The 121,896-nt window shown below is 39.1% G+C and overlaps 1 protein-coding gene across 3 annotated transcripts; it reads right to left on the bottom strand.

The window, feature by feature from the left end:
* Positions 1-13,786: 13,786 nt before the first annotated feature.
* CDYL2 (chromodomain Y like 2) lies at positions 13,787-73,373 on the bottom strand. Of its 3 annotated transcripts, none has more exons than XM_086847547.1 (7): positions 73,129-73,373; positions 40,698-41,292; positions 32,671-32,888; positions 25,922-26,094; positions 21,211-21,421; positions 20,365-20,508; positions 13,787-18,261 (listed from the first exon to the last, which is right to left on the bottom strand). In XM_086847547.1, the coding sequence occupies exons 1-7, from the start codon at positions 73,150-73,152 to the stop codon at positions 18,103-18,105; spliced, it is 1,524 nt and encodes a 507-aa protein (XP_086703673.1). In that variant the 5' UTR covers positions 73,153-73,373; the 3' UTR covers positions 13,787-18,102. The 3 variants fall into 3 exon arrangements, with proteins under 3 accessions (XP_086703673.1, XP_023790316.1, XP_086703674.1); XM_023934548.2 differs by lacking the exon at positions 73,129-73,373 and adding an exon at positions 46,505-46,870; XM_086847548.1 differs by lacking the exon at positions 73,129-73,373 and adding an exon at positions 41,347-41,483.
* Positions 73,374-121,896: the final 48,523 nt, after the last annotated feature.

The following is a 121,896-nucleotide window of genomic DNA, read 5'->3' as shown; positions in this document are numbered from 1 at the left end:
AAAAAAATACAGTGTATCTGTGGGCATTATATTGCATGGATTGAGGAGCTGTATTGAAGCCTTAATCAGCGACACAGGAGAGTGAATTTTTCTATACAAATATCCTTTGGCAATTATTGTTCACAGAGGTAACAATAGAAAATAATGATATTTTAACAGAAGTTAATATTTCAAATGTATATTGAGTATATTGTGAGACTTGTGACTTTCTGCAGCTGTCCACAGAGCCTCCCAAAGACATGTTTAAGGTACATTAAGCAATTACTATTTAGTGTTTATTTTAAAACACTAATGAGAGATACAGCACAATAGAAAAGAACACTGGCCATGATCTGTGGTTTCATTTGCAGTATATTTAAAGCAGAGTGTAGTTTGTGTTACCCTTTTCTAGTACAAATTGCCTTTGCTTTTGCTAAATGTGCAAATATGTGCAGTTGAGCATCTGGAGTCACTGTGTTTTTATTTGTGGACATTTTAACTTGTGTGTATAAGTCAGGAGCTGCAAACTACAACTCAGAGATTCATGTGCCCAGTTTTGAGGATGTATATCTCCAGCTTTGGTGGTATGAACACCTGAACATTTTAAGAATAACAGAGAGAAGGGGATGTTTGGAAGTTGATGAAATATGTTAGTGGAAGGGTAGAAATGTTGAAGACTGTGAATAGCTTTACTTCCATTCCCCTGAGTGAATTCTGTACGTTGTGATAAAAGACAAAATGTGTGTTGGGATGAGTGAGTAATTCAGGGAACTGTTGTATCTCTCTCCCACTCACCAGCCTGTGGAATCCACACTCAGGGGCAGTCAGCAGTGACTCAGCTGCAGGACAGGACATGGGAAGTTCCCAGCTAATCTGGCACACACACAGTTAAAAATGTTTACTTACTGCTTCAAAGGCATCACAGTGAACTCTCACACTGGGGTCCCAGTAGACATCATAAAAAGTTCCTGTTTGTGAATGTGCAGACACAAAAGGAAAAAGGCTCAGTAAATAAAACACCAATCTTGCAAGTGATTGTCAATATGGTCTTTGGTTTATGCACTTGATATTTTCAGGTATGTTCTGCTCGAATGTAACTTCATAGGTCAAAGCCCCTGCAACTCTTCAGTTTGAAAGTTAAAATTGCTTGATGAAGCAAGGAAGCAAAGTTTTGAGATCTAGAAAGACAGCCTGGATGGAGTAAGTAACCAATCTTCCCTGGGTGTGATGTGTTTTAAAGTGTGCTTGGTAATGAATGCTATGGTTGAATTTAGACTTGCACAGTAAGCCTGCTTTACAAACTAATTTCTTTTCAGCAGTTTTTTTTTTTTTTTAAATCTTAAAGATGATTTATGATTTTAGATTTTGAGAAAGATTGCAAAATCTGTCTTTTCCTCTCTTATCCCCATACCTCATATCCACATTCAGACCAAATAATTTCTGAGTGCTTTTAATATTCATCAGATTCACAAGCCAAGCCACATTTCTGATATTTTTGGACATTTTGTTCCCCCAAACCTCACCCCATTTCACTCTTGTGGCCTTCCTCCTTGTCCCTGCTTTCATTGCTCTTTCCCAGGGCCTTCTCTCTCTGTCTTGGATACATTTCTTCTAAACTGGGAACTGCTATAACCCTTCTGGAAAAGAAAAATTGTAGAGAACTTAGCAATTCCTTAGCTATGTAAAAATGCAAGCCATATACTAGAATGCCTTTAATGATGTAGCTGATGACATTTGAGTCTCTGAAATTTCCTGACAGGGACAGGGAAATGGGAATTTGGTGTGCTAGTCATAAAATAAGATGTTTTAGGAAATTTCAGCTTTCTTGCATAGTTTCCCCCTGCCCCTTCTAGTTTTAGAGGCATATCCAATATTGCTGAAAAATACCAAAGACGAAAAAGAAACTTACTCTTTATGATTCATCCTGAAAAAATATATCATATTTATAATTCCTAATCCCTGAAAGTAGAATTTGCACTCAGTGTTCATTAATCAAAATCAAATCAAAATTAATAAGAAGGAAATATGTAGCTTTGCATATCTCAAATGAGCACATAGCTCATATGTTTAGGGTACCATTTTCAGTGTACATGTGTATATATACTGAAAAAAACAAAAAATAAATTCATTCATTAACATGAACCATATTTCATGAAGTTTGATTAATTTAATATTAATATTTTCTAATTTCCTGTTCTTCTGAGAAATGCTTTTAAACAGGATATTGATTCTGTTTACAAAAAAGAGCCAGTTTATTAATATAAAATTAGAGTTGTGCCCAGATGGAAATATGTACTCCCTTGCAGTTCTCTGCCTTGTATTGGAGCTAAATGCTGAGGTTCATTTGTCCACAAATAGTGTCTCTCTTTATAGTAAAGGACTTTGGGGACTACATTTTCTTTTTAGTGTTTCTTTCTCTGTATCCTTGGTAGATTTCTTGTAGAGAGTATCTGCCTGCTGTCTGCTGAGGGGCTGATCCAGCACAGGTTAAATGCCTGAGATGTCAGTAGGGGGTTCAAGATTCTCATCCTGACCTGTGGAAATTAGCTTGGGCTGTATCACTGATTTCAGTGCTTATGGAGTTATGACCTTTCCAAAAGAGATTTGTAGACACCATTCATGTACTATGCTTAATTTATTTACAAATATACTTCTTCAGTGACTATTTTCTTAGTCACTTTATTTTGCATTTGTTTAGCTGTGGAGCTGGAAATTTGAGTTTATCTCATGGATGGATGAATGGTTAGTCTGTGTGATGTTTATTTTTTAGAGGAACCTTAGTAACTCAGAAAGAGAGATTTAACTCAAGTGTAGAGTGGCATTCATGTGTAGAACAAAAATATCCATTCCCCTCTGGTATCTGAGCTTTTTTAAAAGCTTATGGTTTTGCTGTCTCTCTTGATTTAAACAGCTGATCACAGACTTGGAGTTACAATTTGTGGTAATTTGGATACAAGGGAAAACAACACAATAAAGATGTGGATCTGCTAGAGGGGTCCAAAGGAGGGCATGAAGATGCTCAGAGGGCTTGGAGCCTGTCTGCCATGGACACAGGCTGAGAGCTGGGGCTGAGAGAAGAGATGGCTCCAGGGAGACCTCATTTGTCTCTTCTGCCTTCCAGTGCCTTTAAGGGGGCTTATAAAAAGCAGAGAGATTGGGACTTTTTATGTGGGCAGATGGTGACAGGACAAGGGACAATGGTTTTAAACTGAAAGGGCAGGTTTACACTATATGATAGGAAGAAATTCTTTACTCAGAAATTCTTTACTGTGCCTACACTGCCACAGGTTTCCCAGAGAAGCTGTGGCTGCCCCATCCCTGGAAATCTGGGATGGGGCTTGGAGCAACCAGGTGTAGTGGAAAGTGTCCCTGCCCACGGCAGAGGGTTGGAATGAGATGATCTTTAAGGACCCTTCCAGCCAAAATCATTCTATAGCTCTAAGAAACTGTTGATGGACTAGGGTTCTTCACTGATTGTCTAGTTTAGGGGATTTCAGTGGAAAGTGCCTAAATATTTTTCAGACTGATACCAAAAGCAATTATATATCACACCACATGTATGGAGCACCTCATGCTGGAGCAGAGGATTGAACCTGGGTTTCATAGAGCTAAACCCACCACCTTGACCTGTTTACTTGTTTTCTCTCTCTAAACTGGCTGATTCATTTGAATTCATTTGAACTTCATTTGAAGTATTAACTGATTATTTGAAGGCACTGATTTATTCAGAAATATAACCATGAGAAAAGTAAACAGCAGATTGCAACAATTGTACATTGCAAAAAAAGGGAGAGAAAATTTGATCTGCTGTGATGAGTCTAACTGTATTGGCTAGAGCTTAATTTGGGGGAAATATCATAAATATGATGATAGAGCATCTGATATTTTTCTGGAAAATAACTGGTCATGTAGGAAAACTTCACAGTCTTCCACCCTCACAAATCATGTAAATTCCATCATTCCTTGGGGTTTTAAAATTACTTCCAGTATGTTTAAAAGGGGCTGTTGACTAGAGATGAGTAAGCAACCCTTCTCTTGAGATAAAATAAACTCTTTGGCTGGCAGTCCCTAATTCATTTGTCTTGCTGTCAGTCACAGTGGAAGTATCTTTATGTTTTCTGAATCAAATCTTCATAGCAGTGAACTCAAAAATCAATCATGTGATACCCACTAACAGCTCATTTGCTTATTAATTTAATTGTGCACTTTGAGAACACTCAATTTTTGGTGTTTTTAAATTTCTGTGGTTATTTTAACAATTGCTGCTTCAGACTTCAAAATCCTGTGTGAATCAGTCAGTGGATTACTCTGTCCCTCATGTTCAGACTAGTCCCTACTTCCCTTCAAATCACTAAAAGCCTTCTTACCCGATGCCTTCCACTGTGCAGGGTGACAACAAATCCATTGAGTAATTCCAAGTCCCGATTTTGAGAGAATAATTTTATTTCCCCTAATCACCTTTATATAAAAATGCACTCGACCATCCTCTTTTCTTGGAGTAAAGCCCTATTTTCAACTACTTCATTCCTTGTGCTTTTCCCTGCTAGTTTCCAAGCCCTGTATTCATGAAGATGTTTCACAGTTCTCTTGGAGTTGTAACGATTTGTATCACCTGCTAACCTGTGCTATTTCCTGCTTGTCTGTTGTCTCATTGTCTCTTGATCCCCATCTTCAAACCCCATTTTTACATTTCATACAAACCTACTGTGTCTGTTTCTCTTTTGTATTGATCTTAAAGACCTCCCTCTAATGTGATGATTGTAATAAATGAGACTGTACAAAGGCTAGTAGAGGCTGATGAGCAAAGCTGGCGGATCTCCCATCTGTGGGCTTGATCCATTCAAGTCGGTGAAAAATCTCTTATTGATTTTAGTGCAGCAAAGTCAATATCAAATTTCCATGTATCTGTATTTATAACTGTATTTCTGATGGTGAATTTTCCTCCTCCTTGGACAGGAACTATCTTTGTCTGTGTTACCACAGCATCTTGGCAACAGAGACAAATCTGGGTTTAGGATCCCATCTCTATTGTAATAGAATCATAAAATAATTTAGGTTTGAAAAGACCCTTGAGTCTAACCATAACACCAAATTCCCAAGTCCACCACATACGTGTGTCCCTTAATACCATGTCTGCCAACATCACAGACTGGGAAAGAAAAGGGAGAAGAATTTAGGTGTTACTGATTCACCTTACTGCCACATTTGGAACCAGTGAATTTGTCCACTTTCTGTTCAGTTTTATAATTCTTAATTCTGTAGATCAGTGGGAGACAGCAAACACAGTGTTGGGATTTATGGGTCAGGACACTTGTCTGGGAGGGTGGGAATGAAGTTCCTGTTGTGCTACAGCAGTGTCACTTTGTGGATTATCACATCTGGAAACCAAACTGCTGTAGAAGGGGAATTCTAAAGAGATTGAGGTGACTGTGTACAAATGGGTTTGAGCAAAAAAAGGTGCAGGATTGAGCAGCAGTAGATGCAACCTGATCTTTATTTCTTGGCTGGTGCTGCTCAGCAGTTTCCTTGATGACTCAGTTACATGGTGAAATCAGCTTTCTGAATCCACAGAACAGAAATGCCTTTTATAACAAGGGAAGGTTCTTTCTTGGTAATCTGTTCACAAAGTAGAACATTAACCCGTTGAATATCGTACTCCCTTAATATAAATGTCATCTTTCTTAATGTTCAAAGCACAGATTATACACAGGGAAAATTGGGAGGTCTTGAAGAATAGAAATGAGAATATTTTAGTGCATTAGTTAACTTACAGGGTGAGAGCCTCACCCCAAGCATGTGGGTTCAGCATTTTGTACTTGCTTGGTTGTAAGTCTTTTTATATCAGTTGAAGATGACCTATTTTTTCTAGTTGTAAGATTTGAAGCTCTAAAAAATGAACCATTCTGGTAAAATGAGCAAGAGCTTCTTCCAGTTTTAAAAAGGTAGTTATTTTCATGCATATAACCTATGGTCAGCTGCTTTAATTGAAAAAAAAACAAACAACAAAAGCAGACCAATGGTTTAGTCTTTTTGTAGATCATCTGCAAATAATACAAAGGCAAATATAACCCAAATACCTCTAAATCCAGTATTTTAGCCTACCTCTGTTTCTTGAGAGGTGATAGGGAGGTTTGTGATCAAGAAAAAATGTTTTTAAACACCTGGACATATTAAGAATATGACTGTGAAAGCACATGCTCACTGGTCATGCTGGAGTCAGGCAGTGCTTACAAAAGCAAGCACTTTGGCATTTTAAAAGGGATTATTGGCACAGCTCTAGGCGAACAAAGGCTTTGCCAAAACACTGAAAGCTTGCCAGGGCAGACACAAAGGACAGGTTCTCAAAGCAGCTCTGTGGATTTGGTACCTAATTTCTATTGATGCATATTTTGAAAAAAAAATCACATCAAGAGGTGTCTGGTTTTTGACTTGGAAGGAGCCCCATTGCTGCCATGATGTCATTCCATGGATTACCTTAAGCACAAGTGCAGCTCTGGCCTTGGGAAGTCAGAAGGGGTCAGTGGTGCAGAGATATACTCTGTTAATTTGCAAATCATAAAATAATTTACGTTGGAAGGACCTGCCAATCTTTAGCTTCATATACAGTAAAATTAAAGTGTTCACAATTATTATGCATATGTATAAACTATTTGTCACCATAGTAATTATATGAATGACATTTAGATTTGATTTAAGAACAAACAGGCCTGTGTTCATGGCAGCCTGTCATTAGTTAGTCTAAAAGACACTAATGGCTATTATGGAGAAATACAAAGATCTATAAAGAATATAAAGATTCTGCAAACAATTTTGGGACCTACTAGACTGTCAGCTACTTACTACATTTATATCACAGGTTGAGAACTACTATCATCATAAGAGGAGTTGTTAGAAAATCAAAATACCTCTGTACTTGGTGTTACTGGTTTTTATCTTCTGGAGATAATAGTATAAATTATATCTAAAAAATAAACATTTGTCTCTGCAGTATTTTTATTGAATCTCTGCAATGGTGGCAATTTTATGCATTTCAGCTTTACCCTTATGCATTTTTTTTCCATTGAGCCTTTATCTTCATTGACACATTTTTAAGTTCTAAATATTTTCATTTTCTTTTGGTTAAAATTCATCCTGGCTGTGCCAAGTTCCTTTTGTCTACTGCCCTTTTTGCTTTCCCATGAAGAATTATACTTATCTCCCCATACCTTGCTGCTGCAGAACATTTTGGTACATTCTCCACCAAGTTTACTTTTGAATTGAATGCCTCACCCTTAAGCAAGTCCTGCAGGGACAGGTTCCTGCTGTGTCCCCCGTGGTGAAGTCAGTGAGTATTATCCTTCCTCACAGGCTCTTCCTTGTTTTCCTGGTGGTTTTTTATTATGACCCTGCAGAAGAGCTGCTGGCCTCACTGCTACTGCGTGCTTATTTGTTCCTGTATGTGTTAAGAATATTTTCTTTTAATTTCTGTAGCTTCTGTGAGAGAAACTTAGAGTGTGCTTTTAAGTAAAAGGTTCTCCTCTGTGACTGAGAGTGGAAATTTCACAGCTTGCCTGTGTCCTGGCCACTGTACAGTGGACATTGGAATCCTTTCTGTTTTCAAATGGATTTGCACAGTGCATGAAAACTGAATGTGGTCTGTTGCAGAATGCTTTTGGCACTCTTTTTTAGTAATTACATATCATTATACTTCTATTTAAATGCAACCTGCCTAAACATTTTATTAGTACTTTACTACTTAATTACCAACTATTGCTGAAAACAGTCCCCACACTGAGACTTATTCCACTTAAGCATCCATGCTAATGAAATGTAACTCTCCTTTTGAAGGAATATATGACATTCTGTGGAATGTTTTTTCTTGGTTGGTTCTTGAAAGTGAGCCACTTATTTAGTGCTGAGTATCTGAAATTATTTAAAATAGTATCTGCCAATGCTTTCTGCAAAAAAATTGATAATTATATAAATAAAATTCTCAACAATTTTTCACATTATCTGGGTGAAGAGCCTTCATACAATAAGCCTCCAAACTCAAAAGTGTTCAGGTATTGCTGGTGCTAAATCAACAATTGTGTTATTCTTGTAGTGTCCCTACATGTATCATTTCCTTTGCTCTCTGGCTGTCCTGGTGTGTTTTGTAGTTCCAGACAGTGTAAAATGGAATGGAGGTGTTGTAATTTCCCAGGAAGGTACACAAAGAAAACAAAGAAGTTTTGGGTTTGGGAGGAAAGTGAAAGAATTTCCTATTTTTAAATGTCTTTTCTTAAAAGATAATTTTTAATGGAGGAGTGCTGGGTATATAAAATAGTGCTCTAGAGAGCTCTGGAGCTCTGTGGGATTTCTGGGAATTAGTGTTGTTATAATGATGGAAGATTACTTAGAGCCTTCTGCATATAAGAAAGATGTGTCTTGATTTTCTTCCATAAACTGCAAGCTTAATACTGCACACTGACAATCTTTTACATTTCTCTTTCTTTCAGAATCTCAGCAGGAATTTAGCAGCATGCATAGGGAATTTTCTTCCTAAACTGAAATTCTGCAGAACTTGGTTCTCTTCTCACACTTCTGTAGGTCAAGTGCAACCCATGGCAGAATTCTTCAAAGTGAGTGACATTGGTTTCTCATAAAATTTTTCTTTGGTCACAGTTCTGTATTTCCAGTCCATAAGATGATGGAGGGGAATGTGGTGTTTGAAGAGAAAATCTCCTTCCTGCTGCTGTGTTCTTCCATGGGACATTGCCATCTTTTAAGTGTCCTAGATTCTGGTTAACCATGTGAGCTCATAGTCAGCTCTAATTTATCTTCTTTGGTTCAGATGTTTCTGTGTAATCTGCAGCCCCTGCTACAGTTGTTAACATCTTCAGAAAGAGCTGAAGGATGGGGGGAAAGTATTTCTGATCACTCCAGGAAGGTTTGTCAGGCCTTGTCTCTTAGTGCCATAAGTGATGGTTTTGTCTAAATTTTGACAATCTTTATGAGGGGCATTAAATGGGAGAAAAGACTTTCACAGATCTCAGAATGGATCCCTACTGTATTTCCACCCTGGACATACTAGGTGTCTATACAAACTAATTCTTTGCCATTTCACAGCCCAGGCTTAGTCAAGGCAGGACAAACACAGTAAATGGATGATACTGGCTGTGAGTTGAGTTCCTGGAGGAGATGGCTCAGGCCATGGAGGTCAGTGGGGCCAGATGTGTAAAAAAGCTGCTTTGTGTAGGCATTTGTAGGCTCAAGCAGTGTGAGCTGGCTGTCTTCAATCTTAACTGGAAATTGTCTGTTCCCTAATGGGGGCAAGCTGTAAATTCACAGCTGGTCTATAATCACTCTTAACTAACACTCTGAAGGTAATAACTGGTCTCTTTTCTCCCCCTTCCTTTCCCCTCCTCCCCAGGTGTCCAATGTGGTTATTTACACCTGTGAAGAGTGAGTAAGAAAGTAGGTATAAAATGCTGTCATTCAGGTTTGGCAGTGTTTAACAACCTTCTAAATGAGTGTTCAAATCTTCAGGTGGATGATTGAGTACTCTTTCAAATGTTTTTTTTTAATCCTCACTTTTTTATGCTCTTTTTCCATCCTGAATAGAGTATTTAGAGTGATCGTGCACAGCGATGCTTCAGTGGGGAATTTTTTTACGGTGGGTTAATTTAAAAATGATCTAGGAAATTTCGTGATTTCATCATCCACTCCACAAGAACACTATGAAGCAAAACAGTGTGCACAGATGCTCCTTTGGGAATAGGACAGATGAGTTGAACTGTATTTTCATTAGGAAAACGTACTCCTTTTTATATCAGAGCAAATATTAAATATTACCAATTCTAATACTCTCATGAAACCCTTCAGCTCTGTCTTGGCAGAGTTATCACTGGGATTTTGGTCAGAGTAAAGATTTTAGGACTGCACTGATATGTGTTCATGAACATACTTCTCATCAGTTTGCTGTTTTCTTAAGTGTTTGTCCTAATTTAAAATTTGAGAAATTCTGTAAAGTTGGGAGAAAATTGAGATAATAGTTGCTTGTATTAGTGGTTTAAAAGTTCTAGTAATTTTTTTCATTTTTATGGTGTGCTTTCATTCTGTTAGTAAGAAGAATGTTCTCTGAGTGAGGGTTAAATGCATTCTTGACACTTGATTCCCTCCCCTGCCTGCTGACTCACCATTTCATTGGCACACAGCCATGGTACAGTTGTGGAGTGTGTTTACCAAGTGCTTGAATCACAAATGGAGAGCTGTTGAATTTTCTCATACTTGAAATGGTTGGGAAAAGTTTTAGCCTTTCAAATCAGCCACATTGCAGACTGTTCCTTTAAAGCTCAGTTTTAATCTTTGAATATATTTTCAGATGAAAAGCATTTACTTTAAAAGCATCATTTAGACTGAGACAGTGTCTTTGTGTTCTAACTAGTTACAGCCATGTATGGAAGATGAGTCCTACCAGGTCTAACGTGCTTTGGGATATTCCTTTCCAGCTGGCATCACATTAGCATCCAGGAAAATAAGTCTGCTTCATCCTGCTACATGTAAATGTGTGAAGAATAAGATGTGCCGTTTTTCTGGTCTGATGAAGGCAGGTGCTGGGGGTGTTCTCAGCACCATGTCTGGGGCTTTTGTCAGATGCCCTAGCCCTGGGCATAAGGAGCTTATGGGTTCTTTATAGTTAATAAATTACATGGCTTCAGACCTCATTCCAGGGGCAGCCCTATGCAAAGGAGTGATGAAAGGTCATTACCTGAAAACACAGGGCTGGACCCCTGATCTCAGTAAGGCTTGCTCTCAGAAATAAAGGGAAACTCTGGAGTCCACAGTCCAACCAGTGGGATGCTGCTGCCAGCCATCAAAGCTGTGCTCATCTGACCTTTGGAGCAGGAGCATCCCTCAGCAGCGCAGCCATCGGGAGTTTGAAGTTGTTGCTCATTTTGAATTTAATGGGCAAAAGGTAGACTTGAAGGGAGTTGTTTGTCAGAGTCTGAGCCCCTGACAAAGTTGCTGCAGCTGCATACAAAATAAACAAATGAGAGGCTAAAATAATGTAGATCTTGAATAATTAGACATGGGAAGAGTTTTATGTGAACTCCTGTATTCATTTAATGAAAGTGAATACCCCAGAGCCTGGTGGGCAGCATATGGAGTAAGCAGGCATCTGGAAGGACAGCAGTAGGAAATTGCTGATCTTGTTGGAGTAATAGATAGTGTAATACTTATTTACAGACACATCAGAAACACATTTCTGGATGACTGTGAATGACTTATTTCTAGATGATAGTAATTAACTCAGTTCTAAAGAGTCAAGATTGCTGCTTAGTGTTTAAATAATTTTTCATTCTAGAAACTCAATTGTTAGATGAAGCTTTTTATTTCATCTTAGGAAGCAGCAGCAGTTCAACAGCCCTTGTTTCAAACATGACTCCTGGTTGCAAAGAGCATTTTCACTTTTCTCTTTACAGCTGTTCACCAATATATTTCTGTCTATGACCAATGTATAAAATCAGTTTCACAGATGTGTTATACAGTCATCCAGAATTCAAGCTGATAAATGTGACTGAAGAGTTGAGGAAGGTTAAAACACAGCAGGGCATGACTTTCTACTAACAGGAGTTAGCAATAACATTGAAAATGTTGAAATCCATACAAAATTTCATAGACACTGCTGTTAAATTTTGAAGTAATGGAACCCTTCCTCCAAAGCTAATAATGTTTCTCATCAAGCACTTCATCTTTTGAAGAGATGGCTACAAGATATTTTTTGTACTATTACTGTGAAGGAGTTTGCTGTGCTATCTGTCAGCCACTGAGGTTTCTTTAGAAGCAAGTGAAGTCAGGAGGAGGATCTCCATTAATGCTGGTGGCTCTTGACTTGGATCCATAGGGTTTGTTCAAGTGATACCAGTGTCATGAAGTGATAAGGAAAGGTATTACAGTCCAACAATTTTTAAAGTTACTAAATACAAAAGGTTTTATTTTCTCAAAATGAAAATTGCCTTCTTTCTCCCATAGTACTCTTAACTGTTCCAGATGAAAATTACTGAGTCACACCAGACAGACTTAATAATTGGAATTTAACAAAGTTTTTAACAGTTGTATTTTTATTATACATCTGTCATGAGCAAATTTGTAAAACCAAGGAAAGAGTATAAATTAAAGCAAAGTGGTGCTAACAAAGTTCAAATGGTTTGAATTCTAGAGGGGGCTGTTAGTCTGGCTTTCTTAGTAATCTGAAACTCTCCACGCCATGACTGGAGATTGGTTTTAGGTTAAATCAGAGTTATGAAGAGATGCATTATGTTTGATTAAATTTTACTTCTGAGGGGGTTTCATGACAAAAAAGACACCCAAGGAGGGGTGAATTCCTGAAGTTAATATGTCCAGAATCAAACCTAACTTTTTCCTTTGCAAGTAGATTGTCCCCTAGTCCAACTTCTGACAATTGTTTTGCTTTGAACTCCCCCAGTGTTTAAAATTGTCTTTCTGTTATTTTTCACATGCTTTCATTTGCTTTCAGAACCTCTCCTTGTTCTTGCCATATGCAATATTGTTTCTGTTATTCAAAATGAAGAGTGGCACATCTTAGTGTATGCAGAGCTTTGACCTGTTTTTATACCTTAATTAGGATTAATACTTTCCTGTTCTTTTATACATACAATTACTTCTTTATATTTACTTAACAGGTTGCTCCTTCTTGTAATTTGTGTATTAAGTTGCCACAACAAGGACTGACATTTGAAAAAGCTCCCCCCCACATATTTGGATGAGGTTTTTAATTTTAAAGAATTTTTGATTTCTTTTAAAAATGAGTTATTTAAAATGAAATTTACATGTTGATAATTTGTGTCAAAACTAAACCAAACTTATCAGTAAAACTGTTAGACAGGAAAAGTGTTGCACCGGTTCATCATGTGCATGTTGCTCACAGTCCATTGGATGCTACAAAAAGTTAATTCCTGACAAGAGTCGCCTTAATAAATAATTGGATTTGTTGATAGTGAAGCAAGACTAGATTGCTCAATCCTCTGCTCCAAATAGCTGACCATGGTTTTTACTAACAGTGTCTGTCAGTTTAAAGCCAACCAATATAATTGCTAGAACATAATTGTTTCCTTTGAGTGAAGTGTAGGTCATTTTTTCAGACCTTGTTATATAGCTGGGTTGGCTTACCCTGGCTCTCTGTAAAAATATCCTTCCTTTTCTGCCCCAGGCAGAAGTAATTTACAGTTACTCTTCTAATGACAGGAGATACATGATTGGAAATATCATTTGTGGATGCTATGGGCAAAGCATCCCCTGGTACACAAGAGCCCCTAGCAAGAATGTTGTCTGGAGCCATGTGGGGGCCCACAGGCTGATCCATCTTCTCCTGCACCAGGTTAGAGCTGGGCTGAATCTTGGTCCTCCTGGCAAACACCACTTCCAAATCAAATTTCCTGATGTGGAGCTAAAATCCTTCCTGGAGCAGCTGGTTCTGGGTAGGAATGCTTTAGGTAATGTACATGTCAAATAGTGGAAGTGATAATGGGGTTCCTAGAAGTGCTTTTGTGAGACAGTTCTTGGTGGATTTCTTGGACTTGATCAAGAAATGGTAATTGAAATGGATCATAACTGATTTCAGAGAGTTCTCAGTGCAGCATCTCTTAGTGCCCTGGGTTTTGCCATTTGAAAAAAAAAAAAAAAAAAAAAAAATCCTTGGAAAAGCGTGCTGTGTGCCTGGTCCCTTTGGAAAGGCAGGAGCCTGTGAATAATATTACCATATATCATGGCTACCACTTACCACGTTTGTTCTGATTATGTAAAACTGAAAATCACTGCATTGAAATGAAGTTTCAATGTTTTTATTCAAAGCAGCTTCTCACAATGTATAAATACTGCATATTAACACACATGAAAAATACAACTTCTAAGGCACCCAGAAATGTGTCCATACACTAGTTACAGGACCATCAACAAATAAATTGTGTACAATTTGATCTAGACAGTCAATATTTGATATATCAGAAGATACAAGTCCCTCAGTACTGTACCAGTTTCAGAAAATATTTACAACACTGTGATATAGGGGTGCCTGTACCCTTATAATATTATAATATGTACTCATCATTACAAATATTAGAAACTGTTTTAGTCTGTTCCATGGCATTCTGACAAAATAACTTAAGGGCCTAATTTGCAAAGTTCTACAATTAATTATTTGTGCAAGTTCTGAAAATAAATTTACATTGACATAACTTGTGAATTTTTGGTTCTTTGCTTCATCTCAGAGGTTTGGTAATAAGCCTTACCAATAGACATGCCATCCCAGCTGAACATCACTCCTTTCCCAATAGCTCAGTGGATACATCTTTCCCCCTTACACCTGACATGGATGAGGACGCAGTGTTTGAAGCAGAAAAAGACTGTTTGATCTTCAGAACAAATGTCAAACTAGTTCACTGGCAAAGGAACTAATGCTTCGTTAGAACAATGCAATTCTTTGGTCCTTTGTATTTTATGGAAGGCATAACATTTTTATTCACTAAAAATCGAAATCCTGTCTGTGAGCAAGCAAGCTAGTGAATGACTTTCAGTGTAGTATTTAAAATAGCAGTAAAGAGATTTAATATGGCTTAAAACATACGGTTAATTGGGCAGACACAGATAACACATCGAGGATAGCGAGTACCCAAATGTACTATGATAAGATTGTCTATAAGTCTCTTATGTAAACTTCTTTAGTGTCTCCTAAAGAGTGCTGGCTTTAGCCAGATTTGACTTTTATAGACCCAGCCACACAAAGCCTGAGATTAAACTACCATGGTTGGGAGCACAAATGCACAGTTTATATATAACAAAGCCCATGCTGACAAGTCTACCTATGTTGTTCAAAAGAAACAACCCGTATTATCCTTTTCACAAGAAAAACTTAAGGCCCTGTACTCTGATTTGCTAACTTTCTTACAGCAATTATTTGGGGAAGTCCTTAGTGCTACATAAGCAATTATGCAGCTTTAAAGATTTCTTGTACCTAATGGTAAGGCTTATTCACAAATGCAATACATTTATAAATTATATTTAAAACTGTAAAGGCTGGCAAAATAATTAAAAAACCCAAAACCAAAAATAAAACAAACCCCAACCAAAATTGTCTGTTCATCCCTAACATTAAAAGAGCATTTCGTTCTAATGAAAAACTATTGGCACAAAACCATTATATTATAGATTAAAAGAACAGTTCATAGTAGTGAAAAAGATTGCCTAAAACGCATACCCTAACCTACCACAGAAATATAAAAGTTTATATTTTGAAAATATATACTGTATTAAAGTTTGTAAGCTTATTTATTTAAACAGAAATGTACTGAAATAGTAAACTAAGCAACACTTATCTACAGCAAAAATATACATGCAGGACAACACAAAATAAATTGCTTACCTTTAATTTCTACAAATGCAAAACTGTAGATTTTTAAAGATTGTACAAAACAATTTACACAAGAATAAAATAACATACTTAAACAACAAATTGCATTTTTAATCTTAAATACTGTGAATATTAGTAAAGGTACCCAGACTAATATGTACAGTACATCTAGATATCTGAATACCTAGTAAGGATAGAAACACAAGAGAAAACTCAGATTCTGATATTTAAATACTGGAAAAGAAGCTTTCAACATTGTTATTACTCTTTTTTTGACGGGAAAATAGATTCCATGAAAACTAGATTGTAACTGTATAGATATGAATAATTAAAAATGTTAACTATGGTTAGCGCTTGCTTTAATGGAAAAATAATTATAGAAAATGTATTTCAACCATTCCTTTGTCATAAAAAATGCTAAGATACAGATATCTGAAAATTCAGATGAAATGGTGCAGTTTAAAAGATCCAACAACGTAAGATTCTTCTCTTTGCAAATCTCGTTCAGAACGCATTCCTTCACATTGCTGAGCAATCTTGCTATATTTATCTACAAAAAGTAAGCATAGTATGGAAATAAACTTCCTAATATCTTATTAACACATGATTAGGAGTTATGGCTCTCTGGACGGGAATAAAGGAAATAAAGGAAATTGAGGAATTGTGGTATTTTCCATTGGCTTTTTTCTTTTTCTGAAGGTGAATGCTGGAGGCCTGATTGTGCAAACTCGTGTGTGTGAGTGGTTTTCACTTGGGTGATTCCTCTTTTTCCATGTGCACCTGCCCCACCAGGGGCTCGGGGCCTCGAGCCCCCTTTGTTGTGGACAAAAGCGAGGGTTCGTATAAAACAAGTGGTGCATCCATCACTTCAAACAGTTATTGAAAGAGTTCTCTTTCAGTCATTTTAAATAAGCTAATGGTTTCAATAAGTTTCTTTTAAAAACATTTTAAAGAGGCTAATTAGAAGGCAGATTCTGTCTTTTTAATGAAGGATTTCCATAAGAACTTCTGCATTTAGGGTAATGATTTCCTTAAAATTCAGTACAATTAGGGCATAAAGACAGCACTTCTAATTATTTTTGGAAAAAGAAATGTTACATTAATATGTTGAAGGCTACTGTTTACTGTAATCACCTGTTCATTAACTTTACAAAGGCTTTGTTGAAACTCTTTATGGAAATTCTAAGAGGGAGAAAGCTGAGCAGCCTCATTTGCAGAGGTTTAAATCATAGTAAGTCACTGAGCTCAAGGATGGAGAGCAAGTGCACAAATTACAAAGCAAACAAATGTGCAAAGCTTCTGCTTCAAGAGGTTTCAATTTGGGCGTACTCTAATGGCAGGTGAAGTCTCAGAGCATGCTCCTGTCCTTTCCACACAACTGCCCATAGCAGGAAAGAACCGAGAGAGATCCAGTGTTCAGAAGTCAGTCAGTGTCACTGAACAGTACTAGGATCACATTCAGAAAGAGCAGATTGGATTTTCCTTGTTTATTGTGGACTGCTTTTATGGATAGCCGTAACTTCTTGTAACATGTGGTTGGGGTGGCCAGGTGGAGAGCTGGGAAAAGCAAAGCAAAACCTCTGCCTCCACTGAGTTCAATGCCTAGCACCTTGTATAAACTGCTGGCCCACACCCAAAGGCCTCCAGAGCAGAAATTATCTCACACCTGAGGAATCAGGCAACTAGACTAAGGCTCATAAGGATTTGCTTTTAGACTTCAGACCAAAAGGGGTGTTTAAACCTGAAAAACAGTACGATGCCACGGAACGGCACCATTCACCCTGTTACTGATATCCGGCTAACAGGAATATAGTAAACTTAAATAAAGCATCTAGTTGGCAAGCCCTTCAGTGCTCCTCAAGAAGGCAGAAAGTGAAGAGAGACCTAAGGGGGACTCACTGTGTCAGAACCCACTTTTTTTCTCTTAACCGTGGTGAATTAATCTGTTTTCATACATTTTTTTTGTACAATTTTACACATAGAGGAGCATGCACGTGGCTGTTTCATTTACTGCCCACAACATTCTGTGGGTTTTTTATATATTCTTTATTTTTCTACTCAGGTTGCTGCTAAAAATGTGTTTGCATTCTCATGTGATGCCTTTAATTCATCAAAAGGGAAATATGAAAATAAGATCTGTGATCAATAAACAGTTGAATATGAACACAAAATAAATAAGTTAAATAAATTTAACAAAGAAAAAAATTCTAGTAGTTTTTGTAAACTAACTTTACATATTATACATATAAATTATCAGATTTTTTCATTAAACTGTTAGAACTTAGAAAAAAATAATTAACATATTTCTAACATATGGTTTTTGGGTCTACAAAAGGTCATGCTGACCCGGATTTTAGACTGAGCCTTCTGTGTCAGCCCAGATATGCTGCAACAGCAAGAATAAGTTAAAAAGGACAGACAAAATAAACCCTTACAGGTGGGTGAGCCTTGCTGGGCCTCAGTGGTGCTTCTCAGCACATGGAATGTAGAGTTGGATGTGGGTGAGCAATGTGAAAGATGCAGCCTCTGCACAGGTTACGTGCACTGAACGCCTGCCCACGTCTTGGTTACACAAAATCAAACCGGCTACAAGCAGCTGTGTAGCTCACACAGCCACAGGCATTGGGATCACGGTCACAAATTCCTCACTGATGCATTGCCTCTGCTTCTCAAACATGGTCATGTCTGACTCTGGTCACAACTGGAGCAATTTCTCTTTAAGTTAGGCCAAGATATCAGACTTCATAAATTTTGTCTTGCAAGTAGCTGAATAATGAATCCAGTCCTTTGGAAGAACTCCACAGCTGTTTTAGCATCTGACACTCCTTCTCATTCACATCTTCAAGTCCGGATTTCAGGAAGCTCCGCACGAGACATTTGGACTCTTCCAACACCTAAAGCCAAAATACGACTCTATTTTATTTTGAATCTGAAAAATTTACTATGGATAATGGTGTGACAAGATTTTTAGAGTCTCAACTCTGTTTTACAAGCTAAGTAATTCCTTTGGGCACAGAAATTACATTTGATTTATAGCCACAACTCCCCTTGCTGGTAGTCAGCATCTTTAAGAATTGAGGTTGATGGGTTAGTGCCAGGTTTTTAAAAGAATGAGGGATTCTAAAGTACCTTAGTTTATTGAAAACCTGCCATGAAGCACAAGAAGGAGCTGAACTCCCTCATATTGAAATGAAAATGTGTGAGGGACAATATACTGGCTATCTGTTTTCTGGAAGGTGGCCTTTAAGGTTAGACATGTTGGAAACCCAAACAAAAAAATGGATGTCCATTATCTTTAACAATTTTCCTTCGTCTATTATTTCTTTATCAATGCAGAAATTAATACAAAAGGGCCTTTACAGCAAATCCATTTTTAAGCCTATTTGCTTACATTTTTATAAAAGTGAAATATTTTGCAAAAGAATGGTGCTAAGCAAAACAAGCATCCTCTAAATGTGCTCTGAAGTTTGATTTACTTGGCACATACAACAAATCACCTGAGATCTTTGCAATAGAAAGCCCAACCTCAAGCCCTTAGTAATAGTTCCAAGTTCTGAAAGGCACGAAGTGCAGATCTATGGTTGCTCCCATAGTTCAGCTCATTTTCCCAGACCCATTTTTAAGCACATTGAGATTGATTCCTTTAAAATTAGTTTTTAAATACACACCACCAGTATGTATCTCACAAGGAACTCAACTGGTCAAACAAACCCAATCATAATTCCTGCATTACTGATTTTCTAAGGACAGGAGATTTAATATAATTGATACAGTGTTCTGTGGGAAGGGAGGTGCATTCTCTTCACTCAGCTTTGTCAGCACCTTCATGTTAAGCCCAGTTCCTACGTGTTGTGGATTTCAACTCTGCTATTGCACAGTAGTATTTGTCTTTAACACAAGTAAATGGTGTTAATAGCAAATCAAGGGGCCTGTGTATTTTTTGTGGTCTGTTTGTGAATAAGTCTTTGAAGGTTTATCCTTGTCCACAAGTCAGCACCGGCCTTCCTAAGGGGTCTTGAGAAAATTTCACTGACAGCCAAAACAATGAGGGAAGGAAGAATTCACAGTAAAGCCCAAAGGTTTTCCCAACTCAAATAATACATGTTATATCAGCATCATCAAATAAAATTCTGCTACATTTCCAGAGAGTTTCATTCGCAATGTCTTCTGTGAGATCTAATCTACACTTTATTTAATTAAAAATCTCTTGTGCCTCTACCTCCTTTCAAAGATCCTTTAAATGAAAGATGCTGAGACAGTTTCAGGCATAGGAAATATAGCAAGAAAGTATAACAATTTTCACTTTAATTACTGCAGTTTTATTTCAGCCAGTATCACTTTTTTCACTGCATGTTTTTTAAACAAGGATGTGCCCAGAATAGGAGTACATCTGCCTGAAGGAAAAACCCTTAGGAAGTAAAGATAGGAAAGGATTTTCTTTCAAGTTTTGTATACACAAAAGGAAAGTTATAATACACTGTGACCAGACTGTGTTCAAATCCCTCTTGTCTGGTTCTCACCTCTCCTTCACAGCAGAGCTTAGCTGGCACTATCCCACCCTTCTGGGGTGCTGTGTAGAACATTCTGCAGCAGCAGGAACTGTGCAGGTGCAGAAAGAAGGCAGATTCAGCTGAAACTTGGTAGGCCAGGACAAAGTGAAAGGCAAATCTGTTTTCTTACAGAGGTTTGTAGTTGTAGAGCTTCAGACTGTTACACCTTCATGAAGGAAATCTGTGCTAAAATCCCCCTTCAAAATCTGGGGCAAGGAGGTACCACTCATTGAATAAATACAAATACGGAGAAAGGAAATAACCCCCCACCCTTGTCCCTGAAAAATGAGAAACTCCATGAGCTCACTGATCCCTATCCAGGTTTTCTGATGTCAGCCTTCTTTCACAGGAATGGTTGTGGAAACTGAGGTCCCACATGTAACAAGCCTTGGGAGCAAACCTTACCTCTGTCAAATGTCATTTAATGAGGGAGTTGGGATTTCTTACCACTGCACTGCAGGATGCCATTTCTTTCACTCGTAGCATCACTTCTTGGCTAAATGTTGTTGGCCAAAATACTTGTGACACCAGTCCTCTGCTGCAGGCTTCCTGTGCTGTCAGCTTTCTCCCACAGAACAACATTTCATTTGCCTGTGAAACCAAAAGATTCTGGTAATCTTGGGTTATAATTCCCTTAAAATTTTTCTCATACTTGCCTGCTATTTTTACGATTAAATTACAAATGTTCTTCTGTATCTTTCCATACTGCAAAATACTTTAAAAGGAGTTTCAGTAGCTATTTAAGGATTGTGCAGGTGGCCAGAGCACAGCATGGGTTTAATTTAAGAGAAATGTGCTGGCATGCATGGTGAATCTGTATTGCTGATCTTACAAGAGTAACTGTCAGAGATACTGTGTCGAGAGTCATGGAACCCAGTAGGAAATATTTGTGGGGCAAATTCTGATTTATTATACTGGTAAAAGCTAAGCAGTCTTACTGGAATCATTGTGGATTATCTTTAAAGAGCAGAGAGCTGTATCTGGCTGTAATACTGCCCACTCCTAACATAATGCAGACAGCAACTCTGCAAGGTTATTCTGCTAATGTAGTTCTTCACTTTTCTATCATGATGTTGACAATCTTTGCTTTTTCAATCTTTCTTGTGTATAGCAGGTGTTGTATATTGAGCTCCAAGGTTATTCTTTGATAAGAAGTTGTCAGTGATTGGATGAACTTTCCACAGATTTCATTTCCATTAAAGACAATTAAGAAAATGGTTTACTTTTTAAAGAGAGACAGAAGATCAGGAATTTATGAAAGGTTCTTCAGCAATTTGATGTGGAAAACCTTACCAGTGCGACACCCAGAATTTGTGGGAATGTGTATGATGAACAGCCAGCTGGAGTGAGTCGGATTGTTGCATAAGGTGTCTGAAACCAAGCCTTCTCACTTGCCCAAACGATATCACAGAGTGGTAAAATAGAAGCTCCTAACCCCAGAGCAGGGCCGTTGATAGCAACCACAATTGGCTTCTTAAATTGAATAAAAGCTTTTACAAAATCCCTAAAATAAAAAAATAAAAGAAAGATCTTGAATATAAAAGTAACTCATAAATACCCAAGTTTAAAGTACTTAATCTGAAAGCAAATTAGAACCACAGAAGAACACAACAAATGCCCAGTTTTATGAAGTCAGAACTGCAAGATATTTTCTAGTTTGCACATGGAAAAGTTTGCTTATTTTTAGTTATTTAATCTTTCTGGGTAACTGGGTTATTGCATAGGTTTGTGTATGTTGTATTAAGTGGATTGCACTGAGTGTTGTACTTTTTGCAGAAAGGTTTGGTTTGGTTTAGTTTTACTTCTGGACCAGTAACTCCTGAGTCTGTGCACACAACACTCCTTGGTTTGCTCCACAGTGGCTGGGATGGACCTGGTTTGGCTACTGATGAAATATTATAGTCTGAATATTTATTTTTTTTGGAAAGTTCTCTTAAGATCCTGTATCAAAGGTTGCTGCAAGTCCCATCAGTGGACTGGGAGACTGTCAATGTTTATGGCATACCAGCAGAAAGAACAAGATGTTCGAAGGGGAGTCAGAGAGAGAAAAGTTTGAACAGGACAAGTGATCTTCAGTTGGATCTTCATTGCAAAAGTCTTCAGCAAAGCAGTTGCAAAGCAGATGCCCTTGCCTGACTACCCCAGTAATGTGATGAGAAATAACAGGGAAGTTAAATGTCATCAGATTCATCTGTGTGAATGAGCTAGAATATGTTAAATTCTGTGCAATGAGGAGATCTTTTAAATAAGTTACCTACCAGCAACGGTGGAAAGACATCTGTTGAATGGAACAGCCTTTATGCCAATTAGGAAAAAGCAAGAGTGTAATTGTGGGCAAATTATGGTCTCCAGCAGCTCGGTGCACAGCAGGTATATGGAGGCAAACGGGATGCTCAGTTACGTTAGAAAAAAGACAGGGATAAATCAAATTCCAAGCAAAAGAGGAAATTGAGATTCTGTCCCTGCACTGGGTATTTATTAGCTCCAGAGTCCATCTTTGCTGCCAGATTTTAGGAAAGAACTTTTATCAAATGTGCCCTTTGATAAGTTGCTGCTCTCCCACTGAGGTCAAAAGGATGTACCTGAACCTCTGTACCTGAACACAGGTGGGTCTTGCAGGTTAGAGGGCCCATGTGGCAACTGGGCTGAAGTGTGGGGGCACTGGCTGTATTTTAAATGATGACAGAGTCTGAGATGACCTAGCATTAAATTTTCAAGGGTTTGCAAGTCCTCTAGTAAGGAGTTAATTTTTGACCACGGGAAAATAGAGAATTGCTGCATCTCTGTTCACCAGTAGTAAACCAGGAGATCACTGTCAAGACAAAGAGAGTGAAATAAGGAACATTATTTTTGTCTCTTCAAGACCACCTTTGTCTAGAGGAGAGCAGGGTTGAGAGTTGTGATTAGTTTTCATTGCAGGAATAATGCTGTTCCCTTATCTCATTATTTCTTTGTTTGTTTATGACTGAGTAGTGACTGTGGATCACTGCACCTTATTAATTCCAGAATTTTGAGAACCTCAGTAGTTATGTAAGCCTTCCAGACAGGACTAGAGTTGGGAATAGGGATGTGATGAATGATAGGTAAAGAGAAAGCAAACTAAGGATAAATGTTGGCAGTAAATCTGAGGACCATGTGGAAGCAGGTAAAACCTGGAGAAAAGCGAGAATCACGGTGATAAAGAGACTGGAAGTGAATATGGAAAAGCAATTGGGGATGTGGAGAGGAAACAGATAATGTGGAGGAAGAACAAAGCAGAACACATTAATGGAGGGGAAGGGTTGAAGGAAAGCTGAAGGAAGTCTATGAGTGAACAAGGAAGGGAGGACCTGGAGAGAGAGGAACATAACATTGAGAAGGCACAGCAAGCCTCTGACACGAAGGAAGAATGGGGAGCACAGAGGATGGTAAAATGGATAGGTGTGGAACATGCTACCTATAGGATGGAGTGGAAGGCTACAATATTGGGAGATGATGAGTGGGACAAATGCCTGCCTTTGGTCTTCAGAAGCTGCAGTGATCAGCACTCCATTTGTTTCCTGTTTGGTACGTTGTTTCAGTTTCATCTCTGTACCCTGATCCTGGCATGTTTCCTTGTCTCCAAACCATAAGTTTGCACAGGGAGTTTCTGGGTTACAGGATCCTTGTTTCAATTCAAAGCAGTCTTTGAAAAGGATTTCAGATTATAGCTGTTGTTGCTCAGTAGATCCAGATGCTCAAAGATAGGAAGAAGTGTCTGCAGAAGGCTTCTGGATTTGCTAGAGCATATCTATGAGGCTGACCATTGAATACACGCCGGGAAGCCCAGACACCTCGGCACTGTTTCAGGCTCTTGCTGCTGGTCAAGGCTTGTAGGTAAATCCAGGGCTGTAAATAAGCTGAGCAAGTAAATTTGTCTGATTTCTTCTGAGCACACCCAGAAAGTTGTGGCTCAGGTCCCACAGAGCTGCCCAGCTGATGGTGTGAGCCCAGTGGTAGGAATGCCTTCCAGGGAGTGTCAATCCCAGGGCTCTGCAGGCCATGCTGTGCAGCCTGTCAGCCCTTTCCCTGCTCTGGGAGGGCGTGTGGATGGTGGCAGCTCAGACTGGTGGGTCTGGGATGGATCTGGGATGGATCTGGGATGGCTCTGTGAGCAGTCCCTGCAGAGGAGCTGCTGTGCCACACATCCATTCATTGCCAGCCCCGGTGGCTGAGGACACAACACCAATGAATGGAGCATTCATGGGAGAGAAGACTTGACAGGGACTGAAACTTCAGAGGTAACGTGTGACCGGAGAGCCACACTTTGGAAAGTGGAAACACATGGTAACCAAGATTTCATTTTCACTTTGATGCTAGTCTAACTTGATGTAGAGCAGTGGAGGCAGAGATCCGTGGATGTATTTTAGGACATCCAAACCACTGAAAAAAGCAATGGACATTTTTTCTTCTCTTATTACAGTTTATTTTCCATGAGCTGAGTCCTTTGTTCACAGAAAGCACAGAGAGTGCTAAATGGAAAACGTAGGGTATTGTTTCCAGAAGTACAATAAAAATCTATTTTCAGTGGGCTGGAAGCGGACATTCTTGACAAGGAGCAGTACATTGTACCAATACTTCAAGAGTGTTCTGTGAGTCCAAGGCTGGAAAAACTGACTATCACAGTCTGGCTTATACTTATTTCAATGTTGGATTGATAAGTATACCTGTGTATTAGATGTGTGCAAATAAATGTAAACTTATATAACAATACCTAACTGCAATTTTTACAAGAATAATACTAAATTTGTATCTTTTGGTGGGTGGTGAGTGTGCCTGTGTTTTCAAACAAGACTAGTGATTTTCTTCCCTCACGTTTTTTTTTGGTTCCACATTGTTAGAAACCTCTCACATTTAAAAAATAAACTTCGGCTGTGTCCTTCAAAGGGTTTCTCTTTTCAAAACTATCACTCCATGATATTAGAGCATAGTTAGAGTCTTATAAACAGATTGTAACTTATTACATTTAAGAAGTATTTTTTAAAGTCTTTCAAAATAATTGCTACTTTGAGAATTTAAAAAGTTTTTAACCTGGAATCCAAACTGATCTGCAGTTGTTGTAACCAAGATAATTGATTTTTAATGTATTTTGTGTAATACCTAAACCTGATCTTATGTTATGTTAATAAATCCCAAGTAGAGATATCTTGTAAAAATAATTCTTTAATATTCCTTCACACAATTGTTGCATAATGTTTTAAAGCTATCAGAGGCATATTTATTTGTAGAAAATGGGGGGTGGGAAAGGGACCAAATTGTGTCCTGGTACAGACTGGTGAAATACCATTGGCTTTAGTGGAATAATGTTGATTTATACTGGAAGATCTACCTTGTGGATAATGGAATATTTGGTGATGTGTTGTGCAGATTGATTTGCAGACTGCATGTCATAAACCCTGGAATTCTATTAAGGTGATGTGATATATATATATATATATATATATATGTATAAGGAAAGTTACATTTTAGTTACAAAAATAAAACTACATTTACATATATATTAAGTAATTTAAATTTAAGAAGAAGAGTGGAGACCCTTCTAGTAAGGTTCTGAAATACAGTGGCAGACTGCTGTTTCAACAGAATATGAGTAAGCCATGGATTCCCATTTGGACTGAAATTAATTAAAACGATGAACATTAAAACAAGTAAAAGATCTGCCTTTCAGGAACCACTTTAGAACATGAAGCAATACTGAATTTGGAAAAACAGCAAAAAAGTTGTATTTGAATTTGGAGGAATGATTCGAAATATTAAATACAGAGAATTAGAATAAAATAAATCCCTATGGATATTAGCACTGGAAGAAATGTGCTTTCTTTGCTAATACGGAAAGGTCCAAGTTTCTTTTTACTAAACAAATTTGCAGGACTATAATTAGAATGCAATCAACATTTAAATATACAACATTTTTGGACCTGATAAATATCTTTATAATCACACACTGCATTTCATAATTTAGAGATCATAGGTAAGCTTGGGTCACCTTATAGCTTCTGCAATCCTAGTGCTTTCCTTTCTTCTGTCATTGGATAACCTGCCAATTAAATATGAGTAATCTAGGCCACTACAGAATACACTTCCCACTGCGCTGAGAAGTAAGAGTTTACTGTCATCAGCTGATGCATTGCACAATGCTCTCCGAACTTCCTTCATGATCTGTGGATAAAGAAAAGTAAACAATTCGACATGCATGCCGTGGCAATATCATTTCCCTACTTTTACAAACCTTATTGATTTTGAGAGTCTTAAATTTTGGGCACTATTAATAGTTACATCAATTATATATATAATTTTAATATAGAATGATATTAGAATCATTAGAATGATAACACTGAGAGTTTGCAAAATATTTTATATTTGGCAGTGCTTTGTTGATGTTTTACTAATTCAAAGAGGTTTTAGGACTTGGCAGTTCTTTGGTCTATGGGAAATTCTACCCAGATTATGTTATTTGACTGCAATTTAATAATTTCAAATATCACTTTTTTATATTCATTGTGTACATCACTGTATCCTCGGGAACATGTTTATCACAGCAAAAGCTTATTAATAACCTCAACAGCTTGAAAGGAAAAATTTGTAAACCCCAGTTTTCAGTTCTTCAACTACTTTATATGACTTCAACCAGAGCAAAGCAGGACAAGAGGACATCATATATATCAATATGACAAATATATTATTCATTTTTCTGAAGTCAGTGACATTTTTACAGTTTACGAAAGTTAAATCATAAAAGTCCCTTAAAAAAGAGACATTTTGACTTTGATTTACAACTGGATCAAGCTATTAATTGCACAATAAATCAAACCTAATCAAAATCTGTATAGAATTGAGCTGCTGGTATTGTAGGAAAACGGCCTTTCACCTGAGCAGAGAATTGTTTCCTAATGATTTTTAAAAGGAAATAGTATTTCATAAATGTCTGATGGCTAACTTCTTGTTTGGTCACAGCTGGGCGTGGTTTGTGAGCTGTAACTCATTTCAGTCCCCTCTCCCCTATAATGTGCACCTCACTGTAAATAATTTGCTCCTCACTGCAAGGCCCCTGATTTCATCTAGTGTGACACCTCCTATCCTTAATCATACCCACGTGTCAAAGTATTTCCTATAGACATGGTCCTGCTGCCTCAAATTTTCTGCTTTTGCACTGAAAGATTTGCTGCTGGTGTAAATTTAGGTAAGAGAGAGCTAAATGTGGCTGAGGATTTAAATAGTTTCCATTTCAGAGAAACCCAAGATTTTTAGCCTGTGATTATTTCTGTTCACTACTTTCTGTTACCAAAACTTCTTTAGATCTCTGAAGTGCCTTAAGAAATGTCCCTAAACACTGAAGTTTTGTTGATGCCACCCCCTAGGTAGCCTTTTAATAGAAATCCTATGGATTGTGCTGCTTTCCCTATGGGTTTGTGGGAAGGTGAGTATTACTGGCTGCTGGGACCGGGCATGAGAGAGCAGGTGGTGAACTTTTAGATGCTTCACTTTTACAAGAGCACTTCAGAACGCCTGTAATACTGAGTGTATGACAGTGGGTGGAAGTGAAGTAATTAAAAGCTGCAGAATTTGGAAGTGTATTTGAAATTCTTATGCAGGTACAAAAATGTCATCAGCGATTTTAGGAGCACTGTTTATTCTGAGACTCTCAGAGGCTGTCTCAGCCCTCAGCTGGGAGAAACACAGCAACACTACACATATAATGGGGAAACAAAGGGGAAAAACCCCTGAAACCTCTGTTCAGTGTTAAAGGAGAAACTTTAGAATGTGGTAGATATTAAAATTAAAAAAAAAAAAGTACTTTGGTTTTCCTAGTTCCGTGTGAATGCAATGTTGTCCTCTTAATTCACTGTAAAAGGTCTCACAGTCAGCTCTTTCTTAGGGTGAATGTATAAATAATATTAGGGAATACCAGTCAAACATTTTTCTGTTCAGTAAGGAATGTTGCATTAAGTTTGATGCCATGATACCCATTCAGCAAGTTTCTTTATTATTCCCCTTCATCCAGTGGTATTTGCCTAAGTGCCACCTTTTTGCTGTTACTAGTGCTCTCCTTCACACATATCACTGATGTTACAAACCTGCCTCTTTTTTATCTCTCCCCTCACTCATCTGGATGACTAAAGCCATCTAAAACCCATCCAAATTTTGGTACAGAGGTTACCTTTCTTGTAAGAAAAACTAGTATTTTGCCATCACTGTTTTTTCAGTATTCTGGAGAGAATGACATTGAGTCTGTTATTAGGAATCAATTTCTCAGAAATGGTTAATAGTGGGAAGGCTTTGGTTACTATTTTTAAGCAGAAGGGGAAATTTAATACCCCTGCTCCAGGTGTTTCTATCAAAAGAAACCAGGAAACTATTATGTATCAGCATTTCCAGGCTCCAAAAGGTATGCTTTTCTCTAAAGAGCCTTAAGTTTGTCATTAACTTTATCATCCAAAGGTGCTTGGAGGCTCATTGGAATCCAGCAATGCCAGCCAAGTCAGTGCTCACTCTCTGGGTCAGGAACCTTGCCATGATTTCTTTGCAGTCCAAAATTCCCTGGGTTTCTTTGTCACTCAGCCTGGTTATGGGCACTGCTGCTCGTGCTGCCTCTGGAGCCTTGGCTTTCCCCTTGGGTTTATCTGGGGATGGGCATTTCTATCCAGCTATTTCAATGATCCCATGGAAGCTACAAACAGGAAAATAAAGATAAAAGAGCTGGTTTGTCTGCAGGGCTGCAGAACTGTGTATTGAGCTGTACAATTGTAAAATAAATATAATTTTAGCTCAGAATTGCTCTCTGTTTTTAAGGACAAATTTGCGTTTAATGTGGGTTGAATTCAGTTCTCAAATACAGAGATACAATCTGTCTTTAGTTACATTTCTTTGTCAGATTCCATATTCTTTTTCTTTCTTCCATAGTCCTTAAACCTTTCCCCATCTTGTTAAAACTATGGCATTTGCCCAATTAAATTTTATTTTCTCTAGTGGACCAGATCTAATACTACTATTTCCAGAGCTCCTTAGCAATATTCTCCAGATCTGTGCTTTTATTAATTAGCTTTTTTATGGTCTTTCATGTAATTTTCATTTGTGGGGACAGTATTTCTATTTGAATGCATTTGATAAAATTTCCGAGGAAGTATTTACAGAACAGTATGGGCCAGTTATTTAAATTATGATAGTTGACTGGATTGTAAATTTGGACCAGACCTAGTGCTTCACTTACTGTTTTACTGAAACCCAAACATATAATAAAATTATCACCTTCTCAGAAGTTGCTTGTATTTTTAATCCTGTCGAGTAAATAATCTCATTAGTTCTTGAACAGGACATCTTATATTGCAAAATAAACATGAACCAGTTAAAGAATTCCTTAAACTTCCAAGAGCTTATTTTAATGCCTTTTGCTGGACGTAGGAAATTTCCAAAGGCATTTGATGCCCTTTGCTTTCCATCTTGCTTACATTCTGGGAAAATCAAAGAGCTGGGAATTTATCACCATAATTACACAAAGTATCTTGAACAGAAGTCTCTTGTTCACATAAATAGAAGCACTAGTTAAAAAAGTCAACTTCCCTAAATCTCTGAGGACTCACTGTGATATTCTTAAAGGTAATTATTCTGTAAATATTACCTTAAACCCAAATTTTAAAGCTATTCTGTTGTTCTTAGAACCTCTTCCCCACTTGTCCCTTTTTACATAGATAAACTTTGTGTTACTGATTCCCTGTCCTTTCTGTTTGGCACCCAAAGGACTCAGGAACCTCTAACGCTGCAGGCACAAGCACTGGACCAAACCCACAATTTAATTTGGTGTAGAGAGCAGAACTACAGAGAACAGAAAACTTGTACCTGCCTCTTTTTTATTATTTCCAGGTTAGGAAAAGTGAAGGCAAACCAGTGCTCCTAAATGCACCTGGCAGAACTTTAAACCCTGTTATTCACATTTGAAATTTGAAACCCAATTCTTGTGTATGAGAAGGTGCTTGAGGTAGTTCTGTCACTCTTCAATGGAAGCACTGGCTGTTTAGAGAATGTTTCACTTTTAATTCAGGGGAATATGAACTCCTATCTCTGTTAATAATGTTAAATGAGAAGAGCAGATGGGACCACTTAGTCTGAAATAGAATTTGGATCCTTGAGATGTGCTGAGTTTTAAGAGCAGCAGCATCACTGGAAGAAGAGCTTCAGGAGCAGCAAAAGTCCCACAAGAAAAAATTCCCTAATGGAATTAATAATGAAATATTTCACAAATATATTAAAAAAACAAATCTTAAAAGTAGCAAGCTTAAGCTACTGAAATAAGAACAAGCCCTGCTGTTTCATGACACTGTCTTGGAAGTTTTATAAGCTCTTGTAAAAAAATAAGAAAGAATTTCTATAGTGCCCTGAACATTTTTGCTCAGAGAGAAAAAACTCAATTACTAAAGAGGCACTGAGCCAACTTCAATCAGTGCAAAGGCTGCTGGAAAGAGCATTGGCACATTTCATGCTAAAATCACCTGCACAAATGGGGTTACCAGCAACAGAGGATGAAGAGTCAGGAAGACTTCTCTAGACTTATATTTTTGGTATAAATAAGTTCTTTGCTATTTTAATTAAATTGACATAAATAGCAGGGGCCAATGGTTGAACACAACTATTAAATTTCATCTGAAGATTCTTATAAAGCACTAAGGGAAGCAGAGCTGTTGAGGGGTGAGAGGGATTTTGTATAGGCTTAAGTTTAAAAGTGTAAAATGATTGCTTGCAGTGCACATCTTTTTTTCTTTAACGTAGATGGCTGGGTATAACCAGGCCACTATTTAAACACATCAAATAGACCTGCTCTGAATAAATGATTCATTTGCTATTTGGCAAACAAAATTTACTGAATGTCTAATAAATCTTGAAGTTCTTCACACAAAATGAAACACACTTTCTTCATTTTGTAAGAGTTGTGTGTTTCTACTTTGCATTCACTGGGGATAAAAGGCATCAAAACTGAAAATGCTCTAAACCTCCCTAAAACACTTTGTCTCACCTATAGCTATGGGTGACAAACTGCAGGGACAAGTCATTCAACACATTCCTCCTTTCAGTTCCTGGGGTTTTTGCTGTAATTGCCAGCAAGAATGTGAAATTGCCAGTCCTGGAGGTGCTGGATTTTGTGGTTTGAATGATCATGGGCAGCAGCCTGGACTGAGGCCAAAGAAGCCGTTTCATGTTTACAGCCATGAGTCTTCCAAGGGCAAGAGCCTGTGATTGCTCTTGGCCTGGATGAGGTTTAAACAGACAATCTCCATGTGAAGAACTCAATACCTGATTAATTCCTGACCATTCTGGTCAGTAAAGTGGTTTTCTAAAACGTATTTCCTGGTTTTCAAGGGAGCTTCAATAAAGGTTCTAGAAATAGTCTACGTCGGTGATGCAGGGAGAGGACTATTACATGCTTATCATTTATTCTTCCACAGAGGTGGGTTCCTGGCATATTGAAAACTTCCAGAGGATGAAATGGATTGGTTTGGCAGATCCAAAGAGCCTGAATTAATCCCCTGGTCAGAGCATCTGAACACTGCTGATGCGGAACAGCACAGCCAGCAATGTAAAGGTATGTCTGTTCTGAGTGAACACAGCAAGTCCATGATTTCATATTTTTTCAGGCCCTTGAGCTCCTTCATTTAAATTACCTGCAGTGTCAATTAGTGCTAATTAAGACAGAGATGGAATGATGGATTTGATGCAATCTAATGCATTTTAAGGAATTAGTGTTAAAAGCAAGTGTTTGGTGTTTGATGTAAATTACCAAGATAGGCCTTCTAAATATTAGATAGTTTAAAAACTAGGAGTGATAACGTTTTGTATCATCAGTTTTAGCCATTTAGTATCAGTCAGTGTATTACTGCCCATGTGTACATGTGCATTTGAGAAGGGTACTCATCATACCTGCCCATTGTAAGCAATTAACTTCAAAGTTATAAATTTTCTTATTAAATAGAATGATTCCTCAAAGCTAAAATCTTTGTACAATCTCTCCAGGACATCCATCCTGATGCAAGCACTTACAGACATCCCTTTTCTTCTGATGGGAGTGGCAGAACAGGGCATTGCAGCCACAGGGAATGGAAGGAAAAGCTCCTCAGCCCTTCCAGTGATCCATGTGTGCACTGGGGCAGTACAAGCTGCATGTCTGAGTCTGCCCCTGTGTGTACAGTGTTTGGAACAAGGGAATTAATTTCTGTCTTTGATATGTTGTATGACTTTATGCAATTCAGCTGAGGATAGAGCCCCTAATTGGTTAAGATTTCATAAATAAGGACTCATACAGTGATTCAGAGAAAAAGTAATTAGGGATCAAGATAGAATTTAGAATGGTTGTCTCAGGATATAGACTGAAATTCTCTGTATACAACTGAAGCACTGTTTAAATTAGTAAAAGGAAAGAGACCAGATTTCTCCTAAGGATAGTAAATATCAGTAACTTCAATGTGTGAAAAGCTGCTTCACACAATTCCATGCTGGAAATACTGATTCTACCATTCCTTTTGTTATTATTTTTTTTTTTAGACATGTGAATTAACATTTAATTTCCATTGCATTCTTTTGGATAGGAAGCCCAAGTGTGAAAAAGTTAGATAAGTCTGCACTCCAGATTTCTTTTCTAAGTTCATCAATTAGGAAAAAAAATACATAAAATCAAATTCAAGTGCAATATTTGCAAGATAAGCCACACATTAGGATGGCTTTCTTTGGCTTTTAGGGATAAACACTTACCTCTGGGGTCAGTGCATTGTTCTCTGAAGTCTGACTTGACAGCAAAATATGTGTGAAACCGTCTTCTTTCCGGACTACAATGTCCCTGAAGCGGCAGTTACTTTCATTTTGTCGCACGCTGTATCTCAGTCTCTTATCGAAGACATAATCTTTCTCTCCATCAAGTTTCCTTTTCACAGTGCTGTGTAGATTCAAGCTTCCATTGGCCAGAGAAGAACCTTGCAGATGGAAAAAATCAAAGCATAATTACCCCTATACCATCAAAGAAACGGAGTGATACTTTCCATTAGCTTCAACAAAAATAAATAAATAAGAAAAAATAAATAAAAAAATGTGCCTGGCTAGTCAAATGTGGCCTCAAGCCATTGTTCTTATTCTGTACTCCAACGTGCAGAACTTTTTGTTCTCTGATCAGACAACCTCTAGACACAAGGAACTGATGCCATTTTGGAGAGTATCCAGGAGCAGGGAAAAAAAAGAGAAGAAAGATACAATTCCTCCTTAAAAACAAGTAAGAGCAATAGTAAGTCAGTCTTAAAAGACAGTTTATTCTTACACTGTGTATGAGCTGCAAACCATTCCTTTGCTGATGTCTACAGTGTTTCTGTAACAGGCAATAGAGGATGACTGGCAACAGTGCTGACAGGGGTGTCGAAGGAGCTTTACAAGGTTTGCATGCAATAATCTTTTTCTAATTGCAGATGTTTCAGACTATTGCCATTAAAAATAAAGCAGACACAGGCTGTTGAGGGACAGAGATTAAAGTCACTGGTTTTTGTTTATATAGATACCAGCCCACAATGCACCATTTTTAAGAAAGGCCAAGAGAGCTGAATGAAAACACCTTTGTTTGTTCTGTTCTTTACTCCTGCCAAAGCTGACCTGTTCCAACTCCTGGTTTCAAATAGCCAGGAATATTTAAAGGGCAGACGACATGAATATTAGAATACAGATTTAAATTTTATAGTTTAAGTGACCTCCATCCAATTAAAAATGCTCTGCTAGAATAGAATTGAACAGTGAACTCATGACAGATGACTAAACCAAAATCACTTAGCCTCATTTTGGATTAGCTATGTTTCAGCCTGATGCTTACGTAGGTAACTGATCTGTCTGACACCTCAGAGTTGGCAGTGGCCTGTGGAATTGTTCACAGTGTGTGAAATGCTGTATGTGCACTGCAGTTAGGAGATGGGATGTGAAAACACAGCCAGTGCTCAGCGGTGTGTGGCTGAGTCTCATGTGGTGCGTGCGTGTGCGTACTCACACATCTACACTCGGGGATCCGCCTTCGTCCAGGAGCCTGCTCAGTCAATCAGGAAACTCTTTTTTGTTGTTGAATTAAGAGATACCATCTAAAGCACTGCCTGGGTTATACTGAATAGAGGATTTACCTGGTGCAATGCAAACATGGCCAAATTCCATTAAATCATCAGTTTAAAAAACAATCATTTGAAACCAGAAGTTGGAAATTTGTTTTCTTGACAAAAAGTGTCTACAAGTGTAGAAATAACCATGTTTGAACTTTAGTATTACCATGCTTGAACTTTAAATGCTATGAATAATTTCCTATGACACGTTTCTTCTTTTTCCTAAGGTTTTTTTTGGACATGTATTCTTACTAACGGAAATCAACTTGTGAGATTGCTAATAGAACACCAATGTCATTGGGAATAATGTACTGAAACTAATTAACTCTTTGACTGAATCAGGTTATTAAATATTGCATGTTTATCTATTCAATACTTAACCAGCAATAAGCTACTGAATTGTGGTGACTTCAAACTCCCAAAAAAGTGTAAAGAACTTACAAAATCAGAGGCACAAATGCCCACTGAATGGAAGATGTGTCAGACTAACTGTACTGATTATCTACCTACTGTGGAAGATTATGCTACATCTATTTTAAATACAGATGGCAAGAGAAGAGTAGAAGATTAATTCACACAAATAATCCAGCTCAACAAAAAGCTTCACAATAATTTTTTTGGTTCGTTTTATTCTTCCTTATGTATTCAGTTTGTAAATGAATATATGATGTAAGAAACTAAAGATCTTATCACACTATTTTAACTATCTGGATGCCAGATGAAAGAAATTTAACCAGAGAAAAGATCTAAATTAAATGTGAGGGAAACATAAATGAGAAAGTGCCATTTTCAAAAGTAGATCATTAGCAGAACAATATATAGTGAGTAGCTTGTGGTTTCCGTGTCTCCAGTGCGTCCCTGTAATCTTGTTTAATCCGATAAACTGGAGAAAATGATCAGCACACTCTAAAGACAACAGTGATGTGGAACCAGGCCAATTTAGCACGTCTGCTGTGTGGAACTCCTGAAGCCTGCTCTGGAGCCACTGGAGCCATTGGGATTGTCCCTGTATGAGGGTCAATAGTCAGCACCCGCTCAGGGCACACAAGGGGAGCAGCACCTGAGTATGTCACGGTGAAAAATGACTGTGACAGGCAAGAAGAGACATTCAGAGTCTCAAAGCAATTTATACTGCACATGAAACAAATTAAGGATGCCTCAAATTAACTAAGGAAGCTTTAGATACATCTAAGTATGGTTTTCTGGCTTAACAGTAAGTGAGTATTTGATGCTTAGTCTAAGTACAAAAAGGAAACAGACTGGGAGAAAATACTCTTTCCTTTAGTGGGAGTTTAATCTAATTATTAATTTGTGTTTAATCAGCAATAGAACTTGTGGAATACTAAGCCAACATTTATATTTATAAGAATATATGAATTCAATTTTTTTTTAAGGGAACCTAAGATGTTCCCATACCACTGCTGCATGTAGTAATCCTTCTCCAAGAACAGCAGTAAAAGATGGCAGCAAAGGATACTATTTAAGGAGAAAATGCAAACTTGGTTGCATTCTGCAGTTCTTTCCCATAGTATCATCCCTAAGTGTTGTATAGAAATATGGAAAGGCTCATCCCTCCTGTTTTCCTTCAGTGTTTGCTTGTGAACCTTTTCATGGATTTTTCTAATCCCCTTCTGAGGCTGTTGATGCTGTCTGTCTCCACAGCTTCCTGTGGTATGACTCTGAGAAGTTGGGTAGCCACTACACAGAGAAAAAATTTCTTTCATCTGTGCTTTTATCTGATGTTCCACCACTTTCTGTGAGTGGTCCCTAGTTCTGCTGTCGAGGGATTTCAAGAGCAACAGTTCTGCATTTAGTATATCTGAGACCTGGATGATTTTGTAAACTTTGATCATGCTGCCCCTCAGCCACCCCTCTCCTAAACTGAAGCCTCTTTTATTCCTGTAAGCCTCTTAATTTTAGCTGCCCATTCCTGCATCTTTTACAGCACTCCACCACTGCTGAAGGGTCTGAGACTGGGGCTCCATTCTACTAGGCATTGCAGAAAACACATTGGAAATTTATATTCCAAAAAGCTGAGGCAGACAAAGAGTGGGAGAGGAAAGTGAGCAAGACTGCACTGACCCTCAGTGCTTTGGGGGACTTGGAACTCCACATCTCCTTCCACCAGGGGTGCTTCTGCCCACTGGTAGAGGACACCTCAAGCTCCTGCCATTTACATATACATCTTTTCTGAGTGTTCCATCAGAGCCAGTTTAATGGTGCAGTGGCTGTGCCACCACCCTCCACAGCAACCCCAGTGCTGGTACGAGCAGCCACACCATGGATTGGCCTGGTGATCTGCTCTGGCTGAAAACTCACCCTGCAAAACTGGTTAATTTTCAAACAATGCAGTTCACCTTGTAGCCTCAAAAGCACTAAAACTGGTGCAGAGGGAGGGATGGGAATAACAATCAGGGTGTCATGGGAAGGAGAGCTGGACTGTTGCTTTTATTAGCAGTACGCATTTATGCTGAATGGAAAGGATGATGGAGCTGAGACTTTCATTTTTCCAGGTGAAATAAGCCATGCTCCCTCATTCTCCCTGGTAAAGCAGCTTGGCATTCCTCAGTCTTCCCAATAGCCTTTAACTGCCTCTTTTCTGTCTTTCTTGTGGGTAATGGTTAATACTGTACATACTTAAAAGCTGTGTTCTGTTGATAATTTACTAATAATTTCAGACTTCTCCAGCTAAGGGAGCATCTGTAAGATATCTAAAAGCAATGAGTTTTTATCCAAACTGAGAGAGCAAGCATGTTTACTGGTCTTTTACTGCCAGTATTCTTTCAGAATAAATAAAAGAGAATAAGCTAAAAAACCAAGAGGAAGCAGTGACTAAGTCACAGAGCGTATTTAAATCAAGGGCACCATGAGACTACAAAGATTTTCGTAATGGAGAAAAACAGTGGTTAGTGATACATGACAGGCAGAAATTCTTCAGCAGATGGTACAGAAAAAGAGCGATGTAGAAAAAGGAAAGAGAAAATTAAAAGAGGATGTTTTTTGATGCTGTCAAAAAACTTGACAAAACAATCGCTCTCAATTACAATATCTGGAGAGAAACAGAAAGGTGGTAACAGAAGACAACAAATATAATCAGAAAGACCAGTATTGTTAGCTCCTGGGAGCATCAATGGATGTTCTTAACAGGGTTTTTCAATATTTTCCAATTTGCAAACCCTGAAATAACTGTCAGTAAAGATGATTCTGCTCTCCTTATGGTAGGACATATAAAAGGCAGAAGACAGTTTTTGGTATTAAAGATCTGTCCCAACTTCCACAAGGTCCCAGGACTCCACTGGGGTGCACTGAACATTTTGTGTTGTATGTAGCCCCAGCCAGGTTTTCAAATTGTAGTCAAATTTGACTTTTCCAAATCTAGGCTTCATCTCAAGACAAACCTAAAATTTCTGTACATATTTTCTGTGCAGTCTTACACTTAGCTGTGAAATGAATCTGACATTCATTTGGGCTCCATTCAGGCAATCTCAAAGCTGAAACAAATGTCTGCTTCCTCGGATTCTGAACAGGGCTGCCCAGGAGCCACAGCTTCTGGGAGCCAAACCAGGTCCTCCAGGCTCCCTCTTTGTTCCACATCTAGTGCCTGGGAGCCCTGCGAGCGCTGATGGAGCACGCCAGGCTTTCAACTTCCAGAGTGAATGGCAGACTGCCTGAAACCTCTGGCATAGCTGGCTGCCTCCAAGCTAAACGTGGGAGTCCTGCCAAGCAGACTACCACACTGCTCCTGCTCCCCAGGGACACAGCCTTAGGACCTTGGCTTGGATTTGGAGAAAGTTTTGAAGCCCAGAATGTTTGGAACAAAATTTCTGTTATCCAAAAAATTGGGCACTTTTCTCTGAAACTTTCTTCATTTGTAATTTGTAAAATTTCAGCCTGGTTTTATTGTGGCATCAATCCCAATTCAAGTGGGTTTCTGTGATAATAATGGGGCACAGGGCAGAATCACACTGGCATCCTCTGTGTGAGTGTGAATACTGAGGGAGTTTAGGAAATTGTTGGACTTGGTGAAGAGTAGCGCAAGTTTCTTCCACTTGACATTTCAGACCCCTCTATCAGGAAATGTGGCCTCTCTCAAGCTTGCAGAGCAATATTAAGAAAAAACCTAGTGATTTGATTTTGACCCTTCTTCACCAGTTTCTGTCTGCTCTTACTCAGGCAGTCTCATCCCTCCCCTTTGTAGTTTTCTCCACGCTGCATGTGCTAGGTATCACACAGCAGGACTCGAGGGATTTCTGACCTTGGCAGTGCTGCTGAGTATGGGCTTTTCAGAAAGGAACCAGGCAGAGATTTAAAGACCTCTTACTTTTGCCTACAGAATGCAAGGGGAGCAAAATATATAACACAAGTCATGGATTTGGAGAATGCAAAATCTGTCATAAAGAACTGTTTGAAAGAAGCTGCAGAGATCAGCTCTTGGGCCAGGAGAGAACACCTGGCTGCTCAGGCAAAGCAGCTTTCCACTGAACGAGAGCTCTCTGACAGGGATTATTCAATCAGGGTGCTGGAGGCCATTCCTTAGCTCTTCTGGCTTCAAAGGAAAGGCTCATTTGGCCTTACAGTTCTTTGTGACCCTTTAGTTCTTCATTAAACAAAATATTTTAAAATATGGGAATTAATGAATTTCGAAGATACATTTTTTATCGGAACTTCCACAAGAATAACATTAAAAAAAAAAAGATTAGGAAAACTTCATTAGAAACAGTAAAAAAACCACCAAAACTTCATACACATCTGTGATTAGATATGCAAATTTTCTTAAAGAATCAGGTAGCATTTTAAGCATTCTTACATGAGCTCAAACTCCCCAAAATACAAAAACCAAAATACACTTTTAAGTGCTTTAACTTCAAATTTCATTTACATCATCAGGAGTACTTATGCATTTAAATCTGACCATGCATTTTGCTGGTTTGGGAGTTTTTAATAGCATATTTGATGCCTGGTTTGAAATATCCCAGTAGGTATCACATATAGCCAGTAAGACTGGGCAAGGTCAGCTCTCCTTCCCAAATCAAGGAGCATTTGCTAGGCTGCCAGTAGGGTGGAAAATGGAAAGCAGGGTGATATAATTTATGTTGACTTCTGAAAAGTTTTTGGCAGGGCAATTCACCAGAAGCTGTTAAGGAAATGAGTACTATCATGAGCTATAGAAAGTAGCTAATAAAAATAAATAATTGGAACAAATGGTTACTTTTCATCATGTCAAGTTGGCTGGTCCCAAGGTCCCAAGGACCTGCAGAAGGATTAGTTTATTTAATGTATGTATTAATGAACTGGGAAGAGAAATATGAGAGGAAAATTTGAAGGCAATACAAAATAAGTAGAGTGAAAACTAGGAAAGATTTTGAAGAGCTTCACTAAATCAAAAGAAAAAGGTGAACTGGCAACAACAGTAAAGCAGATTAAATGCATAGTGAAACGGATCATACATAAAGCTGTGTTCTAAATTAACTGTAACAAGGAAGGAAAAAAACCCCAAGAGCAACTGTGGATCACTCAATGAAAACCTTTATGCAGTGTGTAAGAGCAGAAAGAATAATTCTCCAAAGGTTCTATCATCACCATATCAGTAAGAAGTAGGAAATAATTTGGAACAGCTCCTGCTGTTTTTAAAAGGTATTAAAACCACCCCCCAGACCAATGGCACAAGAGGATACTCAAAACTCTGAGGAATCAGTAAAGCCTTCCAGGTGGTAGGAAGGCTGAAAAGGCTGGGGCTGCCAACTGACTGACAGGGCATCCTCCACTTCATCCCTTCTGAGGGACAAGAGACTATTCAATGAAAATCAACTGCCCCCAAACAAAATCCCAAATCCCAAAACCTGATCAAATGAAATCTGCATCCTTTTGTTAACCCCTGGAAATTACAGTCACAAAAGACCATTGAGGCTGTAAATTGGGTAATATTGAAAACAAACAAACCAAAAAGATTGGACATATATAGATAATGACAAGCTATTTAATTTCCATTAAGATGAACAGTTTTTATAGAGAATATAAACCTTATTCTTTGAGAACTAAGCCAGTCAGTAACTATGAGGATTAGAGAGAAATTTCTCCTGTATCTTCTTGTTCACTTCAAGACTGTACCTTCCTCTAAAGTCTGTCTTAAGACTTTTGATGTGTCCAGTCACTGTCAGAGACAAGGACCTGAGTGTTCCTGACTATGACAAGCATTAATACTGAGAACTTGAATCTTATTCAGCCACACTTACCAGGACACTTTAGCAAGAGTGGTATTAATTCTAAAATAATTCTGGTTTCTCTAGACCACTGGGCTTAAGCATACCTAACTGAACAGTGATTTGTTATGTGGAGATACACAAACCCAGAGTTGCAGTACTGTACATATCTCAGTTGTCATTCCTACTCCGTGCCCTGTCCTCACTTCCCATAGGGATTTACACTGCAAAGGCACGTGACAGAGCCCACACTGCTTCGTGTCACTCCCTGGGAAAAGGAAAGAGAGAAGCCAACTGATAAAAAAAATGTATAATATGTAGGGAAAGTGTGGAACTTGTTTGTGTGTTTCTCACCATATCACTTGTGTGACAACAATTTTTCCACGAGTGGGCCCTACTTGCAGTTGCTGCAATTAACACCCCCCTCCCGCACAGAGGAGTTGTTTAAATCACATACCAATTCCATTCACAACAGGGGAATTGTTACTGACTTCCAACACGCTGGGCAAGTTTTGTTCTCCTTCGTGATCGTTTAAATCCACGTTTTGCTGCTGTGAGCCATTCCCAAAATGTCTAGAGTCTTTCTCATGGCTGCCATCTCCATTCTGCAGACCATTATGTGGCTTTTTCAGTGGCATGATCTGTAAACCGCTGGGAGTAGTTCGGTAAGTCACAGTTTTAGCAGCCCTGTCATTTGCAGATCCTGGCTTTGCTCCATATCCTCGTTTCTGTTTTTGATGAGATGGATTAATTCTCTTCCTTTTGTGTGTCGATCCTTTAGACTTCCCAGATTCAGAAGGTCTATGTGGAATTTTCTCAACAGACGACCCTCGGCTTTCCCGCAATAATTTTGGCGCGCTGGCCTGTTTCCCGTGCCTGGGTCGCTTTTCTCTGGTAACGTGCAGTCTGTTGAACTCATCAATAAATTCCTCACAATGGAGTAGATGATGTTCAGGTTCCCAGGTGTCTTCATTGCTCCCGTAGCCTTTCCACCTGATGAGATATTCCCATTTGCCCTTCTTGTTCTTCCTTTTGTCTACAATCCTCTCTACCTAAAAGGAAAAATCAAAATTGTATTATAAAGAATTCCCATGAACAGATGTGGCACTACAGGAGTGAAATGCAGAACCCCAGTGGTATTTTGACAGCAAGGCCACTGCCCCTTCTGAAAACATTAAAAGAAACATAAACATATCCTCAAATCTGAACTGGCCATTTGCAGTAGCTCCAATGTGAAGAAAAGTCTGAGATCATTAAACAAAGCACAATTTCTTTGAAAATCTGGTTACAAAATGAGACTATTACTGTTACATTCCTCAGCTACCTCGTGTTTCCAAGAGCCAAATAAAGCTTTTTTTTGCTGCTGTTATTTACTGATCGTTCTCCTGAATCCACACATGTATTATTTCCCTATAAGCTTCCCCAGTCGTCTTTGTGTCTTGAAACTACTTTGAACAGAGAACTGATGACAACAAATTGAAATGTTTCACAGCAAAGATCTTATTTGCAGTAGTGTACATCCACTTTGCTGCTTCCAACTTATAAAATTTTGTATTTTTAGGAATGCAATATTTGCATAAAGACACAAAAGTTTTGAATGCATCAATTAAAAAATTAAATAGCAAACGAAGTGTATTAAGGCAGGATTCTTACATGGAAGGAATGAAATTTATCAGCCTGTGCTGGAGAATGTCATTGTAAGGAACATTTTTACACCAAGGGCTAATGGACTGTATTGGGACTGCTCCCTGAATGTGAATTAAAAGCATTATGATGCTGTGGAACCTGGATGCTGGTCAAGCCTCAGGTAGAGGGAGAATGCAGTGGAAAATCCAAACACACCCGTGGCAGCAAGCTGGGGTTAAACTGCACCTAGTGAAATTCAGATCAAGTCATTAGGAAAAATGTTGTAATGGCAGTAGGAATTGGGTATTAGAATAATAGTAACATGGAGAAGGTAGGGAGGATTTTTAGAAAGAAGTTTTTGTTACATATGTCTGCCATGAAAAGCCAATGCTGGAAGATCAGTTATGATAAGGAAACCTTCAAAGACTCTCCCAGGTTTTATTTTTCCATTCTTCAATTTTTAAATTTTGTTTTTAATATGTGGTTTATGAAGGATAAAGATGCCACTAATGAAAAAAAAATCATTATCATTAACCCAAAGCAGTATTGTTAATTTAGAAGAATAAATAAGTGGATAGATCATGTAACAGCTTTCACTGCTCTTCAAAGAAAAATCATCTCATGTGAAGAACAACAGTGGAATCTGTATGGAGAATTTAACCTTGAAGAAGGGCAATTGCAGCAGTGTAAGTAATTGTTCATTTTAGGTCCCTTGTTAGAGCAAACCAGTGGATTAATTCTGTCTGTTCACTGGCTGGAACTGTACATTCATAGAAATCTTGGTGGGTTCCCCAAAGGAGTCTAAATGTAATTAGCAACTAAACATTATACTTCTATCTCAGTTAATTTACATAGGAACTGTGCTAATATATCTCTCTGAGTCATAGTGGACACCTTCCTCCATGTCCAGGGCTCCCACTGCAGCATCCCAAACAGCTCCTTCCTGTGCTCTGGCTTATCAAATATCTACACAGAACCATCTCAGAAGCAAAGCAAGGCATCCTTTTACTCTGAATTTAGCACAGTCCCCTTCAGGATTGCTCAGAGAAGGAAAACAATTAACTGAAGCTCAGCCTGGACAAGTTTGAGATCATTTGTCTGAAAAGAGGGAAAAAGCTTCACAAAATAAATTAACTGGCATTTTTTATTTTCTTTTTGGTCCTTATGTGGGATGTCTGGCTTTCAATCGTCAAACTAATAGTAGACTTATTATGATCTTGTTGACTTTATAGACAGCAGCTGTCCAAATTATCCTTAGCTTGAAAATACCTTCATCTTCCTATCAGGGACTAGCAGAAAAACTGTACATTGAACTGTGGAACTCTGTGTGGGCTGCCTGTGGATTTGTTACTTTAATTACTGCAGCTTGCTGTACCAAGGAGCAAAACACATACATGTATGTCCTGGGGAAAAAATTAAATTGCTGCTAAACTCGGTAGACCACAGCTATCAGTACTGGAGAGTCTGGGTTACTGCTTTTCTGTCTGTGCCAGATAAACAACACATGCATTGCCCTCCCTTTTAATTCAGGACTTTGGACTTGGAAAACAAGCTCCGTGTCAGGTTGGTGCTACTTGGGAGTTCCTTGATTTTGTTTTGAGGGATTGCACCAGCTTTGCTCCCCAACTTGCTCACTGAAGGAAGAACCTCAGAAAGGATGGACAAATACCTCACCTTTTTCAGGATAGCACACAAAAATCACCTCCCCACCCTCACCTTTTTTCACTCATACACATCTTTAATTACACAGATTTCTTATTTGCACATTGTTGCTCTATGTTTTGTGGTTTGAAGAGGTTTTGTGCAGGGTATTTTTTAATATGGAACACACTCAAGTATTTTGGCGATGAGGCATCCTGCATTTCAGTTAGGAGGATGAAATGAGAAAATATAAGTTCCTGGGAAATAAAATAATGGCAATGGAGAATATGATAACCAGTTAAACACATCATGAAGGGAGAATAAAAGTATTTATGAAATTGGGTCAAATTTAATAAATAGTTTCTGAAAAAAGCTTCAGAAAGCAATTATGTTTGGGAAAGACTAACCATTTCATTACAGCATTTTCAGAACAAAACTATCAATGTTCAAATTTAACTAACTAAAAAAAAGACTAAAAAATTGATGACAAAATGTTTTGTTTCTGGTCAACCCTCTTTTCAGTTTATTGTTTTGTTGGGGAGATAAGGTAAAAAAAAAGTGGCTTAATTCAAAATTAGTTTGTTTTCCTTGATTTTTTTTAGTTCAGCCTTAATACCCACTGGCTTGACTAATGATGCATAAAAAGTCTGAGTAGATATTTTCCTGTCCTCATTACTGCCTCATTGTTCACTGAATGCATCTGAGGGTAACATTGAATATACTTGACCTCTCAACATGGTCCTTTTCTATCACAGGGTTTTAAGATCTTCAGTAATATTTATCCCCTTTAGAGTGCCACTGGGAAGTGCTTCAGTGGAGGCATAAATATCAGGGTTTTAGCCACACCTGCTACTGTCTGTCTCATTTTCCTTCTATCCACAGTCCACAGTAACAACAAACATCACTACTTTGTTTTTTTTAATGATGTGTATTTGTTTTAACAGGTACTATGCAGAATAATAATCTTTCTGTATTTACTTAAGGTTGCACAAATCATATCAGTCTTCTTAATGAGAAATAATTCTGTGACAGCTAGTGATTAATAGAAATAATACTTTAAATCCTCCCCTAGAATAAGCAATACACGTCTCTGAGAATATGCAGAAAATATCTAGGGCTTCAGTGCCTGATTTTCCATTTCCCCCTCCGCTCTGTCTTTAATCAGAACTGAGTAACATATTCCTGAAAGTGACCCTGGTAGTTACAGTTGTCAAATCCATAATTTCACTATATTTACTTTGGTAAACTAAGGAGTTGATTTTAATAAAAATGCAATAAGTACAAACAAATTTTGTAGAGGTATCACAGTTAAAGATTGCTAGAAATGTCAAGTACCATTGCTTCCCTGGATTCTCTCTCTCCCTGCTCCTGCTGGCTAATTCTGGATGAACTGAGGTTCTGATATGTTACCATGTAAATACTTTTCAAGAGAACAAATAGAATAAGAACATGGCATCTGTGCAAATGCATTTGCAACACACTTTTTAACTTCCAAGTAGCCTTAAACCTAGCTCTATACACAGCTGCACAAACTAGGATGAAAGTCATAAATAAAAAGCATTTAAAAATATATCTGCATTCTATACTTCATGTGAAATAAAAAAAATATATTAGTGAATTAAAGTAAAAATATCTGGAGCTTCATAAACCTGAGTGTTTTGCTTATATATGCAGAGTAGAACCCTACCACCCTTCCTTCACATTGTTTGCTTATCAAAAAAATTAAAACTAGGCTAAGTTAGAAAAGGATAATTCCTATGGAATCATTTCTACAGCTCTAACTATACAGTCAAAAGCACTGCATACTCATCTCACTTCACAGCTCTGAAGAGCATAAATAAAAACCCTTGTGCTTCCAGAAAACACCTTCTGGGAGATGAGTATACTTCTAGAAAGGTTTGGAAGGTTGCATATCTATTTTGTAATTTCCAAAATAAATACATGTAATCTCCTCTTCTTGCCATGCACATCCATGTAAGCAATTTAAACTGTAATCAGCGGTGTTCAGATGGTCTCTGTTAGGGAACCCTTCAGAGCTCACATCACAGCAACTGCATGACAGACACTAGAAAAACTGCCTTTCATTACTATGATTACAGGACTTTTACTGGTTTATGTGGGTTTTTTTTTTTCATTGGAGGTCTTTGTCCCATGTTGTGCCTGAGGGTGTTGGAAGGGTATTTGAAGAAAGTGCCAAGGAAGGAAAGGCAGTAAGATTTCCAAGAGAGATAAAGCCCATCTGATTAAACGTTTGTCTTTTAAAAATTCAGTATTGCCCTAACTTCCCCCTTTTTGTTACCTTTGCTTTGAGAAATACTGTATCTCATTAGTAGTAAATCTTTTGCCTTCTTGTCTTTGTAACTTATTGCTTTTCTTGTATTTGTATTTGATTTTACAAAATCTGGTAATTGGAGCATTTGTTCCAGATGTACAAAAAATATGGCAACATACCTTCTGAAGCAGCCAGTATTCATGGTAGAAAAATAACAGTGTTATTGGGACAATAACAGGCTGTTGGGACTCCCTTCAGAATCTGACCCTCAGAGGAGGTCCAGCTATGAAATCCCCTCACTACTAAATTTGTGATGTTACCTGGACGGGCAAAATGAAAGTGAAAGGCTAGATAGTCTTAAAAATGAAAGGGAAGCCACTCCTCATCAGAATTACTCTTAGGCAAAACATCAAAGACATCTTCCCAGGAAAACCATTGAACACCACATTAATCTCAAAAGACACTGCTTTTTATTCAGTTCCTTTTTTTTTTTTTTTTTTTCTTTTTAAGCATATGGGGGTTTTATTTTCTGTTTTCCCATTTTATTAGAATCAGAAGAGATCTTAAACTTAGAAGGGAATTCCAGGAACTTCTGCATTTTCACTGGGAAAAGCCTATCAGCCTGGTAAGGAAAGCACTGGTATGGAAACCACTGCATTGGGTGTACGTGCCCTTCAACACAGACATGGGAAGACTCACAACAGAACAAATAAATGCTTAGTTACCTTCCCTGAGCATTTGTGTTCCTTCTGGCAGAGGGAGTTTCCCTTCATTAGCAGCGGAGATCCAATGAAGCCCTGGCTGAAGGCCTGAAGCAACCACAGCTTCCATGAACACTCTTATCTTCAGTGACCTTATGACAGTTTTCTGGGAAATCCCACCTTTCTGTGAAATTCAGTTTCACTGAAAATGAAATTCTGGTCTGGTCTCTGTTGTTCTTTTCTGACTCTCTTCAAACCTGTCCTAGTGCTGCATCTCCAGTCCCACACTGGGCCCCTGGTTCCCCCTTGGTTCTATCCGTTCCTGCTGCTCACTCTACCAGCAGGACCCATTTTCATAACACTGTCCTCTCGGTTTCCAAAACATTTTTCCTGGTCAGAAATTAAGAGTGCTCAAATCCCTCAGTTTGTTAAAGCCACTTCCCTCTCCCATTATAAATTTAAGGATGTAATCTACATCACTTTCATTTCTTATGATATTGAAGTGTATGTGTATAAGCTACACCTGTGGGAGAAGGTTCATAATCATTGTGGGTTTTACAGCAAACAGGAATAAGAATGTACACAAGAATCTCACACTAGAGGGAGGATGCTTTTACAAACTGATACTGTCCCCTAGAACAGGAAACTTGACACATGACACAGGGATCAGAAAGAGACTTTTCGGTCAACTGTGTAGTCCCTGTCATTGTAGGCAATTACATCATACAAACCCTTTAATATTGGACATGCTGGTGATACAGAACATATTTCTGTCAGCCTTATTGCTTATAGGTTGCACAGCAAACAGCTGCTCCTTCCTAAATGCATTCATTTTCTTAAAAATGTTTTAGGCTTTCATTTGGAAAGCAACAGAGTTTTCAAAGTTGCAAGAAAAATGCATGAAAAAATAAAGACCCTTTATAGCAGCAGGTTAAGGTAATCTTGAGAATATTCTTTATATGGAGGAAGAACAAGAGTTTTTCCTTTGCAATCCATGAGTGTCATCCATGTAATCAAAAACTGTTATGCAATATGGGGGAGATTTCTTTCGATCTGTTCCTCCATAAATGGTTTAAATCCATTTGACTTGCAGACATTAATCATCACATACAATATAGGTGGAAATCCAAAGAACGTGGGGGGTTCTGTTTAATTTAAAACACAGTGACACATTTATCTATTCTTTGTTTTCTTTTGTGCAATAAATCAGTTTTTTACTGTATTTCAGTGGTAATAGTTGAAAAGAAAGCAAGAAGCAGGACATTCCAAATTCTTGGTGTCCTTTATGCTAAAAAGTGGTCAGTTCTGAACACACCCACAACAAACTTGCTGGCACAACTGATTTCTGCCAAATTCAGTGGGATTCTCCAGTTTTCTACTATCTGAGAGTGTGTGTGTATGTGAAATGTGTGCGTTTATCAGCAAAAAAGTGTTTGGCACAACCTAGGATTTATGGTTCTGATTCTGCCTATGCTTCCTTTACAGTACTGCAAATCAGCAGTTATTTCCTATTTACTTACATCCAAGTAAAATCTAAGAAAGAATCCCTGGGATTTAAACCATCAAGTTTTTAGTTTTTTATTTTAAATCAAGTTTATAGGAATAGGAGTACTACTTGAAGAGACTTCTAAGGAAATCTGTGTTTATATGAACAGATCACTGTTCTCTCAGTAGGACTGCCTGGAATTTGTTAAAAATACTCATGTTTCCAAATGGATTTTGAAATGTGTAAGTAATACTTAAAAAATAAAAATATGACTATCACTAAAAGTAGTCTTCAACATTAAAGCAACTCCAGAAATGCAAGAAGCAATTATTAATTTACATGAAAATTTTACCTGAAATCATTAGAAAAAGATTAATGTTGTTTCCTTTTATATTCACTGGCAGTTTTTTATCCTCTACTCTACTGTCTTGTTCAGTTATGGCTTTTTTTGGTGTTTTTTTACAGTTCACACAGTATTTTTCTTCACCATATGGGCTTCATTCAGATTCAACTCAAGGCCAGGACTTCAGTTCAACACTTTTACATCCATCCCAAAGCTTAGTCAGAAGTGAAGATTCCACATTAAAAAAATACAAAGGTTTAGCTATAATACAGTATAAACAAATATTTGAACTGCTTGCTGTACTACCACTCAGTGAGTCATTGCTTTCCAAATGCTACTGGTACGACTGTCATAAAACAAACCACATGTTCTTGTGGGGTAGGTAGAAAAATATTTTCTTAGCCCTTTTACAGCAGAGTGGTAAACTTGAGCACAGAGATGTGAAAACCTCAGTTTTGGGGAGCCCTGTGTCACTAGATGTGTCTACAGGCACCGAAGATTTGGGATTTCTGACATTGAGAGGCTTTACCAGCTGAAGAGGGAGGTTTGCTGGCTCTGAAAAGGTGACATGGCAAAGAGAAGATGAGGGACAAGAGGGGGCTACAAGGGGACACCGGTCAGTGTGTGGCCATTGTATTAAAAGGCTCAAAGTGGATTTTGCACTGATATCTAAGGTGGGATAATGCAATAGTTTTGCAGGTATTTTCAAGGATTGAAATGACAGCTTGGTAAAAATGAAGGCTCTGGGTTGGAAAACAAGATAAAGGGACAATGAGATGTAGTTAGTCCAGGATCTAGGATATGAAACAGTGGTTTTTGTGTAAAGAATCTCCAGTGGCAGTATGTGTTTCACAGTTCTTGTACACATGGAGATATAACTGTTTTTTAAATTATTCTCATGGCTTAGAAATTATATTCTCCAATTTAGTACTTCCACTAAAACCACCCTCTGCTCCTCCTCCCCCTCCAACTGGAGGCACAAAAGGCAAAGACCATGGATTGAGATATGAACAATTTACTGGAAACAGCAGTGAGATAAGAAAAATTTACAGTAAAAGCAACAAGAGGAATAAGAAAATAAATAATTCACACAGAAAAACTCCCTGTAAGTAAACAATACCGGACAGCTCCCTCTACCACATTTTCTTAACCGGAAGAAACCCCTTATCCCTGGAAGAGAATCCCTTTCTGTGCCCCTAGCAATGATGTGAGGTGGTGTAGAACAACATCAGGGTACTAGCCATGCCCCTCCTGGCTACCACAAAAATTAACCCTGTCCTGGCCAGAACTAGGACAACAGTAATACATACCTGACAGAAACGAAAATCAAAAATAATCCCCAGATGACAGGTCTGAATGTGATGGAGGACAGTAATCTCTCCCCATTGTTGACACAGAAGGGAGGAAAAATGCAGAACCCTGTCCGACTTATAAGAGTGATTGGACAGGGGTAAGGTGACATGAGAAAGATAAATTATATATCAACTTTATATTTTTTGTCCAGACTAGAATAGGGGGCAACTGGTTTGGAACATCCATATAGCAAAAGTAGTAACAGTCAAATTTGTGAATAATACCATGCAGGGATAGGTTTTAAAGGGAAGTGGCTAAAAATAGATGACTTTGTACAATACAAAAGGCTGAGGGGTGATCCTTTGAGTGAAAAGCTGAAGTAGCAGTTTGTAAAGTAGTGGAATAATAAGAGAAGAAAACTCATGAAACACAAAGGTTTCTTTCAGAATTCAGTAGAATTCTTCATTTTCTTGGTTACACAAATGAAGTTAATGTGGTGGCAGAATACAGGAAAGAGCCAAAAAGAAAGGTAGAGCAGAAAAAGGAATAAAGAAACATGCTTTAGGCAACTATAATGGCATGACAGGAGCACAGGATATTACAACTAAGTATCCAGGATACCACAGCAACATCACAGAAAAATGGCACAGAAAATTTCAAAAATTATCTGTGAAGGAGTAATTGTCAAAAAGGAAGAAGAATACATCATTATCCCCTCAGAAATAGCATTCAGATGAGCAGGGTCAGTAAGCCAAGTTCTGGCCTCAATTATTGCATTGGTTTTCACTGCAGATTTAATTTGTGTTTGAGATTTGAATTCTGCCCAGTGTAAAACCAACTTTCTACTGGTGCTTGGAAGGAACAAACCATCTTATGCATAGCAGTAAAGGCAGTTATGAAAGTGGTCAATGTTCATCAGACAGATGCATCTTAAACCATCTGAGAGCACAGCTAATGAGAAATCTGCATTTAAAATATGGGCACAGTGCTCTAATCATGGAGATGCAGGGTGTGAAAGCATATCCACTGATCTAACAGAAGTGTGCTTTGGAGCAATCAGCTGGGCTCTGAGGAGCCTGTTTGCTTCCAGGGTGGGTAAAAGGCACTGCCACATCTGGGCTTGTCCCAGTGTCTGCAGTGAGTCAGGCTGAACACACCACACTGCACGGCACAGACACTGCCCTGAAACCCCTCTAGCAAAGCAATCCCCAGCAGCTGCCATCACAGCCACTGCTGCTGCTGCTGAGGCAACTACAGGTTACCCTCTTTGGCAACGGATGGGCACCTTGATTCCTTGATCTCAGCAAGTCCTCTGTCAGCCCTGGTAATTCACTCAAGCCAAGGATTTGTTAATTGATGAGTCCTGAGTTCTTTCAGGTCATCATGATTCTTGATGATGAGGTTTCAGCCAAGTGTTGGTAGTACTTCCAGCCAGGCAGTACTTCCAGTTATAGGGGTTGCTCTAGACTGGAATCCACGACTCCTTTCAGGGAGGTCCTAAGGAACAACACTTGGGTTTCTCAAGGTACAGACCTCGCCATCCTGCTCCAAATGCCTGCCAGATCCCTCCAAGGGTTCCTGTGGAGGCACGTGCACATCTCCATGCTGCAGCTACCTTCTGCTTCTGTTCACAATGGTATAGACCCATCAAGCATCAGGGTGAGACTGGAGCTCTGATGAAGCTGAGGAACCATTTAGAAATGCCTATGCTCGAAGCAGTATTGAATATGTAAGCAGTGAATATATTACTGAGGAAATTTTCCATGTATTTGTTAGTCAGATTCCTAACTTGGCGGTTGTGTGAATACCTCAGCTGCTCCTGGATGCATTTGCAGCAGTGATGTGGCAAAGGGCTTTGTTCCATGTCCCTCTGTAGAACAGGGCAATTACAGAATTATATTTTTATAAATGTAGGTTTTTCTGAGATTTATACCCTACATTTGTCTCACTGGGACTGGGCTAGTGCATGCTCTTTCCGTGGCACTATGCCAGTCACAAACTGGAGCTGGGGAAGGCTGCAGCTGTCTGCTTGTTATTAAATGAGGTTTAGTGCAGAGACCAGTGCACATTGGTGCTCCAACACCCAAACTGTTTTCCAGATACTTCATGAATGGAAGCTTAAATTCCCACTTTAGTATAACAAAACTCTGAGTCACATTTAATACTGAGATCCCACTTGCAAATGATTTATGAGTTTACAAAAAGGACTTTTAACTTCTAGGACTCTTATGAATTGGATAGCTAATTAATCTGATTCTAGTGAGTCAATAATAATCTTCTGCTGTCATGCCTAGCACAAACCATACATGTGGTCAAATACTGGGACAGATGTCCAGAGAGGCTGTGGAATATCCACCCTTACAGATATTGAGAACTTGACTGAGCAAGACCCTGAGTAACCTAATTAAGTTGGTGCTGCCTTAAGCAAGGAATTGGATCAGATGATCTCCAAAAGTCCCTTCCAATCTACATTATTCTATGATTCTGTAATACATTTTGCCTAAAATATTTACTAATTATTTACTAATTATTTATCAATTCTTTTCCACTTAGAAAAGCATCTCCATTTGGAAAACTGAGTTCTGTGCAATCTGTGGAAGTCTGTGTGTGAATTGATTCAATTAATCTGAGTTTAGAGTCACCAGGCAGCTGGAAGAGAGCTTCCCATGAGCAGCTTTGAACTTCCAACTTTCTTTGACTTGGTACCATCAGGGTTTGTTGGCCTTCAGTAATACAGCAAGAGCCATCCACTCTTTGAGATGTACAAAGGAAAGACGGGTTGGAAGACCAAGTTCAGCTGCTCATGAGGTTAAAAATAGTTTATTAGTCATTAAATGGATGTTTTTTTAATACTGAGATGCATTGTGAAGTCATTTGTCAGTGTCTTTTCAGTGTTTAAATGAACATTCAGTATTCATGGTATAAGCAGAACAAGGAATGTGCTAAGCTGGGCTGTGAACATATAACATGCTCCATGGCAACAGCTGTATATTTGCTCTTCATTCAATACGATGGAACTAAAGACAAGGATATGAGGGAAAAGTTGCCAAACCTTTACCACGAAACTAAGAGGAAATATGCTAAGCAAAATATACTTGTGTTTCCTGTACCTATCCTGGAGGTTTGTGCTGAGGTGGTAATAGAATGTTCTGCAGGATAGGATGCTTAGATGGGGCTTCAAGGTCAGAGTTACCATCTCAACTGTTCTTTTTGCTTTTATGTGGCTCATCCAGAAAGAACACCCACTCTGTGAAATAATTTCAGACCTGGTGTTGAAAATGGGAAAGGTGCATTGAAATAACTTGTATGTAAAGCAGTGTACAAAATAAAAATTTTGGTGAAGCAGATCTGTTTTGAAGTGTAGTGAAACATAAAAAATGGGAAAAATACCCAAAATTAACTTGTGCTGTATAGGTGCATTTTGTACTGGCGCTCACTGCTTGCATCTCACAGTTTGGGAGCAGAATATGCAGTATAATGGCCTGACAAGACCAAAAGATTCCTGGCATACTTGGGAGGGGTAAGAAACTAACAAGATGAATGTGGGAAAAAGACTACAGCTGGATTATATGGCTCTGGAATAACATATGCAATTTCTGATCACACTTCAACTGTTGTTTCTCTCCAAAGAGCAGCTGTGTACAAAGGCATACATAGAAAGAATATTGCAGAAATAAACAATAACACCCACAATGGAGAGGTGCTATATTCTTAGTAGCTCAGCAGAAATACTGATAAATATTGGGAAAAGTTTTGCTTTTATTATGCTTATAATATATTTTATGTGCTTATATGCTGTAGTCCAATGGAGGAACGTAAACCTCACCCTTCTGGAATGTCTTTAGGGCTAATAACTAATGTAAGGTATCTAGAATAACTAATCATGCCTTCTAGATAATAAGAAGTATCTCATGTTTTGAAGATTTCAACATGATGTGCACATGTTTAATTTTTTTAATTTCAGTTCCAAGGAAACAAGAAACTTTTGTGGTCATGCAAGAAGGATTTAAACAAACCAAGTTTGTTTTTAGATAATCAGAGGATTTCCCTAGAGAGTATATATTTCCCCAATTACCACTCTGAAATCTTATTTTCATAGTTACAAAACACCATGTAAACCTATCCTACTACATGGATACTAATGATCATTACTGCTATTTAGCAGCATTGCAGGCAGAGCTTGGAGTGAGTTCTTTCCTTTAATATGTAGCGTGCCATAACGTTTGACTTGTTCTTGAAATGAAATGCTCAGAATATGTTAATCACAAAATCTAGTACAGAGTGTCTGTCAGAAAAGTGCTAATGATTGCCTGGTGTGCCCCAAAGACAGAGATGTTAGTTTTGCTCTGCAAAAATTCAGTGTTATTCTGGAAAAGACCTTGCCCGTGGCTGCTGAATGTCACATGGACTGTGCAGTACAAGGCACAGCACAGGCAGCACCGTATGCTCCAGGATCTTTACTGTTCTTGCCTTGCTGATTCCATTAATGCAACAATCATAGTTAGTGCAGGTTTTAAAAGGCAAGTTTGCACCTGCGAATTACTTCTGGAAGGAATCGCAGATATTTCAGACATGGGTAAGGATAAATACTGGTTAGATGACACGGGGGAAAAATGGATGGAATTGTCTCAGTTTCTCTCTCAATGGCTGGAAGGAGTCTTCCAAAGGTGACAGTAAGAGAGAAAAAAGTGTCTGAATCACCCGTACATCTCTTACATTTTGCTGGAAATGTTCCTTACTTAGATGAGCACTGTGAGGTGTTTATTAAATTATTCTGATGGCCATAGAATATCAAATAATTTTTATTCAAGATAATCTTAATGTCTGAAATCTTTCTGCTTTCAGTTGTTTGGTGATGTACTTTCTCATTTTTTAAACTCTTCATAATTCCATATGTATCAAAATGGACAGCTCTGTCCAAGTTAATCAATAAGCCACTTCAATTTTTTGTAAAGGTCAGAAGTCCAATTTATCTTCAATAGAAAAAATCTATTTGGCCTCAATTATTTTTAAAATAGTATTTTAAAAACTATGATTAAAAATTAGATATTTAAGGAACAAAAATATTTTTCAGGCTCTCTTTACCACATAATCTGCATTTTATGATTTCGGTTTGTCTCAGTTTCAAGACAAATTTCAGGAGAAAAAGCCCTGAAAAAGCATTTTCTCTAAGGAGAGAAGGGCTTCAATAACTCCCTTTTCTTCCGTCAATAAGAGAACTAGATAGCAGGGGGTGAAAGTGAAAAAAAAACCCTGTTTATTAAAAGAAACTAAAATTGAATAAATGCTGGATATTGAGATTGTTAATCTCAAAATCCCCAGACACCCAGTCCCAGCCTTCTCCTGGCCACAGGTGCTTTCCCTCGGTGCAGCCCCGGGCACGGCCGGCAGGGGCGCTACTGGCTCCTGGCCGGGCAGGGGTGCGATGATTCCTCCAAGCCTGCAGGGGGCGCTGTGCCATGAGCCTTTCTCCACACGGTAATGGGCGGGCTGGATGGAGAAGGGCTTTCCTTTATGAACACACTGGGCAACTGATCCTGGTGCCCCCTTGGGAGAGTGAAAGGAGCTGTAGCAGGAAACCTCAGGAGCAGCAAGCAGGAATGGCATGGCAGGCTCACCTGGGCCAGCAAGCAAGAGGCAGCAGAAGCTCTACAGCTGTAGCTGGACCGTGGGACCTCCCAAACAGCTCCAGAGTAGCACAAACCCTGGAGCAGCTGTCGAGGCATGGTGGGACTGGGCAGAGGCAGCCTGGATCTCAAACACAGCAGAGAGAGACTCCCTGGGATTTCTCACCGCTGCTGGCTGGTCTCTGGGTTCTGGCTGTGTGGAGGGTGGGGGCAGCGCCTGGAAACTTTTGGAAAAGAGGATGTTCCTGGGCCTGGCGGGCACACACTGGCTCTGGGCTTCCCAACTGCAGAGCAGCAGAAGAAGCCAAGTTGGCAAGCTCAGTCACAACGCTGAAGCAAAAAACCCCAAAAGAAGCAGGCAAAACGCACAGAAACAACAGGATGGATGCCTGGTCAGAGACACTGGCAGCGTGTATTGAATGGAACTTGCTGAAAGGAAGGGCTGTCTCTCACCCTGCCCCAAACTCCCAAACCCCAGCTTGGCTCCCAAACTATGATAAGAAGAGGATACAGGCTGGGGCGGGAACTCTGGGCATGAACAAACAGATAAAAAGCCCCAAAAATTATATGGGCTAATAAACCATCCCCAAGACATGGTTCTTTCCCTTTTCTACGCCCATCTAGTCACAGACTCATAAGTCAGCAACATTAATTATGTAAGTAATTGTGGGCATTGTTCAATGAAGGGCATCCAGTGATAATCTAAATATACTGTGTGTATAGTGAGAAAAATGTGTAATCCTGAAGAATTAGTCTGAAATCACTTGTTATTTGAAACAGCATAAAGTACTGGAAGTTTATGCTCCATTAGAGCGATCTGCACTTTATTCACACACTAGAACTCATTCTCCAACAGTTGGTCACCATGCCTTTCTTCAAACTATAGATTTTTAACCACCGTTTAAAATAAAAAGCTAATAATATCCTGTTCATCAAATGGTCTAAAAAAATGGTGAGACAGACTCTGCACATATGAGTTTGAGGTTTCGAGCATTTTAGGTGTTCAGTGTATAGTATAATCTAATATGAAAACAACAAAACATTAAAATAATAGCAACCTTCTGGACTAAATGATATATGATATGACAAAATTTTCTCCAGTGTCACCAAAGTTTTCCTTTTTTGACAAATGTTTATTCTATGGCTATAAACCTTTGGGGATATAGCATCTTGATAACACTAAAAACCAAAGAAATATAGATTAAAACTCAAATACAGATCTAAAGTAAGTTTTTCATACCAGGCCACCAAAGAACTCCCAGAGCCACTCTGTTAAGAGGAACCCATGTTCTTTTTCAGTATGAGGGCCTGGACTTGCTTATTTGTATGTCATGACATTACTTACAGGCTCAGAGTTACAGATTTAAATGCCAAAAGGGACAATTATACCCACTGAACCCATTCTGGCTTGCACAGGAATGTTCTTCATCTGTGTTCTGCATGAGGTCCCAAATTCTGATTTACTTAAACCACATTATTACAAAGTCATCATTTCTTAATTTGAAGTGATTCACAGAAAGTACACCATTGCTGGTAGTGAATCAAAGTCCCATAAATAGAATGCTATAACCTTAATCTTAAAAAGTGTGTCTCAACTCTGATTTTGAAGGGTAAACTTCCAGCCACTGGCACTTTTTATATCTCTTAGTTAATTTAATTTTCCAAACATTAAATCCTGCAAAATGGTTTGCAACATACTGAACAGATGGTCTCCGTGTTTCTTTACATTCTGCAAAATTTGGGAGCTAATGTGATGGCTCTGTCTATAATTTTGTAGCTGCTTTTAGAGTAATATTCTGAAACCTCACCCTAAATGTTAGGGTTCATCACTTGTGTTTAAAGTTCAAATTAATTATTGATCAAATTCATTATTTATCATTATTTTGTATATTATTGGTAGAGAGCACTTTTATGAAGTGTGGGACTATAATAATTGCATTAACCAGATCACAATATAAGGAACTTCTTTTCTTAGTTTTATTGCTTAGAAAAACAATGGACCTCCTCTTAAAAAGGCACAACTCTGACTAACAAAAATGGAAAAATTAAATGCAAGGAAGATGTGCTCAGTGCTGTGCCCCAGTTTTATTTCTGGTATGCAAAAAGTTTATTCCTTATTGTCTTAAATCTGTACCCATGTGCTCAGTCACATGGCCAAAGAGACGTTTTCACTGTGCTGTACTGGATCACTGCAAACAACTATATAATTACCCACATCTGTCTACAAACTGCTTTACATCTGCATAGATCTGTACTCTGCTGGAAACAGGACAACAACAGCCTTGTTCATTTGCAAAAAGTTCAAATACTAAATATGTATTTGAATTAATTTAGAGTCATGATACTACATAACTGCAAAAGCTTAAAAAGAAGTTGTCTAAGAAAGATGCATATCTATAAAAAATTAACAATTTACCTTAAATTATTTTTTTTTAGTGTTTGGGCTTTTAAAAACTCTATGCCATTCATTCAAAAAGACCAATTAAATAAATCAAAACAGAACACTCTAAGAGTATTATGAAAGCAGACACAAAAAACATTAATAAAGTGTAAGGAGTTAAAAAATTCCAGTTAGTGTCTCATATATTTTTTTACCATAGCAAAGTACATTCACATTTTTAATCCAAAGAGTAAGTGTCTTTTAGATATATGTGCCCAAAAATAAGAAAGGGGTTCATTTTGCTGACCTGACAGACCATTTACTAGGCACAAGTGATTCACCATCAGCTGCATTTGGGAAATGAAGATGTAACAGCATTTTCTTCTCAATCTCAAACTGACTAAATAGTTTGCTGAGCCTGTTGGGGTATGTAAAAGAGTTGCTGTCACTTTAGAGCAGACAGTGAACCAAAATTACATGATTTTCTCAAATGAAATTCATGACTAGTGAATCAATTTCCACTGAAATAGCCCAGTTCTGCATCATCAGGGAACTCCACGGGGTAAATTCAGTGAGTATTTGCATTAGTGGCACATGAGCTCCTTGGTTCAGGGCAGCCAAGTGTGAGGGAGACAGAGGGTGTACATCAGTGACACTTTCCGGTCCTGGCAGCATTTTTGTTGTCTACATGACATTCAAAAATACACCCTGAGCTTGGTTTTGAGGCCAAGTTCTCTGCAGAGTCAGCTGTGGACAGCCTGTCTTATTCTCCAGGCATTCCTGTGCATGAGGTGGTAGAGAGAGGCAGTGGGATGCCAGAGAGCTGGAAATGGGCAGGGGCACAGCAGGGCTGCCAGGGGACTTCCCAAAAACAAGGGTAGCAACAGCCAGGGAAATATCACTGTCAGCACAAAGGGAAGGGATGGGAAGAGCAATGGAGCACAGTTGAGTGGCAAGGAAGTTCCTTATAGAGCCTTCAGAATAGAACAAGTGGTTTGGGATTAGGAATGATCTTGAAATGGCTGTGTGTATTGCCCAAATTGTACATCCCCGCTGGTGAAGTGACTGCCTTATCCATATGCCACATGGGAGATTTACTGCTTGTCTGAGCTACACTCACACAGAAATGAGCAGCACAGGTCTACCATAAGATGCAGCAATCCTGTTGTATTTTAGGATGCCATCCTTTTCCTTCAAGAGAGACACAACCTTTTGCTCGAGGAGCATTCTGGAAAATCGTGAATATTTTCACTTAAGGGCCAAACCCTTAGGTATCTTTTGGTTTTAGATACCCAAAGACATTTTCAATGGCATGTTGGACATTTCCCTAATCATCAGTATCAAAAGCTGCAGATTTTGTATTAGTAGAAGTCACAACCTTACACCACAGGCAGATTCTGATAAATTATTCAAGCAGTGCTATACTTGTAGCTGTACACAACCAAAACTCTACTTAGTTGGTTGAAGTTCTGTTTTTTAAGTGACTTTTGTAAAAATATTTAGCCCTAAGGCTTTTCATTTTCTTGGTATATCTACCATATTTCTCAGCATTTGGTATTAAACCACACTGAAATAATTTTATAAAGCAATTTTTTAGTTTGACTGTTCCAAAGTAGACAGTCCAAGTATAGATAACTTACAATACACATCCATTAATAAAATTGTAACATAGCCAGAAAACAGCTGTGATAGTACTTTTTTTAAAAAAAAAAATACCATTTCATCACCCTGCTTGGCCAAAAGTGAGATAAATGCTGCTGCAATGAATTTTTCCTTGTGAAGGTCAGTGTCCATACTGTACATGGAATGAATCCTTGCCATTCATGCTTTACAAGAACAGTATTAACATTCATGAACATTTCAGCTTCAATCATGTGATGAGTTTGGTTAACAAAATTCCAACGCCTTATCTTCTGTGGGTACTTCTTTCACAAAGCAAATAATTTTGTTTCTACATGAGTGTGGATCTCCTGGACTTCAGTGAGCATCTGACCATGATGAGCTATGGCAGTGGAAGCCCTTTGCAGTAGAATGTCTGATCTTGATGCTGAGAACAGCTGCTAGAGTGGGTGAGCTACTTCCACTGGGGTTGCTGATGTTGCTGAAATTGGTGCAGCATAGAACTGGTGCAGTTTTTCAGAGCTCTGCAGTGTACAAGGCTCAAAGGTCAGACTGAGAGCTCTGCTTTGCAGGACTGAGAACTCCAAAGAAACTTTCAGTCCTATATAGAATTTATTAAGCTCATTAAAATAACACCCAGTCCTAAATGAGCCACAGCTTTACTTACTCTCTGTTGTGGCTCTTGAAACTCAGAGTGTGATTCCCTCACACAATAGCAGTGAGAAGCCACAGATCGAAAGCAGCTGCCACCATGTTTGCAGAGGGGAACGTGCTCTGAGCAGTCAGCAGTTTCTGTCCCAGAAGTGCTGCAGCTACTGGTTTACCCTGTTCAGAGATGTCTCTGTTTGAGTCACAGGTTCATGTAACCTTCTCAGAAATGGAGCTACAGACCAGTCACTTCAAAAGAAAAAAAAAAAAAAAGCCTCAAAACTGACTGTAAACCAGCCTTGGTTCGTCCTCTGCCTCCTTCAGTCAGGCTGTATCTGTCTCTGCAAAGCCGTATTGCACTACTGTATAATCGGCGGGGAATGAAAAGGTAGGTCTTGCTATCAGTTCTTGTGTGAGATCTAAGGCTTATCACACAGCTCCTCTGCTAACCCTGAGGCTTACTTCTCAAGTACTTTGCAAATCTTGAATAAGTGATATATCAACTACTAAATATCTGTAGGCAATCCCCAGATATCCCCTCAACGCCTGTGAAAGTGTACACATCTAAATGTACATCCAAAACATATCTTGGTTATTTCTCAGTACTAAACAACATCCTTGGTGTCTAACCCAGCACTTGGAAAGATCAACTGCCATTACACTGCAACTTTTTAAGATGCTTATTATCGTGGAATGGCTGCCTTTGGTGGTAACAAGAGCAACAGCAGCTGGACATGATGTAAGAAAGATATTTAGGAAAAGTTCTGTTAAAGCTGTTCTGAGCTCCACAAAATCCTAGAATTAAAATGGGAATCTGGACATCTTAGAAAAGTGTTACATTAAAGCAGAATTTATTTCAGTTAACTAAATGAATTCTGCCTTGTGGCTTGGGGATAAAAAATACAATAAAAAATATTGTCCTTGGTTTGTCAACTGTCCTTTGGACGTATATCTCCAAATGGACTGTAGAAAATCAAGGGTCATGTAACCTAAGATATACCAGCAACGCAGACTGCATAACCAATATAAAAACTATATGTAAAGATATATATATACATCTCTTATTGATCAGTAATCAAGACCTTATTTCCCTCTAAACTAAATAGGCTACGTGAGTAGCAGTTAATAGCAGGGGAGGAAATTGCATCATTCATGATACAAATACAAGGTTCAGTTATGTTAAAAGAAGACCCCGCCTTTCTTCTAAACAGAGCAGGTTGTCAGTGGTGTTTGACATGAGTGGATGAAGCACAAAACCTAACAGCAGCACAGTTGCAAAACAATTTGAATCACAGCCCACAGCAGCTTGTCAGTAAGTGGTTGCCCTGTGCCACTGCAACACCTGACACTGCTTCTGAGATGCACTCACTAGAAATCCTGAAAGTGATGTCATGTCAGAAAGGCAAGGCACAGGCTGGTCAAACAATGCAGGAAAGAGATCTGTCATCCTTTGTGGTGCCCATGACAAAGCTGGGGAGACGCTATTCAGCTGGGAGAAAGAACAGTCTTCCATCAGTTCTGGCAATTTCTTAATGCTTCCTGTGGCATCAAGAGGCAGCTCATAGGAGATTATGAACTACAACTGGTAGTCCACATGTTGAGCCATGCTGCTCTTCAATGAAAGCACATTCTCAGTGTAACAAAAGATTGATGAGAATAATAATGCAAGGCTTGGGATGTGTACAATGAAAAAAAAAAGGTGTCTTCTTTGGAGCTTGTAATTTTTATTATCTTGATCCATTTGATAAATGACATACAACAGACTGTTCAGATCAGCAGGAAAGATGGCAAGGCCACCTTGGCACTCCTGCTTTAACTCATCACCTGATGCAAGTCCATGGGAAAGGCAATGGAAGTAATTTGTTGCTGGTAAAAAGTCTCCTTCCAATGGCCTCCAAATGCTGGGAGAGGACAGGGGAGGAACACAGCTCTCTGATGCTCCTGAGTTCCATCAGGCCACACAGGCAGCCAGCTCGCTGTGTATTCTGATGGCTTATTTACACTTCAGCTTCCCTAAAAGCACCAACACATCACTATTGTGTACAGAATGCTGCAGAAGGTCCACAACCAGCAAAAAGTAGAGGAAGGAGCTGATCCAAATCACATGGGCTCTGAAAGTGCTGCTCAGCACATTGATACTCAAATATTTTCCTCTTAGACACCCACATTTCCCACAGTTAATTGATGATCACCATTCTTGACACCAAGAGGCAAATAAAATGCAGCACTACGAAGGCCATAAAAGCTGGCCAAGAGCCTCACCCCTCTTTCTTAAGAAACCTGAGGGCTTCTGTGTGTGCAGGGTAAAAAAGAAGCTATTTCTTTGGTACATATAAAAACAGATTATCAAGCACAACTTCATCTGGTGTTTCTGTTACACCTTCTGGGTATCATCAGTGTACAGATGATTAGGGCTTCTACTGCACATAAGACATTAACAGACCATAAAGGTAAGTTAGAGGAACATTCAGTCTTATTAAATTTTGTTGCTTGAACTGCCTGTCTATTTAATTGCCTGTCTCACACTGTTTTTATACACAAAGACAGAAAAGTGGTCATTTTGCATTTCCATTGTAAAAAATGAAATAAACAAAATACCCAGAAAACCACACACAAAAAAACCACTCCCAGAAAAAAATTATTTTTTCTTTGCTTATCAGTTTCCTGTTAGCTTTATCACTGTTTCCATACTATGATGTATTTTGCTGACTGTACAAACACTGCATGCCGCCATGTATTAACCTGCAGCAAACAATAACATAAGGTCTGTAATAGTGACCACATGGGTGCAACACTGTCAAGTTCTTCATCATCTCTACCATCTCCTCTTCTGACTGTTGTAGTACATTGGTTCTGACTTGTCAGCACAGTAGAAAATGATGAACCAGTGCTAACATTTACTGAACACAACAGTGGAAGTTTTTTCTCTTTTCCAATTTTCAGATTGTAAAAAGCTTGAGTTTATGCACCTGGACTCTACTACAGACTCTTGCTTCCAATTACTGCAGGCAAATCACAAAATTCTAATTGCCTCTCCTCAGCCAGTATTTATCATTCCTTCAAAAACTTTCAGGTTATTTCCCCTGGAATCATGTGAAGTCATTTTTGGTACATAAATGTAGTTTTCCCTCTAATTCCTAGTACTTAATTTGGGATCCTAAGTTTCCCTCCTCCTCCTCCTCCCAGTATAGCTTTTGATATGTGAGTCATATTCCTATTTCATTTGAAGCTTTGCTGCTATGTTGCACCATTGCTGAACCTAAAAGTTTGCTACTTCCTCTGCTTATGTAGAGATAAATGCAGTCACTTCACATCAACGAAGGTCTTCCCGTGCTGTGTCATCCTAAATTCATGCATTCCCATTTGCACTGCAGTCTGCTATTCTTCCCTTACATTAATCACCAAAATTCTTTGTGATCAACATCCTTGCAGTTTCTCTTAGAACCCATTTACAAGCCCTGTAAGCATTACTGTGCCTTTTACTTACATGTGAACCCTACTTCTCTGCATTTCTCCAGCACCTTTCCTCTCAGATTTCCTGTGCTAAAATACCTAAAACTTATCACAAAAGATTTCAGAAAGACCAATTCTTTAGATGTATTAGCGTATTAATTTTGCGAAGTTTTCACTTCCTCAAAAAAAGGAAAACATGAGAGCAAATTTCAACTGCATAACGTTTAAAGGCAAATCCATTAGCAGAGTCAAACAAATTTTACAAAGTAGTCTTTTAAAAAAACTATGCAATGTCACACTTTATTTTAAGATCCCTCGTATTACTAAGAATAATAAGATACATGAGCAACGCTCTGTCCTTTGTTGGAGTGACTGCCAAGTGATGTCACAAAAAAATTCATTGTGTATGTGTGAAAAAAATTGACAGGTCAGGCTGGTCAGTTAGAAATGAGACTGTTTACGTATCAGTATATTAGTAATCACCATCTCTGGGAAAAAAACCCCAAACAACAGAATAACCACTTGCTGGGTTTGTTAAAAGTTTGCTAAAAGTTAGTGGCTTTTTGATGGATATTCAGGTAAGGCAGATTGACAATTCTGTACAGTATTAAGGAAGGCTATGGATTCCATCCAAAACCATAATGTGGGAAAGCTGCAGATAAACCCTTTTAGCTGCTGAAATGCTTTTCTCATAGGAGAAACTTGGTTTTGTTCATCAGAAATGTATTATTCTATTAATGTAACTTTCCAGTGATTTTTGACTCCAAATGATTTTTGACTCAATCATTTGCCTCATGCCATGCATTTAATGGAACTTTTTCTAGTTTATCTTTAACTCTTTAGCCCCAGTTATTAAGCAGAGCTACAACAAGGAACCAAAACTTCATTTTTATTACATATGTTTGATTCAATGTTACTTCATCACCTTCTCTCTTTTACTCTTTTGTTTGCTTGTACCACACAGTGCAGCTTGTAACAAGTCTGGAATAGGCTGCCCTGGGCAGTGGTGGAATCACCACCCTTGGAAGTGTTCAAAAGGTTTGTGGCACTTGGGGTTGTGATTTAGTGGGGAACATGGTGGTGCTGGGTTAATGGTTGGACTCAGTGGTTTTAGAAGACTTTTCCAACCTTAATGATTCTATAATTCTACATCTAGACTCTGAGGACTCTGAAGTAGAAACTGAACCCACTATTCTGGTTTGTCCTTTGTTTTACAAAGATATTAATTGACAAGGGTTAGGAATTAGAATACCGGGACACAGCTTGTAAGGCAAATGTGTTTGTGATCTCTGCAGACCATATCAACACCTTAGTCAATAACCATGTTTGTTTAATGACTGTAGTAAGTACAAAACTAAGAACTGCCATATGAGGTCAGACTAAAGGTCCACTTAGCTCAACGTGTTGTATATTCAAACAGAAATTAGTACTCGATGCTTAAGAAACAGCATCTATAGAGTAAGTGCTGCCCTTGCTCTGCCCTCACAGCTTCTCATGATTAGTGGTTTAAAGATTGGTTTGTGCTGAAAAAAGTATAAAGGGATCAATCCACCAAAAACCTGTTTTGCCATTCTTTGAAACTATTTACAATTCTCATTTCCACAACATCCCATGGCAAAGAGTTCCAAGATTTAAATACTGTGAAGTACTTCAGTTGTCTCTGTCACTTGCCTAATTATTTCCTTTGCTGCATATCTTTCCTTGTGCAATGAGAAACAGCATTCATCTCTGACTTAACTAAACATCCTCCATCTGTCTTTTCCATACCATTCAATCACTTCTTTACCCATGCAGAAAGTTGGCATAAGGTGTCACTTCACTGACAGCCTCTCCATCCCCTGCACCACCCTCTTGGCCCTTCTCTGCATTACTTCTAGTTCTGTGTCTCCAGGTGGGTGCAGTACTGCAGAGGTGGAAGCACCGTGTTCCCCAGGAACACAGGGATGATCATCTTCTCTTTCATTCTCAATTGCTCTATAATAACATGTAAACTTCTGTTTGACAGAAGTCTGGTCCCATGGACTGGACACCCATTAGGAGCTGAAGCACATTTTCTGGTTTGGTTTCTTTGGAAGGGAGTGTGGTCACTGCTCTCCAAGACAATGCTGTGATGCAAACAGAGGTGTGGTAACTGTGGATCACAGGGAGATTCACTTCAAAAGCATGCACATGATCCAAATTAAAATACTAACACGGACACACCCAGAAACCTTCCACAATGATTCCAGGATTTCTCCAGAAATCAGCTTCTTCAGGGTTCATTTTTATTCATGTATAGTCAGGATTATTTCTCCTTTTTTCATTAGCTTGCATTTGTAAACACTGAGTTTCAGTTGCTGTCAATTCAGCTCTTCACTGTCAACTTTTGTCTTGACAATTATAATAATAATAATAATAATCTATAAATTATCAAGAGTAAATATTATTATTTTCAGTAATTGATGGCTCTGTAATACAAGACAGGTCTCAATATCAGGGTTTGAAACTTCCATTCATAGACACCTCTCTGTAAACCAGGTGGTCTGAGAAATGACCAGACCTTCTGGACCATAGCTTGGTTTTGTTATGAGCTGCTCCTGTGGGATCTTACAGAAAGGTTTTTTGAAAAACCATTTACAGCAGCCAGAGAGACATTCTTCTCTAAATATTGACCCTAAGATCTGTGAGATATCCTATAAAAATGTTAACTCTTGTCTAAACCAAGACATGTTCACATGTATGTGCTAATTCTATTTCTTTTGACAGGTGCTACTAATCTGCATGCAACGGAGCTCAGACTTAGTGCTGTGTAGTCCCTCGTATTCCTTCTTAATCCTTTCGTTATGAGCACATATAAGTGATTAATAGAAGAAACCCCAACAAAATCTAAGAAAATGCAGTGAAGAACCTGAAGAAAGAAAATATCCGCATTGTTTCTGGTTTGCTCCTCTGAAGGAATAGGGTGCAAATTTTGTGGGTGTTCTGTGAGACATCTAGGAAAGCCCAAGTAGGGGAACTGCTATTTTCAGACACAAGTGTCTTTCTGACAGATGTTTTAAATGCTAGTTTGGTTTTAGTGTTTTGTTGTAGTCTCCTGTTCATACTGCTACCCTTTACCATTTTGTAAGAGTAAACCTAATTCCTCTTTTTGTTGAGCCATGAGAAGAATAATTCTTTTCTGCACAGGTCAGTCATATAAATTTCTTGTGATAGTCTTTATAGACCTAATAGATTTCCAGCAATATTTTGTATCAGGACTTGTAATTAGATAGTATTGAAATAATACTATTTCAATAATATTAATTTTAATCTACATTTTAATCTATAATCTATAATTTTAATCTACATTTGCTCTGTGTAATAGAAGAAAACAGACTGAAGTGTTAGTGTTAGGACTTTTAGTGTTACAACATTACCAATGTAAAGTTTTAATAATAAACAAAGAGTATGACATTGTAGTTCAACAGACAGAAGGGATTAATTTCCTTTTGTCAAAAACAAAATATTTGTATTTGCATGAATGTACATTACAAACATTTGACTTTAATCATATTGTTCTAATAGTTTGAATGCAAGAAAGAGTTACTTATTTAATAATTTTTTTTGACAGCGTCAGGATGCCAGCACCATAAAATGTGCTGCAAAAACTATCAGAAAAATATATGGATAAGAAGAAACAACAAAAAGAGATTGCACTGATGAAAATGTACAGAGCCAAGAAACTGTACTAATGCTAAAAGTCAAATGAATGGACAAAGAAACACTATTTACAACATAGCTGGCCATCACAATCACTCCATTGATTTTAAAAAAATACTTAGCCCATTTCTTTCAATATTAGACCACATTTAAATTTTGCCATTATTTGAGCTGTCTCTTTCCAAATATTTTAAGTTTCAAAAGAAATTACTAAACAATGAGTTAATTGCTGGATTTTAATATTAAATCAAAGACTGGCCCAAAATAAAGCACTGTATTTGTCATTCAGGAAGCATCACAAAAAATGATGCAATTTTAATCTTTGGACAGTTATGGGCACTGAATCTGGACACTGAAGGGAAGGAAAAGAAGCCTGTACAGTGGCTTTGGTGATATCTTCACAATAAATGTTCAGCCTTTTATGAGTGACAAGGGTGTATTTCAGTCCCTCCCTAGCAAGAGCACACTTAAGACTTGTACCTTGAAGCAAGCTACACTTGAGCCAGATAAAACATTTTATAAAGACTGTAACAAAAAATCAATTGGTTTTGGGTGTCCCAAAATATGCCCAGCAGTAATTACAGCAGTTTACAAAGTAATGAGGAAGTTGGGCTTGTGGTAACAGTGACACTGTAGGTAAGCAAGACAGTCATGGGCATTGCAATGTTCCATATGCAGCTCTAAACTAGAATGTCTTAGTAAGCCAATGAATATTGCCAGAGTTATCCAGGTCTGGCTTTGAACCTCGCTCAGTAATTTTAATTTGGAGAAGTCCCATGATGTGGGCAGAAGGGATCTCTGCTTAACTCTTTGTTATCATCTTTATACCTCAATTTATACCTCAGATGACTGGCCAGTTTAGGATTGAAGAATACAGTCTGCACTGCAAGTCATACCACATTTGGAACAGAGTCCTGAAAACTTTCATCAGGCAAGAAAATTTCTGTATTTTTACCTACTTAAGGTAATACTAGTTGGTGGTTACTTGATTTTGAGGACCGTAGTCTTCTAAACACTGATTTTGAGATCAGTGATAATGTATTGATAAATAGGTGATTCTTCAAAGTAGCTAGCAAATATTTTCCACTAAAAAAAAAGAAAAGGTGTTACTTACAGACAACCAAATCTTAGATCTTGTGGGTGCCAGCTCAGTATTACTGAAATCAACATTGCATCCACAGCTTGCCAGTGTACAGAAGGAGTAGGTGCTTAACTTCTGTATTTCCCAAATCCTACCAAGCCACTGTTTTTGGCTTGTGAAGTCAGTCTTTCACCACAGAGCAGTTGTATCAATACAGAGGTTGATTTGAGAAGTAGTAACCTATACTAAAATACACCATCTTCTTCCAAGTCACCTCTGTCTTAGAAAGTACACATGCAGAATAATTACAAATTAGATTTCTGCTTTTCAGTTCAATAAGCAGGTTTAAGTATGTATTTCTGCTAAAAAGTGACTCTATTGAAAGAGATGCAAGATGGAAAGCACAACACTCAAAAACTTGCATTTCCTTGTAAAGCAAAAATGATTTTCTAAACCCTGCATCTCAAGCCAAACCTTGCATCCAAAAGTTCAACCTTGCTCTCTCCTATCTGCATGTCTCCACATGTCACAGGGATTCAGCAGCCCAAACAGTGCCATTATTACCTTCAAGTTTTAACTTTGCTGGTACCTGAGTGCAGGTATAAATGGGAAATGTTGCAATTATCTGGAAGTACGTTATCTTTCTGGTGGATCATGTGAGCTGAAATAAACTGCAGCTCATTCTTACACTGTTGAATAAACAGACTCAGATTGAATTGAAATGTGTCACTGTGGTGGACATGCTCCTGGCCATGGGCATTGCATCATTTCAGTGAGAAGACACCACTTTTAAAAATGTCACTTCTACCCTTTAGTGCAATAACTATTGAGCTTTAAAGACTGGTTTTATTATTGTGATCCAGAAACGCACACATGTTAAGTCCTCTTCAGAGAATTTACTGTAATCTTTAGATCGCTTACCAAAGGTGTTGTAATACAACCTGACACAACGGTAAAATACCACTTTAGATTTCAGCTTCATCACCCCTGGAAGTCTAATGGTGTTCATTGCATACAACCCTCCAAAATATTAAATATAAAAAAAGCATCGAGATGAGCTTAAAGAGCATTTCTGTGATACTGACAACTGGTTCATACATTCATCAGTAAAGGAGGTTTTTATTGCAGTAAACAGGATGCTCTGGGCTAGGAAAAAAAAAGTTAGGAGCACTGTTCATATGGAATTTTTTCCCCTCTACAGTCATCTCATATACTTAAAATACCAGAGTCTGTGATAACTGTCTGGGTTCAGATAATGTAACAAATTGTACATGGAAAATGAAAAATGCTACTTCAAGTTACTGACAACTTTAATGTGAAATCAACAAACTTGGTATTTAAGAGTAAATACATTTCCCTTTCTGTCTGTTTCCAAAATAAACGAGTATTTCCTGTCAATGCATCCAACAGTGTATTGTGAAACACAAGGCAAACCAGGGCAGCCTCACTGAAGGCTATTCTGAAGACCCTTTTTGCCAGACCCTTTATTTCAGATTATTATTTCTAAGGAAACATGCACCGTAGATCTTTAATATTTAAGAGATTGCCTCTTAAGAGGAAAAGCAAGGGAATGAAAAGGAATATTCCATGACACTTTCACCTACTCATAAAAGCTTGAAATCATAAGCACATGGAAGTCAAAAGCCAAACGGGTATTTCATATAGCCCAAGAATTACACTAAAACATACACGGCATTCTTTACTGGTAAAGGAAAAAAATGTACTTAAAAACATCAAAACTAACACCTACATTTTACTATTTAATAGAATAATTATCTTTATCTGTAAAGTGTCATGGTTCTAACACATAGGTCTAGAACTGACTACTGGTAAACACAGAACTCCTCATGGGTGTTCTTTTGCTTCTAAAATAAATTGGTACCTGTTTCACAGTCCTAACCCAAACATGATAGGAGGTATTTCAGATTACTAAAAGCCATTTCTAAGTAGAAAAAGGCACCTACCAAACCAAACACTGAGGTTATTTTGTCTGTGATCTTATTTTGCTTCAATATAAAGACAGGAATTGAATTTATCTATAAGTTTAAAAGGTTGAAAAGCCTTTTAAAATAATACGACAGCAGAAAATGAATGAACTGACAGGATAAATATGCACATCTATTTCCAAAACGCCAAAATTTATAAAAGTTTCTTGGGTGCCACCAAAGTATGATGAGTTCATATAGGCAATATACACACACTGTACTTTTTCCATGTGTTTTTTCAGGGCTTCTACATTGTGATGGGCTTTAAAAATAATTTTGCAGCCAATATTAAATTCTCCAACTTGCAGAGTTAATTAATGGTCTTACTTGAAGATGTTCATTAAGAATCCTTGAAGCATTTGGATATTACTAAGGAGTGAAAAGGGAATTAGGAGTGCACTATATCTTTGGAATGTCACCATAAGACCCCAATTGTTTATTTACACCCACAGCCCCAAATTATTTCAAGGTAAAATCCTAAAACTGTTTAATGGTCATCTTATGATCCCCATATCATTTTAATTGTTTAAGAACTTGGAGTGCTCTGAGGGCACAAAGCCCCTCATCTCACTTGCAAACTGGTGTGGGACATCCCAGCTCTAAGAGCTTTTTTGTAATAAATGCCCTGGAGGCAGTTGCTTTTTGGGAAGGGGAAAAAACAAGGAGGCAAAACTGAGTCATCTTTTAAATGAAGCTACTACTATCTGCACAATTGCAGATATTAGACATACAAACTCTTCAGCTTTCTAGACATTTCTTCTGACATCTGTCATGGAGAACTTCCCAGTGAAGATGCAAAATGCAAAATGCAAATGAATTGATAACTGAAGCCCTGCACGTACTTTTTGCCACATGTCCAATGTGTAGATGAAGATTTTACACCATGACCAGTCGAGGTAATTTTATTTCCCAAACACCTCACACAATACAAAACAGACAACCACACTTCTTCAACCTACCTGTTCTGGTGGAGAGAATTCTTCCATATTGTACAATGATAAGCAAAAGTATTTCGAATGGAGTAACAAAGAACGGAAGAGATTTAGAGGCTTTCAACCACAGTTCAAAAATTCACATTCTTTCATGGTAATGCCTGCAAAGAGACCAGGCCTAACATTGCCTGCAAACTGGGCTGTGAGTCTCCTCCCTCACAGAATAAACCAGGTGACTACTCGAGCAAGCTCACTTGGATGTCACACAGTGACACAGTCCACATCCAACTACCAAACGTCATCATCTTAGAACACAAGGATCATAAAACAGCAGAATTTTTTAACAATGAGTCAGAGTGAAACCAGCATGGCTACCATTAGCCCAAGACATACTAGCTTGCTTTCTTTCTAGAACTAATCCAAACATGGAAAGAAAACTCAGACAACAACTGGCAAAGGTCTTCTATGCATCTCAGAAACTACTAATCCTAAAATTGTATCGCTAACTTTTTTGGGTCAAAGTTGTTTTTCACAGAACTCCCACTGGCTATTCTAGAGTCACAACAGCAACACAGCTGACATACAATGTCCTTAAAATTACAAAGTTAAATGACAGATACTGCAGAATGCAGGGGGAAAGGTCAATGACACTATTCAGATCATCATGTACTTCCGATAATTTAACACCATGTAGGAGAGTTTAAGTGCTGTTCACTTCAGAGGAGGTCCGCGTCACACACAGTAAAATACCATCCTAATAGAGCATTGTCATCCCTTAGCTATGACCCCTGCTAAAGACTTTGAAAGACAATGTCAAAGTGAAAACTGTCTACATGAAACCTGTCGGATCCTGCACTTCTTGTACTTGAGACCCTACAGCTGATGATCAGGATCATAAAATGGAGAAGAAGTCCGACCATGTCCAACCAACCACAGCAGAGTTCACATCCAAGCACACCCTGATGGCTGAGCAGTACCTATCGCTGGCACACAGCTCCAACTGGAAGGAGCTTCTAGCTCCTAGAAGGAGTTTCTGTTCTAGCCCTTCAAGTGTACACTCCAGAGAATACTCAAGACAAACAGCCATTTCACCAGGAAACGTGGAGCCTGAGGAGGTGCTCCAGATCAAGAAGTGTAGGACATCCAGTCATGTTTGGTGTTTTTATCACTTCCACCCTGGTTCCGCTTAATGGAACTGGGTATTTCGAACACCCATGTCCAGTCTGTCTTATCTTTCATTTCAGCTTTCTCCCTTCTTCTTCTTCTCTGGCGTGGCAAAAGTGGCAAGACTCGTTCTCAGTTGGGGCACTAGAACTGGGTGCCGGAGGTCAAAATTCGGCTGGGTCTCGCCCACTGCCCGCCGCCTCCTTTTCCGCTGCCCGCCCCCGACCCGGCGGCCGTCGCCCGATGCTGCCCCGGCGCTGTCGCGGCCGCCGCGGCCGGGGGGCAGCGCACGCCGGGCTGCGGGGCCGGGGGCCGGGACCGCCCCACCTCGCACGGCGGGCCGCCCGGAGCGGGGCCCCCGCCAAACTTTGCGGCCCGCGGGGAGCCGGGGCCCGGCCCGGCCGCCGCCCCCGCCACCCCCGCAGCACCCCGGGCAGGAGGTGAAGCAACCTGGCGCCGGCTCCTGCACTTTGCACAGCGGGCGCAGAGCCGCCTCCATCCCTGCGCCTCACGGCAGCGCTAAGGCGCATTTTTTCGCACTAATCTGCACATTCAGCACGTCCAGAGCGCCTATGACTTTACCTGGACTTTCTCCACTCTCCGGGCTCATCACACCGCGATCGCCTCCCCATCCTACCGCTAACTCTCGCTCTCCTTCACTCCTTCCTCCTTCCCTCTTGCAAGGCCTGCTAAGATCAAGCCCGATGGAAAGTAGAGAGAGAAAGAGAAAGAGAGAGGCAGCGGGAAGGGAGGGGAGCCGCTCCATCCCTCCCTGCCCCCCCCCGGGCACACACGCCAGCCCTTTTCCCCCCACCCCAGCCCTTCCCTCGGCGATTTCCTCCGCTCTTCGGCAACTACGAGGGCTCGGCGGAGCGGCTCCGAACGCGCCCCCGCTGCCCTCGGCGGCGCCCCGGCCGGCGCCCCCCCCGCCGCCCGCCCGCCCCGCGGCCCCCGGTACCTCGTAAAGGTCCCCCGAAGCCATGCTGGGGTGCGGGACTGGGCTTCTCCGCGCCGTCTCCCTCTCTCCACCTCTCCCGCTCCCCCACTCGCTCTCTCTGTTGAGTAAACTGTGTTTTGCAGAATGACAGGCTTTGGGGCTGGCTGTGCGCAGAATCAGAGGCGAGGAGAGCGGAGAGGCAGGCGGCGGGGCTGGCGTAACCAGCAGCAGCAGCAGCTCGGGCGCACAGCGCCGGGAGCCGCGTCTCCCCCGCGGCGGCGGGGCCGGCGCCCCCCGCCCTCCCCTCACACCCCGCCCGCCGCCGCCGCCTCCCGCCCCCGGCGGGGACCGGGACCGGGACGGGTCCCCCCGCGCCCTCCCTCCGGGAAAGTCCCCGGGCCGCTCTGACGGCGGCCTCCTCTCCCTCCTCCTCCTCCTCCTCCCTCCGCCACCCCCCCACCACCCCCCCCCCCCCCGCCCCAAACTCTTTCCGCGGCCAAAATAAATAAATAAATAAATAAATAAATAATAATTAAAAAAGAAATAAAAATAGAGGGGCGGGCGGGAGGGGTGGGTGCCGGAGCGGGCGCTCGGCGGGGAGGGCCGCGCCGCCCGCCCAAGGTCACCACGGGGAGAGGCGAGCGCGGGGCCTCGGGCGGCCCTGCCGGCACCTTCCGCCCCCCCGGCGCCGCCCGGCCGCCCCGCCGCCCCTGGCCATCGCCGAGGGACCCGAGGTGGCGGCAGCGCCCGAGGAGCGGTGGCCCGGACACCTCTCGCCCCCGCTCCCCGCCGGGCACGGCGATGCCTCTCCCGCTGCCCCCCAACCATTTTGCAGGCTCGCCAGCCCACTGGGGGACGTGAGAGCCAGCGGCCTCCCGCCACCTGCCCTTCACGTGGAGGCGGTGGCCGGGATTTTGAAGAGGCTGTGGGATGCGCGGCGACACGACGCCATGGGCCATCGCCACTTTGGAGCCGTCCGCGTCGTTTCTCGGAGGAAAAAGGCCACCGTATGGCCGCTGGTGACCCCGCGGTGCTTACCTGAGAGACGGAGAACGTGTGAAGGTGATGCGGAGTGAGCCGGGACGCATCTTGACTGACCAGCGGCCTTCGCCGGCCGTGACTGCAGAGCTCCTCATGAGCGCGGAGCCCCAGCCTGAGGAGCTTCCCTCACAGCACCTCGCCGTGGGGGACCCGAGTCCGGACATACTCAAGAACGGTCCGGACGCACTCCGGCGCCACGTGCTCTAGGATGACCCTACAGCAGGGTGGTTGGGTCAGATGACCCGCTACGGTCCCTTCCACCGTGACTGATGCTGGCAATTGGTGATTCGGTGAAGAGGAAGGAGCTCGTGGTGACGGGAAGCCGCACTTTGCAGCAGTGATGGACTCCAGAGGAGGCAGGAGTGTGGCAAAGAGCCCTGGGTGGGATGCCGCGGCCACCGAAAAGGTAAGGGCTGCTCCCTGTGTGGGCTGATGGGCACCACGTCATGTCCCTGCGGCTTCGGGCTGTGGAGGATGTGCTTCTCCAGGTAAGGTGTTGAGTGTCCTCTCGGTATTTTATTTATTGGTCAGAAGGTGAGTGTTCTCTCACCAGCTCTTCACACCTTGGCTCCATATCCAGCCAGCTCTAGTTGTTATTGGGTATCAGACTCATTGTTCTCCCCTCTCAGCAGACCCGTGACAGCCATTCCTCCTAACCTGGGATCAGTGGTGTATGTTGTGTGGTCTGGCTTTGCTATGGCTGTGGCTTTTGTTCATCTTCTTGTGTTTGTCTTTTTTCCGCTCTTGATTTTCCGTGTGAATGTGAGAATTGGCACTGCCCAGAGCACTGGCTGGAGAGGGTTATTGAATGTGCTAATGGTTAATAAAAGTCATCTTTATTGAGTGCTGAATTATTTCCAAAATTTCATTTACGACCAAAAATCCTGGTGTGGTTCAAGTGGTGTGAAGCCGAAGACTCTTCTGTCTGAGATGATTCCTTTTTAAAATATCAGTGTTGGGTATTTTGAACACTGTCACTTTATCATGTAAGTAGAGAATCACACATGCACATCCAGTTCTTGCTTGACCCCATCTCTTGAACTGTGAGTATTACCTCTGGTGATTATGAACTTGCCAGCTAACCTGTTTAGTATTGACTGAGAGTTCAATAAAAAATATCTAATGGTAGTTTGGAGCTCAAAGACGTTTATGGTTTGTGTGCTCTGCACAAGCGTGTGATGACTCCTAAGGACAAGACTAAGGACAAGACATTCTGCTTACATGAAACAGAACTATTTTTTTGTCCTGACTGTGGTAACTGGAGAGTTGTCCTCTGCTTTCCAATTTGCCAGCAATATTTGGATTGTTGGGATTTGATATTTGAAGAGTAGAATGTTGAAAAGATAAAGAAATACTGTAAACTACCCATGCATAGTAATTCCAATAATTAATGCAGCAAATACTTCTTAATTGCCAAGAAATGCATTGCTTAAAAATCACACCCCATGGTTTCTTCTTGATAAATCAATTGTTTTGTCTTATTGTAAAGTGATGTTCATTGTTTACAGTAGCAAATCAGCTCATTGAGCCGAATATAAGAATATATCCATTAATAAGTAGGTGTTTTAATACATCTTTTCAATGTTTGCTTTATTACAACTACATTTTGCAGCTTTCCACAGCAGTAAACAAAATGGCAGTCAGAGCTAGTGACTCATTTTTCAGATGCATACTAAAATATTCCTTCTCTGTTGGCTTCCTTCATAGTATCAACTCTTTCCAAAGGTGTCTTGAATGAATTAAAAATGTCCCTTCCCAAGCTGTAGAAGAGTGTAAGTCTTTTATTTTGAGACAGGTCTAATAATCAGACTGTTCTTTCTGGGCTTTGCTGTTCCTGTGTTCCCAGGCAGATGAAATGAGAGCTACTCGCCCTGTGCCACACTGGAAGAAGTCTCCATGACCTGGTCTATATTTTAGACAATTTCATTTACATTGTACAGTATTTATGGTAACATTGTCAATATTGTTGCTGTAAGATTTACAGCCCAAACAAATTGTATCTTGGAAGTTTTGAAAGGATGAGTGCTTTAGTGAATACTTTGAAGAGGGGAAACATCTTTTTCCTGATTACTCACTCCTTGTTTCAGAGTGCACAGTCCCTTGGGTTGTGGTGGTTTGTGAGTCAATAATGAGGAGCATAAAGAAGACTTTTGCAATTGTCAAACCCAGGAAAAGTTGACTGTAGTTTTGGTATATTTCTTCGTGAGTTAGCAGAAGACAAAGTTTTAAGTTTTAAAATATTCAAGTGACCTTCATTCGCCCAGCAGGTCTTTATTGTAACTAGACAAGGCAGGCAGTGTCTCTCTGAGTGTTGTGTGAAAACTAGAAATGATTAAATTTATGATAATTTTTTAGAGTTTCTGATAATAGATTTTCTGGGAATACATCTTTGCCAATTTTATTTGCCTTTCAGTGGTAATATCTATGAAATGAAATTGCAGAAAAATCCAGATTGTTGTACAAATTTCCAACTCTAAACTTAATGGTTTTGTTAAGTATGTGATTATTCATTACTCTTATTGTTTTGCTGCCTTCTCCTATTTCCCATCTCAAGAGAATAATGCAGGCAAGGGAGGCATTCCAAGCATGATACATCAGATTTGAACACTTCTTTGGATTTGATGGATGCTCTGGTTTCCACTGCTTTATTTGAAGGAATTATCTTTCAGTCTGAATAAACTTAAAAGCAAAACTATTCTATTCCAGAAAGCAAAAATACTGCTGTCATAGCTGGGCTATTGATTAGTTATTGACTCTTTAGTCAATCAGTCCAGGGCTATAGAAATATGTGGGAACTGTACAGTCACTGACACAGTTCCCCCAGGGAGTGCGGGTGAGTATTTGCAAACACCTTGTATGAAAAATTACCATGAGGGGCTGCGTTGGCTCTTGAAGAGGAACAAGAATGATGGTCAAGAATAATTAATAAATGGAAAAATTGAGACAATTACTGTGCTAGGGTATGAATATTAAATGAGAGAAGGGGGGAAGACAAGGCATGAGTGAAGAATAAGGAATCAAAGGCAAATGTAAGGAAAAGGCTTTGCAAAGCCTTGGTTGTGTGAAAAAATGGGGGAGGCAAAGGAATATTTTAGCAGCAGTAACTGGGAACAAGGTAGCAAGATGTCTATCGCCAGCCTAAGAAGGGAGGGTGATCAGAACATGGAAAAAGCCAGTGAGTGAAAATGAAAAAAGTCTCGTAGTGGGTTCATGGAGTAGCAGATGACAGGAAATGGTGAGTAGCTACTGCAGGAAAAGCAGAATTGCTTATGGGACCACTGTCTGGATGGGTGATAGGCAGGATCAGGGATCCCCAGGGCCTGGGGCTGTGATGGCTCCGTACTCACCTGTTAGGTCTGAGGAAGAGCTGCCACAAGAAGCTTATCACAAAAATTATCCAAGACATGAAGCCAAAAAAGAACTGCAAAACAAGAGGAGGGTATCCTTGGCATACAGAGAGCATCTAAAAATTAGAAATTAGATGAACATGAGAAAGTAAAGAAAACAGCATGTGTTTTTCTTAATAATTGATTTGCATTATTTTGTGAGAAGAAGTAGGCTTGGGAAAAGCCCAATGTACTTTGCCCTGTGCTGTCTTTGGAAGCAAACAAGTAGTTGGGATCATTTGATTCTGCTGCTAAATTAATGTCTTCCTCCAAATCCTTTTTTGGATCTTGTAACATGCGATTAGTTATCATCAAGAGGAAGCATTTGAAATAAAAGCTGAAATACCACAGTATAATGAAACAAACAGTAATATATGGAAAACACAGTAATGTTTGTTTGTTGCAGTACATCATATACCTTAGAACAGAACTTTTCTAGGGTTGATAGTACATTTTAGTGGCTGCTGTTCTGAAAAGTGACTTCTTTCAACTTTGAGTCCATTCTGTTCTCTTTAGTATGGCTAATACAATTTTGCCTTAATTGAGGAAGGCAAAAAAATAAACTTTGACCAAGAATAAAATTACAGGAACTTTGTCTTTCTCTGAACACATTGAATACCTCCAATATAGCACCAAAAATAGAATATTTCCACATTCTTCTCTCCCTTGTTTGCAAATGCCTTTTTCCCCCACTTGACATGTTGTCAGAGATAATAAGAAGGTGCTAACACATTCCTGTTGGACAGTTTACTGACTTTCCAACTAAGGTGAAAAAAAAGACGAAGCATAGATCATGTATGTAGAAGTCAGTCTCATTTGGGAGCCCTTATGTACACAGAACCTTCAAAATTGTTGTCTCAGCAGTTGAATTTCAACTGATTTATGAAATCCTGATGTACATCTAACAGGACCAAATGGCACACATTGTTTTCCTATATTTTTCTGTATGGTGAACATTAGGAAAAAGTCCAGATTATTAGATTATTAGAGATTTTGGGTTATGGCCTTATTTTTTATGTGGGTTGAAACTGAAGTGTGAAGTGGAGCTCCAGTGGCTTCTTGTGTTAAGCAACAAATAACAATTTTTGAACACCTAAGAATATTGTAAGTTGTAGTAGAATATGGGATTTGAAAGTTGAAATTAAAGGAGGTTGGGATATGTTTTATTAGTACTATCTGGGTGTTATAAAGAATCCATAAATAGCAAGACTATAGCAGACATATTAATCTGAGTGATTCTTTCAAGGGAAGACATCTGACGTGTTCAGTGTGGTTTACACATAGAGTGCATGTGATATTCAGAGTGATCACAGTGTATTACAGCACATTAGCAAGCTAATTTTTTAAGCTGATTTTTCTCCCTGAATCTTTGCTCCATAAAAATTGCACTGAACTAATGATATCCAGCCTAGCAATATGCAGGGTTTTAGGATCTAGGTGTATCAATTGTATATGCTAAGCAATAATGTGTTTTGTGACTTCTAATCATGGACTCTGCTCAGAGCTCTGTATTTGCTTCTCACAACCCCTTGGTGTGTTGTACACTGCTCACAGGGGTTGCCCAAGGGCAGGAAAATCACTGGGTGATTTTATAATAACTCTGAAACTATGCAAGGACATATAAAATTACAGAAAACTAAAAGAATAATTCCTTACTAATGAGAAAAAGTACGGAGCTGGATCAATCCATGGAAAGGATTATATAATGTCATTATTTGTGAGGATGGAGAGCCTAAAGCCACAAGGTGCTTTCAATTCTGTTTTTTTGGGCTTACAAGCAAGGACTCCACGATACACTGAAAGTGTTTAAAAATACATGCAATTATAAGTAAATGTAGAATAGTGGTGGCTGGAGACAACCTCTGTTGCTTGTCTACTCCAACCCTGCAGCTCAGCCTTGGGTCATCTAGAGTGCACATGCTCATGGCTGTCTCCAGTTGGGTTTTGAGGACAGTTGCATAGTCAGGGATGAAATCCATACCCCAACTCTGAGGCCCTTTCTCCATCAGTCGATTGGCATATCTGTGGCATTGTTTCTGATGACATTCTTTAAGGGGAGACTTCTTTTTGTGCTTCTAGAATTCTTGGGCCTATGCACATTATGTTGGATTTCACTGAGGAAAATGAATATATGTTGTATTTGAATATCATAGCACAGCCTAAAATATTATTATGAGCTAGTCAAGAATTAGCTACTCTTTGCCTGGAAAGCTAAAATAAGAGCTTTTTGATCTTGGCAAAATGGGAGAAACTGAATGTAGTCCAGGGAGAAGCAGCATTCATTTTGTCTGCTGGCCATTCAGAAATTCTTTCTGTGCCAAGTTAGCTAGGGTTCCTAGTGCTACACTTTTTGAAAGATGCATGTATTCACAGGAGTTTTTTTTTTTAGGAGTGAGGAAACTAAATTTTAAAGGAGTATTTTCCTTTTTTATTTATTTTGCTAAGATGTTTTATGTTTTGAAATAATATGTGTTTAATGGTGCCTTATCATACAGTGTGCACTTTTAAAATGTGTAAATATATCTCACATGTTAATTACTTTTTATTATAGATGCCTTTAAATACAAACTAGTGGAAGTTTGCATTTACATACAAGGGCTGCTGGTGGTTTGGTAGTGTCTCTAAGAAGAGAATTATACCCACTGTGAATGAATATGCAACAGGCTCTGCATTACAGTACATACTTAGCTATGCTAATCATTAGGGCTGCTTTTTAGGGTATGGGCTGTAAACTTGGTCTTGTGGGACTTAGTATTTGCATTACATTTATTTGCAGGAAAAGTACCCTTCCAAAGCGTTACTCACACAATTTTTCATAAAGAACTTGGAAACTGGTAATATCTTTGTCTTAGACATCATTCTAAGTTTTTATATTCTCTATTTTTAGACATTAAACATTCTTAACTTCAGAATTGTCAAGAATTTAATTCCTTTTAGTTGTTGATAGACTGATTTAAAAAAAAAAAAAAAGTAAATCCATTTGTAATACTGATTTCCAAATAACAAACCATTTAACTTTAGTGCCTCTACCAGAGCGTCAGTACAGATGAGATGGCAGCCAGCACACTTGTGGGAAGCAGGAACTGGTCCACAGCCTCCATAATACCATTTCTTAAACTAAGATGGATTGTCTTAGAGTGAGAGAACTCAATGAAAAAATTCATTTATCAGTGTGAATTGAGAGTAATTCTTGAAAACTCAGGGAACATAAAACCTGAGGAGATAGGAGAGTCAGGTCTGTACCTTTACACTCAACCCCAAATTTCCTGATGATCTTGTCAGAACAAAGCAGGCTGGAGTGTATTAAAAATGAAAACCTGAAATCTGAACTTTTGGTGAATTTAAGTAATGATGTCAACATAGCAACAGCAATTCACCTTCCCTGAAATTCCCACCTCTTTAACTAGAGATAATTTTGGAAGGAACCAAGGATTACTCTCAACTTACCTCTCACCACTTTGTCTTACTCAGTGTTATTCTAGTTCTGTAGCAGTGCATTAATTTTCCTTCTTGCTCTGTTGGCTGGTTCAGAGTCCCCTGAAAGCAGAATTTGGGGCTTTGTTTCATCCTGACATTCCGGTCTGTTGTAGTTTTACTTCTCACTGACTTGTATTGCTGTGTGTTCCCTCTGTTGTTAACTGGTTACACCAACAACCAAATCAGCCTGTCTAAATGTACAGTATGGAAATGAGAGCTGGGTTTTGATTATTTCTGAGTTTGTGAAACTTCGTGTATATGATACAGATAATTTTTAATTCAAGACTAGTGCAGAATATTGGTGCTGATATCATCAGATGACAGTCTTGGTTTGTTTTTTGTTAACAGCCTCTCAGTTACACTCTCTTTTGTGCACAAACCAGTCTATTCTCATTCTAATTCTGGGTAATGAAACATATAATTTTCTGTTCTAGTTTTAATAACACAATTTCAGAGCATGTGTCAACTAAGTATCCCCGTGAAAACGGCTACTCAATTCCTTATTGGTGTTTTTGATCGTTTTCGCTCTCTAATGCAGAAATTTTTGACGTGTGTTTTCCGCCCTGTTCATCCCCTGAACTGAATTTGAGTTCTGATGTGGCAGTAAATGCAGAGGTCTCAGATGAGCACCTGGCTTCACTGAGAACTTTAAATTGAGGTGCAGACTGGGACCTCACACCTGGGTGGGGACAGTGTTCAACCCTCCCAGCCCTGTTGGTGCAGAGCAGGACAGCGTGCCTGTGCTGAGGGCTGTGCTGAGGGAGCACTTGGGTCATTGAAAGCTGGGGTGACCAAAAACCTCACAGAAGAAGTGGCTGAGGGGCAAAGGTTTGTTCAGTCCAGAGAAGGCTAAGATGGATCCAGTAGTGGTCCTAAGGGGTGGTTATAAGGAGGATGTGCCAGAGTTTTCTGAGTGATGCAGAGCAAAAGGATGTGGTGCAATGATCACAAGTTGTAAGTGGGGAAAATATGACTGGACAGAAGGAAAAAAAAAGTCATAATGAGAGAGATTAAGTGCTGGAACAGATGCCTAGGGAGTTTGTGGGTTCTCCATCTTCAGAGGCTTTCAAGACTCAACTGGACAAGGCCTTGGACTGCCTTATCTAACTTTGAAATTAACCCTTTGAAAAAGAAGATGGACTGGATGACCTCCAGAAGTTCTTTCCATGCTCAGCTATTTTGTAGTTTTATAAAATCAGAGGGAGAGATCTGAGATTTTTCTCCTTGATCTGTAACAGCAGTTCCAAGGATTTTACTCCTTGAAATTGCAACTGTTAACATCGTGTCAGTACATAGTTAGATGAAATAAAAGTGTTCAAATTACTTTGTGTGGGTGGAGGTAATCTGTGCAGCCTTGAACTGCAAATAGTAATTAAACAGGGTGGTAGCAGAATGTATCCTGTGCTGGAGCTCCTGCTCACTGCCTTGCTGTGTGCTCTTTCTTTACTGCCTTGTGCATGAGTACCAGAGTGGCTGCAGCTGAAGGTAGGCAGGAAGCAGGAGAACTTGTGATGTGATCATGAATTGCCAGTTATTGTTGTGATGCTGATGCTCTACTCAAATGTGTTGTAAAACGAACAAAAAAAGGTTAGTAAAACACACCTGAATTTGGATGCTTGGCATTGCTAGGAGGAAGGACAGCATTTTCTACATCTTTGTGATGTAAATCACATAATTTGTCTTTATATTTTGGTTTCAGGCTATTTTGGAATCTGACCCATTTCTAGAATGTAAGCTGTACAGGGCACTGTAACGCAGGGACGTGGTCATCGATGGCTGCTCAATGATTCTTGGGTGTACCTGCCAACATCTGACATTCAGAAGGGGTAGAGTGGGCTGATGTGCCTGGTCACTCTCTCTGCCTTGGCAGTCTGGTGCTGTTTGTGGAGCAGGAGCTGCAGCCTGAACCAGTTTCTTGGAGAGTCCAGTCCTGTTGCAAGGGGTGTTTCCTTGGGTGCAGCAGAGACAGTGCTTGAACTGAGAGCTGTACTTACACTCCCACTGGTGCCACCCTCCCATGCCCAGAAACAGCTCCTCTCCTGTTCACAAGTCTCATTCTCTCACTGCCTGTCTGAATTCTGCCTGACCCACCTGTGATGTCTCACCATGGCCATGTGTGTGTGTTGTGCTGGCTGCTGTCATGGACGTCTCAGAGATCATGGACAAGCAGGGCTGTGGACTCTGCTTAACTCATGAGATAGCTTCAGCGGCTCTGCTGTCACATGGTGGTGACAGCAGCAGAGGCAGGAACTGCCTTTGGCTCCTGATGCAGCCACTCGTGCTCAGGAGCTGCCTCCTTGCTGCCTCTGTCGGTGCAATCAAAAGGAAAAGCAGCTGAAGTGGGGGAAGGCTCATAAAAACAGTAGTCTGCTCCCAACTAGAAAAGGAAAATATGTCTATGAAGTATGTTTGGAATCTTGAGTTTCAAGTCCCGGTGAACTGTTATTTATGCCACAAAACCAGCCACTTTTTCTATTGGTCTCAAGGACTAGTGCTGGTGGGTACAAACCTAGAATGTCCCTGTCATCTTCAGATGTGGCCTGCCTAGCCCGAATGTATCAGCTGTCTGCTCCCAAGAAATCCATGAGTACACTTCAGACTTTATGGCTGTTAACTCTCACCTTTCCTGGGTAGTAAAATTCCTTACAGAGCAAACCTTGCCTCTACTTTCACGTGATTAATAGGATAGAAGTAACTCAGTTCATGAGCAGGCTTTAACAGAACAGTGAGAAAACACTACTGGTGTTAACTGAGTTGGAAGATGGCACCCTAAAAAGCAGTATTTCTTCTTGACAGAAAATTTATTTCTGCAGATGTGTAATGAGGAAGAATAATTTCAAAAGTAGAAGATTAATTTCAAATTGAGCTATTTGCCTTCAGATGGAATAATATTTCTTTCTATCCATAGCATCTCATGGGTGAGGGCAGACAAGGAGGAAATTTGATATATGGATAGAGAATATGTAAAGTTACAAAAAGATACTGTATTTTCTACAAGAGGACAGAGACTACAGTATCAGGAGCCACTGAGAAGTTGCTGTTGGGATCTACAGCAAAATTGAGCAATAACAGATAAAACTAACTCAGGAGGACTTCAAAATTGAGTGAATAATCAGTTATGGTATCAACTCCTTTGACCTATGGTTGGTCTTGAAAGCTATACAAAGCCTGATGGCCTTAAAGACTCTTTAAGGGTGTATTCTCATGTCTCTTTTCAGTACATACAACTCTTTTCTTATTTTTAAAAGAGGTTAATCTGCATTGCTGCAGATTTCAGAGCTATCCAAGGAGGGCAGAAAAGTGGCAATGTGTTGAAGTGATGTACCAACATTATCCTTCATCTAGGCTGGACTTTGGAATGTAATATTGAAGCAGCAAGTCTCCTGCTTGCTAAAATGTATTGCTGTTTTCCCGCTGTGGCATCTTCAGAATGTATTTTGTAAAGTCAGGCTGAACTGAACCACAGCAGTGGCACATTGTGCTGGCTAAAACGACATATAAAGGATTAATTTTCTGGTTTATGTGTCTTTCTTTGTGTGTGCCCATGATGGATGCACAAGACTGTCCCAAGTGCACTCTGAATACTAAGTCATTCATAAACGCTGTTGATGAGTGTTCATCTTTTAGGCTGGCAAATGATTCCCTTGCTCTCACTGCCTTTCTCCAGTGCTTTTCAGCTATGGACTGACACAAAAGGAATGGTGGAATAGAGGTGAGGCTCCTCTCCCTGCTCTGGGGCGTCAGATGTGTTCAGTGTATGAGAAATAGATGTGGTCTAGCTGATCTAGCTGATCCATCACCCTGAAATTCCTATACAGAGAGAAATTCAGGGTGGAATTTATAAGGAAATTTAGAATAGATGTAGACTACAAAAAAGGATAACAAAACCCAACAAAGAATGACCATCTCAAACCCTGAGAAACAGAAGACAGAAAATATAGAGTATTAAAATACTTTCTGTCAGATCAATGCTACTTTGTTCATGCAGTGATTTTTGCTACAAACTTTAAGACTTTCACTCTTTTGCAGTTTCCAAGCTCTAGGAAATAATGAGTTTTTTGTAGTACTCAAGCTAATTTTCCATGGTTTTTTTGTTTGTTTGTTTTATTTGTTTTTATTTGTTTTTTTTTCTTTATCAAAATCAACATTGGTTCACCAAATGTGATTACACAATCTCTGGGGTTTTTTTCTATCCCACTGTTGATGTTGTATTCCCCCACTTTTTTCCCCCTAAAACTATGTTTATTGTATCCACCAAGAAGTCCACAAGCAACATAAGTACACCAATCTTTGTATACTATGTTGCAAAGACCTACATCCCATTACTTCTGTTGTCTCAGCAGTCGTTAAATGTTCAAAACCTACTCCCAATTGGTTAAAAACCTTTTGAGAGCTTCTAGAAAATTCAGACTGATTTCACTGGCTTTATATACATTTAAAAACCCTTCTTGATGTTTTCTGGGTTTGTCCTTAGACCACATACTTCCTGAATTATCAATTCCAAAAGAACCTGAGAAATAAAAAGGAGTTTTGCTTAATCCATTTGTTGACTGACATTATTGATGGATGCTCAGTGATTTGGGTTGGGGAAGAGCGGCGTGGCAGCCCTAGGTTAGTCCTGCAAACCTAGTCCTTTAGGATGCCCATGGACAGTTCATTTTTGCTGTGCTCCTGGAGCTCATTAGGAGAGTGAAAGATCTATTTTAGGATAAGGGACTGAAAAAGACTTGGCTTGTTTGGCATTGGAGGGGAAAACCAGAGACAATATGAATACCTGAGGGAATAAATACAAGACAAGGAAAAGAACTATTGAGCTAAAGGGCAGTATTTGCTTATGGAAAAAAAGTGGGTCTTAACTGACTGGAAATCAGAGGAAACCTTTTTTATTTCTGTGAGGTTCTGGAACAGCCTGAAAATGAAGTAGTGGGTTCAGAAAAAGAACAGCAGCTTTTAAGGTGGAGCTCAATACTTTTATGAAAAGAATTATATAACATGGTGCCTACAGACTGCAACTGATGACTCAGGAGATCCCTTCCAGTCCTATGGTCCTAAATTTTCCTGAGCAATTCAAGTATAAGAAGAAAATGTCAATTTTAAACAATTTGTAACTGGGCTCAGCTTGAATACAATTCAATGGGATGAAGAAAAGGCACTTTTTTAGCTTAAGGGCATTCTGCCTTCTGAATTTCAAAGCCCTGTGGCAACCATGGTAGCTTGTCAAAATGCTTGTAAGAATCTTACAATATACAGGGTTTTAGACATTATAAATCTTGGACAGGCCAATAACAAGAATGTTTAATGACTTTTTTTAAAACTTTCTAAATCCTCCTCTCCAACCCACAGGAGGAGGAAGAAGAAGCTCTATTTTCATCATTTGTAGAGGGAAGGATTGGAATAATCCTGTTGAGGGAAAATTATTGTGCTGCTCTGGATTAATTGTGGCCTGAGACTGCTCTGTAGCAATCCAGTACACAAACATTATGGATGAGAAACTTCAAGAAATGTTCTTCATCATTAATTTGTTGGCAAAACACTTCATATATTTTACAGGGAAATTTTGCTACGTGTACCAGTTCTGGAGCACTGGTTCAGTAACTAAATTCTCCATGCCCATTACTCAGACTTCCTTTATCGACACAGATATCTTGTTACTGACTGGAAATATTGTAGGACTCTACAGAGTGACAAGAGTGATGGGAGGTGACAAGTTGATGTGTATCAAGCCATGTTCTTGTTTGCAAGCTTTTTCTTCAGCATTTGGGATTTTCTTGTGCATTAGGCTCGCTAGAAACTCTTGCTCTGGCCTAGATTAATCCCTAAAAACAGAACACAAATTACTTTATACTTGTGGATTAAGAGTCAGTTAATGAGGACAGTTGGTATTGCCTCTCCAGTTTGGCTGAGTTTCTTATGACCCAAAAGCCTCTCCAAGATTGCAGCTCTCACCTGCAAAAACCTGTCTGGGAAATAACTAATCAGTGCATTTTCTTCCTGGCCTAATTGCATTTCTCATGAATCAGCTAAACCCACGGTGGGACTTTGGCAGCTATTTCTGGGTCTCTGAAGGGAGGTGGGGATTGCAGGAAGTTTGCAGCATTGCTCTGCTAATGCAAGCAAATTTATCAGTGTCAATGGTTTCCAGGCTCTTGGGCTGAGCATTAAAACCAGTAAGTTGCAAGTAGGACATTCGTCAGCAAAACTTTTTTTTTCTGGGAAGAAAGAGGCTTTTCAATTAAATACCACTTTGGGGATGGAAGAACAATTTTTTGTTGGGACATCTATTTTTTTATGTAAAATATGAAAACATGCAAATGTTCTCAATTCTGATAATTAAGATTATGCTTTATACAGACCCCTTTCCCAAATTTAATGAAATATTTTTGTTGGTGATTAAAACTTTCCATGAAATAAAAAATGTGGCTTCTCAGGTGCCTTTGCTCTATACCATTTGGGTTTCCACAGGTGGAGTTTGTCTGTGGGAATTTTGAATCTCTTACATCTGCAATAAATAGGGTAAAAAGCACTTGTAATATTTGCTGAGTGTCTCTCCCTCTTCACCATTAGTCAAGGCTTACATTGTCACATTTCTAAAAAACCCCAATAGAAATGTAATATTTCTGTTGTTCTGTAGTTTAGCACTGACATTTCCTACTGTGAAAAGGTTATCTTTTTTTTTCTGGTATGTTTCTATGTGAAGAATATTCCAATTTTCAGTTAGAACGTACTGAAAAAACTCCAGCTTTTCTTTTAACATCCATTACTAAGCTTTCAAATTCTCCAAAGTGCAGGAGGATACTTTATGCTGGTAATGACTGACTGACCTTTGTATTAACACCACTTCGAAGGCAGTTTAGTGGCTTACCTCTTAAGCAAAATTAATAAATTCAGGGGTTCCTTTAATGAGTATTTTGATTCATAGTTCTGCTTTAAAACATAATTATGTGTTTCTCATAATGTTGCTCATACTCCTCTATATTCTGCCTCTTCATTCTAAAGCTGGCCTGTGATGTAGCTGCATTTCCATTCTTTCTTTTATCCCTAAAGCCACATCTTGAAATCAGTGGGGCCACATCATGGCAACAGAGAAGGATTTGGCACTGCCTCATCTGAGAGTCTCATCTCTCCACACATTGTTCTTGTTGTAGCTGGAAAACATATGTCCCATTACTTCTGTTGTGGAAATATCAAGTAAGATGTAGAACGTCAACTACAGTTGTTCATGGAGAGCATTAAGGCGGGGGAAGCCACTGGAATAAAAGCTGGAAGTTCAGGAAGAGCTCTCCAGATCACTTACTCCAGCATTCCAAATGATGGGAAATTCTGAAACCAAAAACATGGTAGACATTGGTTTTTTATATATATATATTTATCTTAGTAATAATTATTTTTAGGTGAGTAGAACCAGGATAGGAAATTCTAATCCTGCTGCAGCTACTTAACTAAAATATTTTCTCTTAGGCTTTACTTTCACACAACTAAATTGAAGCAGCCATGAGTCAGCAGTGCACCGTGAATGACTCAGCAGTTTATCTGATTGCGGGTATTTGAGTATGACAGGTACAAAAAAAAAATAATAACAATAAAAAAAAAAAGCAGAAAGGCAGAAGAAATTACTCCATCGTTAGTACTTCCTTTGTGAGTGCAGGCAGAATGTTGTCTGTGTGTTCAGTGCATTCAGTAAAAAGTTCAAGGAGCCAGGTATTTGGGTGTTTTTAATCTGTTGTGTGTGGAGGTTCCAGCACTTCTAGCAGGAGATATGTTCATTCATGGTAGAAGGTATTTTGTATCTGCAGTCTGGGCATGGCCTAGTTGAAAGTTGGAAACTGATTTCATTACTAATTTAATGTATTTTAATCACTGTTTACAACAAAGACATTTATTTTAGATGTGTACAAATATTTTGTATTTAAGGTTACTTCTCATTACTAGGCTAAACCAATGATGCTGATCTGTGGTGCCTCTCTCTCCTATTGCTCTGTCCATGATTATGATCTTTGTCATCACAAACACTTGTCCTGGAAGCTGTAACTGTGTCACAACAAAGGCCAACTGCATTAATCTGTTACAGAACAGACTTTTTGTTTAAGTCCATGCATTTTCATTGTAGAGGTCACATGATGACATCAAAGATCAATAAATAGTTAATATGCTATATTTGTGTGGTGAGGGAAGAACAGATGAAGAACAGCTATAAAAGGCAATTGTACTTTTTCAATGGTTACAGCTTAGCATTTTGACTTTTATTTATGCAATTGCCATATTCCCATGACTCCGTCATAAACGAGTTGGGAAATTCAATAGTGTATCCTGGCCAGGTAAATAAATGGGGACAAAACATGGTAATGGCTTTCACATTTTGTATCCTATGTGTTTTATCTCAGATAAATAGACTCAATAAATGTTACCGTATATGTACTTGTGCCACAAATATTGCATTTGATTCCTAATGGGTCATAAAGTGCCTTTTGCAAACCTTCAAAAAATGTCAGCCTGTTATATGGAAAATATATTTCAGTACTAAATTTACTTTATACTGTTTGCCCTACTGAACTTGTTCCTGTCTTATATTTCTACACTATGCAGATAGTAAAATTTATGTTTGGGTTTGATCTGCCTCTTAGTTACAAAGATCTTAATTCCACTGAAGTGGTACTAGCTGGGGTCTTTACATCCTGTTGCGTTTTAATGTGTTCAATATTATAGTAAAATAAGAATAATAATATCAAAACCTATTATAAGCTACATGAATTTTATTATTTGAACATATAAACCAAAAGTAATTTACAATATTGCATTAGAGCCTAAATTATGTTACAGAGATCTGCATTATATAGAATAGATCCTCTGCTGTGTTTAACATTTTGACCTTGTGGGATATGACTCATGGTATAAACTGAAATGATAATGGGAAAATAGAGGATAGATGCAGCATCAGCTATAGACTTGTGACTTTTGATCACTAGAAGGAAAACTCAATGAAAATTTTATGTTAATATGGTGGCAATCTCTAGCTAAAGTTGGTTTTGATGAATTATCTGACCGTCAACACATTTAATGCATTAATGGTTGAGTCAACTTGGGAAGTTACAGAAAAGCTGAAAATCTGAATTTGTAAAGTAATATCCCATAACTGGTAACTTTGCAATAAGCTTGTTTCATCTAAGACCAGAATTTTATAAATGTCGTTCATGAAAATTGAAAAGGTAGTTATTGTAAGTAGAATATGGCACATATTGATAGAACCAAATGTAGCTACATCTAGATGGTGGTATTTGTTCCACATTTATTTTAGTATTTAGGATGATGCAGTCCCAGATGATTCCATTTATGTATAATGGGAAGTTACTGTAAGTTACAGAGACAAGGCTAATATATAATTTTTCTTAGTAGTTCCATACAGACAAGTACCAGAATAACCAGAGAATGGCTGCAAGATGTCAGTAAATCTGGGGCACAGAATATTAAAACTGTAGAATCTGAGTTAATTAAGATCCATCATGTTCATATTATTGCATATGTGTTACTGAGGATTCCATGTGCATTATTTCTGTGGTCTTTGAACCATTTCTGGTTGTCATAAATCTGTGAGATAAAGAAAATGGACAGCTCAAGTGGCAGCATAGTGAAGCTGGAGCTAAAGCCTTCAGCTCTACTCTATCCAGAGCTTCAGGAAACTCCAAGGAAGTTTTCTTTAACTTTTATTAGTTTGTAGAAGGTTATTTAATGTTCAGAGTTTGTTGACCCTAAGGAAGAGTATAAAATTTATATTGGCACTTAGGTAAATATTTGTGGAAAAAGTGCAATGATGGCCAGTCAGCTGCCCCTTAGACCTGGTGTTCCTTCAGGGAACCATTAGGAACCCATCCACTTCCAGCCAAGTCTTTCAAAGACTTCCCATCAAATGAGATGGGATTAAGCCAGACCTTTTGGCTGAAATATTCAAGTCTGTTCTTCAAACAGTAAATTTCAAAAAAAAAATGACAGGAGAATTAAGTAGAAAAAAGGAATGTACTTGGGCAAATAAATCTATTCACATTCAAATTAAATTTTTGATCAGAATACTAAAACCTGTATCAGTTAATTATACTGTTAAAACAGCTCTGGTGTCCAAAAGACTTTGAAACAAAATCTGTTAAGCAATCAAATTAAAACATTAAGAAAGATCCACAAGCAAACACTGACAATTGAGCCTACCTTGAACCTGTTCACCCCTGCTCTGTTCCCCAGGAACTCTCCAAAGAAGGTTTACAAGGCAGCTGCCATCACTATTGCTCCACAGCAGGATGGTGATTGACTGGACTGGCTGTTCCTAGATGTGATCTATTCCACCACACAAGAGTAATTTGTTTAAAACCTGTCAGAAGTTCACCACTTTAATAAGAGGGAGATTCCTGTAATCTGCAATAACAGTAATTAAAGATTTAAGTGTTGTGCACTTTTATGTTTCTTATGTACATATTCAGAAATAATTTATGTACAAAAAGTGTCTTGAACTGACTCTCCTGAGGCCAATGATGTATGTGCCATTCCCTTAGTGAGGTCAAGACCTGGTAAGAGAGAGTGATTAAAACAAGAATTAAAATGTGAATTGTAGGGAGACTTGTGTCCTCTCCAGAGATAATGTGGTAATGCTGCTCCATCAAAGGAGGAGTAAAATGATCCTCAGAGATTATGATATTTGCCTAAAAACTGGAATAACAAATTTTTTTTCCTGTTTCAAATTAAAGAGTTAGAACAGCTCTGTTGCTTTTTCTTCAGAAAACAAAGAAATCTCTCACCTGAATTGATTTTTCCCTGCATGTGGTGCTCCCCAAAATACGATGTTCATGTATGTCAGGGACACAGCCTGGGAGGAGGAGGAGATCTTACTCAAGCTGTTTATGAGTAGGCACAAACCCTTTTTGTGGTGTGACAGACCTTTTGTCATAGCAGCAATGCACTGGACATGCTTTATGTACTTAACTAGTCCTGAAAAAGTCAAAGTCTTTGGTGTAGAATGCTCTGACTAAAAGAGTTTATGAAGTGTATAATGTCTCATGCTCTGCACTTCCTATCTGCCAGATTGACTTCTTTAGCTGAAATAAAATCTGACATGCTGGGTCTTCTGACACATCAGCAGCTGAACAGCTCTCGAGGGCTGAGGCCAACGGGTTCCCAAACTCTGCCCCACCTTTGTGTAGCTTAAATGCTTCCTGCACAGGGAGGTCAGGGAACACGAGGTCTTAAAAAGCAAACATAGAAGCCTGTTCAGTTTGATTAATTTGATTGTATTTTCTTCTCCTGTTTTAATAGGCAGAATATAGGCTGTTGTCTTGAATTTTCTGACCTAATGTTCAAGGAATTTGTTGTTGTTTCCAGTCGTTAATAAGGGCTTTTAATTGAGGTAATAGAACCATTGCTGCTTTAGCTCTGTAAACATTTGTCACATCTCCTTAGAAAGAGTTAGCAGCTATAATTTCTAAGTCATTAATCACCTTTTCCAAGAGCTGTATTTCTCTGGGCTCGTTTTTCTTTTTCAACATTGATAGTTCTGAGACTTTTGAAATTTTTCATCATGCTGTTGTTACGAATTTTATCCAGAATTTGTGGAAAGCCTCTCTCTGACTTGTTACTATATCTCATAGATTCAAGCTGCATATATTGCACTTGAGATAGATGTGGATAGAGAAATTTCAAGTGTCATATTCCATTACAATCTGAAATTCCATGAAAGCTAAAGCACATTGTAAAATTACATTGTCTCTCCCATCATTTAGTTTCAAGAAAGAAAGAGCTCAGAAAAATGTCAAAACTTGGTAAACTCAATATTAAATATAATGAGCTTTTGACTTTGGTACTTCCAGAATCACTGGCAGATGAAAATGTTGTTTAAAACCTTCATAGAATATTTCTCCTATTTTCTAGCTTGATTTTTTTCAAGAATGGTTCATACACCTGGACAATTTGTTGTTAATTCAATGCTGTCATATAGCTAAAATAGCCATTCAATGTATTTATCTCTCTAATGTACTTCAGACATCAATCATAAACCTTTTCAGGCTTCAGTCTGCTAGGCTGAGCCTAAGTTCATTTAGTTTTCTTGTGGAAGGTAAGCTCTGCCTTTCCCATTCATCTTAGTAATGATTTTCTGTGCTTGATCCAGTTTGTGTTCATTTTTCTCCAAAGGGGGTTGCTGAGGCTCTGCATAACCCTGGGACAGGAGCCATTCCAGTGTCTTGGACAGTGGCAAAATAGAAATCTTTCATCTGCTGTCCCCTAAGCTTGAATCCCAGACTGACTGAGTTGTTGAAATTGGAAGAGACATCTAGAGAAATCATACTGCAACCCCCCTGCTCAAAGCAGGGTCAGGGTATCACTCAGGTGAGTGTCACTCAGTTCAGCGTGTCAGTCAAAAAAACGGGATATAGAGAAAAATCAGGAAAAATATAAACAAATCAGAAAACATTGTGAAGTTGTTGCATGTTATGCCTTTTAATCCATAACTGTGTATACAAAGTTCTGGTTCTGTGCCTCAAAGGAAATGCAGTAGAATTCCAGAAGATGAAAAAATATGGAAACAGCATTCCAAATCAAAGGAGTGATGCTGCATCCTTTTGCATAATGAATGAAGAGCGAGACTTTTTAGCCTGTAAGTGAAGGATGTGGCAGATATCCATGAAGTCAGAGTGGCATAGAAAAAGTGAGGAGGAAATTTCTCACTGTGTCTCCCAACAAAATGAAATGAAAGCAGCATCAGGCAGGTTCAGAACAGCAGAAGAAGGTGCTCCTTTAAAGCCTTGGGATTCAGCTGTGGAACTCTCTGCCACAAGCTGCTGTGGAAAGCAAAAGTTTTCATAAATTTAAAAGCAACTGTAAAAGTTTATGAAAGAAAAATCAGTCAACAGCTATAAATTAAGAGACACAATAATTGGCTTAGTAATCTGAAAGAGTATTCTGGGGGAAATACCTTTCCCTGCTGGTCTTGTTCTTTGCAGTCTTTGTGTGATAGTGTGCACAGCTTTTACAAGCTTTGATTTCTAATTTAGAATGAAGTTAAATTTTAAAATCTTGATGTCCTGTGTAAATATTTTTTCTCCTTAGAGGTCTAATTTCTAGAGACCAATCACAGTGAAAAGTTCTATTGAAGAATATTGGTTTCATGCAATGCAAGAGTATAATGGGCCTGATACTTGTTCTCTTTCACCACTGTTATTTTATTGAGTTAATAAGGGTACCTTTAATTTACAGGGGGAAGGAAAGAGACAGCTATTATCTCTTAAGAGGGTGAAATTACAAAGACATCAGTAGGCACAAGAAATGTGTATTTCCTCCAAAAGATTCATGTTTTCTGAGATGTCTCAATTAGCTCACATCTGTGTCCCCTATAAGAACTAGGAAAATTGTACGTGCATTTAATGTTCTGAATTGGCCTGAAATAAACAGAATAGGAGCTAATTATGTTAATGGCTGAGGGCTAAAATCTCCTTCACTTGAGTGTGTCTTCATGGCTATTACAAAGGCTTAACAATTTAATGTTTAATGACCACCCAGAAGTCAGACTTGCCAAACGTGAGGACTGAATATTTTTATTAATTTTTATTAATTGTGGTCAGATACTCCCCTGGCCACTCAGCCTCTTCACAACAAGAGTTCACTCAAATCCTGTTCTGAGACGGGGCAGAAGCCACAGCCTCCTTCACATTGCAGTAGCTCCTCCTCAGCATCCTCCTGCTCCTGACCTCACAGGAGGGAGATTTTAGCAAATGTTTATGCCTTGTACTTCGATAAATATAGTGCAGCAATGTCTTCAGCTTCTTAATAACCTTGTGGGAGAGAAGAACATTTTTTTTCCTAAACCCAGTTAGTACAATCTGATCCTTCTGCTCTTTCTCAAAGACATGTCCTATTCAACTGTTCTTGCAATTATCCAGCTAAGTAAATATCTCTGCCTATTTAGAGAGAATTATTCCGAAAGTTTGCCTTGAAAGCTAATGGGAATACTTTCTGATTTTGTTTTGTAAAAAAAATTAAAAAGGAAACAGTGAAAACACAAAAATTTTCAGTCAAAATATTTTGGTTTAGAATCTCAAGTTTTGAATTTGGAAATTCTTCCAGAGTGTCTTATTTTTGTTATTATCTTCTTAGAGTTACGTTTCAGTTTTTCTCTCATGGTAGTATTAGACTCAAACTACATGTCTGTTCTAGAACCTTAATACAGTTTAAAGCCCTGTGTGTATTTCTCAGTGATTTTTTTATTTTTTTCCACTTTAATGAATCAGCAGTTTACCAAGAAAAGCCAACGCTTTATGGAAAACATTTTTTCTTTTAGTAGGAAAAAAAAAAAAGTACTCCTTTTAAAACCAAATGTAGCCATCCAGTTTATGGAAGGATGGAGGAAAAAAATATTTTGCTACCATTTTAGATATTTTAATGTCACCTTTTGATTTAGGCAGATTAATTCTTACCGAGTTAATTTGTGATTGTTAGGGTCAGTGTTTCCTGTAGCTTGTCAGATCAGACCATTGTAGTGTTACATCTCACAGTGAGCAGGGGTCTGCTCCCTAATTCCTGTTTTCCCTGTTTTCTGTTAACCTGCATCACCAATGGGATTGTCTGGGGCCAGCCCAGCAGCTTCTCCCAAGCCATCTTGCTTGTTTCCTGCTGAGGGTCTTATAATGGCTTTTCACTGTTTGCCTGTTCCAGCAATTATTTCCTGGTTTCTAGCCAAACAGTGATTCACACAGCATATAAAGGTTTCATTCCACTTCTTTTTTCAGTTTCCAACTTTCTGGTGTTTTCCTGCAATTTCAGTTCCAGAAGACATACTACCTTTTTTCTTCCCTTTTAACCTCCTACTTCATTCAATTTACCATCATTTGTCTACTCCACCTCTTCCTTTCATGCTGTTAGAACTGAGCTGTGCTGCAGAGTTCAGAGGCTGCAGCAGCTTGCATTTAATTCTTCTTTGCTCTTGAAGATTTTTCACATTCATCATGGAGTTTTAAGTTTCACATATTCTCTTCTGTATGGAAAAGACATTGCAGCAGAAGACATTCTTTTGATGCATGGTCTTAGCTGTGCAGAAGAACACAAAGAGCAGCTCAGCTTTGCAAGATCTCTTTTATGAGGCCTCATGCACAGCAATGAAGGCTGGAGCTGGCGATCATAAGGAACAATACTACACACTTTTTTCCCTTCACTTCTTTGTTTTAAGAAGCAGGACTCCACTCACATGCAAATAGCAGCTGTTTGCAAGTGAAAAGCAATGAATAATGATGCTGTTCTGTTCAGGAAACAAAATTGTGTTCTAGAATTGATAATGAATCGCAGAAGATATCTTAATAAACACATCTGCTTTAGTGTAAGGCCAGAGCTTTTAAATGCACGACCTTGTAGTCAGAAGTAACACGGACAAATATCAAATCCCTATGATTTCACAGATATCAGGAGGGCCTTCTTTCCCTCATTTCTGAGTTCTGGTACTGCAGGTGGCATTCAGGGGGCCCCACTTCATCCCTGCCCGCATAAGTTTTGAGGGGAGGAAGAAACATCACTAAAATGTGGGTCTAGGTGAGTACTGCCCCTCCTGAGTGAGAGGATCTTAACTTTAGGTCTTCTTACCAAAGCAGCCAGGATTGGGGGCTGTTCTGGCACTCCAGCATTAATTTAAAAACTGACCTCCTCCTGCTTGCATCAGTGCCCTGTGTCTCATCTCACGGTAGTGACTCACATCCTTTCCCACCTTTCCTCAGATTGCGTCACTGGGTGTGCTGGAACCAGCTATTGCCATGTGTGGGCTGATCAATAGCAGAAATCAGTTACATTTTGCCTGCAGCAGGTGGATAGTCAGTAACAAAACTTGTTGATTCTGTCCCGAAAGCAGGCTCAGATCTCAAGGGGCTCGATCATTTCTACCTTTGGTGCTTTTGCAGTTCCTTCCTTCTTTGCAGTAAATATTTTTACTTTCAGCTGAGCTAGAACCTAACGCAACAACTGCTGGAAGATGTTTTTTAGGGCCTTGGTAAGCAGAAGCATTTTGTCTACCAGGACAAGTGCTAGTGAGGATTCAGTCCTTCACAGAATGGTGGCAAGGGTCCCTCCATTGCAGGAGCAATCCTTCCCTTCCTGTGAATCCCCTGCCTTTTGTGTACAGGAGTCTGGACTCAAAATACAGTGCTTAATAATTCTTAAACAATGCTTTTCACTTAAGACTGAAAAGTGAAACTGACTTGTATATGATGAAACCCACTGGAATTATTTCCTTCCAAGGGGGATGAAAGCAACACACATGTACAGCCTGTGAGTTTAGTGGATTAATTATATGCTAGTGATATTTTGTGTGTGACAGAAGAATGAAGTCACACTTTTATCAGTGGCATTGACATCAGTATTCTTTCTCATGGGAGATACATGGATGACAAAATGTTGATGTTACTCATTGTTTTATTATGTCACTGATTTTATTAATATACTGTTGTTATGCTAAGGAATTACTAGTGTTTGTGTCTTGGAGGTTTGTTCAAAAAATGTACCCTGAATGGAGAAAGTGCATGAAGTACAAAATTGTCATATATGCACATCTGTATCATTAATGTGAGAAGTTGGTTTTATGATATATATGGAAAAAAAAATAAAGTACTATGAAGTGCTTACCCAGCCAGTGAACTTTCATACTGAAATGTATTTTTCAGTAACAGATCCTCCTCATTTGCCCTTGCTTGTTATTTCACAGTAAAATGTTTTTTTTCAGCTGTTTTACAAGTTAATAATGGAAACCAAGGGTCACTGAAAAACTTTCTGTTGATTTCAATAAAAAGTTTCTTGAAATCTTTCTTAATTTTGTGTCATAAAGGGTGGGATTTTGCAGGGAAGTTTCTATTGCAGCATCTCCTACAAAACACTTCAGTTCTGTGTTCTGGCAGAATTCTGTAGAGGGCCTTATTTGTAGCTGGAGATATGGGGATATGGCCTGCCCTGAGTTCCAGACCCCTTCTTGTTTTAATTTCTTACCACCTTTGGAAGCTGCAATCCTGATATCTGAAGAACAGGACTATAAATCAGTAGTCACTTTCATCTTATTTTCATTTAAATGTTTATTGGAAATCTTGAAAATATATAAATATATATTCAGCATCAAACCCCTGTAATTTATACTGCCTGTGAGGACATTCCTGGGTTATTATGCTGGAGGTGGCTGCCTTCTGGGATCACTGCAAAGCAGATAATGTATAATGTCTATGAGTTGGGTTTTATCTACTTACTTTGCTATTATTGTCAATAATAATGAATGTATATGAATTTTTCCTTCACTTGAAGTAGTGAATTAGTTCAAAATGTGAATCCTGATTTCACTTTCAGAACTTCTTTCTGCTTGTCACAGTATTTTCACAATTATCTTCCCAATTGCCTTTTGAAACTCATTGGATCAGTCCCTTTATGATGCTCATGTGCCTGTAAAGAGAATCCTATAAATTCCCTGCTCTTGAGGCTGGGATGGAGCCAATTAAACAAAATTAACAACATGATCAAAGGGGCTGGAGAAGATTTTAAATACTCTCATCAAATATTTGACATTCTGCATGAAAGGGAGCAAGCACAGAAGAAATACCACTTTTCTCATCTGCTACATATTTTTTAGAAGTCTCACAGTCCAAGATAAGCCCAGTGAATTCCAACCAGCAGGCACACTTCTCTCAGTCTTTGAGATGTTCCTTGTGAAGTTGCCAGAAATGCAAAGCAAGAGTGATAGAATAATGCTGTAACGGAAGATCAAACTCATTCTTTCTGCTACATTACTCTAATTTTTGTAATGCCCTCCCAGGAGCATAAAAGATCCTTGATGCATGGAGCAATGCTGGTATAAATTATTAGCTCTCTGCTCCAATTTGTTCATCCTGGATAGTCATAAAATGTGTTTGTTTCAAACGAAAACCTCTGCTTTCCAATTAGATAACAGTAAACCATTTTCTGTTTGCTTGTTTTTATTTTCATTAAGAATATTTGAAGGCAGAAGCTAAGTTATTTTGACTTTTAAATTTATATTTTCAAGGATAGGGGTTTAGGATCCAGCTGTCTATATCAGCATGAAATTATTGAGATTGTTTGTTTGTGGTAGTAAACCAGTCCGTAAAAGTCTTGGAGCATAAGCTTTGTGATAGATATTTCCAAAACTATGGTGATAGTATTTACTATTAAGTCTGGCAATGTATTGCAAATTAATGATGACTCAATTTTCCCCTTAAATTCATTCATCAGAATGTCCAAATTAGATTATACTGACTCCAGGCTTTTGCTTTAACAGGCTGTGCAAACCCCTGTGGAAAAACAATAGGAAATTTAATAGGAGCAAGTATAGTAGGATTCTACAAGAATTTAATAAAACCCCACCAAAACTTTTAAAATTACCCCTGGAACTAAACAATAAGTGATATCTCAGATAGACTTTTGCAGTAGCTTGTAAAATTGGATAGCAGCGACACAGCTTCCTAGAAAATTATGTAGGATTCTTGAGGAAAAGAACTCTCAAAGAATCGGAAGACTATGATTTTTTAATTTCCAAAAGAATGTTTCCATGCAGGACTATTCAAGTCCAACCTATCATTAAGATATCAGATCTGTAATGGAAAAACCCCAGGTAGAGCAGAGTCTGCTGAGTTATTTTTACATTCCAGGCATTGCCACCTCTTTTAGAATGGGGCCACACCTTGTGGCCAACTTGAAACGTGGAACTAACCTCTGGCTTCAGCTGAGCCTTCAGAAAAGAATTTGATGCTTATCACATCTGCTTGAGCATTTGTGGGGAGATTTCATTACCCAGCCCATCCTTTACATGGGATTGGGACAATTAATGTAGGAATTATTTCAGGAATAAGAAGGTTTCAATAGGAAAAAGAGAAGGATCTGCATTGTGAGAGAAGTAGTTCCATAGAAAAGGTTGGCTCCAAAGAAAGGGGAAAGAACATTCGTATGCTCTTGAATGCAGGTGGCAATGCAGGTGGCACCAGAGCACTGGGGTTTGGTTCTGAATTCCACTCCTCAGTGGAATTCTTCCTCCTTCCTGTGCAGTGAAAATCCCTTCTCCCTGGCTGAGCACGTACTGTACATTGTGATACGAGCAGTGCTGAAGACATGAGTAAGAAAGCAAAGCAAAAGTCTTTCTATTGCATAGGATGAATCACCTGTCTGGTTATGGAAAACTTACTCTGTCCTCAGGAAATGTGGCAAAATCTCAGCTTTCACTTAAATTTCATTACTGGGAACTTAGGGGTAATTCCTATGAAATTTAATACATGAAAGGTAAGAAATTGCATCTTCCTTTATAGTACATGAACTTGTATATTTTATAGTTTTTATTATTAGATTTATTATTTATAGATTGTTTATTTTCCAGTCATATTCCATACCGGTGTAAAGGAAAAGTGATTCATGAGCTGTGTCATGCTTTCAGAGGTACAATGTACCATGGAACTCAGGGGGTAACTATTCCAGTCCCCTGCTACCCTGAGCAGTTCCCTGGCATGACATGCTGCTTGAACATTCACAAAAACAACAGTGATGTTCCTTCTAGACACGTGAGAAGAGTTGATCCTCCCCTGGAGCAGAAAAGATTTCAAAATATTTAAAAACACAAAGGCAGAGAAGGTGCAAGTGGATCTTAGATATGAGATCAGTCATGAGAGGGAGGGAAAGAACTCTGTTCTGTATCCATTGGAGCAAACTTCCCTCCCCAGCACAAGATCCAGATTTGGATATTGTCTTCACTGCATAGCCATCACCCAAACTCACAAATTGCTGTCCTGCCATTTCAAAATTATCAGTGGGGGGGAAAAAAATCTACAAAAGACAGTTTTCTTCTCCCCTTCCACTGCCCTAGGAAGAATCCAGTCAGATGCCAAGAAAACCAAAATGACACAAAACTGAATGGATATAAGCCATCACTAAAATACACCAACATGTTTTGTCAGCTTCACCTGAGTATGCTTAGAGGGCCATCAAAGCCTCTGCTAAAATCATCTGGGTATTTTGCTCTAAAAACACCTTCATAATTACAACAAAAACAAAAAAAAGCCATCACCATTGTCTAAGAAAATGAGACACTCTCACTGATACAAGCCAGTCTGCCTTGCAAGAGGGTATTTGCACACACAACCCACTATGTTTGTCCAAAGGCTGGCACTACTCTTTGGCTTCATAGCTGGAAGTTCAACCCAGCTGAAAATTCATGAGGTGGAGAACATAAATCCAAAGTTCCTTGCTTCTTAGCACAGTTCATGATGAACTGGATCTATAAAGGAATTAAGGAGTTTGATCACGCCAGACACTTTCAAAATGTGAAGGGTCATTTTGAAATTGGCTTCTAAAATCTTGCTTTCAGCGTTTGTTTGGAATAGTTGATGTGTTTTGGGGCCTGATTTCTGGTGTTCTTTTGATGTTGCAGGAGTCATAAGTACCATGATTTTTTTAGCTTCATCATTGCCCATATGAGATGAATTTTGCAATCTGATTTTTAGTTTGCAAGATGATGATGTTGCGTTCTACGACATGAATTTTATTTCCCATTTAGTTCCACATCCCTACTTTGAAAGGTCTTTGAACAACTGTTCCTGAACTTATTTTTTGTATATCCCTAATCACCTTTTTTTTCCTTACTATGATTTTTGGATTTTTTATTCTTTCCTGTGAACAATTTTAATTCTGAGGAGGTGTTAGAGTATTTTATGCTCATGTTATTTTTCTGTTGGAGTACTTCAGTGTAGCTGTGGCTTTTTGGTTTTTAAATTACAGCTATTTCTATTGTTAATATTCAGAGAAGATAGTTTGACCTATAAGTTTGACTTTTGTGATTGTTTCTGGAAAATTGTGAGCCATCTGTTAGGTTCTTTAAAGGAAAATAAATGTCCATAAAACTTATGGAGGCATCACTGATGTTTGCAAATCTGTTTCTTTACTTCTGTATCTTAAAGTTCAGATGATTCAGTATTCTGTCTTTCTTAAAAGAGAAGCTGCAGCTGAATTAAAAATTTAACATGCAGCAAATTCAGCAAAAATTGATGAAGTCCATTATGAAAACAGGAGGTGTTTTGATAAAATCACTGTGCTGCCAAGTGGAATGTGACTGAGTTACCTTAGGAAAGGTCAGCCTTGGGTACAGCTAGTTTAAAGGGTGGCTCTTCCTTTGCAGGCTCTGGTATCAATAAAAGCCATTCTCGTGTGTTTTGCCTGATGTTTTTATGCTTTGGAGGACGTTACACCGTAACCACGGTTTGTGCAGTAATTGCCTTCCTTGGGATATGTGTATGAAGTGTATGAAGCACATTGCTCACAAATAAGGGTTTTCACATGCTGAGAGGAAATTGGCAAATACTTTGAATACATAATAGGAGCTATACTGAGGTTTCCATTAACTACTCCAGTAGAAAAATGTTGCAGTGGTCAGGTATTTTACTATAAAGTGCTGACTAACAAGAAGGAATGTGATCCTGTTAGATGTGACATTTATTTATAACTGATAAAAAAAATGAAGTGCCTGCTCAAAAACCAAGTGTAGGGGATGGCATTTGCCAAACATTGTTTCGTAGTTTAATCTCCCCATTTAAGTTGGTGGTAGAATACAGAGTACTTTAATTTTAATAGAATGTTCCAAACATGGAATTCCTTTAAAAAGTTACTAAGAAAAAATGATCACTTCCTCAAAAGATGCAGCCAATATGAAATAACTTTTAATATTAGACTAACTTCGTGAGGAAAAATATACAGAATAAGAAAAGTAAGATCTTATATAGATAGTCTATTAATTATAAAAGGTGAAAATAAATTTAAATTATTGAAAATATCATGAACAGGTTATTTTAAGCAAAACATTCAAGAAAAGTGGTGAAATACTCAAATTCTCACACATACTGAGAATAATATTATTGGTGTTTCTAAAAACGTGGTAGAAATTAATATTTAATTATGCATGACCTACTCTTTTATCTTGACTCGGCTGCAGTCCTGCTGCTTGGAACTAGAGAAGTAACCTCAGTGGAGGAAGTAAAGTAGACTCTTTCATACTTATTCTCCAGCAAAGCCCAAAGCCTTCACATAAAAGACATCGGCTTTTATTAAATATGTAAAAATGAGTATCCTTGTTAACTGTTATCTGGCAAAATTCTTGGAATGGATTCTGACATCCTGGTCTGTGTGTTCCATTATACAAAGGACACGGGGCTTGGCCACAGCTGGCTGGGATAGAAATCCTTTTCCGTAGGAGCATTCCCTGCTGGGGCTACAGAGCTGGACCTCAGCCCAGGAGCTCTGTCCTGACTAATATCTGCTCTGCCTCCTGCACCAAGCTGAGCTCTGCTGAGGAGAGGATCTGTTTCTGACCAATAGTTTCCTTACTGTGTTCTTAGTCTCCAATACAATTGGAAAGCTATAAAGCAGGAAAATGAGTTCAGAACAATATGTCTCCTCTGACCTTTTTCTTTGTCCAGTTGTGAGTATTGAATATCTTATCCAGAATTCTCATGCCAAGGTTAAAATAATTTCTTCTTGAGCTAGTCCACAATGATGAAGTAGAGTTTTTCAGGAGACGGATTGCTCTGAGAGCGGAAGATTATTACGTGCAATTCACTCTGTTAAACTGAGCAAAAAGCATGGCTAAATTGAGCTTTCTCAGTGCTGGGTGGTCATTCTTCTAGTTTTATGGTGTAAAAAGGGGATTGAAAGCAAGTTTCCTGCTTGGATCTGATCATAATACCAATCCCTGCCATCTGAGCTCCTAATTATGATTTACTAAAATCTTGGCATGGGGCCCAGATCTGCTAAGGAACCAGAATGGAGTGTCCCTGCTGGAATCAATTCACATGTCAGACCACGTAGCAGTCGTGGATCCCAGGGTGTGACCCTGCTGGGTTGTGTGACAGCAGCACTTTAATCCCATCACCACCATCCCAGGTCCTGCTGGGTGCTGCAGGGAAGGAGGGCACCAGCAGCCCCTGCAGGGACGTGTGCTGCCCTGCTTGGTGCCATGGCCACCCTCCTGCCCCACATCTCCACATCCCCACTGCAGCTCAGGGCTCAGAGAGGATCCAGCTCTCTGTGGCTGAATTATGGGATCTGGGAGCAGGGAGGGAGCAGGGGTATTGACCTGAAAGTGTGCATAACATCAGCAAGGAAGCATGAGACAAAGCCCCAAAGGTGAACTTGATATTCTGTACGTGAAAATTGATGTCTAAAAGTATTGTAACAGGACTACTTTCTGCTGTTTGTATTAGTGATGGAGATGTTTTTCTAAAGATTTCACTTCAGCAGCTCTCTGAAAAAGTGAGAGTTAATGCTAAATTGTGTTATTTTATCTGGTTACAATATTGATGTTCAGTCAACTTTCAGTCACAAAATTATGGGAGTTGGAAGTTGGAACCCACAAATATCGAGTCCAACTCCTAATCCTGCACAGGGGAGCCCCAACAATCCCATCAGGTGCCTGAGAGTGTTGTCCAAGTGCCCTCAGCCACTCCTGACACAGCTTCCAGTCCAGACCTTCACCATCCTCATGTCCCTCCTTTGGACACTCTCTCATGGCTTTGTGTCTTTCTCATATGTGGTTCCCAAAGCTGCACATGGGGCTCGAGGTGAGGCTGCACCAGAGCAGAGCAGGACAATCACCTCTTGTCATTCTTCCAGTAAAATGAAGCAATGTCGTGTTTTTGGAGAACCTTTTTTTTGTAGCTTCTTGTGAACAGCAGGGTTGGATGGTTTTCAGAAGTATTCCTCAGTCACACACCTAGAAGCTCACAGAACTAAAGACTCATTGTCCCTATTAGTTATTAAATTCTTGGTTGCAGTGTTTTAAAATTGCTTCCTTCACTGGTGTGATGATGTTCACTTCAGCGTTCTGGAACCTATTTTGGAACAGCACCATTAATGTGGATCTTCCAATCTGTGTCATGCTATCAGTTTCTCCAGTTAAACAACATGCTTTGTAATTTCTGACTGCATTATTATCATGTATTTGGAGAGGGAAAGACACAAAGCTTACTGTAATATCCTTTATGAGAGAGAAATATCAGAGTTCCTTTTGGCCTAGTGTCAACAGAAGGAGATGTCTCCATCTGAAGGAGTGGCTGTTCTCTGATCTAAATATTAACCTACAGGACTTGGCAGCACAATGAGAGTGTTCAGCTGACTGACTCAGGACTGATATCTTGCACTGAACACATCGAGAATCATTGTGTATTTGAGGTAACTTGCGGCTTTTGTCATGCTTTAATTTCATCAACCTTTAAAATAACGCAATAATTTTACTTGCCAGAAAATATCTTGCTGGACAAAACTTGCTAATATTTCTAAATACCTGCCTTTTTTTTATGGTTGTAGATGAGTTCTGGGAGATTCTTCAGAGACTGGTCTTCTCAGATTTATAAATTTATAGAATAAATTCAGCATAATCATGCAGTAAGTATCCAAAAGCTGATGAAAAATCAGGTTAGAGGTATTTTCTTTTTTTACCACAGGGCCAGTTCTGCCCTTTATATGAAATGCAGGTGACTTCTATGCAGCTGCAGTGGAATTTGACCTTCAAGCAATGTTTTCCCAGCAATGATCAGGCACCTTCTTTTGTTTTCAATACAGTCAATAAAATGATCACCTTAATTAGAAGGAAAACTGTAAGCACACAGCCTTCTGCCTAATTTCAGAACCCTCTTGTTCCTTGCTTTGTTGGATGAAGATGCTGTTTTCATTTCATACTGCAATATCCTCTGTGTTTAGTAACCCTTCCTGTTCCTTCAGACTGGAGTTATTCAGCACAGTCAGAATCAGGGCTCACTCATCAGACAACATGGATTTTGTAAGTTCATTATATTTCCTTCCTCAGGTATGATTACATCTGTCTTAATAAAAACTTTGATCTGTAGAAGGAGTTTCAATTGTAATTTGTAACTGTACAAAAAGCAACATTTAACATCACTGTAAGAGTCCCTGGATGCAAAAAGTCAGGAACAGTGTTGGGAAAGGTTGGTGATGCCTACAAAATAGATCCCCAAACTGCACAGTACTTCTTTTATCTCTAATTACCAGCTTTTTTGTAGAAAGTTCATTTAACCAGACCTTTCTCTCTGTTGCCCTGTGAGATTAAAATGGAGAATGTGAGTAAATGGAGAAGTTAAAAGATTATCTAGCAGGAGTAGACTAAATTTTTGAAGCATAGCCAGTAAAAAATAGAAGAAGGATTGTATTGTCACTATTAACAAGGGCATTTTGGGCACTGGCTCCTAGATAAGCTACAATTTAATATTTCAGTTTCAGCACAATAAACTTAAAGTTCTCTGCATTCTTAAGTGCAGGTTTTGATATTAATTTTCAGAGCCATTCACCTCTTTCACAATGTGCTGTCCTTCTCCTACACAATTTAGTTGTTTCACAATTGTATTGCGCAGCTGACAAATTTCCTGTAAGTTTACAAATAATGCAGGTCTTTGGTGTTTTTAGAAAGCAGCTTTGAAGTCTGAACTTTTAGCCCCTCTGATTTCATTTTTTGTGGATGAAAATTGTTTGTGGACTTTTCCCTAATTTGTCAGTGACATGATCAAGTAAATGGCGTCAAAAACCCAGCAACCCTAGAAATAATTTATTTCACACATTTAATTGCATTTCTTGAAACCTATTTGTTGGCAGAGTCAGCATTTGGGGCTTTGAATAGGTGAAGATTAAAGTAGTGCAGAATGATCACTGGCTCTCCTACTTCCTTTTTTTTCCCTTTAGAGTATATTTTGTGTTAGAAATGACAACACTTGAGATCAGATGTGACTGTGCCTCCCTTTCTGAGCAGGTGCCAGGTGCAGAAGAGCCTGTCCCAGAGGGAGCCTGCTCTCCCCAGCTCTCCCAGGGCCAGAGCTCCCAAGGAAGGGCAGAGCCAGTGCCTGACCCAGCCGCCTAAAATTAGACCCTGATGTCAACCCCGCAGCTAAGCCCTAACTACTCAACTTTCATAAAACTGCTTTTGTCATTGCTTGATGCCTGCTGGCCCACTGAGCAAGCAGGTATCAGGACTAATCCTAAAAATGCATGGTTATTTTTACAGTGACCTTTCGAAACAACCTGGAAGTGGTGTCACTGGGATCAAACCAGAGCTGTTGGTTGTTCATTAGGCTCCTGTCACTCTGCATTTGCCTCCAAAACATTTCATCAGGTATTCCAAGTATTTGTTTAATCTAATTAATTTAACCCAAGACTACCTTCCTTTCCATTTGGAAATAAAGTCAGCATATGTTCAGGCTTTGAAAGAAAAAAAGGAAAATGTTTAGCTTTTTTAGCTATTTTGATTTTTTAATATTTGAAGTGACAAGGTCTGTCTACATCAGAATGGAAAAATCACTGTTTAGCTGTCACTTAAACTTTACCCTTAAAACTTTAAATATCCCAGTGTTACTTTTTCTGATGCTGTAGTTCCATTTAAATCACTTTTGTGGGAGTTGAAATGCAAACATGTTTTATTTACAGAAATAACTTAAAACTAATAGTATTCTGAAAAAAACTCAACAAAACCCAAACAAGCTACCCTGTACTTGAAAGCAGTTTGATAATTAAACAGAACAATTTAAAACCTAAAAAAAAAAGTGCAAAGCAATTTGGAAAGGAAGTAATTTGTATAACTAGCAAATATTTAAATAGAACAGGACTATTTCCTGCAGCGTAGGATCCTTTGCAGAGTGTTTCAAACAGTTGAACTCACAACAGGAAGTAATTTGCTGCTGAAAATAAGATCACATGAAACTCACTGCCTATAGTGATAAAAGGGAAGTGCTTCACTTGGTGGAACTGGTGGTTAATGTGAGCCATCAGAGCAGGTTAGTGGCACTGTGTGTTTGAAATTAGGTTGGGATGTCTGAAACAGGAGCACAGAAGATATGACAATTCCATGGAACAAGCATTAAATGAACAAAGGTCCCTCTGGGCATTAGATTATATGAAATGGCTGTTAGAAAACATCAAAATCTTGATTGTAGGTGCTGGGAGTGTGAAACCAATCAAACAAGGATGTTATAGATCTCTGTGCTGTCACACACAGGGAAATCATTGATGACATTGATGACAGTGAATAAAATTCTTTCTAAGTTACTAACCAGGCCAAGGTGTAGGCATGGACCTTTAAGCAGAAAAATTAAACAACTTGAAAACCCATTTGCATATTACCTCTAAAGTAGCCACTGTCAGGATGATGTTTGAGGACACCAGGTCATGCACTTGGAGACAGTAAACCAGGATACTTCTGATATTGATGTAGTGCCCTTTCAGGTGACAACGGGGCAATCCTTTTCAGAGGCTGAGGAAAAAGTAAATTCTTGGTATTAAACAATGCAGAAGGATTAACTTTTTTTTGGAAGTGATGCACAAAGTCACTTCTGTCAGCTGTATCAGCTACTCCTTGTGTCCAATCTGCAAATTGCTTCAATAAAACAATGTATTTTTATAAACCTCTATGTACTTGACGTTGTGCTGCTGTGTAACCCACCATCTTTACATTCCTAGAGAGTGTAAGACAAAGCTACTGCTTTTCCAAAGCAACTTCTTTTCTTAAGTGCTAATGCCAGAATCAGTGGGAATTGTTGGGTTGACTTTGGTAGTGCATGTCTCAGACACATTTGATGTGTTGGTCCATCTTTGTAAGGAGACATTCTTAGGCAATATTCACCCTTATTTGTTCATTCTCTGGTACTGCCAGGAATCTTTGACTGGGTTTGGATGAAGTACTTGGGCATTCAATAGCTGATTCAAGAATGTGATCATCTGCTCCTGTCTGCACCCAGTTCCCCAGTGTGATGGTTTGGTGTTTTCCTGACACATCTGTCTGTGCTAATATACTCTTTTGGATTTAGTAAAAGAAATTTAGCTCTAGGCTTCAGTGTTAAATTATTATTATAATCTGAATTTTAATTAAATCTCTGCTATATAAACATGACATTTTAATGCTCTCAGTAATAAAATAGTATTTTACTTTAAGTAAGTCACTAGAAAGATATTATAATAGTTGAGATAAAATATATTTGCACTCATTCTTGGGGAAGAAATGATACAACACAGTGGTATGATTTATCTTTTTTGTTTTTTTTTTAATCTATGTCCAAGTATGCCCATACATATGTAAAATAATTGCATTCCTACATTAGTCACAAGATCTTTCTCAGTGGAAGTGGTGTTGCTCGGAGTCATGCGGTTCATTCTGCCAGGAGAGACACAGTGTCTTCCTTCCTCTCACTGAGATCAGCTGGGCTCTGGCAGAGAAGTCACTTGGAGTTACTTGACCCTTAATTAGTTGCTCCCAGATTTGCCCAGGGTGTTAAGCCTGGAGGGAGCTTCCCCTGCTTTCCTGGGACACTGCCCTGTAAATGTGCTGTACAGCCAGGGCAGTGCAGCATTGCTCTGCTGGGGCTGCTCTAAAAGATGAGGATCTGCAGGGGAATTGGACTCCAGGCCAGGCAGGAATAGTTTGTGCAGTTTAACAAGTTTGTCTCTTTTTGTTTCTTCACCCAGAATCCCAAAACAAGAGGCTTGGATTCTGCTACTGAGATAATCTCAAAACACACATGATGTAATGGTTTAATTCCCAAAGTCCTGCACACTTGGGACTCTCATTAAATTAGAGATTACCAGTAGAGTGAAACTAGTTGAAGTTTTGCTTTCCACAGCACTTGTTAATTTTGCAGTTTGTATTCAGAATCATCATTGTCCAAATACTTTCCTTTAATCACAACATGCCATGCTGACAAAGTTATTTACTTAGTAATCATGCCATACCTCAATATTTATGCATATTCATGGCACCACAGAAAAAAATATGGTATAAAAGTTGCTTCAGACCAATGCAATCACATACACTGATAATTTAAATGGGTATTACACAATTATTTATTCAGCCTTTAAAAGGCGAAAAATCAGTTACCAAAGCAACTGCTATATTGTGTGTAACTAATGCTATTTTTAAGATAAAGGACATTGGTAAGGCACACATATCAGTATCTCTTGGAAACATGTACACACTTGGCAAAGGGGAAAAACACCAGGACTGTTTTAATAACTGAATTTGTAAAAAGAAGTTATTATCTGTTAGCTAAGTATTTTCTTATAAATGAGTTTTATCACCATTCTTCCAGAATTGTAAAGTCTTCTGACAAGACTTTTAAGTAACAGTCAGGAAAAATAACCCAAAGAGAAATAGTAATATGCAACAGCAAGGGAAATACGTTTGTATTCAGGGTAAGTCTAGATCAAACAGCGTTTGCAATCCAAAGTGTGCAGCCAAACACACAACATTTATACCATTGCAGAAGACCCTACATAAATACAGGCTATGGAGAATAATTTTCTTCCTTTCTTTTCTGTTAAACCAGTAGAATATTGCCCTATCCCTGCACTGAGACTTGGGAACATAATGTGCTCTGTATTCCTTGTCACAGAGCAAATGCTTGAGGCTGAAGATGTTTGCATATCACTGTTATGGGCTGAACAACCATGATTCTGTGTCAGAGTGGAAAATAATAGCACATGACGTAAGCTTCAGTAAATCATTTTTGTCCTAAGTGCACTCATAACCAACTTAGAGACTTTTAAAATGCCTGGTTTTACTTTTTGTTCTGGCAGTCCAAAGGGCACAGAAGAATATTGAAGAGCTGGGTTTTATTCATCATATTTTAAATTTTTCTGTTAACATCCTGTTCATGAATAGACTGACATTTCCTTGCACTCCAGAATTGTTTACAAAATAAGTTAAAAAAAAAAAATCCTGGTCCCTGGCTCACTACAGCTGATACTTTGTGAATGCCTAATGTTGATCAAAGTCCTTCAGGTGGGATAAGTGAAGTGATGCTGTGCTGAATGTTATGGCTTGCCTCAAATGCTTCTCGTGAACCTGAAGGGTTATGAATATGAATATATTTTTCTTTTAGTATTAGACAAAAATCTGTATTCAGAAACTCTGGAAAACTTGGCTTGAAGGATGCCTGCAACTTGATCCCTGCAAAACCTCTGAGCAGCCAAAGATACATCAACAGTGAAACTGGAGCTAGTGGAGATACCCTGATGGTCTACATTAAAGTTATGATGTTCTGGAACAAGTTTTTTCTTATGGGGAAAAAAATTAATTATGAACATCTTGCCCGAAGTCAAATGCTGATTCACCTCTTTGAAAGATCAGACCATTCAGACTCTGGGTTACTCAAATCGTTGCTGTGATTCTGTAGCAGGGCCCAAAATCAGCACCCAATAAAGGCTGAACTTAGGCAAAGGAGGGACCTCTCTCTCCCAAAGGAAATTTTCTGGATTTTTTTTGTAAAGAGATTTACAAAAAAGAGCCCTGGGTGAGATTTTCAGAGCTGTGTAAATAAGACAACTTGCAGTGAAAGAAGTGCACCTGGGTTTTGCTACATCTCATGGTGATCCAGTCTGTTCAGTTAGAAATAGAGTTGATTTATGTGATATTATTAATCTATCCAGTAAGTTCTTCAGTCATTTCTGTTGCTGGCTGAATAGGGCTTCAAATCATCTGCTGTCCAATTTGATGAATAACAGCAATGTCTGAGCCCGTGGCTAATCCAGCATTAGTCATTTCTCTGCTCAGGTGTGGTATCAGTTTCTCAGTTCAGGGATAGTCACCTGTGGAGAGGTATTTTGGGAGAAGCATGAGCCATGGATCAGTGCATGCATCTTTTTTGTGGCTCAGCTCTGCAGAATACTGCAGGAGAACTGTTGTCTCTGATATCAGGATCAAAGTCCACAGCAGGCAAGTCATCCAAATCCATGCAGAACTCTCTGTTTTCTCTGCAAATTAAATAAATCCTGTTGGTCTCTGATAGAAAGTGAGTTGAAATATTTAATATGCCTCTGCAGGAGTGGAAATAGATAATCTGGGTTAGGAATCCAGGAGTGTGAGACTTTCCCCAGAGAGAGGAAGATGGGAGAAATAGTGTTAGAACAGACACAACTGTTTTAATTTGTCTTTATTCCCTCACTGTGGCTATGAAGGGCTTTTCCTGGCTCCCTCTGCTGGCTATGAAGCTGGTTCAGCTTTTATTTTCTTTTTTTTTTTCCCATGACAGTATTATTTTTGCTGATTAAAATAGCTATGGCAGCTTTGTGTCTATCTCAGCCTCCCTCCCTCCCCCCCATCCTGTCTTACACATTCTTCTCTGCTTAAATACACAATTGTTTTTATGACTAATTCCTTTTTTCCCCTGTAAGATTATTGTGTGATTCATGTTTAAAAATGAATCGATCCTTTTAAAAAACATCAATTACTCCAAGTACATAAACAAGGGTGAAAAAAAGGAGAAAAGCATGTGAAATTCATAAAATATTAAGTGCAATTTCCAGTATGACTTAATTTTTTTGTTAACACTGAATTTAAATAATGAAAGAAAATACTAACAGCAACATAGCAGCAGCTGCCCCAAACATAAAATGTTTGTATTATGCTTTATGCAGTGCCTGTTTTCTAGTCACCTGAGATTTGAAATGCTGCACCTGCTCTGTAGTACTTAAGCAACAGTAGTACTTTGGCCTGACACTGAATTTCCATCTCTAGAAAATTTAGGTATAAACTGATTAAATCTGACAGTTTTCCTGTAGAGCAGGTAGTAACTACCATCACAGATGGATCCCAGAGCATCCCCAACCCACAGAAGGGGACACTAATCTGTTAAGATTTAGCAAAATATCAAGTCCCAACACTGGCTCAGACATTCATTTTTCCCTGTGAATTCCACCATCTAGGTGTAGTTTTCTCCTTCACCTGTGACTGATCACAGTTCTTTTTGTCTGGCTGGTCTTTAGCACACTCGGGGGTGTGTGCTTGGGTTTGGAGTTTGCTGGGACACAACCACAGCCCCGTTTCAAGGCTTTAATGAAGCAGTGCCAACAGGGGCTGGAAAAACCTTGCCTGGAAAACCCTGGAGCACTGTGGCCACTGCAGCAAGAACTGCAGTAGCCAAGCAGCTGCGTGCCCCAGCTGCCTCTGCTCCAGACAGGAGTGGAGCTCCAGGAAAATAATGTCAGCCCTTCCCTTCTGGAGTTACCTCCTGAGAGCTGGGCTCCTGTCTGTCTCTGTCTTTGGTGAAGTCCTTTGTGTGGGAGACAAGACCCTGGCCTAAAGTTTTTTTTGTGTGCCATTTTTAACACTCCCTGGTGACTCAGCCCAAGTCCTGTGGGAACTCCTAAACCACTTCTGAGGGCTTTGAAAACGTTGCTTTGTACCTGTGAGGCTCCCTGTGTTCGCAGAGATAATGGGAAAATCTGTTAGCAGTAGGCAGAAAATTCTCTTAAGATTATTTTGTTATTCTTGCTGTTACAATACATGGATGCTGCAGGATCTTGAATGTTTCTGTCCTTACAGCTTCCTGCTGAGATGGTATTATTGCTTGGGTTAAAAGCTAAGTGGCTTTGTGTGTGTACACACTCCAGTCAAATACGTGATTGCTAATAATCTGTGTGGCATGAATGGAAAAGAGTTTCAGATGTGATAATGCAGAGCATCACTTCGGTGAAAATTCACATTTGGTTTGGGATTCAATCTGGGTTGAATTTTGTCTTAAATTTAGGCTGCTCTTCTCTTAGCACTTTTTGGTTGTTTTTATCCTCATTAACAAGGGAATATAAACTCAGCCTTGAAAGTGCTTCTTGAAAATTTTATATGCAACACTTTTCTACATGTAAAATTGAATTTTTTACTAAGTGAAAATGTTAACTTTTTAATAAAGTAAAAGAGCTGCCATGAAAATTATCAAAATATAGAAAATAAATTAAATAACTTGAGAGTTTTAATTTTTTTGACAAAAAGTCTACATTTTTAGTGACTGGGGTAGAGAGAGAGAAGACAGGAATTCTGAAACATTGAAATTCTTTTCTACTTGACTATAAACTTGCCTTATCTGACCTTTCACAAGACCAGATCACACAGCAGAGGAGGTCAGTTTATACAGTAAGGTCCCCTAAGTGTTGAATATTTCCCAAATTCACTTCTGCTTGCATGCAAGGAATGATTTTAACGCCTCAACTGGAATTTGATAATAATCAATATATATCACAGCACAAATCAGTTTCAAGATGTCAAAACAAAGTTAAATCAGTGAAGTTACATATCTGAGTTGTTACAGCTGCAGAGGTGCTCATGGTTTGGTGAGGTGTCCACCACCCCACCTGGTTGCCTTTGCCCCTTTCTATCAGGCATTTGCAGCAATGACTTTTGCTGGAAGAGCTCCTGTGTTTCCAGAGCCCAGGGTAACAGGATCCTGTCTGCTTAGGTAATGAAAAGCTGAAGCTTGATGACAATTTACATTCACATCAGTCTGTTTGGATAAAGCATCGTAAGTGCTGTGACTTTCATACAACATATTTCCTACAAAGCTCAACAAAGAGAGATTTAAGCTGCTCATATTTTAGCAAGTGTTTCTAGTGCATTTTTCCCCTGACTCTGCTTACAGATTTTCAAACCCTCATCATTGCATTTTCTGTTCAAGCCGATGTAAGGAACACAGTCTGTCACTTGGTTGAAGATTTGTGTCTGATTCCTCACATTTTTTGGATTTGTTATCATATTAAGAGCATTTCTGATGGAAACAAGATGGCTGGTCAGGGTCAAGGGCAACAGTAGTCCACCTCTCAGAAAAGTGACTGTCTATAGGTGTGTGTGTGTGATTTTTTCCTTGTAATTAGTTTTTATTCAGAAGGGAAATATGAAAATATATGAAATACTAAAACACAGTTCCTCCAGCTGCTGGGCTTTTTCTGCTTTTCATGAGTGCTGTGTGTGATAGAGCTGTCTTTTCACCAAGGCTTCTCGTGTGACAGATGATATCTATGTATTGCCCTGCTGTTTAATGTGAAGCAAATGGGATGGCTTATCTAATGTGACAGGTACAGTCGTCTGTTGTCAAAGCTGTGACAGGACTGACCAGGATTATCTGGATGAGCGGTCATCATGATGCTGCAGCATGGAAGGTGTGGGCCTCATGGATAAACTGCAGCACAAGGAGATCTAGGGCCACTGGAGTGGAAAAGATGAGGCAGGCTGGATGCTAATGTGATGTATAAAGACATCAGACACTGATGAGTGAAATTAGGATAAAGGTTTTGGGGGTGGAGGTAAGTAGTGGAGGAGGTATGAAATACATACCCCTTGGAAAATCTGGTAGGAATTATTTGCAATAAAATAGGATGCAAGTTCGTTTTTCTGCAGTTAGGCAGATGTCTGTGCAGACTGGTGCTCTGCATTTTTTGGGACTCAGTGGAGGATTCTCCCAGTGCTCAGGCTAATAAGGTGCAGAGGCAAGTGACTGAGCAGCCAACAGCATGAGATATTTTCACTAAATATAATTGCAAGCAAATGAGCCAAGCATTTCTGTAGTTTAAAAGTTGGTTTATTATGTGGTTGCACTGTCCAATGTGAAATGAGAGTGACATTACTGTAGCACTGCTAGAACATAAAATTTTGCTGTTACAGCTGTGGTTTTCACAGGGGTCTCCCAGTGCTACATTATGGACATTCATCGGGGAATGATTTTTTCAAATTGTGGTCTATGTTTCAGCAATAGAAATGAGCAGAAAAAAGGAGCTGGACGTGCTGCTGGACCTCCTGCAGCACAGCAGAATACACTCAAGAGCATTTGAGTGTGACAGCCCAGCAGACTGCAAGGCTTTAGCAGGTGTTTCACAGAGTTCTCTTGGATCTGTGTCTTCCAAAGCCATACAGGTAGACAAACCCCAAAGCTCTCAATTGCAGGAAAGCTCCCAAGGTTCTTCTGTAGGAAAACTCGCATTGTTCAACCCATCAGGTGTCTGTCATGAGACTTAAGCTGAACTGGCAGCCTGTCTCACACCTTTTCCAGGGGGTGGGACTGGCAGCACTGCTGTAATGGTGTGATTGGAAGGGGACATTTTAGTTTCTTTCCAAAGAGCATCTCTGTGTCACAATATAGAGGTTTTTCATGGTTTGTAAACATGGAAAGAGCGTGTTGGGTATTCAGAGAAATGGTGTTTCTGCCTACCCTCCCTGGCCTGAGGAGAAGTTATGTCCATCACAACCTACTTGGCTCTTCTTGGGAAATGAGGATGTGAAGAGTAGCCTCAGTGGTTGCATCCTAGTGCTTCTCTCTCACTCTGAATGATCCAACCTTGCCTTCAGTCACTTCTGTTTCTGTGTTTCAAGGTCGTGGGCACTGGGAAGTTGTTGGTTTCATTCAGTACCAGCTAGCTGTTCTGCTATTTAGTTAATTTCCCAATAAAACCAGTGTAATTATTAAATACAACTTCCTTATACCTTAGTGACCAGAATGATGTCAAACGTGCTGTGATTATACACAGGAGCATCTGTGGGGTCTGGGAAAGAGAGATGAGATGCCTCACTGCTATTTTTGGCACTTATGCTTGGTATTTCTTCCATTTGCAGACCCTCTGTGCCGTTTTCTGATGACAAAACTGATCCCTGAGGGCTCAATTGATATTAATGAGATGTAAATGGCAGATGAGGTGACAGATGACAGTGTCATCAACCAAAGAAATAAAGAACAGTATCATGAATAAGCACAAAACAGTCAGAAGACATAAATGAAGTGTATATAGTGTTGTTGAACATTTTTTTTTTTTTAAAGGTAATGCATTGGAAAAAGAGATAATCAGAGCATGAAATATTAGCATGAAATGACTCTGACTGTTGTAGCTCTTAGCAAACATTTTTCAGGGTATTTATTGTAGGAGTCTGAGTAAGAGAAAGATTATTCATTTATTTATTTAAGAGTGACAGTGACAGAAGACATGTGACAATGGGAAGCAGGTATAATGCACTTGCTGTTTAGGAAAGAAAGGTTTGATGTTTTCATGGGTCACCACATGAATAAAAGAGGAGAACGAAAGATGATATTTAGCAAAGGTCATGAAAGCTTTAATCTGGAAGCCTAAGACATATGTCTTGGCATGTTAAATAATCTTGAAGCCTGGTAGATGAGATTTTCACAAGGACTCTGTCTTGGTGTTTACAGACTGATTCATACCTGTCCAGCTACTCACAATCCATCTAATTTTTTAATCACTAAAACATGTAAAAGCTTTTGTCTAACTCACTGGTGCCCTTAGGAGCTCAAATTTGAAGAATGGGCTGAACTTATGAGGATTCCATATGGATAATTCATTTTCCCCCTCATTCTGGCCTAGATACTCCAGACATTTTGTCATAGTGTATTTGGGTTTTGGTTTTTTTTTGATACCCCATTGGGTTTCTACAGATGTCTGGCTCCAGCTCTGTGTGGTCAGAGCTGTTAATCCTCCCTCCTGCCCTTGCCATGGTTCTCTTTCCTACAGAGAGTTATTTTGGAAGCACAGCTGCAAAAAGTGAACAGAAATTTACCTTTGCCCCACACTTTATTTCAAATGTGCTGTTCTGCCTCACTGGGGCACAGGAATCACTTCTGTGGGATGACATGGAGTTCTTCCAGCTCAGCAGAACCTCTGCAAGGACATTTCTGTGTATTTTCCCCTTCTCTGTCTTCTCCTCCTGTTCTTTTTCCTCTTATCTCGACTTTGGAGACAGGAAGTTCAGGCTGTACATGACAAAATAGTGCTGGTATTATTAACAGGGGTGGCATCAATCTTATATCATGTTCTTGTATCAATTGGACGATGTATGGGATTATCATTAAGTTCTGTGCACATGTTCTCTTAATTATTTCCTTAGTTAATAATGACTGTCTTCAGTCCTTATTGATGCTTTTGTAATAAAATTTAGATGGCTAGCACACTCGATTGAATTCCTTTTCAGCTAAAACTTCTGTGTGGTGTAACCTAAAATGTGGCTTTTTTGAGTTAATATACATATTTTCTGTTGCATATGAAACCAAATAATTTTATGTTGCAAAAATATCTTGCAAAGTTCCAAATGGGCAGAGATTGATACACTTGCTGTCATGTAGTTTAATGACTCAGCTTCACTAAGGCCTGGTGAAGTTTGGACATCATTTGTGCCTCAATAGAAGGAGAAAATTCCCTGTTACTGGATTTAGCCAGGGAGCTGCAGTTCTGTTTTTTCTCCAGGAACAGTATCAGTGGGATCCCCCTCCTCTTAAGTCACTGGCTTGAATCAGTTGGATCAACTTCTTTTGGTATAAGTGGGAGTTAGAGTGGGCTGGAGTTGCATAAATTACTACATGTGGCTGACAGTAGACTATAGAATTTGAATTCTTTTTGTATTTTTTTTTCTGCTAAAAACTAAAAAGATAAGATTAAAAAATACCATGCCATTAAAATTCAAATATTTTAGTGTCAGGAAAAATAGAAGCCATGTCTAATTAATTCTTGGTGTGCTGTTTTTCAGGAGACATTGTTCTTTGGCATTTGGCATTTGAAATTAAAACTCTATTACTTGCTCTCACAGGTCACACCAAGTATCTATTTGATTGGAAGACCCAAAACTTTTAGAGGCTGGTTTCTGATGTGAATGCTTAAATTAAAAATTCATAGTTCACTTTCCTCAGCTACAGTGCAACATTCCTTTAAAATTCAGTGTTCCAGTGAGCAATCTTCATTTGATACAATATTCATGATGGTAATCACAGAAGGTTGCAATGCAGTCAGAGCAGATTTGTTTGGAAGTTCAATGGCATTTGTTTGGGAGCCTTTGCTGAGTGCTTGTCCCTCACTCCCTGGTGCTCTGTGGTAAATTCCCCAGTTCTGTTCTTTGGCATGGGGAGTTTCTCTTGGGCTGCTTGTTCTGGCACTAATGTGTTACTCAGCATCCTGAGAATCTGTCCTTTAAAACCGGGGAGCTGGAGTGGTTTGGCTTTTCTTGCAGTGCCTGCAATAAAACCTGTGTGCTTTGGTTTGACAGAGCAGCGTTGCACTGATAATCTGGTTCCTGATTCAGTCAATGGATCTGTCACTCTCTGGACAGCAAAATTCCTTAATTTAGTTGTCATGGGTTGGATTAATTCAACAGGCTTTGGCATTAGGGCTGGATTCAGGTGCAACTATTTATCTAACTTGTGTGCTCTGGAAATCTCTCCTGGCAGAAGTGGGAAGAGAAGAATACAGCAAAATACTGTGCCTTTTCCAAACAGCCCTTGATTTTATGATTTGACAAAATTCATTTTGAGAGAGTTTTGTTGCAAGCCTACAGAATGAAATTGGCAACTCATCCTCTGTTCCCTTAGGGTGATATCTTCAGTGATTTATGTAAAAGTCTGTGTAGCTGAATATGTAGAGAGATTATTTTTGACATTTCTGGCTTGGATAAATGATGCATTTTGAATGGCTGTATACACCAGTTCTCAGGTGGCACAGGTTTTTCCCATGTAAAGAATAACGATAGTTAATGCGCATTTTCACATTTAATTATTTTAAATGTATTTCTGTTTGCCTTTCTAATCAGAAGTATCATTTTCTTGAATCTTGAATTTAAGTTTCAATCACAGGTGTTTAAAGAACTGTGTAAGGTTGAAATAAATGAATAAAATGGAAAGATTTATTCTGTTCCCCTTTTTATTCTGTAGGAACTCACCTGTTTCAAGTGCTGGGGTTGCAGAGAGATTTGGTTGGGAAATTCTGGCAGAACATTTAGGTACAGACCTGATAAATATCTAGAAATCATAGTGCCCTTGCCTAAAACTTCCTAAGCCAAGGCTGAACACAAGGACATTTTTATCTCTAGATATGCTCCCCTCTATAAAACTATTCATAGATGTATTTATCTGTAGCCAATATTTGCCCATATTCTGGCTCTATTTTTAAAAATTATTTGTTCCTTTTCTATTTCGTGTTGGAATCTGTAGCATGGACTCTCATGTCCCTCACCACTCAGTGATTCAGCAGGACTCAGTGTTTTCACTGACACCACTACATGTTCTACACACAGGCAACCAGAAACTTTCTCTGCTCTGCCTGTTTTGAATTTATTGTAGAGCCCTTTTTTACTGCCTTGCTCACTAACTCAGCCCTGATTCCTCAGGGGTTTCTGTGCCCTAATCAGGTTGATTTCTTGATCCAATTCACTTAGTGGAATTACCAATAATGTCATTTAATTTGGGGCACCAGTACCATGTTCCTTTCCCTCTGACACCCTCATTTACTTTTCTTCTCACCCCTGTGTCAGGAGCAGAGTCTCATAGCTGAGGAGCAGCCAGCTCTTCTGTCCCAGTGTACATCCAGAGAGCTCCTTGGCTTCCTTTGACACCCACCTGCTTCACTGTGGTTCCCTCATCATGGAAATGTCTGGTTGGGTTTAATATGCAAATATACTGCAGGAGCTCTCTGTTCTCAGTGGAAAATAGCCCTGGCAGGACTCTGAATAAAACAGGCTCTGAGTTGAATGGAGTGGCTGCTTTTAGGAAAAGAAGCATTGCAGAGCAGCACAGTATGGATGAGGTATAATGAGTCATTTAAAGCCATTCCTTGTCTCTTTTTTCTGTGAACCAAATGTGTTTCTGAGCTGAGAGAATAAATGTGACATAAATCTGGAAAGGAGACTCTGGATCATTGTGGCATTGCCTGGTTTCCCTAGCGTGGCAGACTGCTCATGGTATGGTTGCTTGACAGGAGTAAGTTCTTGGTTTGCCTACACACTTGAAACTGAACCAAGTGACTTTCCTGTTTTCTTAACACATGATCAGCAAACATAACTCTTGTTACACTACATACCTAATTCCCATAATATTGTCAGTTGTGCCCTGACATAATGTGTAAAGACACAGAGGATCATTTCTTCAGTAGATGTAAGCGGGTGAGGATGAGAGGTATTCTGACAGCCAGGCACTGGCATTCCAGAGCTCTCTTCTGCACCCCTGAAACAGAAGAAGCTGTGCTTGCATGAGTTCCTGGGTCGGTAATTTTTAGGAAAGGAAGAATTCTGGCTGAGGCAGAGAAAGCATGTGAGGACACAACAGAGAGAATTCCAAGGAAATGCTTCTGGTGGAGTTGCATAATACCTATTATTGGGAAAAAATGTCATAATGTTCCTTGCTCTTTCTCTTCAGTGGGGGCAGTTTTAGCATTCCAGTATCAACTGCACAGACCCCAGAGTAATGGATCAGCATTAGTGAGGCTGTCAGGGAAATGCAGGACACAAGCTGCATTTCCTAGATGGACTAAACCAGCTTACACAGATAATAAGGTAAGGACAGGCCTTGGAGTCTCCAGCTGTGGCTGTGCCATGCACAAATGTCCAAGGGAAAGCTGAATGTGCTGTTTCACACAGTATGCCAGGGACACAGCTGAAGAGACAGAGTAGTCTGCTCACTCATGGACTGTTCTGGTCTCCCTTGGTCCACTCTGTCTTTCCTTGCAAACAGGGGCTGCAGGAATTAATGTCTGCAAAATGGGTGCTTCCCATGCTTGTGTCTGTAGAACTGTTTGCAAAACAAGTGAGTCCAAGCAAACAGACACACTCCTAATCTTAAGAAAGAAACAGTTAAGGCTCATTGTGTTGGTAGATTATCTGAGGGGATTATCTCCCTGTGAGGATCCTGGTTAGCAGTGAGGGCTGCAGCAGTGCCTTTGAGCTGTGTCAGGATGTGTGGATGTGCTGGCTGGGCAGCTTTATTGGGATATGTTGGCTTTTTGTGAGTACAGAGTCCTAAACCACTTAGCATAATTAGTTTAAGTAGTGGCTAAAATAAATAAATCTATTACACTACAGTGATTATTTACTGATTTTTTAAAATACTGAGGTCCTGCTATTCTCTTGCTTTGAAAGTTCAAGAAGGCACAGTATGCATTTCTGACATTCTTTTCTAATTTTTAGAAAAGGCTGATGAAAATGAGTGATATCTGGTGAGAACAGAAATATTAATGTGTTGGTCAAGACAAGTTAAAACAGGGAAAGGCAAACAATAGCAGTGAGTCAGCCTTTCAGAGAAAATAACTAGCACAGACCTTTAGTCTGGGTGACACT

The sequence above is a fragment of the Cyanistes caeruleus genome, chromosome 12 (assembly GCF_971803275.1).
Source record: "Cyanistes caeruleus chromosome 12, bCyaCae1.hap1.1, whole genome shotgun sequence".
Lineage (NCBI taxonomy): Eukaryota > Metazoa > Chordata > Aves > Passeriformes > Paridae > Cyanistes > Cyanistes caeruleus.
This window is presented reverse-complemented; position numbering and strand designations above follow the sequence as displayed.

What these genes read in the sequence shown, in the direction of transcription:
- CDYL2 (XM_086847548.1), bottom strand. Translation starts at nt 41,433, where the DNA reads ATGTTTATGTTTCTTTTAATGTTTTCAGAAGGGGCAGTGGCCTTGCTG. An exon ending in CCCTGTTGTGAATGGAATTG is followed by an intron (nt 32,889 to 40,697) that starts GTATGTGATTTA and finishes TCCATCTGCAAG; the next exon opens with GTTCTTCTCTGGCCAATGGA. An exon ending in AAATTCTGGGTGTCGCACTG is followed by an intron (nt 20,509 to 21,210) that starts GTAAGGTTTTCC and finishes TTGGTTTCACAG; the next exon opens with GCAAATGAAATGTTGTTCTG.